This window comes from Mobula hypostoma, chromosome 4 (genome assembly GCF_963921235.1).
Source record: "Mobula hypostoma chromosome 4, sMobHyp1.1, whole genome shotgun sequence".
NCBI classification, from domain to species: domain Eukaryota; kingdom Metazoa; phylum Chordata; class Chondrichthyes; order Myliobatiformes; family Myliobatidae; genus Mobula; species Mobula hypostoma.
Genome location: NC_086100.1, coordinates 36,243,134 through 36,370,956, shown reverse-complemented (window position 1 = coordinate 36,370,956; position 127,823 = coordinate 36,243,134). Strand labels below are relative to the sequence as shown.

At 41.5% G+C, this 127,823-nt stretch overlaps 2 protein-coding genes across 7 annotated transcripts; both read right to left on the bottom strand.

Moving 5' to 3' along the window:
* Positions 1–22,227: 22,227 nt before the first annotated feature.
* LOC134345240 (S-phase kinase-associated protein 1-like) lies at positions 22,228–37,623 on the bottom strand. 6 transcript variants are annotated; one of them, XM_063045586.1, is made up of 6 exons: positions 37,504–37,623; positions 35,614–35,713; positions 34,443–34,516; positions 33,651–33,794; positions 26,067–26,207; positions 22,228–24,363 (listed from the first exon to the last, which is right to left on the bottom strand). In XM_063045586.1, the coding sequence occupies exons 2-6, from the start codon at positions 35,708–35,710 to the stop codon at positions 24,328–24,330; spliced, it is 492 nt and encodes a 163-aa protein (XP_062901656.1). In that variant the 5' UTR covers positions 35,711–35,713; positions 37,504–37,623; the 3' UTR covers positions 22,228–24,327. The 6 variants fall into 6 exon arrangements, with proteins under 6 accessions (XP_062901656.1, XP_062901658.1, XP_062901654.1 ...); XM_063045588.1 differs by having other exon boundaries at positions 37,450–37,567; XM_063045584.1 differs by lacking the exon at positions 37,504–37,623 and adding an exon at positions 37,126–37,219.
* Positions 37,624–58,881: 21,258 nt separating this feature from the next.
* Positions 58,882–125,094, bottom strand: LOC134345928 (NACHT, LRR and PYD domains-containing protein 3-like). Its single transcript, XM_063047280.1, has 10 exons — positions 124,842–125,094; positions 94,605–96,378; positions 92,772–92,858; positions 91,082–91,252; positions 89,153–89,323; positions 85,626–85,742; positions 85,094–85,264; positions 82,015–82,185; positions 71,525–71,692; positions 58,882–59,002 (listed from the first exon to the last, which is right to left on the bottom strand). The coding sequence occupies exons 1-10, from the start codon at positions 125,092–125,094 to the stop codon at positions 58,882–58,884; spliced, it is 3,204 nt and encodes a 1,067-aa protein (XP_062903350.1).
* Between the last annotated feature and the right edge of the window lie 2,729 nt (positions 125,095–127,823).

Here is a 127,823-nt window from a genome sequence, read left to right as displayed (position 1 = left end):
AAACCTTTCGAATGTTGAAAGGCCTAGACAGAGTAGATGTCGAAAGGATGTGTCCAATGGTGTCAGAGTCTAGGACAAGATGGCACAGCCTCAGGATATAGGGGCGTTCATTTAAGATAGAGATGCATTAAAATTTGTTCAGCCAGGGGGTGGTGAATTTGTGGAATTTGTTACCATAGGCAGCTGTGGAGGCCAAACCGTTGGGTGTATTTAAGACAGAGTTCCATAGGTTCTTGATTGGACATGGGATCAAAGGTAATGGGGAGAAGTCTGGGGAGTGGGACTGAGGAGGGGAACAAATGATCAGCCATGATTGAATGACGGAGCAGACTCGATGGGCCAGATGATCTATTTCTGCTCCTATGTCTTATGGTCAAATTCAAACTTTTCACTGAAATGTGAGATTGACTAACAGCAGCAGAGGTTTCCAAGGGCACTAAAGAGCAATCAGACAACAAGATCTGGAAGATAATAGAAAGTGATGCAATCAAATAATCTGCTGGAAGAACTTAGTGAGCTGAGCAGCATCTGTGGGAGGAAGTGAATCATCACCGTTTCAGAAAAGCTGCATCGGGACTGCATATCTGAAGCTACTTTAAGCAGCAATTGTGTGGGCAAGGCCTGCTCTGCTTGCTGTGATTGACAGGATTTGCAACCAGAGGAATCCTCTGCTCCAGTGCTGACCATGAAGTTGCGTGCAAGTATTCTGGATATTGTTAGACAGAAACAAATGTCTGAGGGAATTCACTATCCGGCCTTTCAATGGGAACAGCATATAGAAACATAGAAACATAGAAAATAAGTGCAGGAGTAGGCCATTCGGCCCTTCGAGCCTGCACCGCCATTTATTATGATCATGGCTGATCATCCAACTCAGAACCCCGCCCCAGCCTTCCCTCTATACCCCCTGATCCCCGTAGCCACAAGGGCCATATCTAATCCCTCTTAATTATAGCCAATGAACTGGCCTCAACTGTTTCCTGTGGCAGAGAATTCCACAGATTCACCACTCTCTGTGTGAAGAAGTTTTTCCTAATCTCGGTCCTAAAAGGCTTCCCCTTTATCCTCAAACTGTGACCCTTTGTTCTGGACTTCCCCAACATCGGGAACAATTGTCCTGCATCCAGCCTGTCCAATCCCTTTAGGATTTTATACGTTTCAATCAGATCCCCCCTCAATCTTCTAAATTCCAACGAGTACAAGCCCAGTTCATCCAGTCTTTCTTCATATGAAAGTCCTGCCATCCCAGGAATCAATCTGGTGAACCTTCTTTGTACTCCCTCTATGGCAGGGATGTCTTTCCTCAGATTAGGGGACCAAAACTGCACACAATACTCCAGGTGTGGTCTCACCAAGGCCTTGTACAACTGCAGTAGTACCTCCCTGCTCCTGTACTCAAATCCTCTCGCTATAAATGCCAGCATACCATTCGCCTTTTTCACTGCCTGCTGTACCTGCATGCCTACTTTCAATGACTGGTGTATAATGACACCCAGGTCTCGTTGCACCTCCCCTTTTCCTAATCGGCCACCATTCAGATAATAATCTGTTTTCCTATTTTTGCCACCAAAGTGGATAACTTCACATTTATCCACATTAAATTGCATCTGCCATGAATTTGCCCACTCACCCAACCTATCCAAGTCACTCTGCATCCTCTTAGCATCCTCCTCACTGCTAACACTGCCACCCAGCTTGGTGTCATCCGCAAACTTGGAGATGCTGCATTTAATTCCCTCATCCAAGTCATTAATATATATTGTAAACAACTGGGGTCCCAGCACTGAGCCTTGCGGTACCCCACTAGTCACTGCCTGCCATTCTGAAAAGGTCCCGTTTATTCCCACTCTTTGCTTCCTGTCTGCTAACCAATTCTCCATCCACATCAATACCGTGTGCTTTAAGTTTGCACACTAATCTCCTGTGTGGGACCCTGTCAAAAGCCTTTTGAAAATCCAAATATACCACATCCACTGGTTCTCCCCTATCCACTCTACTAGTTACATCCTCAAAAAATTCTATGAGATTCGTCAGACATGATTTTCCTTTCACAAATCCATGCTGACTTTGTCCGATGATTTCACCGCTTTCCAAATGTGCTGTTATCACATCTTTGATAACTGACTCCAGCAGTTTCCCCACCACTGACGTTAGGCTAACCGGTCTATAATTCCCTGGTTTCTCTCTCCCTCCTTTTTTAAAAAGTGGGGTTACATTAGCCACCCTCCAATCCTCAGGAACTAGTCCAGAATCTAACAAGTTTTGAAAAATTACCACTAATGTATCCACTATTTCTTGGGCTACTTCCTTAAGCACTCTAGGATGCAGACCATCTGGCCCTGGGGATTTATCTGCCTTCAATCCCTTCAATTTACCTAACACCACTTCCCTACTAACATGTATTTCGCTCAGTTCCTCCATCTCACTGGACCCTCTGTCCCCTACTATTTCTGGAAGATTATTTATGTCCTCCTTAGTGAAGACAGAACCAAAGTAATTATTCAATTGGTCTGCCATGTCCTTGCTCCCCATAATCAATTCACCTGTTTCTGTCTGTATGGGACCTACATTTGTCTTTACAGTCTTTTCCTTTCTACATATCTATAAAAGCTTTTACAGTTAGTTTTTATGTTCCCTGCCAGTTTTCTCTCATAATCTCTTTTCCCCTTCCTAATTAAGCCCTTTGTCCTCCTCTGCTGAACTCTGAATTTCTCCCAGTCCTCAGGTGAGCCACTTTCTCTGGCTAATTTGTATGCTTCTTCTTTGGAATTGATACTATCCCTAATTTCTCTTGTCAGCCACGGGTGCACTACCTTCCTTGATTTATTCTTTTGCCAAACTGGGATGAACAATTGTTGTAGTTCATCCATGCAACCTTTAAATGCTTGCCATTGCATATCCACCATCAATCCTTTAAGTGTCATTTGCCAGTCTATCTTAGCTAATTCACGTCTCATACCTCCAAAGTTACCCCTCTTTAAGTTCAGAACCTTTGTTTCTGAATTAACTATGTCACTCTCCATCTTAATGAAGAATTCCACCATATTATGGTCACTCTTACCCAAGGGGCCTCTCACGACAAGATTGCTAATTAACCCTTCCTCATTGCTCAAAGCCCAGTCCAGAATAGCAATATAGGCAAGGATAGTCAATTAATAGATTGTTTTTTATTAAACCCCAGGATTTAATCTAATCCAGTCACATGTGACAGAGCTGTCACTCACCTTTTGTTACTATTTCAAGATACAGCATGATAACAGGCTCATCTGGCCTATGGAGTCCGTACCTCCCAATTACACCCGATTAACCTCCTAAGCACATGTCTTTGGGATGTTGGAGGAAGTTGGAGGACATGGTCACGGGGAGAACAGTTAGGGGGTGGGGGATGGAACCAGGTCACTGGTGCAGTAATAGTGTTACAGTAAGGACTATTCTATCACACTGTGCTCTCTCTCCAGCAGTTGGAAGGAACTTCCATTGAATTTAAGCAATTCCAACCAAATTGCTACTGGGGTTTAGACGCATATCACAAACCAGTGGGATGTATAGGATGTCCGGGGAGGGGTAGCAGCTCTGGAGAAGGAGCTTGTTGTGTCCATTCTGGGGCTCATCAGCATCAGACACTCAGCTCTCGCCTGTGGCTCCAAGTAGCTATTTGCCTGCAAACCCCAGTATACCGCTTCAGATGGTGGGCTAAACGAGGTGAGAGTAGCCAGTGGGCCTGATACCCCTGGTGAGATAGGGACATGCCTGTCCTCGCAAGCAAGGTCAAATCCAGTGGACCGGGCAGACGAGATCAACATTGAGATCGAACGGCCACGAAAGTGAAGCAGCAACACTTTGTGGAGAGCGAAGGGTCCGACAAGGCACTGAAGAAGTCATGGTCATCCACTGCAACCAAGGAAGGCCTCAGTTTTGATGATTATTCATGTCTCTGGACCTGGACATCTGAGATCGAGAGAGTGGAAATGCCCCTGTGCAACAGCTTTTCCATTTTAAAAACTCTCCAACAGAAATTTCTGTCATCGTCGGACACGATGACAACCAACACAAACCAGAGTTTCAGTCTCAACCAGACAGACTACAGTTTGAAAGGGGCAAAGGACACAGTACTGAAACACACAAAACCCACATTTGGACAGTAAAGTTCTGGAGGTGAGTAACTAAAAAAAATTAAAAAAAAACCAAAATGCTGGAAATCTGAGAAAGAGTAAAAGAAATGTTGGACTCTGCAGCTTGGGCAAGGTACAAAAGACAAACAGAAATTCATTCAGAATGAGGACTAGAACCTTTACAAAGTTGACAGACATGGTAGGGAAGACATGGAAATTCATTGAAATTCAATAAAATTGGAAATGCTGGAATTCTGAAATAAAAGCAGACTTGCACTGTTGAATATTTGTAGCATTTTCTATTTTAATCCTGAACATTCACAGCTCAGATGTACTTCTTTACTCCATGAAGTTCTTCACTTGGAGAAAAGCCTTTTCATCTTAGGCTTGGTGTCACAACCAGGGGTAATTTTTTTCATTTAGTATGTGGACTGTATTTGCTCAGTGTCACCCTGTGGGCACGCAGTGTTCCTTGGATTGTTTTACCCTTTATGCCTAATTGTTTGTCTTTGGACTGGCTCTGGTTTTGAAGCTCTGCAGATGTCTCATTGCCTGTCAAGGGGATTGTTAACTCTTTCTATTTATCACTTTTATTCAGTTTGGGGTAATTTTAATTAGCACGATATTTCAATGTCTTTCAATGTTGCCTAGGGATCATTGCTTCATCTGGGCACGTATGATGTCTGATCGGTCCTGAATTTCTACGTGCTCCAGGGTGTATTTTGAGGGGGCGCGGCTCGGCACGCCAACTCCTCTTTGCTCAGTTGTTGTGGATACTCGTCTGCTGAAGCTCAGGCCGAGTTCTTCGGTGTAATGTGGGTGATTTCAGCTCTTCAAGATTCAGTATAGTTTGTCTGAGCTCTTGTCAGTTTGGCTGGTTAATTTCCGTATTAAATCTCTTATTTTGCTTGACTTGCCGACGTCTCTGCGATTCCTGCACTTGAGTTTGCTAGTGACCCTTCAGCTCGACCGGTTGAGAAAGCTGAACTCCGCAGGATTCGGTGTCCAACCGGATCTGGCAAAGCAGAGCGCCGCCATCAGCAGGCATGAGCAGCAGCTGCAGGAATTGACCGCGTCTCTCTCTGCCATCCAGGAAAATGTAAAAGCTCAGGAATTAGGAATGCCACGTACTCAGGGGAAAATGCCGATAGCTGCCTAAATCTGCCTACTCCGGGGCTCTTTAACAGGAGTCCTGAGCCATGCTGTGGGTTTATAACCCAATATTCTCTAGTGTTCAAACTGATGATGCACAGGTTTCCTACTGCATGAAGTAAAGTGGCTTGCATTATTACCTTCCTCTCTGGTAAAGCTCTGGAATGGGTAACACCTAAGTTGGAGAGAGATGATCCTGAATGCTCCATTATCAATTCATTTATCAGTGCCCTAGTGGGCAGCAGGCGGCTGCAAGACATGGTGGACTATCCAACTGAGCTCAGCGCTTTGGCGCTAGAGAGTGGAGAGAGGTAAAGCTCTGATGGCCATGTTCGAAAGAACAATCTTAAAGATGAACTGGCAGCTCGCGGTCCTGAACCAGACCTTAATCAATTTAACCACTTGTCTGGACATCCGTCTGTCAGAACGGCGGTGAGAGCAATGCCAGCAGCTCTCCAACTTCTATCCTACCGACATTCACCCACTCATTTTCTCCTATAGATCCTTCGCTGGATACCATGGAACCCAAGCATTTGGGCAGGGGACATCTTTTGGTTGCTGATTGAACACAACACAAAATTTACAGAGAGACGTTCTCTGTACTGAGGGGAACTGGGGCATTATCTGGCCACGTGCCCCTAGAGGTTGGGAAACTCCCAAGGGCTGCCCAGTGAGGGGAGATCTGTGATGGTCCCTTGGCCTCTCCCACAGGTACTCACACGCGGTTACACCTACCCTCTTGTTTGATATGCAATTGAAAGGAGTTTCCCATTCACGCATTTGTTGACTCTTGGTTCAGTGAGTAAATTCTTAGATTTAGGGGTGGCACAACAAATGGGGGTCCCTTTCTCCTTACTGCCATTGTACTGGGTGGTAGGCCTCTTGAATGGCAAAGGGTTGTTACATTCCAGACTATTAGGCTTTCAGTTTGGGAATCACTGCGAAACATTAAAGTTCCACTTGATTAATTTGACAGAGATCCCTTTTATTCTTGGATATCCATGGTTGTCTCGGCAAGTCGCTGTGATTAACTGGTGCTGAGGGGTATTACTGGTTGGTCCTCTAACTGCCAAAATATTTGCTTTTCATCGGTTTCCTAGAATCATGAGTATGTGTCCTAAGTGCCCGAGATCAAAACGAAAATCCCTGAACTTGTGTCCACACTTCCTGAGTTAGAAGTTATTAATGAGATTAAGAAAGTCCCTCCTGAATACTCAGACCTCCTAAACGTTTTTAGCAAGAAAAAAGCTACCTTGCTGCCACCCCATCGTTATTATGATTGCACTATTGAGTTATTGCCTGGTTCCTGCCCTTTCTGAGGGAGGCTGTTCTCCCTATCTGGTCCTGAGAGACAGACTGTAGACAGTTACCTTAAAGAGGCATCAATAGCTGGGTTCATCAGATCCTCAACTCCCACTGCAAAGGTGGAGTTTTCTTTGTCACAAAGAAGGATGGTAGCCTAAGACCCTGTATTGATTATCGGAATAGAATAGAACCATAGAACCATAGAAACTACAGCACAGAAACAGGCCATTTGGCCCTTCTTGGCTGTGCCGAACCATTTTCTGCCTAGTCCCACTGACCTGCGCACGGACCATATCCCTCCATACTCCTCCCATCCATGTATCTGTCCAATTTAGTCTTAAATGTTAAAAAAGAACCCGCATTTACCACCTCGTCTGGCAGCTCATTCCATACTCCCACCACTCTCTGTGTGAAGAAGCCCCCCCTAATGTTCCCTTTAAACTTTTCCCCCCTCACCCTTAACCCATGTCCTCTGGTTTTTTTCTCCCCTTGCCTCAGTGGAAAAAGCCTGCTTGCATTCACTCTATTTATACCCATCATAATTTTATATACCTCTATCAAATCTCCCCTCACTCTTCTACGCTCCAGGGAATAAAGTCCTAACCTATTCAACCTTTCTCTGTAACTGAGTTTCTCAAGTCCCGGCAACATCCTTGTAAACCTTCTCTGCACTCTTTCAACTTTATTTATATCCTTCCTGTAATTTGGTGACCAAAACTGAACACAATACTCCAGATTCGGCCTCACCAATGCCTTATACAACCTCATCATAACATTCCAGCTCTTATACTCAATACTTCGATTAATAAAGGCCAATGTACCAAAAGCTCTCTTTACGACCCTATCTACCTGTGATGACACTTTTAGGGAATTTTGTATCTGTATTCCCAGATCCCTCTGTTCCACTGCACTCCTCAGTGCCTTACCATTAACCCTGTATGTTCTACCTTGGTTTGTCCTTCCAACGTGCAATACCTCACACTTGTCAGTATTAAACTCCATCTGCCATTTTTCAGCCCATTTTTAACAGAATTAACAGGGATCTTAACAGAATTACCATTAAAACTAGTTACCCCTTACCATTAATGAACTCAGCCTTTGGTTTACCGCAAGGGGCCAAAATTTTCACTCCGTTGGATCTCAGGCATGCCTACAGTTGAATTTGGATTTGTCAGGGTGATGAATGGAAGATGCCATTCAGTATGCTTCCCAGGCATTATGAATACAGTACTTAGTTATGCCCTATGGGCTTGCTACTGCCCCAGCAATTTCACAGGGATTCATCAAAGATGTCTTGAGGGAGATATTAAACAGGTTTGTCTTGGTGTACCTAGGCAATATTTTGATTTTATCCAATTTCTTATGAGGCACGTATCTCCCATGTTCGTCAGGACCTTCAGTGTTTATTAGATAATAAATTATTTGTCAAGCTAGAGAAGTGTGAATTTCATGTTCCTGAAGTCTCCTTTTTTGAATTTATTTCCCAAGGGGACCTTTTAATGGACCCCATTCAGGACTGGCCCATTCCCACTTCTGTCAAGCAGATTCAGAGATTCTTGGGGTTTGCTAACTTTTACAGGAGATTTATTAAGCTCCATGGCTGCTCCTGCGATTAATCTTACCAAGAAAAAGTGGCATTGTTTCTGTGGACGGCAGTGGCGGAGTCAGCCTTTAATGACCTTGGGAATTGTTTTGTCACTGCACCCATATTGCAACCACCCAACCCTGATCTGCCCTACAGGGTTGGGTGGGTGCAATATAGGGGCAGTGGCAAAACAATTGATGCTTCCAACGTTGGTGTAGGGGTAGTCTTGTCTAAGCATTCCACCACCGATAAAAAAATTGGCATCTCTGTGCTTATTTTTTGAAACAGTTGTCACCAGCTGAATCCAATTATGATATTGGTAACCAGGAGTTGGCTGTTCAACTGGCCTTAGAAGAGTGACGGCACTGGTTGGAAGGGGTGGAGCATTTTTTTATAGTTTGGACGGATCATACAAATTTAGCTTATATCCAGAATGCCAGGGGACTTAACTCACAACAAGCCCATTGGGCATTATTCTTTAACTGTTTTAACTTTGTCATTACTTATTGAACAGGTTCCAAGCATCTAAAGCCTGATACCCTATCTAGGCAACTAGATGCCCCCCCTCCCCTGATTTGATAGATAGGCCTTAGTTGATATTGGTACTTTGGGAGAATAACCTTTTGGATCCTATCACTTGGGATATTAATTCCCAAGTCAGGCAAGGACTTGAGGGGAGTAATCTAGTTCCCAGTAATGTTCCCCTAAGTCGCCTTTTTGTGCCACCTGAACTTAGGTCGGAGGTCCTCTCAAATGGGGACACGTATCTAAGATAATAACCCACCCTGGAATTTCATGCACCTGAGAATTCATAAAAAGATGGCCTGGTATGAATAGGGATGTCAAGTCCTTTGTCCAAGCCTGTGATGCTTGTTCCCATTCCAAAGAATCCAATTCTCCTCCCCAGGGTCTTCTCCATCCCCTCCCTCTCCTGGTCACGTCTCTCACTGGCTTGATCCCTTTACGCCTCTTTACACCACTCACCCAATTTTTCAGTCTCCCTCCTATATGCCACCATCTTTGACTTGGCCCACAACAGTGGTGTCATCAATGAACTTCCATATGGTATTGGAGCTGTTTATTCTTTCTGTCTTGATTGTGTTACAGAAACTGCCGGAACCTGTGAAGTGCAGTTTGGAATTCAATCGAATGATGTAGTGCTCTGCAGTGTTGGAAGATGACTGAGAGCATGAGCTGCTTCAAGCACAAGACCAGAGACAGTGTGAGGGCTGAAGATCAACTCCAGACCGGCATGGCAGTCCTTTTTCACAGAAAGTCTGGGTTCATGTGACCGGTCTCCTTGAATGCTGATGGGAAGATGCTTTCAATATTTTGAGATTTATGTGATTATTGGACTGTACTTTATATTGGTCTTCTTCAGTTTTTGGTGTTTTGCAAGGGAGAGCGTTAGTGGTTTGGGGTTTTTGATGTTCTAGCTATCGTTTACCATGTGGGCAATCTGTTAATTTTTTTTGTGAGGAAGGGTGTGGGGGGTTTGTTTCCTTTCCTTTTTCATGCCGGGAGGGAGGGAATCTTTTATTTCAACAACTTCCATGGTTTTTCTGTATTTCATGGCTATCCGGAGAAGTCAAATATCAGAGTTTTATTGACAATAAAATGAACATTTGAACCTTTGAGATGGCTAACACAAAATAATCTGCAGATGCTGTTGTCAAAGGAACACTCACAATGCGCTGGAGGAACTCAACAGGTCAGTCAGCATCAGTTGAAAAGATTAGTCCATGTTTCGGGCCGAAACCCTTCGTCAGGACTGAAGGAAGAACTTTGGGGAGGGTTTGAAGAATGCTGGTAGTTGAAAAAAACAGTAATTTTAAAGACAAAGGGGTGGGGGAGGGGAAGCAGGGAGGTGATTGGCAGGAGAACAATGCGAAGTAGTAGGAGGAGGCAGAACTATGAGGGAGGTGATGGGAAATAGGGATAGAGGGAGGTGGGGGGGGGGGGAGGGAATTACCGGAAGTTGGAGAATTCTATGTTCATGCCAAGGGGCTGGAGACTACTTAGACAGTATAATGAGGTGTTGCTGCTCCAACCTGAGTTTAGCCTCATCATGGCAGCAGAGGAGGCCACGTATGGACATATCTGAATGGGAGTGGGAAGCAGAGTTGAAGTGGGTGGCTACCGGGAGATCCTGTCTGTTGTGGCGGACGGAGTGGAGGTGCTCGATGAAGCGGCCCCCCAATCTGCTTCGGGTTTCACCGATGTAGAGGAGGCCGCACCGGGAGCACCGGATGCAATAGATGACCCCAACAGATTCGCAAGTGAAGTGTTGCCTCACCTGGAAGGACTGTTTGGGGCCCTGAATGGTGGCAAGAGAGGAGGTGTAGGGACAGGTGTAGCACTTGCGCTTACAGGGATAAGTGCCGGGTGGGAAATCCATGGGGATGGACGTGCGGATAAGTGAGTCGTGGAGGAGTCGATCCCTGCGGAAAGCGGAGAGGGCTGGAGAGGGAAAGATGTGCTTAGTGGTGGGGTCCTGTTGAAGGTGGTGGAAGTTGCGGAGGATAATGTGCTGGATCCGGAGGCTGGTGGGGTGGTAGGTGAGGACAAGGGGAACTCTGTCCCTGTTGTGGTGGTGGGAAGATGGGGTGAGGGCCGAAGTGCGGGAAATGGAGGAGATGCGGGTGAGGGCATCATTGATCACCGTAGAAGGGAAACCACGATCCTTTAAGAAAGAGGACATTTGAGATGTCCTGGAACAGAAAGCCTCATCCTGGGAGCAGATGCAGCAGAGACGGAGGAACTTGGGAATAGGGAATGGCATTTTTGCATGTGGCGGGGTGGGAAGAGGTATAGTCGAGGTAGTTATGAGAGTCAGTGGGCTTGTAGAAGATGTCAGTGGACAGTCTGTCTCCAGAAATGGAGACCGAGACATCGAGAAAGGGGAGGGAAGTGTCCGAGATAGACCAAGTGAATTTGAGGGCTGGGTGGAAGTTTGAAGTGAAGTCGATGAAATTGATGAGCTCAGCATGGGTGCAGGAAGCAGCACCAATGTAGTCGTCAATGTATCGAAGGAAAAGTTGGGGAGCAGTACCAGAATAGGTTTGGAGCACAGACTGTTCCACATAACCATCGAAGAGGCAGGCGTAGCTGGGTCCCATGCGAGTTCCCATGGGTACACCCTTAGTCTGAAGAAAGTGGGAAGAGCCAAAAGAGAAGTTATTAAGTGTGAGAACCAGTTCCGCCAACCAGAGGAGGGTAGTGGTGGTGGGGAACTGGTGAGGTCTATTATCCAGGAAGTAGCGGAGGGCTTTGAGGCCTTCTTGATAGGGAATGGAGGTGTATAGGGATTGGACATCCATAGTGAAAATGAAGCGGTTGGGACCGGGGAACTGGAAGTTATTGAAGAGGTGGAGGGCATGGGATGTATCGCCTTTGAGATGGCTTTCTGGAGCAGTGGCATATCTAAGGTATGACAGGTATGGCAGGTATGGCAAGGGAGCACCACTGAGCAGTTTCTATTAAAGTCAGACAAACTATCCTTGGATAGTGAAAAAAGAATTTTCTTCAGATGTATGATCTGTCTTTGATTATCATGGGTGAGAAGCACGAGGATGGCCTTATTTCAGAACATTGTGTAAGAAGACCATGAAACCTTTCTTCACGAAGGAGGAGGAAAGTGGAGCTGAAGGACAGAAGAGACGAAAGTTGGAGGTGGAGGAAGCCAAGAAGTCGGACAAGTTCTTCATGCCCTTCTTTGAAAAGCCCGGAACAAGTAGTTCGACACGTTCCATGGAGTCGCCTTCACCTGCTACAAGTTTGTTAGAATCCGAAGGTGGATCAAGTACAAATGCGTCACAAGCCGAGGTGGAAGTCAAGTCAGATAAATCCGAGTATGACGAGATTAAGAGTGAGGCTGCCACAGAGAACGTGGACATGACAGGAAGGGAAGACGGTGGTGGTCCTGATGTTGAGTTTATTGACGAGATTTTACCTGATGAGATTGAACCTGACGACACTGAACCTAGTGAACTGGATGGTGTCAAAGAGCCTCGAACTGTCATACCAGAAGTGATTGAACAGCATGACATTGGACTTCTGAAGTCGACAAGGATACTGGAAAAGCAATTCTGCCTGAAGATTTGAGAACAGAAATAATAAAACTGGGTTCAAAGTATTTCCAGAACAGTGAGGGGCCTTTCCTACCAACAAATAACCACTCAGTGAACAAAACTTGGTTCAAGAGGAAAGTGGGAAATGGTCGCGATGAAAATGTGACTTGCTCGTGGCTGGTTTATTCCCCTTCTACAAAGTCTGCATTTTGTATCTGTTGTCTTCTCTATTCCTGGTCAGACCATCAATCCTTATTGGAGCAGGAAAGTGGATTCAACCAGTGGAAAGCACCTGAAAGGATTAGTGTTCATGAGAATGCCAAGAATCATCAGGAATGCTTCACACAGTGGAAAGAAATTTAGCTGGAAAGAGAGGAGTTATTGATGCAGTATTTCAGTCACAGATTAGAAAGGAAAAGTAGAGGTGGTGTGATATCTTGACGAGAATCCTTCACTGAATAAATTTCCTTGCAACTCAGAACCTGGCTTTGCAAGGACACAGGGAGTCACTTCAGCTAGACGATGATTCCAATGTGGGAAATTTCCTTGGCTTACTGAAACTACTGGCCACCTTTGACCCTGTCATAAAAGAACACCTCACTCATTTGGAAAGTCATCCTGGATCCACATCTTATCTTTCACCGGGTGTCCAGAACGAATTCATCCACATGATGGCATCCACTGTTCACCAGAGTTTACTGAGAAGCATTCATAAAGCCAAGTACTATGGTCTCATGTTCGACTCGACTTGACTCCTGATCGCAAACCGTGAGCAGATGGCAGGAGTAGTGAGGTACAGGTGTCCCCTGCTTTTTGAATGTTCGCTTTATGAAACCTCACTGTTACGAAAGACCTACATTAGTTCCCTGTTTTCACTAACAGAAAGTATTTTCACTGTTACGAAAAAAAGCAGCCCCAGCATTGCTTAAACACGTGCCTGTGAGCAGCCGTTTGCAAGATGAGTTCTAAGGTATTGGAAAAGCCTGAAAGAGCTTGTAAGGGTGTTACACTTAGCATAAAACTAGACATAATTAAGCATTTCGATCATGGTGAACGAAGTAAGGACAAAGTGAGTTTGGCTTGTGGAAGTTGACGAAGATGATGTTGAAGAGGTTTTGGCATCTCATGACCAAGAACTGATAGATGAAGAGCTGATGCAATTGCAAGAGGAAAGGATAACAATTAAAACCGAATGCAGTAGCGAACGGACCGAAAGTGAAGTCATCCAGGAACTGGACGTGAGGCAACTACGTGAGATTTTCGCTGCAATGATAAAGTATGACTTTAATTTTGAAAGGGTACCTCAGTTTAGGGCATATTTGAAGGACGGTTTGAGTGCTTACAAAGAACTGTATGATTTAAAAATGCGCGAGGCTAAGCAGTCAAGCATACTGTCGTTTTTCAAGCCTTCCACATCAGATGACGAACCTCGACCTTCGACATCGAGGCAGGCAGACATAGGAGAAGATGAGCTGCCTACCCTCATGGAAACAGATGACGAGATGACACCCCAGTGTCCCACCACCTCAAACCCCGGGCTGCAGACAGATACCGATCCACGAAGAATGCAGCGGTAGCCAGGAGGCACCCAGCACATCTTTAAGGAAAAAGCCGAAATAAACAAGCTAATTAATTAGGTGCCGCCCAGCACATAAATGTCGGCCCAAATCAGAGACAATTGCCGTCTGTACATACATTATTTCTACTTTATATCGGCTGTGTATTTTTACGTGTTATTTGGTATGATTTGGCAGCTTTATAGCTTAAAGGTTACTGGAGAGCGCTTTTGCTATGGAGAACAGTGCAGGCAATTATTGTGGAAAAGTATTTCTACTTTATATAGGCTGTGTATTCATCATATCATTCCTGCTTTTACTGTATGTTACTGTTATTTTAGGTTTTATGTGTTATTTGGCATGATTTGGTAGGTTATCTTTGGGTCTGTGAACGTTCACAAATTTTTCCTATATAAATAAATGGTAACTGCTTCTTCGCTTTACGACATTCCGGCTTACGAACCATTTCATAGGAATGCTGTACCTTTGGATGGCGGTGGAAACCTGTATGTGGAAGTTGATTTTGAGAGGAAAACAGTCTGTGTTAGAGAGTCCTTCCTTGGTTTTATCCAGATAAGCCAGAAGGATGCTGAGAGCTTGGTTGAAGACATCTTGAAACAGCTAGAGAAGGACGAAATGGAGCTACAGAATTGTCGGTCACAGTGCTATGACAACGCTGCTGTGATGGCTGGACACAGAAGTGGTGTTCATCAAAGAATAAGTGAGAAAAACAACCTGGCAGTGTTTGTGAATTGTGACAATCACTCAGTCATCTTGGTGGGTGTACATGTAGCCAAGTAGGATACAATGATGGTCACGTTTTTTGGAACCATCGAAGCTCTCTACGTGTTTTTCTCTCGTTCAACACAGCGCTGGGAAAAACTCAAAAACGTCGTGCCTGTGGTTGTTAAGTCGGAGTCCGAAACTATGTGCAGTGCAAGGACAGAAGCAGTGAAGCCCGTCAACAAGTACCTTGAGGAGATACTTCTCCAGGACATGATAGATAATGAAAACAAGACCAGTGAAACAAGAAGTGACGCAAGGCAGCTGTACAACCGCATGTTGTTTCGATTTTCTGATTTTGCTAGGATTTTGGAATGACGTACTCATTTGCATTGACCATATTCAAAAGAGGCTTCAGGATTCTAGCATGAACTTCCACGATGCTGCCCTGGATTCGAAAGCCCTCCGAGATCACTTTTATGATGAAAGAGAAGTGTTGGTCAGTGAGTCACTCAAAGAAGGAGTCGGTCTCTGTCAAAAATGGAATATTGAAGTTGAAAGACGTTAGAGACAAAAGAAATGAATGGCTGATGAGAACTCAAGAGACTCTGGGTTAACAGCTAAGGAGGAAATGGAGTCATTAAGGGAACACTCGACCATCTTCACAGAGAAATGGACAAAAGGCTTGCTAGTTTGCACAACACTGACGCCAAGTTTGGGTTCCTTCTCGATGTCAAGGGACTGTGTTACAGCGCCAACAGTAACGACCTAAAGAAGAAGTGCAAAAACTTGGGTGAATTGTAGAGCTCTGATGTTGATGAACAGCAGCTATATGAAGAAATTTTGGATTGCAGAATGTTGCTATCAAGGCGGGTCAACATGAAAATATCAAGACCTGAAGAGCTTCTTGAATTTATTGTTCAGTATGGAGATGAGAGTGTCTTCCCCAATCTTCGCATTGCTATTCAGATAATGCTAACCATCGCAGTTTCTATCGCCAGCTGTGAGAGATCATTCAGCAAGTTAAAACTAATACTTTCGTATTTGACAGCCTCCATGGGTCAAGGCAGACTCTGTGAGTGTAGAAAGAGAAGAAACAAAAAACTGACTTTGATGACATCATAGACCAATTTGCATCAGTGAAAGCAAGGAAGGTGCAGTTATAATTTTCATGTAGTGCCATAATTTGTTAATTAAAGGATTAACGAGCTTGACATAGTTTTGAGCTGATATTCTGGTAAGGTTATCTAAAAGATGGGTGTCAGATGTTTGTACAGGGATGCAATTTCAGTGCTTGCCATAGGCGCTATTTTCCGTAGATACGCCCCTGGCTGAGGCACTACAACATTGACATTGCTGCCCTGAGTGAGACCAGGCTCCTGGATGAAGGCTCTTTAACAGAGGAAGGGATGGGTTACACCTTCTTCTGGAAAGGTTTCCCCCCAGGTGGACAACATCTCCATGGAGTAGGATTGTCCATTAAGAACACCTTTCTACCAAGTCTCACAGGAACACCTGTTGGCATTAGTGAAAGACTAATGACCCTCCGTATCCCCCTGGCAAAGAAACGTTATGCCACGCTTCTCAGTGCCTATGCACCAACTTTGCCATCTGAGAATGAGGCCAAGGAATGCTTTTATCAGACATTGGATGAAGCTCTTTGCTGGATCCCTAAGAATGATAAGATCCTTTTGCTTGGAGACTTCAATGCTAGGGTGGGACAGAACAACAGGATATGGAGTGGAGTGCGAGGTAGGCATGGTATTGGCAAGGTGAATGCAAATGGCATGAGGCTACTTACTCTTTGACCTGAGCATAACCTTACCATAACCAACACCATCTTCCAGCAGAAGGCAAAATCTAAGACCTCATGGATGCACCCTCGCTCTAAACATTGGTAAAGATCGACATCATCATTGTGAGATGTAGTGACATCAAGGATGTTCTCATCACCCGTGCCATGAGAGGTGCAGAGTGCTGGACTGACCACCATATGATTGTGGCTAAGCTCCATATGAAAGTGCGTTCCCCCCTTGCGGCTGCAAAAACCCAATAAAAGGTGGCTAAATTGTAACCGCCTGAGAAACACAGAAACAAGAAGTGAGTTTCGACGCATCCTAGCTGAGAAACTAAGGGAGTTGGAATCTTGTCAGAGCTCAGAAAATACCATGGAACAGTGGACCTATATCAGCTCTGAGCTCTATGAGGCAGCAGCCCAATCCATCGGCCATAAGTGCGGGAACGACCAAGACTGGTTTGACAATAACTCAGACACCATCCACAACTTGCTTAAGGACATGCACAAAGCACAACGGGCAACTTTAGACAACCCTTCGTCCACCAGCATCAGGCAGCATTGGCAGGCAGCTCGGAGGAAAGTGCAAAAGGCAATACCTCTTCCTTCAGTTAGTCCTGATGAAGGGTCTTGGCCTGAAATGTCGACTGTACCTCTTCCTACAGATGCTGCCTGGCCTGCTGCGTTCACCAGCAACTTTGATGTGTGTTGCTTGAATTTCCAGCATCTGCAGAATTCCTGTTGTTTATGGGCCATACAAAATGATTGGTGGACTGAAAAGGCACATGAAATCCAGTCCTTTGCCGATAATAATGACATGCATAATTTTTACAATGCTGTCAAAACCATCTACGGCCCAATAAATCAATGCGTTGCTCCCCTGAAAACAGCAGATGGTTTAACACTTCTGAAGAATCAGAATACCATTCTTCTGAGGTGGGCTGAGCATTTTAACACCCTGCTTTATCAGGACTCTGACGCAGACCCCACCATCCTGGACGAACTGCCTGAAATTCCTCCTATCTACGACCTCAGTCTGCCACCAGCCTTCCAGGAGGTTCTATCAGCTGTCTATTCCCTTAAGAACAACAACTCCCCTGGCACTGATAATATTCCTGCTGAGTTACTGAAGAACGGAGGGTACATGTGTGTGCGTACCCTCTACCAGTACATCACGAAGGCCTAGACTGATGAGAACATCCCACAGCAATGGAGAAATGCAAACATCGTTGTCATTTATAAGAACAAGGGTGACAAGGCCATCTGTGGCAATAGTAGGGGCATATCACTCCTTTCTGTTGCTGGAAAGGTCCTGGCTAAGGTGATGCTTCAGAGACTCATCAGCAACATCACTGAGTCAATGCTGCCTGAATCGCAGTGTGGATTTAGGAAGAACAGAAGCACGATCGACATGATCTTCACAGCCTGGCAGCTTCAGGAAAAGTGCTGGGAGCAACATCAGGACCTGTTTACAGCCTTTGTCGACCTCTCCAAAGCATTCGACACTGTGCAAAGAGAGCTCTTATGGGATGTCCTCCTCAGGTTTGGTTGTCCCAATAAATTTGTTAACATCCTCTGCCAGTTCCATGATGGGATGATTGCTTGGGTGACCATAGGATGCCAAGAGCTTCAGCCCTTCCTTGTACGCACAGGAGTGTGTGCTAGCGCCAGTGCTCTTTAACATCTTCCTCTTGTGTTACCATGCTTCTCCACAACAAGTTTGAAGACAGCAGCAGTGTGGCAGTGGACATCAGATTAGATGGCAACCTCTTTGACATCAGGAGGCTCCATGCAACCACCAAACTCTGTAGAGTATGCAGACGACTGTGCTCTTGTGGCCCATACTCCGAAGGATCTTCAGACTGTCCTTGCTGTGGCAGTGAGAGTGTACAGTAGGATGGGGCTGACTGGCAATACCACCAGTACAGAAGTGGTTTGCCAGTGGAGTACCAGTGTCCCACCCACTCTACCTGCCTTCACTGTTGGTGATGAAAAGCTGACAGTAGTGCCATCTTTCAGTTATCTGGGGAGCATTCTCTCTGAGGATAGCGGCATTGACAACGACATCCAGAGTCGCATTAAACAGGCATCAGCTGCCTTTGGGAGACTTCAGCATAGAGTCTTTCAGAACAGGAGCCTTCGTCCCTCCACAAAGGTCGCCGTATACCAAGCGGTCTGTGTCACCACCCTCCTTTATAGCTGTGAAGCTTGGCTAACTTACAGCGGTCACATCAAGTCCTTGGAGTGCTTCCACATGCCTCCAGCGCATCCTGGGAATTACCTGGCATAGGCAGGTGCCTCATACTGAAATACTAGTAAAGACCAACTGCAGGAGTATTGAGGCCATGATCACCCAGCGTCAGCTGCAGTGGCTGGGGCACGTGACAAGGATGCCTCCATGTCAGGTACCTCGCAGAGTGTTATACGGCCAGCTACATCATGTTCTACGCTCAGCTGGAGGGCCGAAGAAGCGCTATAAGGATCAGATGAAGAATGCTTTAGGGAAGTACAAGATCAGACCGGAGGACCTGGAGGACGTTGCTGCTGACCGTGCCACTTGGCGACAGCTGTGTAGGGACGGAGTTCGTATTCTGGAGATGGAAGGAACAACCAGACGACGGCAGAAGAAAGCCAGGAAAAATGCAGCCATGGTTGCCACCATGACCACATATACATGTCCCATCTGCAACAGAGCTTGTGGGTCCAGGAAGGGACTGTATAGTCATCAAAGATCTCACCATTAAAGGAATGGATGTTGTTATCGGATTTTGATGGACAACTGAAAAGAGTGAGCTTGAGACTTCCTGTACCTTCTTGGTGATGGCAGAGAGCATGCTCTGGGTGGTGCCACACCCCACAATGATGGATCACATCAAAGTTGCTGGTGAACGCAGCAGGCCAGGCAGCATCTCTAGGCAGAGGTGCAGTCGACGTTTCAGGCCGAGACCCTTCGTCAGGACTAACTGAAGGAAGAGTGAGTCAGAGATTTGAAAGATGGTGGGGGAGGGGGAGATCCAAAATGATAGGAGAAGACAGGAGGGGGAGGGATGGAGCCAAGAGCTGGACAGGTGATTGGCAAAAGGGATACGAGAGGATCATGGGACAGGAGGTCCGGGAAGAAAGACAAGGAAAGGGGGGGGGGATTAAAGTCGGTGAGTCCTAACCTTATTATTAAACCCGCCGATAAAGCGGGTGCTGTTGTAGTCTGGCGTACTGACCTCTACCTTGCCGAGGCACAGCGACAACTCGCGGATACCTCCTCTTATTTACCCCTCGATCGTGACCCCACTAAGGAGCACCAGGCCATTGTCTCCCACACCATCACCGACTTTATCCGCTCAGGGGATCTCCCATCCACTGCTACCAACCTTATAGTTCCCACACCTCGCACTTCCCATTTCTACCTCCTACCCAAGATCCACAAACCTGCCTGTCCTGGTAGACCTATTGTCTCAGCTTGCTCCTGCCCCACCGAACTCGTTTCTGCATACCTCGACACGGTTTTATCCCCCCTCGTTCAATCCCTTCCTACCTATGTTCGTGACACTTCTCACGCTCTTAAACTTTTCGATGATTTTAAGTTCCCTGGCCCCCACCGCTTCATTTTCACCATGGATGTCCAGTCCCTATATACTTCCATCCCCCAGCCCGAAGGTCTCAAAGCTCTACGCTTCTTTTTGGATTCCAGACCTAATCAGTTCCCCTCTACCACCACTCTGCTCCGTCTAGCGGAATTAGTCCTTACTCTTAATAATTTCTCCTTTGGCTCCTCCCACTTCCTCCAAACTAAAGGTATAGCTATGGGCACCCATATGGGTCCTAGCTATACCTGGCTTTTTGTTGGCTTTGTGGAACAATCTATGTTCCGTGCTTATTCTGGTATCTGTCCCCCACTTTTCCTTCGCTACATCGACGACTGCATTGGCGCTGCTTCCTGCACGCATGCAGAGTTCGTTGACTTTATTAACTTTGCCTCCAACTTTCACCCTGCCCTCAAGTTTACCTGGTCCATTTCCGACACCTCCCTCCCCTTTCTAGATCTTTCTGTCTCTGTCTCTGGAGACAGCTTATCCACTGATGTCTACTATAAGCCTACTGACTCTCACAGCTATCTGGACTATTCCTCTTCTCACCCTGTCTCTTGCAAAAACGCCATCCTCTTCTCGCAATTCCTCCGTCTCCGCCGCATCTGCTCTCAGGATGAGGCTTTTCATTCTAGGACGAGGGAGATGTCTTCCTTTTTTAAAGAAAGGGGCTTCCCTTCCTCCACTATCAACTCTGCTCTTAAACGCATCTCCCCCATTTCACGTACATCTGCTCTCACTCCATCCTCCCACCACCCCACTAGGAATAGGGTTCCCCTGGTCCTCACCTACTACCCCACCAGCCTCCGGGTCCAACATATTATTCTCCGTAACTTCCGCCACCTCCAACGGGATCCCACCACAAAGCACATCTTTCCCTCCCCCCCCCCCGCTTTCCTCAGGGATCGCTCCCTACACAACTCCCTTGTCCATTCGCCCCCCCCATCCCTCCCCACTGAAATCCCTCCTGGCACTTATCCGTGTAAGCGGAACAAGTGCTACACATGCCCTTACACTTCCTTCCTTACCACCATTCAGGGCCCCAAACAGTCCTTCCAGGTGAGGCATCACTTCACCTGTGAGTCGGCTGGGGTGATATACTGCGTCCGATGCTCCCGATGTGGCCTTTTATATATTGGCGAGACCCGACGCAGACTGGGAGACCGCTTTGCTGAACACCTACGCTCTGTCCGCCAGAGAAAGCAGGATCTCCCAGTGGCCACGCATTTTAATTCCACATCCCATTCCCATTCTGACATGTCTATCCACGGCCTCCTCTACTGTAAAGATGAAGCCACACTCAGGTTGGAGGAACAACACCTTATATTCCGTCTGGGTAGCCCCCAACCTGATGGCATGAACATCGACTCCTCTAACTTCCGCTAATGCCCCACCTCCCCCTCGTACCCCATCTGTTACTTATTTTTATACACACATTCTTTCTCTCACTCTCCTTTTTCTCCCTCTGAATATACCTCTTGCCCATCCTCCGGGTTCCCCCCCACCCTTGTCTTTCTTCCCGGACCTCCTGTCCCATGATCCTCTCGTATCCCTTTTGCCAATCAACTGTCCAGCTCCTGGCTCCATCCCTCCCCCTCCAACTTTCAAATCTCTTACTCACTCTTCCTTCAGTTAGGCCTGACGAAGGGTCTCGGCCTGAAACATTGACTGTACCTCTTCCTAGAGATGCTGCCTGGCCTGCTGCGTTCACCAGCAACTTTGATGTGTGTTGCTTGAATTTCCAGCATCTGCAGAATTCCTGTTGTCTACAATGATGGATACTGCCTTCCTAAAACAGCACTCCAAATAGATGTACTCAATGGTGGGGAGGGCTTTCCCATTATGGACTGGGCTTTTTTGTACCACTATTTGTAAGATTGTCCATTCAAGGGCATTGATGTTTCCATACCAGGCTGCGATGCAGCCAGTCAGTATACTTTCCACCACCTATCTATTGAGGCTTGTCAGCTTTTAGATTCATGCTGAATCTTCATAAACTTCAAAGTAGAGGCACTGCCATACTTTCTTCATAATTGCATTTGCGTGTTGGGCCCAGGGCAGATCCTCTGAAGTGAGGACACTGAAGTTGCTGACCCTCTCCACCCCTGATCCCTGATGAGGACTCGCTCATGGACCTCCAAGTTCAAGTGCCTTTTGCACTACCTTAACCACAATAGTGTTTTCCGGCTTTTATAACATTGTACCATTACTCTGCATTAACTATTAGTAGTTAGTAGTGTATTCTTTAGCCCCAATTTCAGGGATTATTTCCATGGAAATAATGAGGTAATCAATGTATGCAAGGCATGTTACACAAAAATCTCAACCAGTCAATGCATCTAGTATTGTGGAATTAACTTTAATGAAAAGGTGCAAGAATCTTAAGCATTCATACGGTCAATATTTACACAATGGTGGCCACCAGCAATAGCATTGCTTCAACACAAGACAGCTAGAAAATTAGCCACTAATTTGTCAATTCAAGTTGATAACACAAACCAAACTCTGCTTCAAGCAAGAGATACTTAATAAAGACCCACATTGCATTTAGGCCTACAACTGCTAACAGTTAAAGATAAATTGATGATTATCAAATCTGAAAACTGAAAGAACACCCTTAAATAATGACCAAAAAAGTGATTGCATTTGAAGGAGTGTTCCAATCTAGCACTTCGATTATTTTAAGTTTGCAATGTAAAATCTGTATATCAGACACATCACCTCAAAGGGACCCCAACTCCACACCATTACCTTTTTAAAAATCTTACGTTTCTGAAGGCTTCAGGTTTAGTTGATATGATATTTATTCTTCATTGGTCACATACTGATTCTGAATTGCATTCAGAATTGTAATTCTTCCATTCTTTGCAATAAAAGAATTGAACAATGCTAGTTTGGCATTCTTTAGCTAGACAGAACTGTGCAAAATTTTAGGCATATATAGCTACGGTTCCCAAGATTTTTGCACAGTATTGCAGAATTTTATGAATTGCACTATACTGCTGCCGCAAAAATAAACAAATTTCATGACAAATGTGAGTGATAATAAACCCTATTCTGATATGGGTCTCTATTGTGGTCTGAGAGTGGAAAGAGGGCAGAGAGAGGAGAATCATGGCTGGGAAAAGGGGAAGGGGAAGGATGAGTGGAGGGAGCAGGAAGCAGCAGAGAGGCATTCTGCAATGATCAATAAACCAATTGTTTGGAATCAAATGACCTAGTCTGTATCTCAGGGCTGGGTAGGTCTGCATTCACACCACCCTTCACCCCTGGCACTCCTCTGCTACATCCCTCCTGTGGCACTCCACATTTGCTATTCCCAACATCCTTTGGTCCCATCAGATTTACAAATTTGATCTCTGCTCCATGTTGACAAATACAGTACTGTGCAAGTCTTAGGCACTCTATCTATATACATGTGCTCAATATTTATGTACAGCACGTGCAAAAGTAATGTGAACATTCCTCAAGATATTACTGTATCAACAGATGAACCTGGATTGATTACATCAATAAATCTAGTATGACCATTGTCTTTGTTTGCTGGGACACCTCCCCCTGAAAAAATATTCTGGAAATTCATAGCTGTTACTCCCATAATCACAAAAGCATTTTCCTGGGAGAAAAGAGCAATACCAGAGTCATTTGGGCAACAAGACATTTTAAGCACTCCTCTCCTTTTAAACATAAACTACATTACTTCATGAGGTTTCTTCTTGAAAACAAAAGAAACAAAGCAACTTTACTCCATAGCACAAGAAGAACAAGCCAGTTCAACACTAATATTCAGAAATTCAGAGAGTGAAGCAGTAAAATTTCCCTAATTTCTGGAGTTTTGTTGGCCAAAAATGCTCACAGATCACAGTAAGAACTTTACATTCCATTAATTCTTTCAACACTGATTTTTAAACCAGTTCTACCACACCTCTCCATTTCTCTGCCAACTGTGGGTTATGTATAAGTGTGGAAAAGAATGGAACCTAAATCATCTTTGATACAAATGGAATACATCAAGAGTTCACTGGTGTGACATGAATCCTGAGGATGCACTTCATGCGCTGTGATAAACATGGGCAAAAGTTCATAACCAGCAACCATAAATTGATTCAAAAATCATTTGGGTATTTTTTGTAAAAGGTAGCGTGAAAAAAGTCATTGAAAGAGTAAATTTTAAATACAAATTAACATAGTAATTGCTGTCATGCTGCCAGTTTTATACAACTTACATTCCACTGATCAATGAGGTCAGAGCGGAGTAATAAATAGTCACTGTGCTACTCGCTAATAGGTTTCATGGAGCACACTGCAAGCTCAAATTATCACTAGTTACAAATATTACGCAAGGTTATCTCATCACTATATTTAAAGGAATCACAGGCTGCTAATGATATAATACATGGTGCAAACAAAGCTTTTTCACTGAGTTGCACGATTCCTACTACGGGTCACTTCTCTTCACACCACTGGTTCTCCTTCCGTACCTGAAAAAGAGAAGTACAATTAGGACATCCTTCATCCTTCCATCACTTTTGAAGAACATGTACATAGAGAGAAATGTGTCATTTACATTACCACAGTCCAAGGATGAGCCGAGGGCAGCTAATGTCATCAGGCTTCTGGTACCAAAATAACATACCCACAACTTATTAATGTGGTCACACAGAGAACATACAAACTCCTTACAGACAGGAGCAGGAATTGAAACCCGGCCATTGGCGCTGTAAAATGTTATGCTAACCATGCCACCTTCCAAGGCCGTCTCCCATACTTTTCTCCATACCATGGTAGAGAAGCTCTAACACACAGGATCACAACAGGCTGCAGAGGCTTATAAGCTCAGTCAGTTCCTTCATAGGCACAACCCTCCCCACCATCAATGATAGCAAGAGGCAGGCTCTGATGAAACATTGACTTGTTTGTTGCTTTCTATGGGATGCTGACCTGCTGAGTTTCTCCAGCATTATGTGGGATACTCTGCATTTCCAGCACCTGCAGAATCTTGTGTTTACAAAAAGAGGCAGTGCCTCGAAAAGACAGCATCAAGGACTCTTATCACCCAGGACATTTGCTCTTGTTAGGGAGGAGCTAGAGTAGAACAAAGACTCATTCAATACTTTGGAAATAGCTTCTAACCCTTTACATTCAGATTTCTGAATGGTCCATGTCTGTTTTTTTATATTATTTTTGGAATTTATTAGTAATTATGTACAGCTGATATAAAAAATTCACATACTATTAAATGATAATCTGATTCTGATTTGCTTCATCTGTTTATTATAATTTTGGATGTTAGTGAGCATCTTTAAAGACAAGTGTACATACAGTAGTAACTTAGTAGAAACTCAAAGGTCTACAAAATGGCAAATATTAATTGCTAGTTAATTGAAATAAATGCAGTGCAGCCATAAGATGAACACCTCCCTCTACACAATGTCAAAAATACCTACAAATAAAAGTTGCCCCAGAATATCTAAATAAGTTGTAGGAGCTAGTTACACCAAGTCTCATATGCTTTCTAACACTCCAGCACAGAGAAAACCACCCCATCAGCGGCTTGAAATAAGTTATTTAATCAGCTTTGCTCCATGGACTCCACTCTACCAGTAGAACTGGGACACTTGAATTACAAGGAGATACAGGATAGGCTGGGGCCGTTGCCCCTGGATCACAAAGATGAGGGGCAACCTTGGAGGAATACAAAGTTATGAGGGGCATATGTAGCATGAATAATTATTCTTCCCCACACCACCACCCCAACAGATAGGGAAGTCTGTAACTGAAGGCACAGGTTTAAGGAAGTGAGGAGCCCAGAGGGTAGTAGGTAACAAGCTGCCAGAGAAAGTGGTAAAAGGAGTACAACTACAATATTTAAATAGTTACTTTGATATGAGCTAAACATGAGGAGATGGGACTAGCTCAGGGAGGCAACTTGGTAGTTAGGGAAGTATTGAGTCATCAGCATGTTTCTGTGCTGTCTAACTCACAACTTTATGTTGCTTTGGACTTGTCCAGCCTGGGTTCAAACCACAGCCAGGAGTTGCTCAGTATAGCCGCATAGCCCCTAGTATGCGTTTCAGACAATGCTTAGAGAGGAAGAGAAAGGGATACTTCCTTCAAGCCACCCTAAACCAGCCACGACAAAAAAATAATTCAAGAACAATCCTTCAAGCTGAGCTGACAATACCTGTGCTTCTTCTTCCTCGGTAAAATCATTCTTGATATTGAAAGTTTTGCGAATCTCTTCAGGTGTTTTTCCTTTTATCATGTTGGCCACAGTTTTGCAAGTTACATCTAGTAGTCCCTTGATATCAAGGTAGTTTGCTGCCTATTGAAACAAAAAATGTTGTTTAAAACAAGTTTTTCCACAGTGGAACAAAAAAAATTCTAGCCATGCACTTCATGAAGGGTCATTCCCCAGATTTGCAGGGCACAGCAGTGATTGTTTCACTGGACTAAATTCAGAAAAGATGACAAACTGTTGAATTCACATATTTAATTCCTAAAAAAAAATACCCAACTCCTAAAAAAGTGAAGCAGACTGCAGCTGCAAGCAAAATCCAGGCAGCATGCAGGTATAGACAAGAAGGTCTAACACCCAAATTTTGAGGTTTAATGTCATTAGCAAGGCCACGTCCCTGACCATTAACGTCTAGGTGGTCACGATTCATTAGAAACTCAATGGCACTTAAAGAAGAGCTGAGACAAATAGCATACAGTTGCAAGAAAAAGTTTGAGACCCTTTGCAATTAACTGGTTTTCTGCATTACTCATAAAACGTGGTCTGATCTTCATCTAAGATACAATAATAGACAAACACAACCTGCCTAAACCAATAACACACCAACAATTACACTTCTTGTCAATACTGAGTACACATTTAAACAGAGTCTAGGTTCAAAAAAGTACGTGAGCCTCTAGGGGAATGCCTTCTCAAAAGCTATTTGAAGTCAGTCCTCCAATCAGTGAGATAAGTGTGGAGGCGTGGGTTGTAGAGGTGTCCTGCCCTATATTAAAAAAAAAGACAGTCAGGTTACTGAGAGCCTGCTCTTCTCAAGAAAGATCTACTTGTGCCTCAATCAAAACAACTTTCAGAGGACCTTAGAAGAATTGTAGAGATGCATGAAGCTGGAAAGACTACAAAAGCATTTCTAAAACCCTAAAGTGTTCATCAATCCACAGTCCGAGAAATTATCTACAAATGGAGAAAACTCAGTACTGTTGCTACTCTCCCTAGGAGTGGGCATCCTGCAAAGATAATGCCAACATGCAATGCTGAAGGAGGTGAAAAAGAACCCAAGGATAACAGCAAAAGACCTGCAGAAATCTCTAGAACTTCAAGTCTCTTCATGTGTCCAATACAAGAAAAACACTGAACAAGAATGGTGTTCCTGGAAGGACACCAGAGAGGAAACCACTACTCTCCAAAAAAAAACCAAACAAACAACATTGCTGCGCATCTCAAGTTTGCAAAAGACCACCACACCTCCACAACACTTCTGGGATGATGTTCTGTGGATAAATGAGACAAAAGTCCAACTTTCTGGCAGAAATGCACACTGCTATGTTTGGAGATAAAAGGGCACTGCACACTAACACCAAAACTTCAACCCAACTGTGAAACATGGTGGAAGGAGCATCATGGTTTAGGCTGCTTTGTGCCTCAGGGCCTGGACAGCTAGCAATCGTTGAGGGAACAAATAATTCAAAATTGTATCAAGACATTTTACAGAAGAATGTCAGGGTAACGGTCCATCACCTAAAGCTTGTTAGAAGCTGGATGACACAACAAGACAATGATCTGAAAGACAAGAGTAAATCAACAAAAGAATCATTTAAAAAGAAAATTCATGTTTAGGAATGGCAAAGTCAATGTTCAGACCTTAACCCAATTGAGATGCGGTGGCATGACCTGATGAGGGCTATTCGTGCAAGGTATCCCAGAAATATTGATGAACTGAAACTGTTTTGTATGGAGGAATGGTCTAAAATTCCTCCTCACTACTGTGCAAGTCTGATCAGCAGCTACAGGAAATGTTTGGTGGAGGTTCTACCAGTTATTAAATACAAGGGTTAACACTCTTTCTCCAGCCTGGATTGTGAATGATTAAACAATATGTTCAACAGAGACATGAAAGTACAATTGTTTGTGTGTTATTAGTTTAGACAGAATAGTGTTTGTCTATTAATGTGACTGAGATGAAGATCAGACTACATTTTATGAGGGATTGTCTACTGAGTCTTTGTGGGTAGAAGTTAGAAACAGGAAGGGGTCAATAATTCTACCGGGTGTTTTTTTAAAAAAAAATAGATCACCCAATAGTACCAGGGACATCGAGGAGCAGATAGGGAGACAGATTCTGGAATGGTGCAGTAATAACAGGGTTGTCATGATGGGGGATTTTAATTTCCCCAATATTGTTTGGCATCTCCCAAGAGCAAGGGATTTAGATGGGGTGGAGGTTTCCTGACACAGTATGTAGATAAGCCTACAAAAGGAGAGGCTGTACTTGATATGGTATTGGGAAATGAACCTGGTCAGGTATCAGGTCTCTCAGTGGGAGAGCATTTTGGAGATAATGATCACAATTCCCTCTCCTTTACTACAGTGTTGGAGAGGGATAGGAGCAGACAAGTTAGGAAAGTATTTAATTGGAGTAAGAGGAAGTATGAAGCATCAGGTAGAAACTTGGAAGCACAAATTGGGAACAGATGTTCTCAGGGAAATGTACACCAGAAATGCAGCAAATGTTCAGGGGATATTTACGTGGCGTTCTGCACAGGTACGTTCCAATGAGGCAGGGAAAGGATGGTAGGGTACAGGGACTATGGCGTACAAAGGCTGTTGAAAATCTAGTCAAGAAACGCTTACGAAAAGTTCGAAAAAACTAGGTAATGATAGAGATCTAGAAAATTATAAGGCTAGCAGGAAGGAGCTTAAGAACGAAATTAGGAGAGCCAGAAGGGGCCATGAGAAGGCCTTGGTGAGCAGGAATAAGGAAAACCCCAAGGCATTCTACAAGTATGGGAAGAGCAAGAGGATAAGACGTGAGAGAATAGGATCAATCAAGTGTGACAGTGGAAAACCGTACGGAACGGGAGATGGTAGCGGAGGTACTTAATGAATACTTTGCTTCAGTATTCACTTCAGGAAAGGATCTTGGTGATTGTAGGGATGACCTACAGTGAACTGTAAAACTTGAGCATATAGACATCAAGAAAGAGAATGTCTGGAGCTTTTGTAAAGCATCAAGTTGGATAAGTCACCAGGATGGGATGAGATGTACCCCAGGCTACTGTGGGAAAAGAGGGAGGAGGTCGCTGAGCCTCTGGCAATGATCTTTGCATCATCAATGGGGACGGAGAGGTTCCGGAGGATTGGAGGGTTGCAGATGTTGTTCCCTTATTCAAGAAAGGGAGTAGAGATAGCCCAGGAAATTATAGACCAGTGAGTCTTACTTCAGTGGTTGGTAAGCTGATAGAGAAGATCCTGAGAGGCAGGATTTATGAACATTTGGAGAGGCATAATATGATTAGGAATAGTCAGAATGGCTTTGTCAAAGGCAGGTCGTGCCTTAAAAGGCTGATTTAAATTTTTGAGGATGTGACTAAACACATTGATGAAGGTAGAGCAGTAGATGTAGTGTATATGGATTTCAGCAAGGCATTTGATAAGGTACCCCATGCAAGGTTTATTGAGAAAGTAAGGCGGCATGGGATCCAAGGGGACCTTGCTTTGTGGATCCAGAACTGGCTTGCCCACAGAAGGCAAAGAGTGATTGTAGACTGGTCATATTCTACATGGAGGCCGGTGACCAGTGGTATGCCTCAGGGATCTGTTCTGGGATCCCTACTCTTTGTGATTTTTATAAATGACCTGGATGAAGAAGTGGAGGGATGGGTTAGTAAATTTGCTGATGACACAAAGGTTGGAGGTGTTATGGATAGTGTGGAGGGCTGTCAGAGGTTACAGCGGGACATCGATAGGGTGCAAAACTCGGCTAAGAAGTGGCAAATGGAGTTCCACCCAGATAAGTGTGAGGTGGTTCATTTTGGTAGGTCAAATATGATGGCAAAATATAGTATTAATGGTAAGACTCTTGGCAGTGTGGAGGATCAGAGGGATCTTGGGGTCCGAGTCCGAGGACACTCAGAGCTGCTGCGCAGGTTGACTGTGTGGTTAAGATGGCATACAGTGTATTGGCCTTCATCAACCATGGGATTGAGTTCAAGAGCCAAGAGGTAATGTTGCAACTATATAGGACCCTGGTCAGACCCCACTTGGAGCACTGTGCTCAGTTCTGGTCGCCTCACTACAGGAAGTATGTGGAAACTATAGAAAGGGTGCAGAGGAGATTTACAAGGATGTTGTCTGGATTGGCGAGCATGTCTCATGAGAATAGGTTGAATGAACTTGGCCTTTTCTCCTTGGTGCGACAGAGGATGAGAGGTGACCTGATAGAGGTGTATAAGATGATGAGAGGCACTGATCGTGTGGATAGTCAGAGGCTTTTTCCCAGGGCTGAAACGACTAACACGAGAGGACACAGTTTTAAGGTGCTTGGAAGTAGGTACAGAGAAGTCAGGGGTAAGTTTAAAAAAAAAACGCAGAGAGTGGTGAGTGCGTGGAATGGGCTGCCAGCGATGGTGGTGGAGGCTGATATAATAGGGTCTTTTAAGAGACTCCTGGATAGGTACGTGGAGCTTAGAAAAATAGAGGGCTATGTGTAACCCTAGGTAACTTCTAAAGCAAGTACATGTTTGGCACAGCTTTGTGGGCCGAAGGGCCTGTATTCTGCTGCAGGTTTTCTATGTTTCTAAAACTAGGTAATTGTAAAGGGTTCACAAACTCTTTCTTGCAACTGTACCTCCTGACACCAATGCCTTTCCATCACCTACAAGGAATAACTGACAGAATGGTCAATATTTGCGTGGATGAAGTGCAGCTCTAAAATACTCAAGTAGCACGAAAACAATGTCTGGTAGACTGATCCGACAACCACCACAAACATTTCAGGCACTGGTGCAAGGAATAGTGTCCCAAATCTACAACTTAGCAAGCTAGAACAAGGGTTTCAGGTATGACCACACCACATGCAAGTTGCCCAAGTCTCATCAAACCACTTTGGAAATTTCAATTCCTTCATCGGTGGACGAAAATCCTGCAACTCCCTCTTATACTGTGGGAGTACCCTCATCTGAAAGACTATGGGGTACAACATAGCAGTTCACTACTACCCTCTGAAGGAGAATAAGGACTAGAAATAATGCTGGCCAAGAATGGAAAATAAAACCGACAGATCTCTCCTTAAAATCTAATTAACGACCTTTGGAATCTGCCATTTTTATCTGGTTGGGTCCAGACGCAACTCTTAGCTGTCCTCCAAAATGGCACCAGGCAGGGGCAACCAAAGCAACTGTCACATCCTACAGAGGACTAATATACCAACTTAGATTAATAATAGGAGCAAGTGGCTGCTTTACAAATCTGGTGCACGTGATGTCTCCAACCAGTTATATAACAGTAGCCATTTATTCCACAAATAATATCCAACTTCCTATAAAATCTGGTCCAGCGCTCCTGCCCTGTTTGAGTGCATATTTGGCCTTCTTCAGTTCCTCAATGGCGAATGGGCCATCATTGATGTCGACCAGATGGGACACCACCAGATGTCCTGAAGAACTGTGACCTGGACGACATCTTACTGGACATATGCAATACGGCACTGATGAAAGGCGACAAACCAGAACAGTAGTCACTCTCAAACATTATCCCAGTCCCCAGGTCTGGATCCCTCACGAAGACAGGTAACTACCATGGTATCAGCTTGCCCTGCATCTCAGCAAAGTTATACAATCAGATGATCTTGAACAGGATTCGCACTGCCATTGACCCTAAGCTAAGATTCAATCAGAATGGTTTTCGGCAGAAGCGCATAACAGTAATGCAAATACTTGCTCTTCGTAGAATCATCAAGGAAGTCAAGAAGAACAACCTACCAGCCGTGCTTACTTACATCGATTTTCGCAAAGCTTTTGACTCCATTCACCGAGGTAAAATGCTGAAGATCCTGAAAGCTTACGGAGTGTCAGACCATCTACTGAGAGCAATAGAGTCCAGCTATAGCAAAACCATGGTGAAAGTTGTATCACCAGACAGAGAAACAGCAGTGTTCAAGCTCCTAGCTGGTGTGCTGCAAGGAGACACTCTGGCACCCTACACCTTTATAATCCTCGTTGATTACGCTCTATGTCAAGCTACCAAAGATCATGACAAGCTTAGTTTTACCATAAAACCAGAATGAACCAAAAGGGTCAGACCAGTTACACTCACAGATCTCGATTTTGCAGATGACATAGTCCTGCTCTCCGACCAGATGGAGGAAGCACAGCAGCTACTGACAAAAGTGGAAATTGAGTGCAATAAAGTTGGACTTCAGCTAAACACTAAAAAGACAGAGTCATGACGTTTAACTGCGACAAGGTACTCTCAAGACCATAAAGAATGATACCATTAAGAAAGTCTTTGACTTCAAGTACCTCGGATTAATAACGATTAGTTCAGAGAAGGACGTAAAGATATGGAAGGCGCTGGAGTGGAGGGCTATGAATGACATGAAGGAAATCTGAATGTCAAACTTGACCAGAAGGCTTAAAAAGAGGATCTTCATAGCAGTCATAGAGTCCATTCTCACGTACGGATGCGAGACGTGGACACTCACCAAGACTATGCGGAAGTCTCTAGATGGTTGCTGTACACGAATGCTCTGGATGGCTCTTGACGTGAATTGGCAACAGCACATGACCAACGTCGAGCTCTATGACGACCTACTGATGCTCACCACTAAAATCGAGGCGAGAAGACTGCAACTAGCAGGGCACTGTCTACGCCACCCCGAGCTACCTGCCAGCCTAGTCATATGGGAGCCCAAGCACGGGAGGATGAACCCTGGGCGCGCTCCCAAGACTATGGTCAACACACTCCTAGAAGACAGCGGCGCGGCTAATGTAGATGAACTGAATACACTGATGAGGGAGAGGGAGAAGTGGAGAGTCCAATCATCGTGCCCGATGCCGGCCCCCGTGCCTGAGTCGACATAGTAATAGTAGTAGTTCCTATAAAACAACACTTCTAAACATTGTTTCCAACCTACTCAGTATCTGATCACATTCAATGTGAAAAATCAAATTGCTCAAATACGCATCTAACAAAACTGTTCTATCAGCAGGCAACTGCAGAAAATACAAATCGCCACATTTACAAACGATCAGCTATGACGGGACAAGGAAAACTACCCCAGTTTTAAGAGCAATTTAAATAGAAAAGAGTTGATTACAACACTACTCAAAAGCCATTTGACCCATTTGGTTTGCGGTCAAAACTTCAGTGAACTAGCCACACATAGGCTGTGACCAAAAGAAATAGGACTGTGATGAAATAATGTTCAAGGGCAATTCTAGTGACTTGCAAACAATTTAATACCACCCAAAAACAAAGACTAGCACCACACCCACCATTCACTTCCTTTGGTGTGACTGCATGAAATGCAAGACGCTATGTACTATCTTGCCATTAACAACATCCTGCTGCAATGGTGGCCATAGGTGCATGGAAACAGCACCATGTCCAAATTACTGAGAGGCCTACATATAAAGCATCATATCAAACACCAAGAGCAAAACCATTGGACATTCAGTTATCACACATTACAGTCACACAGCAAAGTTTTCAGCAGTTGTTTAAAACCACAAAGATGTAATATATACTAACCAGAATTAATTCAAAGAGAGTACCCTGGTCAACTTTCAGAAACTCTTGATCCCACACAGGTATGTCATCAGTTCTCTTCTCTTTGTTTTCATCATCTTCTGGTGGTGGAGGATCATCCCGGTGATGTGTGCACCACTGGATCACCTGGGTGTATAAACAACTAGTCATTTGCATGTTTATCAGGGCACGTGCACCACAGGTCAACACTGCGGAACATAGCCCACAGAACAGAGTAGCCAACAAGATAACTGTTTATTCAAGAGCCCTAGAAAATAAGGACAATTTTTAAAACCTGTTTTAACCATTCAAAATTCACTACAAAAAAAAACCAAGATTTACAAAAGAATATTTTGCATTTTTTCAGTAATTTTCACCATCTTAGAAAGTCATTATAGTTAATTACTTTTTAAAATTTAGTCACTTTTCTAATGAAGGAAACCTATTGCACACAGCTAGGTACCGGATACACTGATATAATAGACATCACCGATGTAGGCGCCATTTAAAATAGGTAAAAGGAATAACAACTCCTTTGGGGGAGAAGAGTGCCCCGGGCTTTCTGTTTACCTGTCGCGCATTTCCAACAGTGCAGCAAGCTCACAAAATTACAGTCTGAAGAAACAGCCTAAATTGGGCAGTAAAATCTCTGGAGTGGGGTTTGAATGCACAATCGAGCTGAGACTGACACAAACCTATTTGATTTTGAGTGGTTTGATGAAGTAAAGCAGGAACTCTACAACAGAGTCATTGCCCCCATGACAGATAACCACTGAATATATTTTGGCATCTTACCTTTTTCAGAATTGCAGCATTCACATTTGGTAGAGGAACTGGATCATCATCACCTTCATCATCCATTCCCAGATCTGGGATTTGGAGTAAAGCAAACATTAAACTCACTACAGTAATGTAGTTCTAACCAGGCAGAATTTCATAATGAAAGAAAAAAATCATTACCACCAGAATGAGGAGATTTGTGATTCAGGCAACAGGTCTTTCACTAGAATGGCTCTGATGCTATTAGACCTACTGTCTAATATCAGCGTCCACTCTTATGCCTTTCCAGATTTTTACAACTTGTGAATTGTCCATATTAAAATAATCTTTCTTCAGGTTAGATTTTCTATCAATTCTCTCAAGAGTTCAAAAAAAGTTAGTTTTATGATAGTAACCACTCCCTACTATTTAAAAAAAACAAAGATGCCTATTACAGTCAAGTTGCTGCCAGCTGATTTACTGCAGAGTCACGTTAGCATCACTGGATCACTGCCACGTCTATCAATAGTATCCCGCATTGGCATTGCAGCCAGTTTATCCCCTGCTGCATTCACCATTGTTTCAGAGCAGCAGCAAGTACATTCTGTCAACTATGCAGAAAATTTAACATTGGGCAACACAAATAGTGCAAACAGAAATGAATTCAACCAGTGAAACCTGTGCTTTTAGGTATAAATGTTTAAAATCAGAATTATTATTAAAACACTGGTTGTTTGCAGATTAAACCAGAAAATAAACTAAATTAGGAAATAACACTTTCTGGTACTCTGTTTATGAACAAAGTCCAGGAAAACTAGTTACTATAGATCTGACGAGGGGGGCATGTGTGGGAAAAGCACCCAAAGAGGGAGAGTGGATTGACGTCAGACATAAAACTAGGCTGTGTGAGATTTGCTGACTCATATGCATCTTAAAGTCATTGGGAAGTTCTCTAGAAGAATCTGTTATTCCAAAGTTCAATCACAGCCCTGAATGTTTCCATTAATGAAAGGACAAACATTGATTCAAATCCCAGATTAAAATGAGAAAAAAGGTGAATTTTGCAATCACCTCTCAATATGTACTGCATGAAAGGAGCAATGTTTAAACAGCCAAGACTTCAACCAAATTTTGCCATGACAATACATTAACTGTCTGCAGAGGATTTTAAGATACCAGTTATCTCAGAGCTCTTGTTTAGACATACCTTCCAACATAGTCTTTATAGTGATGGATTGTTTTGCTATTTCTACATCAACCTCGAATATCTCTCCATCTGAACTCTGCAGCTTAATGGCTGGCATTCTCTAAAGGAAAGAGAAGGAAAGTAGTAACAACTGAAACTTTACATCATGATCTCAGATTGCCCACACAAAGTTCCAAGCACTATATTCTTATCACCCTGGCAGCAGACATATTATCCATTACCATTCAGCTTTCTATTCAGAGATTTGCTATCCCAAGCTTCAATTAGCATTTCACTTCAAACCCCTGATCAACCAAATGTCAAGACTTCAGATCATTAAGCCATAGCTTCAGGATCCAATCTCACTGGTTCTCAGGCACTTATTTTATCTCTACCCCACTCCCAGATGTAATCTTACATCTTCAAATGACCTGATAGGATTTACATGGATGTTTACAAAGGAGGCAAAGAGTAAATAAAAAGCATCCAGACAGAAATGAAGAAATGCACACCTTTACACCTGCAACAAATGGATCATCCATAACATCAGCTTCAAATTCCTGGGTGGCAACATTTATGAAGGGCTATCCTGGGCCCAATACTGTATACTGATGTAATTAGAAAAAAAGCACCTCAGCAGGTATAGTTCTTCCGAGTTAGGAGATTGGTATGTCACCAAGGACTCTAGCAAATTTCTACAGATGACAGGGAGAGCATTTTGACTGATTGCATCACCATCTAATATGGAGGGGCGACTGCACAGCATCAGAAAAGCTGAAAGGATTGTAAACTCAGTCAGCTCCCTTACAGGCACCAGCCTCCCCACTATGAAGGACATCTTCAATATTCACCATTCAGGACATGCCCTCTTCTCACTGCTACCATCAATACAAAGGTACTTGAGCCCGAAGAGACACACACTCGTTTTAGGAACAGCTTCTTCCCCTCCCCCTTCAGATTTTTGAACGGAACATGAACACTACCTCACTTTTTGCCCTATTTACGTTATATTTTTATTGTAGCTTAAAGTAATTTTCATGTACTGCCGCCACAAAGCAACAAATTTCATGACTAACGTTAGCGATGATAAACCTGATTCTGAACCTACACTACATTTTCAAATAAAATGCTTTCCCCCAATCCTCATCAGTTAAGCTCTCAATGAGCTACGCCTGGAGACAAAAAAACTACCCAGAGTAAACTACAGATCAAAAAGAATGTAGCTCCCATCCACCCCAACCACATAACGAAAACAAGTAAGTAGGTAAAGGGGGGTGGGCGTGCAGATGCCGTTAGGTGAATTTCGTATGCAGCTCCCAACCACTGACAGAGCCAGAAGCTACAACAACAGGCATCAGGGAGCGACAGCTTTAACGACTGGAAAGCAGCCCCCGCGGACGGATGAGGCAGAGAGTGCATGATGGCGGTCCGAGGGTAGGTAAACATCGCCAGCCCACTCGCTGCCGTGGCTACGGGGACGGTGGGGGAAGGAAACCCTTTCCTCCACGGACTGAGTAACAAGCGAGCATGCACCTGTCGCGGGAAGTTACCGGTATCCTCACCGTCCGGAGCCGCCACGCACAACCCCGCCACTAATCTATCCGACCCCCACACCGCGCCGCGCCGCGCCGCGCTATTTATAGACGCACCCGCCGCCGTGACGTCACAACCCTCGCTGCGCAACGCTCGGACCCCAGCTAGGCCTCCGCTACGATGCCTGTTTGTCAAAAAATGTTTGATTTAAAACCAGGCCGCGCGAATTCCTTATCTCAGGCTTTCCGATGCAACTATAACCGAACGTTTTCTGAGAACAGACCCAGGGTGGAGGGAATCGGGGGGGGGAAAATGTTTGCCTACCACACCGCAGGTGCGCACATCGATCCTATTTATAAATCGTCAGACAGTTGTTACCGATGGATGAAGGGCTGGTGTGAAGCTTTCCTCAGAAAAGGTTATAGCCGCGGGCAGATTTCCAGCACCTCCGTAGGCGGTACCGTTTTGCCGACAAGGGAGGAGGAAGATGCGACAATATCGCATCACGTGCCCGATCGCGTTGACTTTAGGGAATTGTAGTTTTATCTGAGCTGATGTACCTACAACACCCATGATTCATCTCACCCCCTCCCCCAGCCTCTGGTGAAGGGCTCAGTTACCTTGGTTTGGGGCTCTGCAGTCCTGGAAAGTAATCATCCAACTGGGTGTTACTCAGTGGTTAAACGCTGGGCTTCTCTGTAATCCATTCCATGCCCTCAAGTACACTACAACTTGTGGATGAGTCTGGAAAATAAGCCAGTATTAAGTAGGAACAACTGCAACACTAGGCTTGTGAAGATCTGACACGTAGCAACATGTTAACAGCTGGATAATGATTTTATTGATGAATTTGTACATAGGATTTTTTTATTCTCCCTTCTCCCATCAGGGAAAAATACAAAAACCTGAAAGCACATAACACAGCCTCAATGACAGCTTCTATCACAGTTACAAAACTACTGAATAGAGGTTTTGTACAATAAAATGGACTGTTGAGTTCACGATCTGCCATCTGGAGATCATACCTGCACCTCGTGTAGCATTCTTGGTCTCCGGACTGGAATGCCTCTGATCTAGCCCTCAGCTAATTTCAGATTTCATAGTTCATCCAGGGCTTCTGATTGGGGAAAACCCTGAAAAATCTTGTGGGGATACACTCAATTGTTTTAATATGGTCTGTTGCAACCTTGGCGTAGTCATTCAGATCCACAGATGAGTGCTTGAACACGGCCCAGTCCACTGACTCAAATTAGTTAGTATGTGGATTGTATTTGCTCAGTGTAACCTTGTGGGTGTACAGTGTTCCTTGGATTATTTACGTTTTATATCCAATTACTTGTCTTTGGACTCGCTCTGGTTTTTTACTTTGTTTTGCAGCTGTCTTATTTCGCTTCGGGGGATTGTTAAACTCTCTTAGTATTTATCACCGTGTGTAAGTCGGACCATGAGGCAGCGCAAGTATTTAAAAGAGAGCAGATTAACAGAGCGGGCGACGGAGTGGTGGGAGACAGAGTAGGAAGGCTTTGGCTCCTGAGGCTTCGGCGAGCAGAGGCTGAGGAAGAGCTTCACTTCAAGTGTGGTAAGGCCAGGTAAGTTCCTTTAATAAATCTAATTACCTTAGGAGTAGGTAATGGAGGCAGCAGTTAGGGCAGTTGAGTGCTCCGTTTGCAGTATGTGGGAAGTTAGGGCGAGCACAATTGTCCCTGATGACTACACCTGCGCAAGGTGCATCCAGCTGCAGCTCCTGACAAACCGAGTTAGGGAACTGGAGCTGGATGAACTTCGGATCATTCGGGAGGCAGAGGCAGAAATAGAGAGGAGTTACAGGGAGATAGTCACCCCTAAGAGTCAGGAGGCAGGTAGCTGGGTGACTGTCAGGAGAGGGAAGGGGAATAGACGGAATGAGCAGAGCACCCCTGTGGCTGTTCCCACCAATAATTAGTACATTGTTTTGGATACTGTTGATAGGGATGACCTACTAGGTACAAGTTGCAGTGGTTGTGTCTCTGGCACCAAGATGGGCCCCTCAGCTTAGAAGGGAAGGAGGGAAAAGAGGAGAGCAGTAGTGATAGGGGATTCGATAGTTAGGGGGACAGATAAGAGGTTCTGTGGAAGAGATCGAGAATCCCGAATGGTCTGTTGCTCCCTGGTGCCAAGGTCCGCGCTATCTCGGATCGAGTTCTCAGTATTCTCAAGAGGGAGGGTGAGCAGCCGGATGTCGTGGTCCATGTAGGGACCAATGACGTGGGTAGGAAGAGTGAGGAGGTCCTGAAAGGTGAGTTTAGGGAGTTGGGCGCCAAGTTAAAGGACAGGACCTCCAGGATAGCAATCTCAGGATTGCTACCAGTGCTTTGTGCAGGCGGGTTTAGAAATTGTAAGATAGTGCAGATCAACATGTGGCTGAAGACATGGTGCAAGAGGGAGGGTTTCAGATTTATAGATAATTGGGCAGTTTTCCAGGGAAGGTGGGACCTGTTCCGGTGGGACAGTCTACATCTGAACTGGAGGGGGACAAATATTCTTGCAGGTAAAAAGAATCTTAAGAAAGAAATTAGAAAAACTAAACGAAGATATGAGGTTGCTTTGGCAAGTAAGGTGAAAATAAATCCCAAGGGTTTCTACCATTATATTGATAGCAAAAAGATAGTGAGGGATAAAATTAGTCCCTTAGAGAACCAGAGTGGACAGCTATGTGTGGAGCCAAAAGAGATGGGAGAGATTCTGAACAATTTCTTTTCTTCGGTATTCACTATGGAGAAGGATATTGAATTGGATAAGATAAGGGAAACAGGTAGGGAAGTTATGGAAACTATGATGATTAAAGAAGAGGAAGTACTGGAGCTTTTAAGGAGTATAAAAGTGGATAAGTCTCCGGGTCCAGACAGGATATTCCCTAGGAACTTGAGGGATGTTAGTGTGGAAATAGCAGGGGCTCTGACAGAAATATTTCAAATGTCATTAGAAATGGGGATGGTGCCAGAGGATTGACATATTGCTCATGTTGTTCCATTGTTTAAAAAGGGTTCTAAGAGTAATCCTAGCAATTATCGGCCTGTGAGTTTGACGTCAGTGGTGGGTAAATTGATGGAAAGCATTTTTAGGGATGGTATATATACTTACCTGGATAGACAGGGTCTGATTAGGAACAGTCAACGTGGATTTGTGCGTGGAAGGTCATGTTTGACAAATCTTATTGAATTTTTTGAAGAGGTTACTAGGAAAGTTGACAAGGGTAAAGCGGTGGGTGTTGTCTACATGGACTTCAGTAAGGCCTTTGACAAGGTCCCACATGGAAGCTTGGTTAGGAAGGTTCAATCGTTAGGTATTAATATTGAAGTAGTAAAATGGATTCAGCAGTGGCTGGATGGGAGATGCCAGAGAGTGGTGGTGGATAACTGTTTGTCAGATTGGAGGCTGGTGACTAGTGGTGTGCCTCAGGGATCTGTACTGGGTTCAATGTTATTTGTCATATACATTAATGATCTGAATGATGGGGTGGTAAATTGGATTAGTAAGTATGCAGATGATACTGAGATAGGTGGAGTTGTGGATAATGAAGTAGGTTTTCAAAGCTTGCAGAGAGATTTAGGCTGGTTTGAAGAGTGGGCTAAAAGATGGCAGGTGGAGTTTAATGCTGATAAATGTGAGATGCTGCATTTTGGTAGGACTAATCAAAATAGGACATACATGGTAAATGGTAGGGCATTGAAGAATGCAGTAGAACAGAGGGATCTAGGAATAATGGTGCATAGTTCCCTGAAGGTGGAATCTCATGTGGATAGCGTGGTGAAGAAAGCTTTTGGTATGCTGGCCTTTATAAATCAGAGCATGGAGTATAGGAGTTGGGATGTAATGTTGAAATTGTACAAGGCATTGGTAAGGCCAAATATGGAGTATTGTGTCACCGAATTATAGGAAAGATATCAACAAAATAGAGAGAGTACATTTACTAGAATGTTACCTGGGTTTCATCACCTAAGTTACAGAGAAAGGTTGAACAGTTGGGTCTTTATTCTTTGGAATGTAGAAGGTTGAGGGGGGACTTGATAAAGGTTTTTAAAATTATGAAGGGGATAGATAGAGTTGACGTGGATAGGCTTTTTCCATTGAGAGTAGGGGAGATTCAAACGGGAGGACATGAGTTGAAAGTTAAAGGGCAAAAGTTTAGGGGTAACATGAGGGGGAACTTCTTTACTCAGAGAGTGGTGGCTGTGTGGAACGAGCTTCCAGCAGAAGTGGTTGAGGCAGGTTTGATGTTGTTGTTTAAAGTAAAATTGGATAGCTATATGGACAGGAAAGGAATGGAGTGTTATGGGCTGAGTGCAAGTCGGTGGGACTAGGTGAGGGTAAAAGTTCAGCACGGACTAGAAGGGCTGAGATGGCCTGTTTCCATGCTGTAATTGTTATATGGTTATTCAATTTGGGATAATTTAATTAGCACTGTCTTGCATTGTAGTTGTTGACTTTGGGGATTATTGCTTCATCCAGACACCTACGTTGCCTGATTGGTCCTGAATTCCTGTGTGCTGCAGGGCGGAGGCACTCCAGCTCCTCTTTGCTCGGTTGTTGTGGATCCTTGTCTGGTGAAACGCAGACCGAGTTCTTCTGAGTATCGTGAGTGATTTCAGTTCTTCACCATTCTGCAGAGTTTGCATGAGCTCTTGTTGGTTTTGCTGGTTAATTTCTGTAGTAAATCTTTGTTTTGTTTGACTTGCCGAAGTCTCTGTGATTCCAGCACTTGAGTTTGCTAGGGACCCTTATACTTAGAAATCACAAGGGTCATTTGTAGACATAGGAACATAGAGTACCTTTCTAAGAATGTGGAGTTAAGTAATATGTCAGAAAATGTAGGGGATCGTTCTTCGTCCTAAAATAGATCACCTATCTATTTACACTACCAGTTGGCAGTCATTACGAAGGATTGGCATTAGCAGCTTCACTTTAGGAGAGGGCAAGCAACCAACAGTTTAAAATAGTTAGGGCAGGGCAGGGGAAACAGCTGAGGTTGGGAGAGGGGAGAGAGCAGAATTGTGAGGAAACAGAAGAGAGAAGGAGGTGGGAGCGAAGGAGGTGAGTGAAAGAGAAGGGGAACTAAAGGTGAACTCGGGGAAAAGGTATTAGAGTTTTAACAAAAGAAAGGAAGGGAATGGGATTGGCTTAGTGGATAGGAAGGGAGCTAAGGAAGAGGGAGAGAAGTTGTATTACATGCAGCACAGTATTCTTCCAAATCAATTAACTGGGTTTGTGTGTGAAAGGCATTGTCCACACCCCAAAAGTGAACTGAAAACGAGTTTGTCTTGATCCTGATGGGCTATCGAGAAAGAAGAAGGCAATGCATATTGGGAAAGAAAAGGCAATTCATGACTTTTTTCTTGTCTATCCCTGCAACTAATTCATTTCCTTTTATATCTTCTCTTTTGTTTCCATGGATATAGATTATATTTCTGTAGATGGGTTCAGTCAAACATCCGAGTATGTGATTACTTTACTGGTCAGAAGCACACTGTAATTCCAAAATCTTCGACAATTGATTGTTAGTGTCATTTGTTTCTTGACTCTGAATTGAACTCCAAAATAAAGAAAACTCTTTCCACCAGGTTCGTAAATACAAATACTCTGCAGATGCTGGGGTCAAAGCAACACGCACAATGCTCTGAAGGTATTCAGCAGGTCGGGCAGCATCTGTGGAAACGAACAGTCAATGTTTCAGGCTAAGACCCTTCGTCAGGACTGTAGAGGGAAGGGGCAGGGGTCCTATAAAGAAGGTGGGGGAGGGTGGGAAGGAGAAGGCTGGTAGGTGCCAGGTGAAAAACCAGTAAGGGGAAAGATAAAGGGATGAGGGAGGGGAAGCAGGGAGGGGATAGGCAGGAAAGGTGAAGAAAGAATAGGGGAAAGCACAATGGGTAGTAGAAGGAGGTGGAACCATGAGGGAAGTGATAGGCAGCTGGAGGAGGGGGCAGAGTGAAACTGGGATGGGGGAAGGAAGGGAAGGGGAGGGAATTACTGGAAGTTGGAGAATTCAATGTTAGCAGCAATGTTTCCAGCCCCTTGGCATACACCTCATATACCCTCTGGGTAGTCTCCAGCCCCTTGGCATGACACCTCATATACCGTCTGGGTAGTCTCCTGCCCCTTGGCATGAACATTGAATTCTCCAACTTCTGGTAATTCCCACCCCCTCCCTTCCTTCCCCCATCCCAGTTACACTCTGCCCCCTCCTCCAGCTGCCTATCACCTCCCTTATGTTTCCGCCTCCTTCTACTACCCATTGTGTTTTCCCCTGTTCCTTCTTCACTTTTCCTGCCTATCCCCTCCCTGCTTCCCCTCCCCCACCCCTTTATCTTTCCCCTTATCGGTTTTGCACCTGGCACCTACCAGCCTTCTCCTTCCCACCCTCCCCCCACCTTCTTTATAGGGCCTCTGCCCCCTTCCTCTTCAGTCCTGACAAAGGGTCTCGGCCTGAAATGTCGACTGTTCGTTCCCACGGATGCTGCCCGACCTGCTGAATTCCTCCAGCGTGTTGTGTGTGTTGCTTTTCCACTAGGTCTACTTCAAGTATTTTCCTTGTGTTTACTTTTGTATTAAATATCCTCTTCTTGTTAGGGAGATTAAAATAGATTCAAGTGTTCTGCACGCAGGTTTTTGCATTGTGGAAGAATGGATGCCAAAAGTACATTATAATCAGAACAATAATCAAATGAAGAATGCATTAGGACAAATGCCAAACCCACTGAGGTATCTCCTGCATTGTAAATGTACTATAACTGTAAAGTAATCTTTGTGGGAACAGAGGTTGCAACTGGACTTTAATCATTTAATTCTTTAAAACAGCCTCTCTCTAAGTACTCTCTCAAATGTTGTCAGGTGACTGTACATGTCTGACACCAAGTCTTTATGTAAGTTGAATCCCACATACCTTTCACATTTAAAAAAAATTCACATTTACAGTTACTTATTAGTACCCCAATATCATGCCACATATAGAAGCTACTCTTGAGGTTTTATTTCATCTTATCATATGATCCGAGAGAGATTTGAATATCTTTGTATATCTCCCATACGTGATCTGGTTGATTTGCAGATGATCCGACATTTTTGTTGAAGAATTATTGGCATGGTTATAACACAGGAGAAGGTCACCAAATTTCAGAAACAAAGTAAAATGTACTGCCACTTCTATATACCATGGTTAGTGCTACAAACTGGGATGCTTTTCTAAGTGACTGGTGCAAACAATCAAAACCAATCAAATATCAAGGTACCCTATCTTTACCTACACCCTTACTCTGCAGTTAGAACACAATTATCTACTATACCAACAAGAAATCACTGATTCTTGAGACTTCGGCAAAAACATGTCCCACTAAGAGAAGTGCCAATTCCGTTGAAAATGAATAACATTTTCTTATTTAAAATAATCAAGGCTGATCATCTGAGGGTCTTTTGCACAAATGCAACATTTTTTCATATGTTTGTTTTTAATTTTGTAAATTATATGATTATATGATAGCCCAGTACCCACAAAATCAGTTGTCCTCAGACAAGAGATTATCATTTCAATTTGATAAAAAGTGTGAAAAAATCATTTAAAATGTATAATATATATGCCAGATGAAAGAGTAGAGTGAAAAACCTCTTTAAAACTAAAAGCAGTGAATTTTCAACAATATTTACTCTTATTTCGTGGTTGCTCAAAATGTGTCCCAAAGTTTTGTCAGCACCGTCAGATATTTATAAAAAAGCAATAAAATCAGGCAACTACATGTTCAACTATATTCCTGAGGACCCCCTTTCCACCCTCCACATCTGCTAAATGCAACAAGGTCAAACAAGCTCCTGTAAGTTTGATATTTTTTTCAATAATTTTTACATATTTGTTGATGTTGCTACTGTCACAGCCATGACGTGTCAACACTGTCTCTTTTGTGTAGAAAGAATTATTTTAAATTATGACATAAATTTATGCATTTTAAGTAGAGGCCAGAGGCAGCTAGCAACAGAGGGAAAGCAAGTTGGCTCCTGTTTACAACTCATGCATGTCATGTAAAAAAGTGTGTTTTCATCACCACCGTCAGACATCAATGCCGTCAGGTTTTTTGTCTGATGGTGGTGACACATAGTTTGACGGTGTTGACAAAACATCCAAATCATTCTCAATGGAGGCTTGAATATAATTTATGATCACAATAGATAGTAATATGGCTTGTAATGTTACATCAACCTCTTTATTTATAATATACAAATTTCCCCTTTATTGCTTCCACACACAGGCCTACAATATTTCCTTACTATATGTATCTGCAATGACTAAAACCATAAATGAATGTAGTTGCGTCATTTCATAATCATTTTTATAAAATTTCACCAAATTAAACATAATTAAATTCATAGTAATTTTGCACAATTTCATAGTAATTCCATTTAATTCTGACCTTCCTTTTATGTATTTTAGGAAGTTATGGCTAGGCAGCAGCTATCAGTGGAGGAGCGAAGGAGAAGAAACAGGGAATACCAAAAAAACTGAGAGAGAAAATATATAGTGAACCAGAGTAAAAGGAGGAATACCTGAGAAAGACAAAGCAAAGATGGAAGAGGAGAGTAGAGGATGGGAAGAAAAAAACTATCAGTGATTTGAATGAAAGGGAAAAGAGGAATAAGAGAAAGGCGTGGAAACGTAGACAGCAAGAGTCAAGAGAGCGTAAGAGAAAGGGCCCAGAACGCCCAGAAACTCCCCCGGATAGTCCATTGGATCAGACTATACAGGAACCAGCTCGCAGTAGGCAGTCTATAGCAGGGGGAAGGGAAAGAAAGAAAACAAGAGCAAGATACTTGACAGAGATGAAAGCTTTGAAAAATAAACTTCAAGAGATAATAAAAGATAGGAACAAACTGAAAAAGTGTTGGTGACGAGAGCAAACTAGAAATAAAAAAACACAAGAATCACCAAGAAAAAAAACAGAGTGGTTCCGGTGAAGTCATCGTCCAGAATAGCAGCTTAAATCAATAACTTCTCTGGAAAAATGCATATATTGCCCCTTTAATCCATCAAATATGAGATCTTTCGAAAATATCTGAATTGATAAGGTGGGCAAGAACGGGGAAAAAGAATGGAGATAAAAAAAGCACCACTGTGGAGCCTATGGACGAGAGAGGTGCAATGTGTGGTTATCCTACCTGAACGCGTGCTAGCGGGGCTGATGATGGGCCTCGTTCAGGCGAAGCGGCAAATATGATAAGAATTCTGGAAGGGATACTTCGATTCCAAAAGGATATAAAACAGCAACTCAATGATACCAAGTCAGAGCTCGCCAATGTCAGTCAAACAATAGCAGTGGCAGAGACTGGAATTGAGAAGGTGGAAGATAGCGTGCAAAACATGGAACGGATACTAAGTAAGACGATAATATTAAATCAACAGGAGAGTAAACTGCTTGACCAGGAGGGAAGATCACGACGGAAAAATATCAGGATATACAATGTTCCCGAAGGAGCGGAGAGTTTGTCTATGATGGAGTTTGTAGGAAAGTTGCTGTGGGACGCACGAGAGATTCCCTCCACTATGGAGCTTGAAATTGGGAGGGCGCATCCTGTACTCGTCCCGAGGCCTACTGGAGACAGAGGAGATAAGCCACGCTCAATAGTAATTAGATTTCTTCGATACAATACCAAGGCAGAGATTCTACGAAGGGCCTGGGGTAAGAAGAGGGTTTTTTTGAACGGGAGATTAATATACTTCAATCAAGATTACCCCCTGGCGGTCCTGCAGAAATGTAAGGAATACTCTGAAGTAAAGCGAATATTAAAGCAAGGAAAGATTAGATTCCAAACTCTGCACCCTGCCAAACTGTGAGTGTTTTATGAAGATGGGACGCAAATGTATCAGACAGTGGAAGAGGCGACTACAGACATGAAGAACAGAGGACTGCCCATTGGCGTGGTCAAACCAAAGGAAAGCCTGGCTGAGCAGTTATCCCGATCTGCTTGGGAAATAGTAAGAGAACCGAGAAAGGGGAATGGGAGGAGGGCAAGAGAAGAATATCAGGAAGAGACTGAGTTTTCTGAGGACAGTCCTCACCTCCTCCAGAAGGGCTATAAGGTTTGACTAACTTTAAAAGTGTTGATAAGCTAAATGGAAGCAAAAGTAGACGGTGCTATACCTATCTCAATAAATGCTTATTATAATGTGGATTTTATATTACTCAATTTTTAAAATTCATTCGTTCACTCCTTTTTCCCCACCTAAATAAGAATATATATACATGGGAGGAATACTTTTCTGTGTAATGGACATAGATTTGTTCACTTACTTTTATGGGTACTGCAATGGGGGCCCTCAACTCACAGGCAGGAGGGGCTGTCCCCCACGGCTAGACGTTTCCTCCAGCTCAACCCAGGGTCATCTACTAGAGACCTCAGCCTTGGAATCACACCTTCATTGCCTTTTTTTTTATTATTCGCGTTTCTTGGTTCTTATTTGTTCAGGGAGTAAATCGATTAAGTTTTATTCTGCTAATTTCAATGATATATTGACAGATAAATACACATGGCTAAGGACAAAGTAAAATTTGTTTCTTTTAATCAAATGCAGTAAAATTCTATCCAAAATGAAAAAAGAACAAGCCCATGTAGTATATTTACAGGAAACACACTTAAGTGATAATGAGCATGGAAAATTAAAGAGAATGGGCTTCACTAATTTGTTTTTCTCCTCATATAAATCAGGACATAGGAGGGGAGTTGCTATTCTCATCTCAAGCAAGCTAAATTTTGAAAAAGTATTCGAAATGGGAGATAAGGAGGGCAGATATATTCTGGTAGGGGAATATAGATGGAAATTCAGTTATTCTATTGAATATATACGCACCCAAGGAAGTGATATTAGTTTCTTTCAGAAAATTACTAATACTATGGTAATGGAAACAAAATGTCTCCTGATATGTGGAGGAGACTTAAATTTACGATTACACCCAAAGTTAGACTCTTCCAATAGAAAAACCCTTGAAACAAAATCCTTACATAAGAGAGTTAATACACTTTTTGAGGATGTTGGTTTAATTGATATATGGAGGGACCTTTTCCCCGACAGAAGGAATTACACTCATTATTCTGCCCTTCATTCTGTATATACAAGAATAGACTATTTCATAACATTTGGAAAAGACAAAGAAAAAATAAACACCTGTGGAATTGGGACAATAGATGTAAGTGACCATGAACCTATATATTTATCAGTTGATTTTGACCTACAACCGAAGAACACTATTTGGAAACTAAATTCAAGTCTACTCAATGATCCCTACTTTAAGGAACAAATTAAAAAAGAAATTGGTCTTTACTTAGAATTCAATGATAATGGAGAGGTTTCACCTCTCATTCTATGGGATACTCTGAAGGCTGATTTAAGAGGGAAAATTATAGCGATATCTTCATATAAGAAAAAAAAAGGAATAAAACATTAGAGGAATTACAAAATAGGCTGAAGGAACTAGAAAAAAAACAAATTGAATTTGGCACAGAATACATTAGAGGAAATTTTAAAAATTAGGAATGAAATTAATAGTTCAGCTACACAAGAAATCAGGAAAAATTTAATGTTTCTGAAACAGACATTATGAAAGTGGATCTACATCTATGAAAATACTGGTGTGGAAACTGAAGAAAAAGATAGCAAAAAATACAATTCATAGAATTAGGGATCCAAGAACAAAAATGATTAAAAAAATAAGCTAAATGAAATTCAAGAAGCTTTTGAAATGTTTTACAGAACTCTATATTCCAAAGTTCCAGGGGAAGCATAACCCAAATTGACACTTTCCTGAATTGTCTAGAGTTACCCTCTTTAAGCGAAGAACAAAATAGAACGATGACTGCTGACATAACTGAAGTTAAGCTAAAAGCTGCAATTTGTAGGCTTAAATTAAGCAAGTCACCAGGTTCAGATGGGTATACGGCAGAGTGGTACAAAGAATTTAAAAATGAGTTAATTCCTGTCTTACTCCCCACTCTGAACTGGGCTCTAAAAAAGGCACAAATGCCACCCAGCTGGAAGGAAGAGATGATCTCAGTTATACTGAAAGAAGGCAAGGATAAAATGGAATGTGGGTCATTTAGACCAATATCCGTTCCTAATGTAGATTATAGATTATTTACCTCCATTATGGCCAAATGATTAGAAACCATAGAAAAACTACAGCACAGAAACAGGCTATTTGGCCCTTCTTGGCTGTGCCGAACCATTTTCTGCCTAGTCCCACTGACCTGCACACGGACCATATCCCTCCATACACCTCCCATCCATGTATGTGTCCAATTTATTCTTAAATGTTAAAAAAGAACCCGCATTTACCACCTCGTCTGGCAGCTCATTCCATACTCCCACCACTCTCTGTGTGAAGAAGCCCCCCCTAATGTTCCCTTTAAACTTTTCCCCCCTCATCCTTAACCCATGTCCTCTGGTTTTTTTCTCCCCTTGCCTCAGTGGAAAAATCCTGCTTGCATTCACTCTATCTTTACCCATCATAATTTTATATACCTCTATCAAATCTCCCCTCATTCTTCTACGCTCCAGGGAATAAAGTCCTAACCTATTCAACCTTTCTCTGTAACTGAGTTTCTCAAGTCCCGGCAACATCCTTGTAAACCTTCTCTGCACTCTTTCAACCTTATTTATATCCTTCCTGTAATTTGATGACCAAAATTGAACACAATACTCCAGATTCGGCCTCACCAATGCCTTATACAAACTCATCATAACATTCCAGCTCTTATACTCAATACTTTGATTAATAAAGGCCAATGTACCAAAAGCTCTCTTTACGACCCTATCTACTTGTGACGCCACTTTTAGGGAATTTTGTATCTGTATTCCCAGATTCCTCTGTTCTACTGCACTCCTCAGTGCCTTACCATTAACCCTGTATGTTCTACCTTGGTTTGTCCTTCCAACGTGCAATACCTCACACTTGTCTGTATTAAACTCCATCTGCCATTTTTCAGCCCATTTTTCCAGCTGGTCCAAGTCCCTCTGCAGGCTCTGAAAATCTTCCTCACTGTCTACTACACCTCCAATCTTTGTATCATCAGCAAATTTGCTGATCCAATTTACCACATTATCATCCAGATCATTGATATAGATGACAAATAACAATGGACCCAGCACTGATCCCTGTTGCACACCACTAGTCACAGGCCTCCACTTGGAGAAGCAATTCTCTACTACCACTCTTTGGCTTCTTCCATTGAGCCAATGTCTAATCCAATTTACCACCTCTCCATGTATACCTAGTGACTGAATTTTCCTAACTAACCTCCCATGCGGGACCTTGTCAAAGGCCTTACTGAAGTCCATGTAGACAATATCCACTGCCTTCCCTTCATCCACTTTCCTGGTAACCTCCTCGAAAAACTCCAATAGATTGGTCAAATATGACCTACCACGCACAAGGCCATGTTGACTCTCCGTATAAGTCCCTGTCTATCCAAATGCTTGTAGATTCTGTCTCTTAGTACTCCCTCCAATAACTTACCTACTACCGATGTTAAACTTACTGGCCTATAATTTACCGGATTACTTTTCGATCCTTTTTTAAACAACGGAACAACATGAGCCACTCTCCAATCCTCCGGCACCTCACCTGTAGACAGCGACATTTTAAATATTTCTGCCAGGGCCCCTGTAATTTCAACACTAGTCTCCTTTTTAGAAGATTAGAAGAGTTTCTATCCATACTGATACATAAGGATCAAACAGGTTTTATACAACAATGCCATACGAAGGACACTTCAGAATATGCATCAGATACCAAAAAATAAAATCAATGCAATAGTGATAAGCATGAATGCTGAAAAGGCATTTGATTCGGTTAATTGGAATTTTCTTTACAGAGTTTTACATAGATTTGGTTTCCATGACACAATTATTAAAACTATACAGGCACTATGACAACCCTACTGCTAGGATTAAAATCAATGTATATTTATCAAATAGTTTTACCCTAGAAAGGGCCATGAGACAGGGTTGTGCATGGTCACCGCTACTCTTCACATTATATCTGGAACCATTAGCTCAATACATCAGACAAAATGAAGATATCAGGGGAATTATTATCAAAGGGACAGAGCATAAATTGGCCTGTTACGTGGATGACATTTTGATCTATCTAGAGCAACCAACATACTCTTTACCTAAATTGATGCAATCCTTTGAACAACATGGTCAATTATCAGGATACAAGATCAACATAGATAAAAAAACCCAATTACTTTCATATAACTATAGCCTACCAAGTGAAATTGAAAGTAGATATCCCTGGGCATGGCAAACAGAGTCTTTCAAATATTTGGTCATCATTATGCTAAAAGATTTGTCAAAATTATCAGAATGCAATTATCAGCCTATATATAAAAAATTAAGGAAGATATAACAAGATGGAACCAATTCCTTTTTTTAGTCTCAGTTCAAGGATTGAATCTATTAAAATGAATATATTGCCCAGACTACTATGTTGGTGCAACCCATCATATGACACTCAATGAAAAAACATTGAGGAGGGGATACTTCATATTCCCATACAGACAATTTTGGATGATAACAACCTACAAAGGTACATAAATACTATTGATAATCCATGGGTGAAATGGACTCTTAAAATATGGAAAACTATTACAGTATAAAAGAATATAAACTAGAGGGAGATATTGCAACTCTTAAATGGTGAGTTGGATTTTACGCTGAATAAACTGGATGCTCGATTTAAGGACTGGACAGCTAAAAGAATAACAGTTTTTTGCAATATAATGCAAGAAGGAACACTGTTCAATTTTGAAATGCTTAAAGAGAAACACTTACTAGAAAAACAAGACTTTTATTGGTATCTACAGATGCGACAGTATGATAGAGCTATTTAGAACAGCATTTAATTCAGATAACGGAAGTAGAATCATATCGAGCATGTATAAGGGTTTGTCAAATCTTAAAACACATTCGACGTCATACACTAAAACAAAATAGGAGAAGGAAGGAGGGATAATAATATCTGAGGAAGAGTGGACAATAATATGGAGGTATCAATGGAAGTGTACCAGTTCACAGAAATGGAGAGAGTTTGGATGGAAAAACTTGATAAGGTATTTTATTACACCCTCTCAGAAACCCCATTATGATAGTAACCTCCCTGTTTGCTGGAGAAATTGTAGAAATCAAAATGCAAACCATTATCATATTTTCTGGGATTGCCCCATTATCAAAGACAATTGGAGTGGGATACACAATGCCCTACAAGGCATTTTTAAATGTGAAATACCCTTAGAAAGTAAGACAATATATTTTGGGTATATACCTCAAGAATGGTTGAAAAGAGTATTGAATATACTGCTGATGGCTGGTAAAAAGACCCTTACCAGGAAATGGTTATCACAGGAGAGTCCAACTTTAAATGCATGGATGGAAATTACAATGGACATTTACAAAATGGAGAAGATAACAGCATCTGTTAATCATAAGCTGGAACAATTTTATTCATGCTGGGAAAAGTAGTTTAACTACATAACACCTCATAGGCCTGATTTTATTCTCACAAATCAATGAATATGTTGTAAAAAAAAGATCACTCCCTACTTGTACATAGTTTCCACCTTTTGCTTGTTCTTTCTTTCCCCTCTTTTGTAAACGTGTATACCTCAGATAAATATTATATGGAGATTCGTGGCAAATATGATTATATGATATATATGTACAATATCTGAAATACATCTTATGGAAATGTTTGTTTGATGATGAACTTCAATAAAAAATAAATTACAAAAAAAAGGGAAAAAACAGAGCAGATGCTACAGGGAAGCAAAATCTTCCATGAGATGGTTGGAAGAAGACTTTGCAGTACTCAGCTCTATCATATTGCTGAAGGTGACATGCAGGCACATGACGCACTCCTTTCTCAACCACTAAAACCTGTACCAGCAACGAGCAAAATCCATCAGGTCATACTTTACGGAAACAGCATCCATTGCAGATCATTGCCATATTTCTGCAGTGAGCCACAGATGTGCCAGTGTTTCAGCCCAACAACATTTCAGTTGACTGAAAATACACATGCCAGGGTACAGGTTGAGGAGAATGATGACCCTACCACAATAGAAAACAACAGAGAGCCTTTGGCAATGCTGATGGAGGAAATGGAGTAGGAACCCCAGAGTGGTCCTGACGGGACTATGACAGATATATCTGCTTGTGTCACTAATTGTGGAGATTAGCTTGCAGTCACTTATGACCAAAATTGGTGGTTAGCAAAGGCTGTCACTGTGGATGTTCATCATCAAGATGTTCAAGTGGAGTCTTTCCACCCTCATGGGGCTAACACGTGCTTTCATCCAAAACCAGGTGGAAAGGACATGTGCTTCACACCAGGTGAAGATATTCTGGCCACACTGATGTAGCCATCATCACCGGGTCGTGCATGCAGGACAAGGGAGATCCACCACCTGTCTGCTGAAGTCATGGACTTCACATTAATCGTCTACTTCCTGATAAAGCTGACTGAATGTTTTCGAAGATTTTCAAGCCCAGAAATGGATGGAGTTTTTTTTTTAGTTCCTGATGTGTTTTCTGATGTTTATGCTTAAACATTGCAGTTGTACTGTAGTTTTTATTTCGCTATTTACCGTCGTTGTTAATATTTACAGAGGATAAAATGTACATGACAAATTGTTATTTGTTGTACCAAATTGTTAAATAAAGTTGTTAAGCAAGGAAGAATTGACTTGAGTGGTGAAAAGGTTGGAATTGTTTGTTGTAATTAGGCCACTGCCACCACCATCAAATAGAACTTTCTTTGTTTTAAATTAATGTGCTTACAATCTGTTCCTCCAAAGCAGTTGATTTATTAAAGTAATAGTCTCTTTAAAATTAAAAATGTGTTTTTTATGTCCAAAATTGTTATTTTGTATATTTAATGCTAATGATAAAAGTTGCATAATGTAAAGGTTTTTAAAGGAGTACACATGAAATAGTATAAAAATGAACAAAAGTGAATATTCAACATTTAACAGCATATATGTGTACCTATGGTGTAGACACAATGATTTAAAAGCTCTATATATATATAAGACAAAATAAATTGGAATAATTAGCTTTTTATTGTGTCTGACTGCATTGACAAAAACTAAGCAATGACAGGAAAAACACATATTTTATGAAAAAATTACAAAATCAGGAGGTTGCACCAAAATATTGCTTGATTGCCGAGACCTTGTTCTATAAAAATATAAGTTTAGATTTCTTAACGTAAAAATTTTTCTTTTCAAAATTAAAACCTGTTTTATTCAAATTCTCATCAAGAATCAGTGAAATAACAACAGAGAATTCACAAATTTAATAAAGTTAATCTGAAATCAGATGATTGTCATTATTAGCTACATTATAATAAAAGTGAAATGTTGTTAACCAACAGAAACCTTGCATCTATGATAAGTTTCATGGTTATTATAACTGAAAATACAATGACTGGGTACAATGCTGTGACACTGGTCCACCTTAAAGAATCATTTACAAACTGAAGAATCTGCATCTACATTTTTAGAAATCAATAGATCAAAATCATCAGTTAAATCATTACCATGATTTTGGAAGTAGCAGAGGAGGGAGAGCCTTAAAGGAAATTAAAACAAGAAGGAGAAAGAAGTGGATATTATACCCACAGAGGGTCATCAACACCTTTTGTGCTTCCACTTGATTCCAAAGGAATACGTTTGACACCTATACTTACAAACAGAGGCTACGTTGCTTGGAAATCTCACTGGCCTTGTCTCTGTCATAGGATCTATACAGAAGGTGACAATAATGACACCTTGTGCTTCACTGGTGCATCAGAGTGATGACTGAACTTCTCCAGAGAAGATACCCATTGAATCAAATATAGCAGAACAAAAGATGACTGACAGCAGAAGGGCCTGAAGATACTAGAATCTGAATTAAAAAAAACACGATGGAGGAACTCAGTGGGCCTGGCAGCATCTATGGTGGGAAATGGGCAGCTGACCTTTCGAGACTGAAAGATTGAAAGGCAATAGTGGGTATAAAAAGGTAAAGAGAGGGGGTGGCGGAAGAGCTAGTGAGGAAGGGTGATAGGCAGATGGGTGAAAGGAAGGTGACAGGTAGAGATGACAAAAGTCTGCTGATGATAGAATCTGATAGGAGACAAAGATGGTGTGCAGAACATAGTGAGCAGGGTGGGGAGGAGATGGGTTTTCACCTACATAGGCTGGCCAATGTTATGAAGGATGGCAGGAAGCATTCACGACTCCTTGTGGTCCCCATCAGCAAGGTGATATCTTAATCAAATATAGAAAAAAGATTTCAAACCCATAAGTACTGCTCATTTGTGACCTCAGGCACAGTGAATGACATAGACCCGGTGCCTGATTTCAGCCAAGATGATCTTTTCTTCCGTGCCATTTCTACTCTTATTGAGCCATCGAGTTAAAAGCGATTGCTTATCAGAATAAGCCATTCTCCAACAACATTATGGACAGTAGTGGTTGCTTTCTTGTGTTATAAGACCTCTTAAGATTAAGAACAATGAGTCAACACCCAGGTGTGTTAAACAGGAGGGAAGAAATAGATGATATAATTGATGATCCATTTACGTTGGCAGAAATGGTGAGAGCAATAAAGAGATCGAGTCCAACCTCCCCAGGGAAAGATCTGATATGCTGTATTATGCTAAAAAATCTAGGAGAAGGAGCGCTCTTGAAGTTGCTGCATTTTTATAACTGAGTGTGGGAGGAGGGAAGATTACCAAGTGCATGGAAAGAAGCAGTAGTAATTTCAATAAGGAAACCTGGCAAGGATCCGTCAAAACCCACTAGCGACAGACCAATAGGATTAACATCAAATATATGTAAGATAGTAGAAAGGATGATAACAGAAAGGTTATCGTATGAGCTTGAGAAGGGGGGAATGCTGGCAAGTTATCAGAGTGGTTTTAGGAAGGGAAGGAATTCCATGTACTCAGTGATAAGTCGAGACTGAAATAAGAAAGGCCCAGGCAAATAAAGAATCAGTGGTTGCAGTGTTTTTTTGACATTGAAAAAGCCTATGATATGCTGTGGAAGGAAGGATTATTAATTAAACTGCACAAGGTGGGGGTTGTTGGGAGAGTTTTTAATTGAATTAAAGATTTTTTGTTTGGTAGAAAAATTCAAGTTCGGATTGGATCATAATTATCAAAACAGTACATAGTGGAAAATGGTACACCTCAAGGTAGTGTGATTAGCCGGTTACTTTTCATCATTATGATCAATGATGTCTTCACAAAGGTACCAGTGGATATAGGTAGATCACTGTTTGCAGATGATGGGGCCTTGTGGAAAAGAGGCAGGAACATGGAGCATATAGTCAGGAAACTACAAGGAGCAATTGATGAAGTAATGGAGTGGGGTTATGACTGGGGATGTAGATTTTCAGTAGAAAAAGCTCAAACTGTATTTTTCACCAGGAAAAGAATTGAGGTAGGGAAGAAGTTAAGGATGTATGGGATTGAATTAGAGAGGGTTGGATCATTTAAATTTCTGGGAGTTATATTTGATTCAAGATTAACATGGGCAGACCATATCAGGAAAGTTGAGGAGAAATGTAAAAAAGTAATAAATATGATGAGATGTTTGACTGGTAGGGAATGGGAAGCAAGTTGTTCAGCGTTGAAAAGAATGTATGTGGCTTTAGTAAGATCTGTATTGGATTATGGAAATATAGTATATGGATCCTCAGCTAGGTCTCTTACAAGGAAACTGGATGTGATTCAGGCTCAGGCTTTGAGAGTGTGCAGTGGGGCTTTTAAAATGTCTCCAGTGTCAGCCCTAGAGATAGAAATGGGAGTAATGCCTTTGGAACTAAGAAGGAAGGATGCAATTGATGGCAAACTACTGGGCTAATTTGCAGGGGCACAATGATTCTCACCCTACTAAAGGAGTGTTGCAGGAGTGCTGGGAAAATGGGAGGTTTCAGAGGGATAACTTTAGTCGGGTAGGGAATGATATTGCTAAAGAATGTGGAGTGTTTGATCTAAGGATAAGTTCTTCAGTAGTTTATCCGGTTGTAGCTCCATGGAAACTTGTATGGCCTGACATAGACTGGCATTTGTTAGAGGTAAAAAGGAAAGGAAAATATAAAACTGATTTGGTAAGTGCATTTAAGTGTCATGTGATGGAAAGGTATAGTGATTATACTCAGATTTATACGGATGGTGCTACAGAACCTGAAACAGGAGTGATAGGGTTTGGGGTGGCTATACCAGCAAAAGAAATTGGAACCAGCAGAAGAACATCTAATAAGTTAGGGGTGTATACAGTGGAGATGCTGGCAGTGTTGGTTGCGTTGCAATGGGAGGAGAAAGCTAGACAAGTCAAAGTGTTGATATGTTCAGATTCATCCTTAGTTCTAGCAAGTTTAAGGTCTTTTCACTCAAACAGTTGGGAAGATGTACTTTATGAAGTCTTTCAGTTAGTCACAAGAATTGCAAATCAGGGAGGTCAGGTGAAATTTCTACGGGTTCCAGCACATGTAGGGGTGAAAGGGAATGAGAGGGTGGATGAGTTGGCAAAGAGTGTGTTAAAGAAAGAAAATATAGAAATGCACATTAGTATCAGTAAAGTAGAGGTTAAGTGTGTAATCTGGGAAAAAAATCAACCAAATGTGGCAAGAAAGATGGGACAGGGAGGGGAAAGGGAGGCATTTACATCAAATACAAAAAAGTGTTGCAGGTACTAGGGTAGGTAGTGGAAACAGAAGAGAGGAGACTGTGTGGACTAGCTTAAGGCTGGGGCATTGTGCATTAAACAAAACATTGAAAATGATAGGGAAACACCAGACAGGATTGTGTGAAGAATGTCAGGAAGAGGAGTCAGTAGAACATGTAGTTCTGAGTTGCAGGAAGTATGGGATACAGAGAGAGATGATGAGAAATAAATTAAGGGAATTAGGGGTGCAGGAATTCACATTGAAAGGGTTGCTGGGCATGGGTGAGAGAGCACAGGTCAGGGTATTTTTAGCTTTCTTAAGGGGTACAGGGGCTTTTTATAGGATATGATGGATAAACAGGAATAGGGTACCAGGATGGCCAAAGATGGGAGGATAAAGTTAGGTTAGGGGATGTGTAGGTGTGTGATTGGGTGAAGGGATTTAGAATGTAAGTCTATTGCACACTCTGGAACAGAAGGTGGCAGTAATGCACCATTAAGCTGGGTGCCAACGCCGTAAAACAAGACGGAGAGAGAGCGATTAAACCTTTTCTATTTTCCACGTATTTTCCACGTGTGAATTAACAAATGCAATTCATGCTCTTTTACCTCTCCTGATTGCCAGTGTGAATGAATTTCTAAGTTCATTTTCTTTCATTAAAATCATGAGGTATTTATATGATAAATATACATATCCAGTATATAATCTGTTAATGATTTACATAAAATCTGGCAAACAGCAAATATCGTTAATCATAAAATGAGGTGGCACAAGTATGTAGCATAGCACAATGATGCTGAAATGTCAGCTCTGCTATTTCAGCTGATGATATACAAGGCATTCGAAAATCTGTTCTAAATCGATGAGATTGTTGGTATCAAATTTGTATAGACATGTTAGTCTGTGGAATCGGTCCCATTCAAATGTTTCAGCACTAGTCAGTAACATAAAATATATCTAAGATGTTTTCAGACGTAAAGGAATTATTGAAATAATTACTAAGGATACAAAAATATCATAACTTAAAGAAACGTTCCAAAATGTTTTACATTTCCGCCTACAACAATCTCAATATCTGGTTTCTTCAGATTCAGTTTCTTTATGGCCAGCTGTCCATTTGTAGTGAACTGGTTTTCCTCCAGCCTACACCAAAGAGAAATGTTGCAAGAAAACCGATGAGCCGTATATTTTGGAAGAAAATAGCACAATACTCTTTGTGACTACATTCTACACTCCATTCTAAATCTACAAACATTAAGTTGAATTCATTAGCTTTTAATGTTATTATGGATGACCTTAAAGCTGCTTGTGAAAGTTCAATAAAGATCATGGTCTTCAATGATAAAGTTACAGAGGAGCATTGCTGTGTTTCTCCACCAGGTCAATTTCTAAATGGCATAGTTTTCAAGTCTTCAGCTTCTTATCTCTTGAGTGACATTTGTAGCCAGCTCTTAAATGTCGTTCTAAAATACAAGTAGCACTCTTCCAGCTACAGTGGTGAGTTGCTACTTTACAAATAAGTGCTGCATGATAGGAGGTGGATAAGAGATTGTTCCCAGAGGTCAGGGAAACTGATGAAGAACAGTGCCTGCAGGAGAGACATGAAGATAATCTGGACATGATGCTAGTGAGGACTCTAAATGGATTAGTACTACAGGAGAGCAGACTTTCCATACCAGCAAGTTCGTGCACGTTGCAATGGGCACATATCCCCATGTCTTCTCTACTTGTTCTCACCACTGAAAGGTGGCTGTGTCATACTCTGTGTGAGTAACGAGTGGTTAACCTTGCAGTGCACCTGCATGAAGAAAACTGTGAGATGATGGAGAGATAACAGCTGCTGCCAGGAATACACTGATGCTGTAAGTTAAGTGTAAACAAGACTTTGACTTCCAGTTCATGCATATGTGTGAATCAATGTTTGATACACAGGAGGTCAAAGTTTGTGTTAGTCCTTTAAGTTTCACAGTTTCAGGAGAATCGAGCTGGAAGAACAAACAAGAGAAAATCTGCAGATGCCGAAATCAAAATAATACACACAAAGTGCGGAAGGAATTCAGCAGCCCAGGCAGGAACTATGGAAAACAGTAAACAGCAAACATTTTGGGCCAAGACCCTTCATCAGGACTCAAAAAAAAGAGATGAGAAGTCAGAGTAAGAAGGTGGGGGGAGGGGAGGAAGACGTGTAAGATAGTAGGTGATAGGTGAAGCCGGGAGAGGGGGAAGGATGAAGTAAAGAGCTGGGAAGGTGATTGGTGAAAGAGATAAAGGGCTGGAGAAGGGGAAATCTGATAGGAGAGGGTAGAAGGAAGGGGGAGGAGCACCAGAGGGGAGTGATGGACAGGTAAGGAGATAAGGTAAGAGAAGGAAATGGAAATGAGAAATGATAAATTGATGTTCATGCCATCAGGTTGGAGGCTACCCAGTCAGAATAGAAGGTGTTGCTCCTCCAGCCTGAGGGTGGCCTTATCACAGCAGTAGAGGAGGCCATGGACAGACATGTCGGAATGAATATGGGAATTTGAAAATAACTTAGAGTTCTGTGTAAAGAGGGATTACCAAATTTTGGTTCAATGTGACTGAAAACAAATGTTGCTTGTTGCACTATTGTCAAGATCATTGTCGTACTGTTATCAGTTGTCAATATCATGGTTGCAGTATTGTCAGTATCATTGTCACAGTATTGTCAATATCATTGTTACACTATTGTCAATATCATTGTTACAATATTGTCAACATAATTGTTGTACTAATGCCAATATAATTTTTGCCCTAATGTCGATATCATTGCTACACTATTTTAAAATCATTGTTACACTATTGTAAGTATCATTGTCGCATTACTATCAATATCATTGTTACACTATTTTTAATAATTGTTGCTACACTATTGTCAATATTATAAATGCCAATGGCAAAGGTAAGAAGGGTAAACAAAATTATCAACAAAAACTCGGCAACACACACAAAATGCTGGTGGAACTCAGCAGGCCAGGCAACATCTCTGAAAAAGAGTGAACAGTTGAAGTTTTGGGTGGAGACCCTTTATCTGACTTCTCATCTCTTTTTTTGAGCCCTGATGAGAGGTCTTGACCCAAAACTTCAACCGTTTACTCTTTTCCTTAAATGCTGCCTGGCCTTCTGAGTTCCTCCAGCATTTTGTGTGTGTTGCATTGATTTTGCACATCTGCAGATTCTCTCGTGCTTGATCAGAAACCCAGGTTAATTTTCTCCAAGGGTACTAAAACACCCAGAAATAGGACAACATTACGATTATGGTCACACAGATTTATAACTGTACCCCATTGTTCTCCTCAGGGTAGTAATCTCTGGGTTGCTACCTGTACCATGCGTCAGTGAGGGTAAGAATAAAATGATCTGACAAATGAATGCATGGCTGAGGATTTGGTACAGGGCTTCAGAATTCAGGGTCATTGGGATCTCCTATGGGGAAGGTATGACTTACTCAAAAAGGGCAAGTTACACTTGAAGATGAGAGGGGCTATGTTGGCAGATTTGCTGGAGCTGTTGGGGAGGGTTTAAACAAATTTGGCAGGGGTATGGGAAACAGTGTGATAGGGCTGAGGATGGGGCAGTGGGTATACAAGTAGATGCGGGGTGTAGTGAGATTGTGAGGAAGGACAGCCGGATGACAGGGCAAATGCAGTCAGTGGGATGAGATGAAGGGTATCATGGGGGCAAAATCGAAAATGGTGATGAAAGCAGGACTGAAAGTGTTATATTTGAATGCATGCAGTATACAGAATAAGGTAGATGATCGTGTGGCACAGTTAGAGATGGGATGGTACAACGTAGTGGGCATCACTGAGACGTGGCTGAAAGATGATCATAGTTGGGAACTTAACATCCAAGAATACTCCTTGTCACAAAAGGACAGGCAGGTAGGCAGAAGGGAGGAGGTGGCTCTGTTAGTAAAAAATGAAATCAAATCCTTAGAAAGGGGTGATATAGGATTGGGAGATATAGAATCCTTGTGGGTAGATTTAAGAAGCTGCAATGGTAAAAAAGACCCTGAATAGAATTACACACAGGCCCCTGAACAATAGCCTGGATGTGAGATACAAATTGCAACAGGACCTAGAAAAGGCATGTAAAAATGACAATATTACAATAGTCATCAGGGATTTCAATATGCAGGAAGCTTGGGAAAATCATATTGGTTCTGGATCCCAAGAGAGGGAATTTGTACTTGCCTACAAGATGGTTTGTGGTTGAGTCAACTAGGGGAAAGGAAATTCTGAATTGGGTGCTGTGTAACGAAACGGGTATGATTAGGGAGCTTAAGGTAAAAGAACTTAAGGAGGCAGTGATCATGATGTAGATCACCCTACAGTTTGGAGGAATGGGCAAAGAAATGGCATGTATAATATAGTGTAGGGAAATATATTGTCATGTACTTTGGTAGAAGGAGTAAACGTAGGCTAATTTCTAAATAGAGAGACAATTAAAAAAATCAGAGGTGCAAAGGGTCTTGGGAGTCCTTGTGCAGGATTCCCAAAAGGTTAACTTGTAGGTGGAGTCAGTGGTAAGGAAGAGAAATACAATGTTAGTATTCGTTTTGAATATTTGAGCAAGGATGTCGTGCTGAGGCTTTATAAGGCATTGGTATTGCTCATGTTGTTCCATTGTTTAAAAAGGGTTCTAAGAGTAAACCTAGCAATTATCGGCCTGTGAGTTTGAATGTCAGTGGAGGGTAAATTGATGGAAAGTATTCTTAGAGATGGTATATATAATTATCTGGATAGACAGGGTCTGATTAGAAACAGTCAACATAGATTTGTGTGTGGAAGGTCATGTTTGACAAATCTTATTGAATTTTTTGAAGAGGTTACTAGGAAAGTTGACGAGGGTAAGGCGGTGGATGTTGTCTATATGGACTTCAGTAAGGCCTTTGACAAGGTTCGATACGGAAGGTTAGTTAGGAAGGTTCAATCATTAGGTATTAATATTGAAGTAGTAAAATGGATTCAACAGTGGCTGGATGGGAGATGCCAGAGAGTAGTGGTGGATAACTGTGTATCAGATTGGAGGCCGGTGACTAGTGGTGTGCCTCAGGGATCTGTACTGGGACCAATGTTGTTTGTCATATATATTAATGATCTAGATGATGGGGTGGTAAATTGGATTTGTAAGTATGCAGATGATTCTAAGATAGGTGGAGTTGTGGATAATGAAGTAGGTTGTCAAAGCTTGCAGAGAGATTTAGGCCAGTTAGAAGGGTGGGCTGAAAGATGGCAGATGGAGTTTAATGCCGATAAACGTGAGGTGCTACATTTTGGTAGGACTAATCAAAATAGGACATACATGGTAAATGGTAGGGCATTGAAGAATGCAGTAGAACAGAGGGATCTAGGAATAATGGTGCATAGTTCCCTGAAGGTGGAATCTCATGTGGATAGGGTGGTGAAGAAAGCTTTTGGTATGCTAGCCTTTATAAATCAGAGCACTGAGTACAGGAGTTGGGATGTAATGTTGAAATTGCACAAGGCATTGGTAAGGCCAAATTTGGAGTATTGTGTACAGTTCTGGTCACCAAATTATAGGAAAGATGCCAACAAAATAGAGAGAGTACAGAGAAGATTTACTAGAATGTTACCTGGGTTTCATCACCTAAGTTACAGAGAAAGGTTGAACAAGTTGGGTCTTTATTCTTTGGAGCATAGAAAGTTGAGGGGGGACTTGATAGAGGTATTTAAAATTATGAGGGGGATAGATAGAGTTGACGTGGATAGGCTTTTTCCATTGAGAATGAGGGAGATTCAAACAAGAGGACATGAGTTGAGAGTTAAAGGGCAAAAGTTTAGGGGTAACATAAGGGGGAACATCTTTACTCAGAAAGTGGTAGCTGTGTGGAATGAGCTTCCAGCAGAAGTGGTTGAGGCAGGTTCGATGTTGTCATTTAAAGTTAAAATGGATAGCTATATGGACAGGAAAGGAATGGAGGGTTATGGGCTGATTGCAGGTTGGTGGGACTAGGTGAGAGTAAGAGTTCTGCACGGACTAGAAGGGTGGAAATAGCCTATTTCCGTGCTGTAATTGTTATATAGTTGTATGGTCAGACCACACATATATGGAGTATTGTGAGCAATTTTAAGCTCCTATCTAAGAAAAGATGTGCTGGAATTTGAGAGGGTCCAGAATAGGTTCACGAGAATTATTCTGGGAATGAAAGGGTTAACATACAGTGTGATGAGTGTTTGATAGTTCTGGGCTTGTACTCACTACAGTTTAGAAGATTGAGGGATGATCTCATTGAAATCTATCGAATATTGAAAGGCCTAGGAAGAGTGGATGTTTCCTATAGTAGGGGATTCTTGGACAAGAGGGCACAAACTCAGAAAAGAAGGATGTCTCTTTAGAACAGAGATGAGGGACTTCCGGTAGAGCTCATGGAGTGAAGTCGTGTTCTTGACTCGCTCCATTACCTCTGAGTTTTTCTTCTTATGATCAGCTATATTTTAACTAACCATTAAGGTATCGACTTTTACAATACTTTGAAACAAACTGGGCTCTTCAATAATCGGATGTTTTTAAGGTCTGCTATGTCTAAGAATGGAAAAAATGGGAAAGACGGCAAACCTCCGGTTAGACCGAAAGGTACCGATCTTCCTCCGACTGAACCACTGGTGACTTTGAAAGCTATATCGGATCTAATTCAAAGGGAAATTTCAACCTCTATTACGGAACTGATTCGTTCGGAAATTTCAACTAATTTCCAGAAAGTTGCCGATTCAATCGATAAAATACAATTATCTATTACGGAACATCAGTCGGCTATATGTAATCTTCAAAAATCCACGCAACAAAATGAACTCAAGATGGGGAAAGTTGAAGAAACAATTACTATAATGAAGAAAAAACTTGACTTTCCGACCTTTAAAAACTCTGACTTTGAATCCAGAATGCGACGACAGAATCTTCGAATGATTGGTGTGCGTGAAGCTTTGGAGTCTGACAACCCTATGAAGTTTTTTTCTCAACTTTTAAAAGATGCATTTCCTACTGTATTTCCTGATCAACCACCGTTATTGGATCGTATTCACAGAGTTCCATCATGCTCGTCTAAGTCAGATAAACCTCGACATGTCATCTTACGTTTTCATTACTTTCAAGACAAGGAGAAACTGTTTCGATTCGTTCGATCTAAAGGTTACATTGATTTTTCGGATCTTAGTTTCCGATTCGTGGAGGATTTCAGTAAACCAATTTGGGATCAACAGGTTCGTTACGGATCTGTGATGTCGGAACTCTATAAGATGGATTTAAAACCAGCGCTGCTTTACCCAGCACGTCTAAGGATTCGTACGTTGGATGGAGCCCTCCGTTTTTTTGAATCTCCATCGGATGCCCAGAGTTATCTGGATCAATTTTCACCTTCAACATCTTAATCGTAATTTTTAACTATCTCCGTTTGATTGGAGGTTGTGAATCTGTTGGCCTTAATTTTTTTTTGCCTTATATGGGCAGAAAAGTTTATTTTTGATTCATTAATATGGTTTCTAAACTTTCTTTCTATCTGCGTCATTCCTTTCTTTTTCCCAGGGGATTCTGGGTGGTTATGTCCTCAGCGTCATTCTACGTATTTCCTTTGAGGCCTTAAATTTTGTAGTTTTTAAATTTACTTTTTTTGTAGGTTGTTATAACTAGTTTATGTTAATAATTTCATTTCTTTTTTTTTGTTTATTCATAGGGTCTGGGGTTTGTTGCGGTTTTTTATATTTTCTGGCTTTTTCTCTGTTATATTAAGTGTTTGTTTTAATTGATTTACTTTTTTTAATTCTTTTACTGTTTTATAATTTGCTGATCTTTTTTACATTTACACTTTTTTTTAGTGAGCATCTATCGGAAATCATGGGGGTAGTTTTAGTGCTTGCTTCTTTCCGGCTGGTCTGTTTTAGATCTAGCCTTGGAGTCATGGGGTGGGGGTGGTGGGAGGGGCTTCACGTTTTAGTTTTTTTCTTCTTGGGCTATTTACACTATTGAAGTATTGGCTGCGTTCTCCTTCGCGGTATCTCTTGCTTGTTCTGTTCCCTTTCCGGGTTCGTGGGTCGAGCCTATCGTCAATCCTCCTTTTTGCGGGTTGACTTTAGGGTTTATGGAGTCTATTATTAATTTTGTCTCCTGGAATACTAATGGTCTGAATCATCCTATTAAAAGGAAAAAAGTTTTTAAAGTGTTCCGGAGACTTAAAGCACAAATTCTATTTTTACAAGAGACCCATGTGCGGAGGTGGGGCAGACTACGTTTTTTTGAATTCTGGAAGAGACAACAGTTTCATTCGAACTCTAACGCTAAGATTCGAGGCGTCTCTATTTTTATAGACTCCTCAGTTACTTTTATACAACATGATATTATCTCTGATCCAAATGGTAGATTTCTACTGGTTAGTGGTTTACTATTTAATAAAAAGGTAGTTTTGGTTAATGTTTATGCTCCCAATATGGATTGTCCGGAATTTTATAAATCATTATTCAATCAGTTCCCGAATTTGAATGAGCTTTCATTGATCTGGGGCGGAGATTTTAATACCTGTTTATCTCCAGCTTTGGACCGTTCGGCTCCTCTACGGACCTTACCTAATAAATCTGCAACTTTGATTAATTCATTCCTCTCTGATTCTGGGTCGATGGACATTTGACGTTTTTTGCATCCTCAGGAAAAAGATCTTTTTTTTTCACATGTTCACCATTCCTATTCAAGAATTGATTATTTCTTTATTGACTCTCGTCTTATTTCTTCAGTGATTAAATGTGATTATGACTCTATAACCATTTCGGATCATGCTCCTCTTAAGCTTTCTATTAAAATTCAGGCCAATACACAAAGTAATAGACAATGGCGTTTTAATTCGCTGTTACTTCAGGACTCGGATTTTGTTAACTTTATGAATGAACAAATTGATCTTTTTTTTACAATCAACTATACAGAGGATATTTCTGTGAACATTCTTTGGGATACTTTTAAAGCTTATATTGGTGGTCAGATTATCTCGTATTCTGCTGCTTTGAGGAAGAAGCTGAAGCAGGAGGAGTTGGTAATTGTGGACAAGATTAAGGAAGTTGATAAGAAATATGTTATAGCTCCCTCTGAGGAGTTATATAAACAAAGAACTGAACTTCAAATGGAACACAGTTTATTACTTCTGTCCAATTAAAGAAAACAAGAAGTGAATTTTATGTACACAGTGATAAAATTGGCAAACTTGGCTAACCAATTGAAATCTAATTATACTAAGTCTCAAATTAATCAGATTTATAATCAAAATGATCGACTGATACTTGATCATGCGGGGATTAATCAAACCTTTTTTGATTTTTATTCTTCCTTATATCAATCAGAGTCCTCTCGAGATTCTAAATATATGAATGATTTTTTAGATAACCTAGAACTCCCTGGGATTTCACAGGATATGTCTTCTATGCTAGATACTCCCATTACCACTGATGAGAATAAGAATGTTATTTCCTCTATGAACCTGGGGAAAGCTCCTGGCCCTGATGGGTTTACCGCAGAATTTTATAAATGTTTTGCATCTTCATTAATCCCGTGGTTCTGCAGGGTTTTCGAGGCTTCATTAAAACTGGGTAAACTTCCCGAATCTTTCAATAGAGCGTCAATCTCTCTAATATTAAAGAAGGATAAAGATCCTGCTCAATGTGCATCTTATAGACCAATATCTTTATTAAATGTTGATTCTAAAGTTTTTTCTAAATTATTAGCAAACAGATTAGAAAAAGTACTTCCTTTTATTATTTCGGAAGACCAAACGGGTTTTATTAAAGGTCGTTACTCTTTCTATAACATACGTACACTGTTAAATATTGTTTATACCCCCTCACAAAATGTTCCTGAGTGTGTTATCTCTTTAGATGCTGAGAAAGCTTTTGATAGAGTAGAATGGCCTTACTTATTTAAGGTGCTTGAAATGTTTAATTTTAGCTCGAAATTTATATCCTGGATCAAACTGTTATATCATTCTCCTGTAGCCTCGGTCCGTACTAATTCTTTAAGCTCACCTTTCTTCCCTCTTTTTCGAGGTACTCGACAAGGCTGTCCTCTTAGTCCTTTATTATTTGATATTGCATTAGAACCTCTTGCAATTGCCATTCGAGAATCTCCAAATATTACTGGGATAACTCGGGGCTTAAAGTCCCATAAAATATCACTCTATGCTGATGACTTACTTTTATATATTTCTAATCCTCAAAAATCCATCCCTGCTGTTTTAGATTTATTAGCACAATGTAGTCTTTTTTCAGGTTATAAATTAAATCTTAGTAAGAGTGAACTTTTCCCAATTAATAAACAACTTCCCTTATATCACAACTTTCCGTTTAAATTGATTAATAATTATTTTTCATATCTTGGGATTAAAGTTACTTGTAAACACAAAGATTTATTTAAGATTAATCTTTTACCCTTAATTGACCATATTACTCAACTTTCATCTAAATGGTTTCCATTATATTTAACTTTGATTGGTCGTATTAATGCAGTTAAGATGTTTTTTTGACAAAATTTTTATATATATTTCAGGCATTACCGATTTTTGTTCCAAAATCTTTTTTTGATAAAGTTGACTCAAAAATTTTTTCATTTATTTGGCAAAATAAAAACCCGAGATTGGGTAAAATACATTTACAGAAAGCTAAGAGAGATGGAGGTTTAGCATTACCTAACTTTAGATTCTATTATTGGGCAATTAATATTCGACATATGAAATTTTGGTTACTTGCCCAGGATATACTATCCATTCCTAAATGGGTAGTATTGGAATTACAATCTGCTCAGGGCTATACACTTAGCTCTATTTTAGGTTCCTCTCTTCCTTTTGATTTGAAACACCTTAAACAGGTCTCTAACCCGATAGTTAAATATACCTTACGTATTTAGTTTCAATTCAGAAAATTTTTTGATCTTAACCAATTTGGGCTAACGATTCCTCTTTTAGGTAACATATTTTTTCCTCCCCCTTTCACGAATCGTGCTTTTCAAATTTGGAAGACTAAGGGTATTTCACGGTTTTTGGATTTATTTTTAGATGGTTCCCTTATGTCTTTTGAACAATTATCTAATAAATATAATTTATCAAGAATACATTTTTTTAGATATTTACAAGTTAGAAATTTCCTAAGTACTGTACTTTCTTCCTTTCCAATGCTTCCTCCTACATATATTTGAGATACTATAATTAACCTTAATCCATGTCAGAAAGATGCATCGGCTATGATTTATAATATTATTATGAAACTTAGGAAAGCTCCATTTGATAAGATTAGGGTAGATTGGGAACAGGAATTGGGCTCTATCATTTCCGTGGATGACTGGGGGCAGATTTTACAATTAGTCAATACTTCCTCTATCTGTGCTAAACATTCCCTAATTCAATTTAAAGTTGTTTATAGAGCACATATGTCCAAAGATAAATTAGCTAGTTTTTGTCCTCATATTAATCCTTTTTGTGATAGATGTCTGGGGCAGATAGCCTCTCTAACTCATATGTTTTGGTCTTGTCCTGCTCTGGAAACTTTTTGGAGAGACATTTTTAATATTATCTCAAAGGTATTGAATATAGATATCTCTCCTCACCCTATTACTGCTATCTTTGGAATACCTAAAACTTCCAGTAATCTTTCTCCTTCAGCCCGTAGAATGATTGCATTTCTTACTTTAATGGCAAAAAGATGTATCTTACAACATTGGAAAGAGCTTAATGCTCCATCTACCTTTTTTTGGTTTTCTCAGACGATATTATGCTTGAATTTGGAGAAAATTAGAAGCAACCTTTATGATTCCTCACTTAAATTTGAACAGACCTGGAGATCTTTTATTCAATATTTTCATTTAATGTAATTTTTTTTCTTCCCCTTTTTGCTCCATATTTATATTCCCTTCTTGTTTTTTTCTACTGTTTTTAATGGAGTTCGAGTTTGAGGATGTGATTTTAAGTCTTTTAACTCTACTTGTTTCCAAGTTAGCCCATTGCTTTGCTTTGCTTTTAGTTTAGATGCACGGTGGTTTTTTTTTGGGGGGTTTTTGGGTTTTTTTTTTCCTTTTTCTATTGATATATATATATATATATATAAATTAGTATACCATTATGATACCTTATTATTTTATGTTTAAATTACATTGTTTGTATCATTTCTTTTCTGTTTTAATATCTCCTGTAATTTTATTATATTCTAACAATGTATTAGTGCCTATATGGCTTACCTTTTGTATACTTATTTAATAAAAAGATTTAAGAAGAAAGAGAACAGAGATGAGGAGGAAATTCTTTAGCCAGAGGGTGGGGAAATGATTGCCACAGCTGGCTATGGAAGCCAAGTCATTGAGTATAATAAAGTGGATATTGATAGGTTCTTGGTTAGTAAAGGTGTCAGAGGTTACGGGGAGAAGGCAGCAGACTGGGATTGAGAGGGTTAATAAGTCAGTCATGATGGAATGCTGGAGCAGACTCGATGGACCGAATGACATATTTCTGCTCCTATGTCTTATGGTTTTATGGTCTTCAGAGTTCTGTGAAGGAATTTCTGGATCTATGACTCTAAAATTTCCATATGGATATCTTTAATCAACATAAGCGTGTTTTATAATGGCACTATATATATATGGCAAGGCTTATACTTTACTTTTTATAGTTTTAAAATTCTCTGAAAGAATAAGGAAAACTCGGTGGCCACTTTATTAGGTACTTTCTGTAGCCACTGAGTGTATGTGTGTGGTCTTTTGCTGCTGTAGCTATTTCTTTCAAGGTTTGATGTGTTGTGCGTTCAAAGTTGCTCTTCTGCACACCACTGTTGTAACACTGGTTACTTGAGTTAAAGTCGCCTTCCTGTCTAGCTTGAACTAGTCTGGCCATTCTACCCTGACCTCTCTCATTAGACGAACATTTTTTTTTTGCCCACAGAAATGTTGCTCACTAGATTTTTTCTGGTTTTTTGCATCATTTTCTGCAAACTCTAGAGACAGTTGTATGTGAAAATCCCAGGAGATCAGCAGTTTCTGTGATACTGTACTCAAACCACCCCACCTGGCACCAAGTATCATTCCATGGTCAAAGTCACTTAGATCACATTTCTTTCCCATTCTGATGTTTGGTCTGAAGAAAAAATTAGTCTATTGACCCTGTCTGCATGCTTTTATGCGTTGAGTTGCTGCCGCATGATTGGCTGATTAGATATTTGCATTAAGGAACAGGTGTGCAGGAGTACTCTGAGAGGCCACTGAATGTATACAAAAACTGTCTGATTCAGTAATGGCAGACCTCGAGCCTAAACCCCTTGTTTCACCTTATTTCAAGGGAGATTTGGGACAGACTTCTTCTGTGATCAAGATGTCAACTGGGGATGAAGAAGTTGAGGAGTTTGAATACTAGGTTGTTCATATCCAAACCAAATAAATGCTGGTGCGTGTCCCTTACAGATGGTGGTCCCTGGTGATGAGAGTGTCCAACAAGATATGGCCTTTTGTGTTAGAAATTCTGGCCTTATATCAATTTACTTTCAGTTTTTAAAAGTAAAATTCCACTATGCAAAAATATAACTGAGTGCATTGGCATAAGTTCCTTTGTCTAGTATCTTAAAAATTTAAATTGATTTCAATTATTAAGTAGAAGTAGTAAATAGATTTCAAACTCACCTTATGACCATCAGGTTGCTACAAGTCAGAATCAAGCTGCTGATATTGCTTAGGGAACAATCAGTAAATGAGTTTTCACTTAAATCAAGATGAGTTATTTTTTGGGTTGTACTGAGTGCTGCCATTAGCCTGTAGCTGCATCCATCAGTGAGGAGTGTTCGCTTTAACCTAGAGATCAAAAACCAAAAGAAAACCGAATTGAAGCTTATGTTCGGATAAATGCCGAAGCACCAGGCTATTTTCCCGACTTAAGTTATTAAGGGTGACTATAATGGAGTTGGTGGTTTCTTTCTCTGGTTTACTTCACTTCTCAATTTCCTCACCCCATACAACTGTGCAAGTGAATCACACTCTGAGATTAGATCGGGATTCCTGTCAGATTCTGTTGCTGTACCAGTCATAGTTAATGCCCCTGTTCAGTACTGCAAAATAGTTCTCACATTTGCAGATTTACGAGCTCTGTAAACACCACTGCCATAAAAACCACGTGAACTAGAAATGACACACATAGAGTGCCCAGATCTATGGCTTGGAAAGATTCCATTTAGCTCACTATTGGCTCCTGAAAGAGCAGCTCCCCCGAGTCCAACACCACCCCCCCCAACTTATTTCCCTGCAACTCAATTTCCTTCACGTGCCCATTTGCTCCCCTTTGATTCTTCCGCCACACTCCTATACTAAGGGATAACTTACAGGAGCCATTTCAGCTTTGGAATTTGGGATAAAACTGGAGCACTCGGTAAAAGTCCACATGGTCGTGGGGAGAAGTTGCTGACTGTACCAAGGCAACACCTGAAGTCGGGATTGAACTTGGGTTAATACAGCTGTGAACTGTGTTCATAATAACTGCTGTTCCACCATGTCACCCACTGCTAGTGGAAGGGGAGAAAATTCCAATCAACCTAATGTTGACATGAAGGCTTCATAGAATCAAAAAAAAACTACAAAATTCCTTTGCAGACCTAAACTTGCTAAGTAGCAATAATAGGTTCAACTCTCCCTCAGAAATTAATTCTATCAAAATCACTAGTACTGAATTTCAGATACATAGAAACATAGAAAATAGGTGCAGGAGTAGGCCATTCAGCCCTTCGAGCCTGCACCACCATTCAGTACGATCATGGCTGATCATCCAACTCAGAAACCTGTACCTGCCTTCTCTCTATACCCCCTGATCCCTTTAGCCACAAGTGCCTGATCTAACTCCCTCTTAAATATAGCCAATGAACTGGCCTCAACTGTTTCCTGTGGCAAAGGATTCCACAGATTTACCACTCTCTGTGTGAAGTAGTTTTTCCTCATCTCGGTCCTAAAAGGCTTCCCCTTTATCCTCAAACTGTGACCCCTCGTTCTGGACTTTCCCAACATCGGGAACAATCTTCTTGCATCTAGCCTGTCCAATCCCTTTAGAATTTTATACATTTCAATCAGATCCCCCCTCAATCTTCTAAATTCCAGAGAGTATAATCCTAGTCGATCCAGTCTTTCATCATATGAAAGTCCTGCCATCCCAGGAATCAATCTGGTGAACCTTCTTTGTACTCCCTCTATGGTAAGACTGTCTTTCCTCAGATTAGGGGACCAAAACTGCACACAATACTCCAGGTGTGGTCTCACCAAAGCCTTGTACAACTGCAGTAGTACCTCCCTGCTCCTGCACTCGAATCCTCTCGCTATAAATGCCAGCATATCATTCGCCTTTTTCACCGCCTGCTGTACTTGCATGCCCACTTTCAATGACTGGTGTAGAATGACACCCAGGTCTCGTTGCACCTCCCCTTTTCCTAATCGGCCACCATTCAGATAATAATCTGTTTTCCTGTTGCTGTACAAGTGTACAACAGTCTCATGCCACTGTTTATTGGATCTAGTGCTGCTCATGGGGGCTGCAAGCTCATGACGCACCATGACCATGAAGCACCAAGTGAAGTTATTTAGTTTATTGTGGCCTGACATCTTTCTGAGAGTGTGATCCATTAAGTTCCATTCCTGCACTCCTTCACTTTGCCTTGTAAAAGCTTCCTCTTCGCTTGCACCCATTTTCCCTCTGAAACATCTTTTGAGGAGTGCTTGCCAAAAAAAAACAATTATTACATGGACTTCCTTTTACTTCTCTAGTTTATCTCCTAATTTTCTGCAATGCCTATACTTTTGTTGTTGATCCTCCTGTCGGTGGTAACAGTTTCTCCTGACATATTTCTGAACACCTTTATTAAACAACTGTCCAAACTACATTCCATTAAGAATAATCCCAGATAAGAACAGTCTCATCTTACATATTCTCACATTTTCAAGATGTTTTAATAAACTTTCCTTGCATCTTTCCGAGGGCCGTGATGCTTTGCAACTAAATACAATTGATTGTTTTGCAGAAAGGATAAATTTCTCACAAGCAGTCAGCTTCAGAATTGTTCAGCCAATTTCATGCACTTTGCTACATTATATAGCTGCTGCAACTGAGGTTCTATACATTGGGGTCCTCCCGTTTCTGCTGATGTTACCTCCCACCAGTGAAAGCTCTTTCTCTCACATGGATTGACAAGAACTGCCTAGCTTTTCCAGAATACAACAGTGCATCAAGACATGGCTACTAGAAGATTCTCCAACTAAGAAGAATGAAGTTTAGAAGAATGAGAGGGTGGGGAGGGATATCTCATTGAAACCTATTGAATATTGAAAGGCCTAGATAGAGTGGACGCGGAGAGGATTTTTCTATAGTAGGGGAGTCCAAGATCAGAGGGCACACCCTCAGAATAGAAGGATGTCCCTCTAGAACAGAGGACTTTCTTCAGCCAGAGGCTGGTGAATCTGTGGAATTTATTTCACACATGACTGTGGAGGCCAGGTCTTTGGGCATATTTAAAGCCGAGGTTGATAGGTTCTTGATTAGTCAGCAGTGTCAAAGGTTGGAGGAGAAGGCAGGAGAATGGAGTTCAGAGGGATAATGAATCAGCCATGATGGAATTGCAGAGCAGATTCGAAGGGCCGAATGGCCTCACTCTGCTCCTATGTGTTATGGTCTTGTCTTATGTTTATTACAGGAAAAATCACAGATTCTTTGTCAAAACATGACCGTGAAATATGAGCAAGTTGTCTTCTAAACTTTCTGGCAATTTGAAGTGAGCAGGTGAGTGTTTCTTTGAATATTGTTGTAAGTGATAAATTTCTGTAATGTTCCTGGTGTGATTTATAGGTGGATTTATAAAGTTAAGAAAGCAGTGCTCAATCTGACAAAAAATGTGCCAGGTTCTAATGTTTTTTAATTTGAATTCTGTGTGTCCACTTGGGCTGATACCTAAATTAGGGCTGACTGGAAAATTATGATCCTTGAGTACTCCTTTGATTCTACAACATTTCTATTCACACTGAGAAATAGGGCAGGGAGATCAGCATCTCACTATCTGGTTCATAAAGAGCTTTCAATTGTTACTGCCCTGGGTTACCCTACTATATAATTAGCAACTGAATACCTCTGCTCTTGAATATAAGCTATACAGCCTACAGGAACTAGAGACCAGTCATTATTCTGAAAGAATGTCTAGAGCATATTATAATTTTGACATTACTTTATCTACTATTTCATTAAAACATTAATTCATTTATTTTTAATTATTATAAGCTAAATAGCTCATTTACTTATTTAAAATTTAATAGCTTCTTTCATTTAAAGGTCATTTCACACTATTACATCATTTTGAAGTTCATCGAAGTTTAACTAAACTGTAAAACTTATTAGAACATGTCTAGCACTATCGTCTGATTTTCTTACAGGTTGCCAGTATAACGATAGATGTTTACTGCTTCATAAACTGTCAATAACTTGATTAAAATAACATAGAAACCATTCCTTTATTGCCCATGCCAAAGAATGTAACAGCAGTAGGTAATGTTGAAATGTTATAGGAGTTAGCTTTATTATAGTGTGCAGGGCCGGATTTAGTGGGGCCAGGGTCCCTGGGCTGGAGGCCCTGATGGGCCCCTGCCGACACTGTAAAAATGCTGCTGTACCAAGCAAAAAAAGGGCAAGAACAAGAGCAAAGGTCGTACTGGTCTAAATATCAAAGCTGTGGACCAAGACTTTGGTTTAGTACAACACGTAGGCTATAAACTTACAGGCTTTAAAAGGGAGGACAGAAAGTATTGCAGATTCTTAGTTTGAAGGACAGCATCTAAAGCACTCAAAAATTGACCTAGGCTTAGTTGGCTTAGTAAAGTTATGAGGGAGACGAAGTATGATGTACCCAGTCTTAAATCTTTATTTAGCTATTGCTGCACATAGCATAGGCCTTATTTCTCAAATGATGCCAAAGCATTTTTATCTAGGTATTTTTCTCAACCGTGTGTTCTGAGAAAGTAAAATGGAAACGAGAGACAAAAAGGCCAAGAGAGATGGCACGATGGCAAACTAGGAAACTTGACAATACTCCAACAATTTTTTTGAAAAATGAGATCTAGCACACACTAACCTATTGCTGTGCTGTGTGGCTTGCAGAGTAAAGACCACTTATTACTTACTAGGTTTGTAAACAGTCGACTATTAGCCTATTGCCACAAAAACAGGAACAGCAATGACACACAAGCCTAGATATTTACAAAGTCAGGTGCTTGTTTTTCAAAATTAAAGCCTAGTTCTTCTGGATTCCTTCGCAGCAAAGTCCTTGATCAGATCACTAAGATCCAGTTTCCGAACAAGATCACTTTCAAGTGACAGAGTAAGATGATTCAGCTTGTCCTGTCCCATTGTGGATCTGAGCCCATTCTTCACTAGCTTGAGCTTGGAGAAAGATTGCTCACCACTTGCACTTGTGACAGGGAGAGTCAGGTAAAGCCTCAAAGCAATTCTTACATTTGGGAAGATAACCTGCAAGTTTTTTTCTCTGAGGAAGCATAAAAGCTCTGTTGCGGATGAAATATCTTTGCCACTTAACAAATTCTCTGAAATAGACAATCTCCTCCACAAATTCTAACTCCAGGTCAGCTGAATATCTGCTTTGGAGATCAGATGCTCTCTTGTGCAGATCTTGTACAGAGAGAGAAGGGATATTGTTTAGGATGCCAAATGTGTTGTTAAGGTCATTGTATGATGCAAATCTGCAATCAATTTCTGCAAGTAATTGATCCATCATGACCAAAAAAACAGTAGCTGAGAATTTTTCTCTGGCTGACAAACCAACATCAGGTGTTGTGGATTCCCCCAGAAAGGCTTTACGTTTTCTTTGTCGTTGGGTGTTTTCTTTGTACACTTGTGAGACTGTTGGAGACATAGTTTAGCTTGGGTCTCAAAAGCCCCTTTCTTAAAAAAAAAGAAGACATCTTCTTTGTCCTGAAATGAAAAGCCTCATCCTGAGAGCAGATGCGGCGGAGACGGAGGAATTGCGAGAAGCGGATGGCATTTTTGCAAGAGACAGGGTGAGAAGAGGAATAGTCCAGATAGCTGTGAGAGTCCGTAGTCTTATAGTAGACATCAGTAGATAAGCTGTCTCCAGAGATAGAGACAGAAAGATCAAGAAAGGGGAGGGAGGTGTCAGAAATGGACCAGGTAAACTTGAGGGCAGGGTGAAAGTTGAAGGCAAAGTTAATGAAGTCAACGAGCTCAGCATGCATGCAGGAAGCAGCGCCAATGCAGTCACTGATGTAGTGAAGGAAAAGTGGGGGACAGATACCAGTATAGGCTTGGAATATGGATTGTTCCACAAAGCCAACAAAAAGGCAGGCATAGCTGGGACCCATACAGGTGCCCACAGCTACACCTTTAGTTTGGAGGAGCCAAAGGAGAAATTATTAAGAGTAAGAACTAATTCCGCTAGACGGAGGAGAGTGGTGGTAGAGGGAAACTGGTTTGGTCTGGAATCCAAAAAGAAGCGGAGAGCTTTGAGACCTACCTGATGGGGGATGGAGGTTTATAGGGACTGGACATCCATGGTGAAAATAAAGCGGTGGGGGCCAGGGAACTTAAAATCATTGAAAAATTTCAGAGCATGAGAAGTGTCACAAACATAGGTGGAAAGGGATTGAACAAGGGGGGATAAAACAGTGTCGAGGTATGCAGAAATGAGTTTGGTGGGGCAGGAGCAAACTGAGACAATGGGTCTACCTGGACAGGCAGGTTTGTGGATCCAACATATACTACCACCCCACCAGCCTCTGGGTCCAACATATAATTCTCCGTAACTTCTGCCACCTCTAACGGGATCCCACCACCAATCACATCTTTCCCTCCCCCCCCTTCTGCATTCTGCAGGGATCGCTCCCTACGCGACTCCCTTGTCCATTTGTTCCCCCCCATCCCTTCCCACTGATTTCCCTCCCGGCACTTATCCTTGTAAGCGGAACAAGTGCTACACATGCCCTTACACTTCCTCCCTCACCACCATTCAGGGCCCCAGACAGTCCTCCCAGGTGAGGCAACACTTCACCTGTGAGTCGGCTGGGGTGATATACTGCGTCCGGTGCTCCCAATGTGGCCTTCTATATATTGGCGAGACCCGACGCAGGCTGGGAGCACGTTTCATTGAACACCTACGCTCTGTCCGCCAGAGAAAGCAGGATCTCCCAGTGGCCACACATTTTAATTCCACATCCCATTCCCATTCTGATATGTCTGTGCACAGCCTCCTCTACTGTCAAGCTGAAGCCACACTCAGGTTGGAGGAACAGCACCTTATATTCCGTCTGGGTAGCCTCCAACCTGATGGCATGAACATTGACTTCTCAAACTTTTCCGCTAATGCCCCTCCTCCCCTTCGTACCTCATCCCTTATTTATTAATTTATTGTTTTTTAAATTTTTTTCCCTTTTTTCCTCTCTGTTTTTTCTCCCTCTGTCCCTCTCACTATAACTCCTTGCCTGCTCCATCTTCCTCTGCGTTCCCCTCCCCCTTTCTTTCTCCCTAGGCCTCCCGTCCCATGATCTTCTCCCTTCTCCAGCCTTGTAACCCTTTTGCCAATCAACTTCCCAGCTCTTAGCTCCATCCCTCCCCTCCTGTCTTCTCCTATCATTTCAGATCTCCCCCTCCCCCTCCCACTTTCAAATCTCTTACTATCTCTTCTTTCAGTTAGTCCTGACGAAAGGTCTCAGCCCAAAACGTCGACTGTACCTCTTCCTATAGGTGCTGCCTGGCCTGCTGCGTTCACCAGCATTTTGTGTATGTTGCTGTCAATTTCAATGTCTTTTTTAATGCTTCTTTCTCACGGTCCTCTTTGTCTTGTTTCTTTTTTCTTTTCTGTGCTCCACTCTCTTATTTTTTTTTGTCCGCCATGATGATAGCTACCTATTTTTGGGCCCCTCTGCAGCTCTGGCCCCTGGGCTGCAGCCCAGCCTAGCCCTGCCTAAAGTCTGGCCCTGATAGTGTAGTTCAATGCATTAAAGGAAGCAAGTCTTTGCACTGGTGAGAACACAGAAAAGATTCACAAGGATGTTGCCAGAATTGAAAGGTTGCATTTACGAGGATAAAACTAAATAAGCTAGGGCTGCTTTCTTTAAAACAGAGGAGGCTGAGAGGAATCTTAATTGAGGTGCATAATATTATGAAGGATAAATGGGGAATTTCCTTGGTGGGGAATGAAAAATCAGGAGGCAAAGCTCTGTACTAGAAGGTGCATGATGTGCAGGGATACATTGCTTGTGCTGGAGGTTGGGTAGCTTGTTCTTTGACTCAGCCTTCTCCTGTTTTATACACCTCCTTTGCCTCTATGTTTTCGTGAATCGTGGAACTGCACGCAAGTGTCATGACTTGACCAGGAAGTTGGGCAAATGACAGGAGACAGAGTAAGAACAATGGAGAAGAGTGGGTAAGATGTGGCCAGTTGTGTGGGGACTTATGCATTCACCACACTTATGAGTTGTTTGAAGAATAAGATAGAAAGCCATGTTCCTAAGTGTGACAGTAAAGAAAGATAAACATTATTATATGCAGTGAGTCCAAAAGCAGTTAATTATGGAGAAAATGAATAGATTAAACAAGTAGACAAAAATTTTCCAAACAGGTTTTAATGTAGGCAAATTTGAGTCATCCAACTAAAGAGGTGCTTTCTAAACAGGAAGCTAGAACTACTGGAGAATGCTTGACTATTAAAATGCAATTGTATGGTAGCCCTTGTTTTCTCTGAAACTGGTCGGAGCTGTGAACATATGTCAGTGCACATTCACCTCATGTTTAATTCCTTGCTAAAATTTGTGTGGGGAGAAATGCTCTTCAATAAACTTGGGTGGTATGGCCCTCTGTAGAGAGCTCTTCTCCTTTCCTTGTCCCATTTGCCCCCCTTTGGAGGCCCCCTTCTTATTCTCCCAGGAAGAACTGCAAAAGGAAACTGAAAAGGAGTGCCTTCTCATGCACCTGGGCCTGTGAACAACTGGTAAATGCAGAAACTTCAAAGCCAAAATCCTTCAGCCTCCTATATTTTTCAGCTAAACCAGGAGTGCAAGAGATATCAATCAGTAACAAGTTTATACCCTTCAATCACTGGTTAGGGCTGAAAGGGAGTTCAGCTTAGTTGACACACATCGACTGAGTTATACTTCGGCTCTGCTATTGTCAAATTCATTTTAAGAACTCTAAGCAGAAAATTTTATGAACAAGCTTTCTGATTGTGTGATTGTTTTGGATTTACAGTAGATTACGATCACAACCAACCATATCTTAATATTTATAAGAAAAAGTTATAATTTTTAATTACGTAAAATTGTATTGTGAACTAACTGATTCCAGCAATTCATTTGGTTTAAAATTTCAGAAGTATTTTCTAAACTGTGATGGAATAGTGGTGCAGACTCAGTTGGCCGAATGGCCTAATTCTGCTGTTATGTCTTATCGTCATATGGCCGTATGTTCTAAACTTTATAAAGTCGAGGTCATTTTCAATAGGGCAGATCGATAATATTTGAGGCAATAAGAATGAGGGAGGGGGGATCTAATGCGTAGATAGAGTCGATGTGGAGAGTATGTTTCCTATCGTGGGAGAGTCTAGGTCTAGAGGGCACATCCTCAGAATAGGAGGATGTCCCTTTAGACCAGGGACGAGGAGGAATTTCTTTATCCAGATGATGATGAATCTGTGGAATTCATTGCCACAGATGGCTGTGGAGGCCAGGTCTTTGGATATGTAAAGCCCAGGTTGATGGGTAAAGTCAAGAGAATGGCGTTGAGAGGGAAAATAAGTCAACCATGATTGAATGGCGGAGCAGATTTGATGGGCCAAATAGCTAAATTCTGCTTCTATGTTATGTGGTCTTAAAACCAAAGTTTCTAACAGTTATATTAAGTTCAGCTGCACCTGGCCTAGAAGAAGCAAGTTACTTTGAGGCTGTTAGGCTGAGTAGAAAGAAAAATATGTATCCCTCAATGAAATCCATCTTCGAGTCCTGGCCAACACTCATTTGAAAATACAAGTTATCTTTGAAAACTCTTTAACAAATGGATAACATGGGGCAAGATTTCACCCACTTTGATGGACTAAATATATGTTGTGTTTAGTCATAACACACGGCCTGGAAGCTCTATAAGAGCTCTATATTGCTTAAATTTATCTCTATAAAGTCGTTAGTATGGTTCCCCACAAAAGGGCAATATGCATCTTCACTTCTGGAGATCACGGGAAATGGGTTTTGGCTTTCAAGTCTCTCTCCATGGCAGACACTGTAGATATACAAAAGGCTACTGGAGAAAGAAGGGAGAATATGGTGGAGGAAGGGTTACATATCCTTCACTACCCACATTCTTCACTGGCCTCCCTTCCCATCTTTAAGCAGCTTTGAGTCACTGCGAGGCATACCCTCATAATACAAGCAAAGCTCAGAGGCGATCTCTGCTGCAAAAGCCTACTGCAGTAATTCAGCTTCCACAGCCAGTCTACTGATAGACAAAATGAGGGAACCAAACATCAAGCACACTTCCTGCTGATGATTTGGAGCAGCATTAGATCTGCGCTTTTCTGTGAATGAGAAATATGAAGAACCTCCACCAGACATGGTGTGTGCAAAGTAATTTTTATGTACCTTTTATGGGGTGCAGTTTTGAGGCAACTATTTCTAGATGACATCAACAATAATGGTCTGCGTGTGTCAATACTTGCTTCCTAAACCTCATGTATGCTGCCAAGTAACTTACCAACCATATCAGATAAGGTGGCATCCCAGTGATCCATGTACTATATTGGCTGCTTGGCAGATTTCAAAGCGATTAGCAGGCCAGTAGACAAAACAAGATGACATGATTAAATTTGCTTTTGCAAATAGGCTTAATTCTGATTTAAGGTCAATTATAGATGCGGAAGACGGCTTTAAGTTTATCTGCCCATCTGAACCATAACTGGGTAGAGTGGAGATAACTGAGATGTGCGAAGGATCAGTTAAAACCGACCTTGTTATTTCCTAACCTTGCAGTTGCCTGCTAAACCATCTCCAGGGCACTTGTACAAAATTATGCATTGGCTTCTAATGATGTTTTTATCCATAGAAATAAAAGTTGCTTGAAATGACAGAGAGGTACATACCCCAGATTTTCCAGTTTGCAGTGCGGGTTCTTCAGTGCAGCAGACAGTGCATGAGCACCTGAATCACCCAGTTTATTCATGCCTAGATCTAGTTCTTGGAGCGTCTGGTTTGTGACTAACACCGTGGCAAGTTTCTCACAACAAGTAGATGTCAGTTTTGTATTAGTAATCCTGCAAGAAAAAAATTTGCAGAAGTCTATATCAAATTCACACAAGCTTTATACATGTAGTATCAGCAATGGATAATTAACATTTATTTGATGAACAAAAGGCATCTCTGTTGACTGGTCTATTAATTCTACTCTCTTCTCTCTTCTTTTTTTTGGGATTCATTTATTCAGAACCTGACCATAGAGAATGGAGAAACAAATTTCAGAACAAGTATCAAACCCTGAGCCCATCACCAGACACTCGATGGTAATACCCTATCTAATGTCATACATGCTAATCTTATACCCCACCGCATCTTAATAGCCTACACATCTATTTCTGTACATCCAATCCTTATGTCTACCATCACATCTTATCTCTACTTCTTATATGTTCCTATTGACTTACAGTCTGCCCATATCCTATGAATAATAAACTCGCAGATGTGCACCTTAATCTGGTAACCATCACCATCCTAAATTATATCTTTCACCAGACAGCCTACCCCTACACTTAACCTACCAATTGTACACCGATCCCAATGCACTATGTATTGCACACCCTGTCCATTGCTACAGTAGGTACCTTACTCATGCAGCCTACACACAATTGCATGTCCAATTCAGTATTATCCATCTACTCCCATAAATCCAACACTGACCCATATGTTGATATGCATGCTGTCTTAACCCTCCATCCATCGATGCAGGTTTTTTTTCTTTGCTGTACATCCAATCCTCCATCATAACCATCATTGCATGAGTGTTACACTGCTCTATATCCTGCTTCTAAATCCTATCCATTATCTTACTATCGACTTCAGATCAGTACGCTGTCCATTGCCACACACCCTATCCATAATTGTATGCTCTATTGCTGCTGTTCACCTGTCATTACTCCCTATTCATTGCCATGAACTAGATGTGCAATGTTACTTACCCTTCACCCGAGTTTGCCACATCCACAATTTTATTGCCACTATACTCAATTATTCTCTATGTATTCATGCTTGCGTTTCTATGCATTAACTTCAAATTGTTCATAATACGCACACCCGTATACCAACGTACATCAACTATTGATCAGTCCCAACACCTACTTGTCCTACAGCTTAATAACTTACAACCCCTCTTTTCGAATTCCCATTAACTTCCACCACATTACATTTGAAAGTTTTTCCATCCTTAAATTAACAATTTGCCTGAGGGAGATACAACTTTCATCTTCTTTTGGGTGTGCTGGGTAGCACTAATTTCTCTTTGGCATTAATCAAGTAAGGAAGTACCCGATAAGAAATCATTTCTTTGAGAAGTTTCCCAATCCACTCAATGTGTGACACCATTTCCCAGTTGCAATGTTTGATCTGAGTTTTGATCTTTTGATTGTGATCTCATTATACAGGTGACAAGCAAGGCTGGTCTTTAATCGCTTTATCATAGCAGTGCTATATTCCTTACAGCTGCCTCATTGTCAAGCCTCTAAAAATTGATTTTCTTCTCAGGTCACTAGTATTTCTTATTCCTCTTTTAAAAAGCTTTTCACATTCCTTTAGAATTATGGGTGCTCAATCTCCCCAGCTATGGTACATCATTCACTCACCTCATATCTGAACTGGTTCCACAACCTACAATCTCACTTTCAAGGACTCTGCAACTCCTTCTCAGTATAATCTATCTATCACCCATCTACTTGCATCATTGTTCTCCTTTTACTCATTGGTTGTTGGTTTACATATAGTTATTCATTAATTCCATTGTATTTTGTTATTCTCCTGTAAATGCCAACAAAAAATGGATCTCAAAGTAGTGTTTTGTGATATATACTTTGATAATAAATTTTACTTTGACATTAACCCCTATTGTGAGACATATTAGAACCATTAAAAATGGAAAATTGCTGTTTCTGTTTTTCTTGTATGCTCTTTATCACGTAACCATCCCTCACTGGGTCCATTATCAACAAAATGCCATGCTAATGCATCAAAATACTGTTTAGGACTCTGCTGCTGCACACACTGCATCGATGTCACTGCAATCCCTGTGAAGTGCAACTCCTACCTCTGTTACGCAGGGCTGAATTGCATACGGCCTGCACGTACAAATGAGTGTTCAGGCAGCAGGAGGATGGATTTTTCCACTTGTTGTTGGGCTGCGGGATTTATCTGCCACCAGGGAGCTTGGGTCACTGCTGCATTTCCGACTTGTGAACTGTCCAGTTATGAACAGTTCACAGCAACAGAGCCCTGCCATAGCCTGGGGAGGATTTGTGATAAAAAACCACAAGACCATAAGACAAAAGGGGAGAATTAGGCCATTCAGCCCATTGAGTCTGCTCTGCCATTCCATCATGGCTGATCCTCATACACTCAACCCCATATGCCTGCTTTCTCGCCATATCCTTCAATGCCCTGGCCGATCAGGAAACGATCAATTTCCGCCTTAAATATACACACAGACTTGGCCTCCACCGCAGTCTGTGGCAGAGCATTCCACAGATTTACTACTCTCTGGCTAAAAAAAGTTCCTCCTTACCTCTGTTCTCAAAGGTCGCCCCTCTATTTTGAGGCTGTGCCCTTTAGTTCTGGATACCCCCACCATAGGAAACATTCTCTCCACATCCACCCTATTTCGTACTTTCAACATTCAGTAGGTTTCAATGAGATGCCCCGACGTTCTTCTAAATTCCAGTGAGTACAGGCCCAAAGCTGCCAAACACTCCTTATATGTTAACCCCTTCATTCCTGGAATCGTCCTCGTGAACCTTCTCTGGACTCTCTCTAATGATAACACATCCTTTCTGAAATAGGGGGCCCAAAACTGTTGACAATATTCTAAGTGCGGCCTGACTAGTGTCTTAACTATAGCATTGGTAATTAATGCTTGTAATGATTATAACAATGGAAATTAATGCCTTCTGTATTGTTACTTACCGCAATGATTGTATTGAGCAGCTTGGGTCCATCAGTGCCACAGATAATACATTTATGCCTGCATCTTGAATAACGTTGGAACTGAGATCCAGATGGGTCAGTGTGTGATTCATTCTGATGGCAGAAGCAAGTTCTTTATAGTTTTTCTGTGACAAAGAATTGCTGGCCAACCTGTAAATCAGAAAAGGAAATCGTGTTATAAATCGGCAAACAACATTAAAGTGCAGACTTTAAATTGACAATGATTGAAATATTCCTGGTAATTGAATTCCAGAAAATTATTTTAATTCACAATATTTTCTAGTGCATGTGCATCTGATCAAGTGTTATTGATTGAAAATGCTATTCAACTCTTTCTAATGTGTTGATATCCCCATCATGGATATGATGTCAATGGATAGAAGTTATAAATATGTGCAGAATAATATTAATGGGTTACAATGATAGCTAAGCCACAAGTCTCCTTTTGAAACTACTTGGTGGGAATAAATAAGATTAAATTGTCAACAAATGATGAATATTTGCAACTTACTCCAAACTTTTCAAAGTGCATCTGGGATCTCTTAGCACATTGCAGAGTACTTCCACTCCAGTTTCCTCTTGATAAGAGCCCATCATTCCAAAATCAAATGTAGAAGTATTATTCAGCCTGAGTACAGTAAGTTAATATGGAGCAGATATTAATTACTGTTTTTTGTATTATTTCACTTAATTAATGTTTTCTGTGAATACAAAGCAGAGAATTACAATTATGCCAAGCAAACAATAGCTTGAAATTCAAATCAGCCCAATTTTTTGGAGTGTGAAATATGGGAACATCACTTGGCTGATGAATTCCAGGGATACCTGCTACTGGTTCAGGCCTGATCACCATCCTGCTAATGACCAGAGGTATGAGCTAGGCAGCTCGCAGACAAATATGATTGCACTTTTAACAAGTGCGATGTTTCAGATGGTTATGAAGGTACACATAGTATTGTCAACAGCTGTATTGGCAACTAAGATACTTCCACAGCACAGACTTATTTCAGATGACAAATGTATCATCTTTCATCTGGGCCAACTGAAATATGGCTAGGATATGAACTGTATCTCTACCAAGCTGGCTAATATTCCCTTGAAATTCAACTATTCCTACACTTCAGTGCCACGTCACCCGGGTTGATCTGCACAGAATGTGTGGTACACTAAGATTGTATTTTTGGTGCAAGATCATATGATAATACTTGTGCTTTCAAGATTTACCTACCCTCAGCTCCTTGTTCTCTGGATGGTTACATTTACTTGACTCAGAAAGGAAAGAGAAAGACAGGCTAGGCAGGGATGGGTTAAAATTCCAGGTTGAAGATCCTCTCGGGAGGGGGGAGAAGATGGCGGTGCAACGACAACACGCGTGGCCACTTCGGTGATGAATATCTGTTACTTGTCAAGTAGGGGACCGTGCACAATCCTGATTTGATGGAGACAGACGTGAGAGCACAGCGGAACATCTGGAAAACTTCTGAAATGTCTGCTTTGCTACCACTGCTACTGTGTGGTAACCGGAATCTCTGGAGCTGAAGGCCCTGAAATCCTCGGCTTTGCGTGTTTCAGCGGCTGGGCAGAGGTCGAAGGCGCTCGGGAGGCTGTATCAGAGAGGCTGCTCGGAAGCTCAGAGTTTTCGGACGGATGGACTCAGGGTCGGCTATGGTCGGCTGTTTCCAAGGTGCAGGTTTCCCCCGCCATCCGAAGGTAGAGCGTTCCTATGAAACGGTTCGTAAGCCGGAATGTCGTAAAGCGAAGAAGCTATTACCATTTATTTATATGGGAAAATTTTGTGAGCGTTCACAGACCCAAAAATAACCTACCAAATCATACCAAATAACACATAAAACCTAAAATAACAGTAACATATAGTAAAAGCAGGAATGATATGATAAATACACGGCCTATATAAAGTAGAAATACTTTTCCACAATCATTGCCTGAACTGTTCTCCGTAGCGAAAATCTCACGCAAGCGCTTTTGGCAAAAACACGGTGCAAGCGCTCTCCAGTAACCTTTAATCTATGAAGCTGCCAAATCATACCAAATAACACGTAAAGATACACAGCCGATATAAAGTAGAAATAATGTATGTACAGTGTAGTATCACTTACAGAATTGGGAAGACAACTCAGAGCACATTGATGATGGTGTGTTAGGCTGAGTCGTCGGAGTTTGGGGTGGTGCAGTGGCCCCCACCCTCCGGGCCGCGAACCAATACCAATCCACCAAGAATGCAGGGTACAGCGGAAGCCGGGACGCACACAGCACATCTTTAAGAAAAAAGCCAAAATAAACAAGCTAATTAATTAGGTGCCGCCCGGCACGTAAATGTTGGCTCAGATCAGAGGCGATTGCTGATTGCATCACCTCTGATCTGGGCAGACAATTACGTGCTGGGCGGCACCTAATTAATTAACATGTTTATTTTGGCTTTTTTCTTAAAGATGTGCTGTGTGCCTCCCGGCTACCGTTGCATTTTCCGCGAATCGGTATCTGTCCGCGGCCTGGGGGTTGGGGTGGTGGGACATGGGGGGTCATCTATGACTGCCCGCCTCGAAGTCGAAGGTCGAGGTTCATCATCTGATGTGGAAGGCTTGAAAAACGACAGTAGAGTATGCTTGACTGCTGAGCCTCGTGCATTTTTCTATCATACAGTTCTTTGTAAGGGCTCAAACCATCTTGCAAATAAGTCCTAAACTGACGTACCCTTTCAAAATTAAAGTCATACTTTATCATTATCATTCGGTTTCGATTGTTATCCTTTTCTCTTTCAATTGCATCAGCTCTTCATCTATGAGTTCTTGGTCATGGGATGCCAAAACCTCTTCAACATCATCTTCGTCAACTTCCACAAGCCAAACTCACTTTGTCCTTACTTCGTTCACCATGATCGAAATGCTTAATTATGTCTAGTTTTACTCTAAGTGTAACACCCTTATGAGCTCTTTCAGGCTTTTCCGATACCTTAGAACTCGTCTTGCAAACGGCTGCTCACAGGTACGTGTTTAAGCAATGCCGGCGAGAATGCCGTTCCGAATCCGGGGGAGAGCAGCTATTCGGGGTGCGCGCTGCCTTTTATCGTTGCTGCTTTTCCCCGCGCGCTGCCTTTTTTTGTAACAGTGAAAATACCTTCTGTTAGCGAAAACAGGTAACTAATGTAGGTCTTTCGTAACAGTGAGGTTTCGTAAAGCGAACGTTCGAAAAGCAGGGGACACCTGTATCGGCAAGTTGACAGTGCCTGGAGGTTTATGGCAGGGAGTTTCTCCCTTTTGCTGCCTGCTATTGGGGACTCAGGAGTTGATTGACTCGGGACTTTGAGACTATTTTTTTTTACTATGCCTATGGACTGTTCTTCATCAAATTATGGTATTGCTTTGCACTGCTGTAACTATATGTTACAATGATGTGGTTTTGCCAGTGTTAGTCTTTGGTCTGTCTTGTTTTCTGTGATATTACTCCTGAGAAACATTGTATCATTTCTTAATGTATGTATGCATTTCTAAATGACAATAAAAGAGGACTGAGTGTTCTCATAATCTAAAGTTCGTCCTTCAAAATGTTTTAACCAATTGTCTTTGACTTAAAATATCAACTCTGTTCCTCTTTTCTCAGATGCTGCCTGACCAGCTGCGTGCTTCTTTTAAAAAAGATTTCCAGTGTTTGGAATTTTATTTTTTCCCAAACAACCACAGACAATTAACAGTGAGCATCAGCTACGTATGGCACAGAGTTTGAAGCTGAGGTTTCAGAGTAAAGGGAATGAGTGTAGAGTAGCCAAGTCACTGAGGTAAGTCCCTTCAAGAGTGGTGATTAAAGTACGTAATATCAAGAATCCCTGATATTCATGCACTTGTCAGGTCAGCCATCAACTAACTGAATTACGACCAACGAATTTTCTATGTGTTGCAATGGATTTTGCTGTTAGGTTGTCTTGCCCATTTTTTCTCTCCCATGCATAATTAATTCATAAATTAATGTTGCCAGAGAGTAATATTTGAATGTTTGTGATGATCATGCACAATAAGGACATACCCCAACTTTTGTAACTTGCAGCGTGAATCCTTCAATGCAGCAGACAATATCTTCAGTCCTGCTTCACCCACTCTATTGTTGCTCACATTCAGTTCCTGCACTGTTTGCTTTATCAGGAGTACAGAGACCAATGCCTCCCAGCTTCCAGTTGAGAGATTATTATTGCTCAGACTGAAGAGATTAATAACAGTTAGCATGTTTGAAGCTGAAATTAAACTATTTATCCAGTATTTGGCAAATCAAATCATGTTTAAAACATTTTAAATATTAAACATGGCTTTTAAATTGAATAAATATCAGATTCTCCTTTGGATTTTGTAGTCAATGGTAAATAGTATTCGACATTGACTCTGGGATTATTAGACATAGAAGTGGCACAAAGTAAGCGTCTACATACCTATACGTTTTGTAAAATCACTACCCATGATTAAAATTTTAAAGGAATGAGATTCCCATAAAAATTAATTTTTAGAGCTAATTAAGTAAGTATTGTAATGAATAAACTCTTCTCAGGCTTTCAGCTGGGTACAGGTATCGATTGTAACCGATGTTTCGTTGACAAACTCTGCCATCTTCAGGGATGATCATTCCTGATGAAGGTCACAGAGTTTGTCTTCAAAATGTCGGTTATAATCAATACCTGTATCTGGCTGGAAGCCTGAGAAGAGTTTATTCGTCGTATACACCAGGAAAGCACGAGATCTGAAGGGTTGTAATGCTTGAATGTGATTAACAGTACTCTTAAAGAGACATGTAAATTTGAATGGATAAGAACTATTTTTATCTGGTGTGTGTATGGGTGCATGCTAAGCCTCTACCCCACTGTGTGTGCTTCATTGTCTCTCAGAAAAATAATGAGATAGCAAGGCTTTTAAAAGTGTAAATGCCTTTGTGGCAACACTACAGTCTGCTATCTGATTTTTTTTCTATTCATAGGCAGTGCCAAGTTTTACTTTTGTTCTTAACTACATAATTGTAGCCATTTGTTTTCCCAGACAATAAACATACGTATATAACCATTTTCTGGACATCCGTTAGACTGGAATCATTACTTTATTATTTGAAATTGTTATTACTAGAACAAGCCATATAAAGATAGGAGTATAGATCAGAGTCCGTTTGTGGGAAGGTTCTGCCTTCTGCATTAAACCGTTGGCAAATAATTGCCACAAGCCATGTTGGGGAGCAGGTGAATGGTGACGTTACAGTGCACAAATTTAAAGTGGGGCTAGGTAGAACTGTAGATGGAGATGGGGAATGGAGGAGAGTGGAGTGACCAGTGAAGTAATCACTGTTACAATCAAAGGAAAACCACTGGTTATTTTGACTAATACCAACAATGTTCTGGGACTCAGGAGGCCTAATTGGAGAGCTTAAAAGAAAGAAGGGAAATTTTCCCTTCGATGCGAGTTCAGTGAAACCCTCTCTCGCTGCTCCCCTCTGTAATCTATTCTATTCCAAGGATGCTGCCTGGCCTGCCGAATTCCTCCAGCCTTTTGTGTATGTTGCTTGCATTTCCAGCACCTTCAGATTTTCTCTTGTTTGTGATTGGACTACTACACTGTGAAGTCTCTTCCAGGGATGCCTATGCTGAAGAAGTTTAAATCTTCCCTTCGATGGGAGCTCAGTGAAACCCTCTCTCACTGCTCCCCCTCGGTGATCTATGCTTTTCTCTGAATGCTCCCTGGCCTGCTGAGCTCTCCCAGCATTTTGTGTGTGTAGGCCAGAAAGGTGGTCTAGCGGTTGCCAGATGCTGGCTGGGCTTTAAATGGATTTAATTAAGTTGTAAATGGTCACCCAAAGCAGAATGTCCAAGCAAAATATAAGGAAGAACTGCTAGAGGTTTGAACAGAAGGTTAGTTATATCCAAAACTGAATACTAATTGAACATTTGAGTTTGAAATGATACATGCAAAGTATTTCACATACTTTAGTTTCTGTATTCTGCACTGAGGCTGCTTCAGAACCGTAGACAGTAAACATATTCCTTTATCTCCAAGATGGTTCTCACACAGGTTCACGTTCCTCAGCATGCTGTTATTGCTTAGAATGAAGGCTAAGGCTTCACAACATTTATGTGTGAGATCATTTCTTTCCAACCTGTGCAAAAGAGAAAAAAAAAGATAAATATGCATTAAATTGAGCATATTGACATTCATTCCAAATTCTATGACATTTGATGCAATATTGAGAAGTTTAGGCTATTGAAACATGGGGGTGGGCGGGGGCATGGTAGCACAGTGGTTAGTGCAATTGCTTTACAATGCCAGTGATCACTGACTGGGGTTTGATTCATGCCATTCCCTCTAAGGAGTTTTTAAGGAGTCTGTCTCTGAGGGTTCTCCCCATGACCCTGTGGGTTTCCTCTCACACTTTGAAGACATATGGTTAGGGTTACTGAATCGTGGGCATCTCATGTTGGTGATGGAAGCATGGCAACACTTGCGGGCTGCCCCCAGAGCAATACTTGGACTGTGTTTGTCGTGGATGCAAAAATGGTGCATTTCACTCTATGTTTCGATGTTTGGATGTACATGTGACAAATAAGGCTAAACTTTAAACACCTTTACATCTTTAAATCTTCTTTTGTTTGCAATTTCCAATGTACTTGTTTTTTGCCACCACTATAAATAGCCATAGAAAATATTGGTGAAGTCGCATTTGGAGTACCGTGCACAGTTCTGCTTACCTTGTCATAGAAAGGTTATCAATAAGTGGGAAAGTATGCAAAAATATTCCCAAGACCAGACAGACCGAGTTGTAAGGAGAAGCTGTTTTGTCTGGGACTTTTTCCTTGAAGCATAGGAGGCTGAGGTTTATAATATCATGAGAGGCATAGATAAGGATTCTCCATTGTCTTCTCTCCCGAGTAGGGGAGTCCAAAACTGGAGAGCGGCCCAAGAGGTGGTACAGATGCCGGAAATCTTGAGCAACACACACACCAAATGCTGGAGGAACTCAGAAAGTCAGGCACCATCAATGGAGGCAAATGAACAGTTGACATTTTGAGTTGACTGAAAGGGTCCTGGCATGAAAGTTCACCTGCTCATTTCCTTCCCATTGATTCTGCCTGCTCTGCTAAGTTCATCCAGTATTTTGTGTGTATTGCCCAAAACTAGACAGCATAGATTTAAAGTGAACAGGGACAGTTTTAAAAGGGTACTAAGCAGCAACATTTCACAATGAGAGCGGTATATATATGGAATGAGCTGCTAGGGGACGAGGTGTAGTCACAACATTTAAAACATTTGGACAGATACGTCGATAGGATATTGATATGTAAGTAATATTGATTAGGCTTTAATTACTTGATGAATGAACATAAGAAAACAATTTATTGATATTTCCCTTTGTTAGAGATTCCAGAAAGTTCAAAAACAGTTTGGACATTAAAAAAATTTCAACATTATACAGGATCTGATCATCTAATATCTTTAATCTACCGACCTGAAAATATAAATATTTTCAAATAATTTGTACTTTTTATTTCATAACTCAAATACTTTGAGTCAATGCCCAGAAAGTAACTTCAACTCAGAGTACGAGACTGATTCGATGTACCACTACAAGTTCTATAAGGAACAAATTGGATGAAGCATTAAGGTTTTTCACAACTTACTCTAAATTTTGCAAGTTTCCTTCTTGACTTTTGATTACTTGAGCTAATATTTTGACTCCAGAATCTCCTAAATTTGATCCGTTCATCCTAAGTGGAAACAATTTACAAATAAATTTACCATCAAACTGCAACATTCATTTGAGAAGGAAGTCCCAGGTACTGTTAGTTCCTCAATTAAAATAAAGCAAATATTACTTTTTATATACTCATTGTAAATTTATTATTTTCTCATAGAATCAAGAATTTAAATTTGATTTTTCCTTAAAAAGATGTGTTGGGGATCTACAGGGTATAGAATTCACAGCTAATTATTCGGTAATATAAAATTAAGAATTGAATAGTTGAACCCTGGAGAACATCCCCAGCAGCTGTGCAAGGGCACTTGGTGAGGGATGGTACAGGTGGAGGCATGATCAGGTCCTGAAGACCATCGCTGAAGGTGTCAGTGCAGGAGTTGAGTGGGCGAGGCGGTCCCGACCCTCCAAGCAGACCATTGCTTTTGTCAGAGCTGGGGAGCAGCCAATACCTGCCAAAGGAACATCTGCAGGCATTCTGACCTCTGCAAGGGACTGGCAGCTGTTGGTGGACCTCGAAGGGCAGCTGAAGTTCCCCAACCATATCGCAGCCACCACCCTGCAACCAGACATTGTCCTAGTGTCTGAGTCGACTAAGCAAGTGGTGCTGCTGGAGCTGACAGTCCCATGGGAAGATAGCTTGGAAGAGGCCTTTGAAAGGAAGCTCTCCAAGTACGCAGGACTGGCCAGCAACTGTCAGCAGGCTGGACGGAGAGCGAGGTGTCTCCCAGTGGAGGTTGGTTGTAGGGGATTCGTAGCCCGTTCTTTAGTTAGAGCCTTCAGCATTTTGGGCATCGAGGGAGAGAGGAAGAGGAGAGCCATCCGCAGTACCACCGATGTGGCAGAGAGGGCCTCAAGATGGCTGTGGCTCAAAAGAGGGGAGCCATGGAGTCATAAGTAGCTAGCTATCTGGACACAAGCTGGGGGCTGATCAGCCCCGTCTGGGTCACCTGGAGGAGGTTGTATGATGTTGAAAGACCCGAAACACCCAATGATTCCAGGAACATCACTGAAGATGTGTCCAGAAGCATCAATAGATGTATGTACACAGCATCAATTCCGGTAAACATCACAAGTATGGTATAATTTTGATGTAATTTTCCTTACTATGCACTCTAATCATATTTTACAACTACATGGAACTTGAAGTAACACATACTAATTTCGAATGTTGATCTTAGGTATCACCACACAAAAAAAAACATGATTGTATGTGTTCAGTAAAAACAGGAAGTGCTGAAAATACAATCTGACTGGGCAGTATCTATAGTGAGAGAAACAGAGTTAATGTATCAAGTGTCTGATATTTTATTAGAACTCTGTATATATGTTTATCTTTGTATAAAGTACATCAAGTAAGAATATAAGTAGCCACCAAACTATTGGTAGAAAAGTTAAAATGAGAGCAGGAATAATGAGTGAATGGTTGGCTTTTGATGGCAGCATGGAAGTAAAAATAATGTACATAAAGTTCTCAGATGTCTTATTGTGGATTGCATAATTTTACCTAGATCAAAATATCATATTCTCAGTAGAGAGAAAATGAAAGTTAGTTCATTGTATGTGGCAGAAAGATAAATTCTAATTGAGTTCTCTGCTGTTTATTTTCTAATTTTTGCTCTTGTGATCATTAAGTGGGGAACATCACCCACTGATCACAGAATGGTGGAAAATGTTTCTATTGTCAGCTTCACATAATCTGCAATGACTTATTGAATGTTATTGATAAAATATTTTTGATGGGAAGCAGCATCCTTACTTTAAACTTGTAAAAGTGAACAGAACTGGAGCCAATCTCCGAAGACCGATGGAAGATATTTTGTGTTCCGATAGACTGAATATCTCACAGTTTTCCTCTGACATTTTCGAAACCAGGGCCATTGCAGAGTAATCCATAGGTGACAGAGTCCGATATGTGGCAGCCTCAGTAGGCAGGTTATTGTTAAGCTGCACCACAAATGAATTATCACCTAATTCAATTAAACATTGTATTAGAGTGAGGCATTTTTCTGGAGGAATATCTTCCTGTAATTTTTGCTTCAAAAACTGAGTGATCTTTTTTATATCATCATGATCAATTTCACAACTTGCCATCAGCCCTTTCAAACTTTGGTGACTTGTTGTCCCTAGTCCACAAAGGAATCTGAGAAATAAATCTGAGTGACCACTGGGACTTTTGATGGTTTCTTTGCAGGCCTGTTTAAGGATGTGGAAATAGCTGAGTTTTTCATGTTGCTGTTGCATCTTTGGTTTGGTCGATGTCATTAAAGGATTTGATTTGGTGCAGTGAAATGAAAGAAAAACATACAAAGCAGCCATGTATTCTTGCAGTGCTCCATGAACAAAGGAGATGTTCTTTAAGTTGTTGGGATTTCCCTTTGTAAGTTCCTTGCATATTCCACTCTCCATCAGGGAGACGTCAGCATTGTACATTCTTAAATGATTCTTGTTGAATATAAATGTTTGACTTCTCAGCAAATCAAAAGCCAAGTTTGCCAAATTAATGATGTCTCTTTGCTTTGACTTCATGAATTCAACAATAGTTTCCCCTGCGCTTCCTAAATCTGCCTGTCGTTGCTGTTGATTAGAAAGGATTTGAACTAAAAAATTGTTGAAGACAGGTGTGATTGCAATGGGCACGTAATCACCGAGCCCTTGGCATTGAAATGATTTTAATGCATCTTCCAAAAAGGTTGACAAAACAGAACAAAAAGTGGGCAGGTAACATAGAAAGGATAGGCTCTTTTCTTTCTTCATAATTGAAATCATTTTCTCTGCCAGGTGCCTATTTTCATACTTCTTGAGAAAGTACTCCCTCTTCTGATGTTCACTGAAACCTCGTATTGCAGTCAGCCTGTCAATATAACTTAGAGGTATCTGTCCCATAGCTGCTGGCCGGGTGGTGATCCAAACTGAAGAGGAAGGATGAATGTTACCTCTGATAAGGTTTGAGAGCAAGGATTCAAGTGGCCTTGATTCACATTCATCATAGCAAGCTAACTGGTTTTCAAAATTTAGAGTTTGCCTACTTTCATCTAGTCCATCAAATATATACAAGCACTTGATTGATGTGTTTGAAAAAATCTCTTTGCAATCCTGCATATGCGGGTAGCAAAACTCTATAAGTTGCATCAGGCTTAGTGTCATTTGTGGCAGCATATTGAGTGTACGGAATGGGAACATGAATATGAAATCAAATTCTGGGAGTATAGATCCGGCAGCCCAGTCATGAATTAACTTTTCTACACATGCGGTTTTGCCAATTCCAGCTATTCCTTTTGTAAGGGTGGTTCTGTGAGGCTTATGCCCTTCAGGTTCTGGTTTTAAAATCTCTGCATATCTAAGGAAGCGGTCGGGTCTGATCTTCTGATCCATACACTGGTGCTCTGGGCCTTCGTGCTGCCGAGACTGTGCACTGCTTTCAGTGACCCATAGATCTGTAAACTTGTTGCAGGCAGACACTCCTCTTATGCACACACACATTTCCTTCAAAACCTTGATGTGAGTTGTTTTGAGATGCAGAAGAACATCTTCTAAAATGAAAAGAAGGAGCAGAAGAAAATAATTCCAGGTGAATATTCACTGTGATATACGCATCCCTAAGTGATTGAAGTTTGAAATTTTAGTATCCATTTATCTTAAACAAAATTTTAAAAAGTACTACAATAATCAGCCAGATGAAATTGATCTTAAGACCATAAAACGTAGGAGCAGAATTATACAATTCAGCCCAAAGAGTCTGCTCTACCATTCCATCATGACTAATGTGTTAACCCCCCCCAACCCATTCTCCTGCCTTCTTCCCATAACCTTTGACACCATTACTAATCAAAAACCTATCAATCTCTACCTTGACTACACCCAATGACTTTCCTCTGTTGTGGTAGCTAATTGTGTTATTCCGACATCACTCACTAAGCCAATCCCACTTGGGCGGAGTTCACATATTGTACAAGCAGTGTTGTCAATAAAGTTCAGTTGAACATCCTGCATGCTGGCATCTTGGTGCGTTCTGCACTATCCCTCAATATCAAACATAACTGATGAAGAACTGCCTGGCCTGCTGAGATCCTCCAGCATTTTTATGGTGTCTACAGTGGTTGATTGTTAATGAATTGATGCTACAAACCAACCGATCTCCCCAACAAGAAAGAATTTACAGTAAGACTGTTTTGTTTATGTATAGCTATGAAAAATATTCCAAAGACTTATCAACCTTATCTGCCTATGCCAGTTTGATAATTGTATACACTGCATGAGCTGAGAACTGGCCGGGGTTGCTAGGCAACACCTTCAAGCTACACCCAAAAGTGGATTCATTGTAATAATCTGTGGGCAACTAGCCTGTGAAAGTGTACAGAGACACAGACACAGCAGAAAAGTCAGTCAAACTCTCAGGGAGAGAAAAGGAGCCTTTTGTAGTCCAAATAAATAAAATAATAAATAAACAAACAAACAGGAAAATGACACAGATACCTTCAGTACCTATATCTACTTGCCTTGAAAAACCTCTCAAGACATTTGATTTCTCTAAATCAGGGCATTCAGGCTTCAGAAGAGCATCAAGTAAGCACACTGGTATACTGCATGGGTGACAAAGCAGACGACATCACAGGTGGACTAGAATTGACAGGTGGTCAGAAAAGGGAGCATAAAACAGCGCAGGACAAATTCAAAGAATATTTCATAGGAAAGTGAAATGTGATATATGAAATGGTAACATTCAAATCCAGAAAACAGGAGCCAGAGGAAATTGTAAATGACTTCATCTCAGCATTGTACGCCCAGTCAGACAACTGTGCATATGGAAATCTGAGAGCTGAGCTCTTTAGAGACAGGATTGTTGCTGGGCTACTGGACACCAAATGGTTGCAGGCAAATCTCACATCAGAGAAAGCTATTACTATGGTCAGGCAGAGTGAGAATTTTCATCAGCAACAGGCAGAACTCAGGTACAATACCAAGGATAAGCTAGAAGCTGTGTAAAACAAGGGTACAAACAAGGTGTAGTTAGAAAGACTACAGAAAGAGGTGTCAGTAGAGCTCAGCTCAAACAAGACAGACAAGCAAAACAAAGAGCTGGTAAAGTGTCTAACTGCAGGAGATGTGACAAGTCTCCAGTCCACATCAAAGAGCTCTGTCTGGCAAAAGCAGTGAAATGCCATCAATGCAGTGGAATTGGCCATTATAAAAGCCAGTGTCATCAAAAACAGTTCTTCAGGAGTTCAAAGAAGACCATGATTCAGATGAAGAGAGAGGTTTCCTTAGGGCTCTAGATTCAAATAGACAAGGCTGGTGTACTACGGTTCAGTTGCAAAATGAGGCAGTGACGTTCAAAATGGACACTGGGGCAGATGTCACAGCCACCTCCGAAAGTCTGTTCACAAAACTGACAAAGAAAACAGGTAAACCCAACAACGGAAGTGCTCGTGGGGCCAGGGAAACACAAGCTCAGTGTGAAAGGAATGTTTACTACTTCCATCTGTAAAAAAGAGAAACAATTAAAAGAGGATGTTGCTGTTGTTTGGAATCTCTTCTCACCACTACTGGGACGACATGCCATCAAGAAGCTGAACCTCATTGCAAGATTGGATTCACTAAACAATGTTCAGTGGCAGGAGTTGTTCACAGGCCTGAGGGTACTGAAAGAAGAGTACCCTATCCAACTGAGGCCAGGAGTGACACCCTACTCTCTGACCACAGACAGGCACATACCAGTCCCATTGATGAACAAAGTCAAAGCTGAACTTGAGAGAATGGAGCTGCTTGACACCAAAACTAGAGTGAATGGACCTACTGACTGGTGTGTTGGCTTCGTTCCTGTTCCCAAGCCAGATGACACAGTGAGGATCTGTATTGATTTAACAAAATTGAAGAATGCAGTGAGGCGGCAGAAGTTTAGTCTGCCCTCTGTTGAACATACATTGGGTATGCTGGGTGGAGCAAGGTTCTTCACCAAACTAGATGCAAACTCAGGGCTCTGGCAGATCTGGTTAGCTCCTGAATCACAGATGTTCACAACCCTTATCACATCCTATTGATGCTATACCTTCAAGAGACTCCCTGTTGGCATCTCATCAGCCCCTGAATTCTTTCAAGATGAGGATAGACTAAATTTTGGAGGGACATGAAGGAATAGTCTCCTACGTGAATGATAAACTCATCTTCGGCGGCTCAAGTGAGGAACACGACAAAAGAATTGAAGAAACTGAAACAGGCCAGAATCACTCTGAACAAAAAGAAATGCAAATGTGCAAAGTTGGTGGTTGAATATAGTAGCGTCCACCATCATCCATGGCAAGGAATTCCACACATTCACCACCTTCTGGCTGAAGAAATTCCTCCTCATCTGTGTTCTAAAGAGACTACTGTGTATCCTGAGGCTGTGCCCTCTGGTCCTAGACTCTTCTACAATAAGAAACATCCTCTCCACATCCACTCCATCCACGCTAGTTAGGCCTTTCAATAATTGATAGGTTTAAATGAGATCTCCCCCTCCCCCATTCTTCTAAACTCCAGCGAAAACAGGACCAGAGCTATCAAACACTCTTCATAGATACAAAGGATTATTCTTGTGAACCTCCTCAGGATACCCTTTTATAGATAAAGGACTCAAAACTGCTCACCATATTTCTAGAGACAAAAAAATCTGCAGATGCTGGAAATCCAAGCAACACACACAAAATGCCGGAGGAACTCATCAGGCCAGACAGCATCTATGGAAAAGAGTAAACAGTCGATGTTTTGGGTCGATGGAGGGTCATGTCCTGATCAACCCTAATGAAAAGCCTCACGGCGAAAATTCAACCGCTTACTCTTTTCCATAGATGCTGCCTGGCTGGCTGAGTTCCTTTAGCCTTTTGTGTGCTTTGCACCAGTGCAGTCTGGCCAATGCCTTATAATGCCTTTATATTATACTATAGAGAGGGTGCAGAGGAGATTTACAAGGATATTGACTGGATTGAAGAACATGCCTTATGAGAATAGGTTGAGTTAACTTGGACTTTCCATAAGACCATAAGACAAAGGAGCAGAAGTCGGCCATTCGGCCCATTGAGTCTGCTCCGCCATTTTATCTTGAGCTGATCCATTCTCCTATTTAGTCAAACTCCCCCGCCTTCTCACCATAACCTTTGATGCCCTGGTTACTCAGATACCTATCAATCTCTGCCTTAAATACACCCAATGACTTGGCCTCCTCTGCTGCCCATGGCAACAAATTCCATAGATTCACCACCCTCTGGCTAAAAAAAATTCTTTGCATCTCTGTTCTGAATGGGCGCCTTTCAATCCTTAAGTCATGCCTGTTCATGCTAGATTCCCCCACCATGGGAAACAATTTTGCCACATCCACTCTGTCCATGCCTTTCAACATTCGAAATGTTTCTATAAGGTCTCCCCTCATTCTTCTAAACTCCAAGGAATACAGTCCAAGAGTGGACAAATGTTCCTCATATGTTAACCCTCTCATTCCTGGAATCATTCCAGTGAATCTTCTCTGAACCCTCTCCAATGTCAGCACATCCTTTCTTAAATAAGGAGACCAAAACTGCCCACAGTACTCCAAGGGAGGTCTTACCAGTGCCTTATAGAGCCTCAACATCACATCCCTGCTCCTATACTCTATTCCTCTAGAAATGAATGCCAACATTGCATTCGCCTTCTTCACCATCGACTCAGCCTGGAGGTTAACCTTAAGGGTATTCTGCACGAGGACTCCCAAGTTCCGTTGCATCTCAGAACTTTGAATTCTCTCCATTTAAATAATAGTCTGCCTGTTTATTTCTTCTGCCAAAGTGCATAACCATACACTTTCCAACGTTGTATTTCATTTGCCACTTCTTTGCCCATTCTCCCAATCTATCCAAGTCTCTCTGCAGACTCTCTGTTTCCTCAGCACTACTGGCCCCTCCACCTATCTTTGTATCATCAGCAAACTTAGCCACAAAGCCATCTATTCCATAATCCAAATCGTTGATGTACAACGTAAAAAGAAGCAGCCTCAACACGGACCCCTGTGGAACACCACTGGCAACTGGCAGCCAACCAGAATAGGATCCCTTTATTCCCACCCTGTGTTTCCTGCCAATCAGCCAATGCTCTATGCATGTATGTAACTTTCCCGTAATTCCATGGGCTCTTATCTCGCTAAGCAGCCTCATGTGTGGCACCTTGTCAAAGGCCTTTTGAAAATCCAAATATACAACATCCACTGCATCTCCCTTGTCTAGCCTACTTGTAATTTCCTCAAAAAATTCCAATAGGTTTGTTAGGCAGGATTTTCCTTTAAGGAATCCATGCTGATTTCTGCCTATCTTGTCATATGCCTCCAGGTACTCCGTAACCTCATCCTTGACAATTGACTCCAACAACTTCCCAACCATTGATGTCAAGCTAACAGGTCTATAATTTCCTTTTTGCTTCCTTGCCCCCTTCTTAAATAGCAGAGTGACATTTGCAATCTTCCAGTCCTCCGGAACCATGCCAGAATCTATTGACTTTTGAAAGATCATTGCTAATGCCTCTGCAATCTCCAGAGCTACTTCCTTCAGAACATGAGGGTGCATTCCATCCGGTCCGAGAGATTTATCTACCTTTAGACTATTCAGCTTCCTGAGTACTTTCTCTGTCATAATTGTGACTGCGCTCACTTCTCTTCCCTGACACCCTTGAGTGTCCAGTATACTGCTGATGTCTTCCTCAGTGAAGACTGAAGCAAAATATTCATACAGTTCCTCTGCCATCTCCTTATCTCCCATTACAATTTCTCCAGCATCATTTTCTATCGGTCGTATATCTACTCTCATCTGTCTTTTACTCTTTATATACTTGAAAAAGCTTTTAGTATCCTCTTTGATATTATTTGCTAGCTTCCTTTCATAGTTCATCTTTTCCCTCTTAATGACCTTCTGAGTTTCCTTTTGTAAGCTTTTAAAATCTTCCCAGTCCTCTGTCTTCCCACTAATTTTTGCTTCCTTGTATGCCCTCTCCTTTGCTTTAAATTTGGCTTTGACTTCTCTTGTCAGTCACGGTTGCATCCTTTTTCTATTCGAAAATTTCTTCTTTTTTGGAATATATCTATCTTGCACCTTCCTCACTTCTCGCATAAACGCCAGCCACTGCTGCTCTGCTGTCCTTCCCACAAGTGTCCCTTTCCAGTCAACTTTGGCCAGTTCCTCTCTCACGCCACTGTAATTTCCTTTACTCCACTGAAATATTGACACATCAGATTTTGGCTTCTCTTTCTCAAATGTCACAGTGAACTCAAGCATGTTATGATCACTGCCTCCTAAGGGTTCCTTCACCTCAATCTCTCTAATCATCTCCGGTTCATTACACAATACCCAATCCAGTACAGCCGATCCCCTGGTGGGCTCAACAACAAGCTGTTCTAAAAAGCCATCTCGCAGACATTCTACAAATTCTCTCTCTTGAGATCCAGAGCCGACCTGATTTTCCCAATCCACTCGCATGTTAAAATCCCCCACAATTATCATAACACTGCCCTTCTGACAAGCCTTTTCTATTTCCTGTTGTAATTTGTAGTCTACATCACTGCAGCTGTTAAGAGGCCTGTATATAACTGCAATCAGGGTCCTTTTACCCCTGCGATTTCTTAGCTCAACCCATAAAGATTCTGCACCTTTCCTCCTTGGAGCAATGGAGGGCGAGAGGTGACTTGACAGAGGAGTATAAAAGGATGAGGGGCATTGATTGCGTGGAGAGCCAGAGGCTTTTTCCCAGGGCTGAAATGGCTAGCACGAAGGGGCATAGTTTTAAGGTGCTTGGAAATAGGTACAAGGGGGATGTCAGAGGTAAGTTTTTCTACACAGAGTGGTGGGTGAGTGGAATGCACTGCCAGCGATGGTGGTAGAGGCAGATATAATAGAGTCTTTCAAGGGACTCTTAGAGCTTAGAGCAATAGAGGGTTATGTGGTAGGGAAATTCTTGGCAATTTCCAGAGTAGGTTACATGGTCAGCACAACATTTTGGGGAGAAGAGCCTGTAATGTGCTGAAGATTTTTATGTTCAATTACAGCCTTGCCTTTATATTCCAGTCCCCTCAAAGTGAATGCTAACTATACAACTTTAAACCTATTTCCAGTGATTCATCCAAGCTATACTTCACAGCAGAGGAAATTCTATTTTGGAAGAAGCATAAATATAACTTAGCCCTGTAAAAATGTTTTGAAATACAGCTGATCAATTGAGGAAGTGAGGAAGGGTTAATTAGCAATCTTGTCGTGAGAGGCCCCTTGGGTAAGAGTGACCATAGTATGGTGGAATTCTTCATTAAGATGGAGAGTGACATAGTTAATTCAGAAACAAAGGTTCTGAACTTAAAGAGTGGTAACTTTGAAGGTATGAGACGTGAATTAGCTAAGATAGACTGGCAAATGACACTTAAAGGATTGACGGTGGATATGCAATGGCAAGCATTTAAAGATTGCATGGATGAACTACAACAATTGCTCATCCCAGTTTGGCAAAAGAATAAATCAAGGAAGGTAGTGCACCCGTGGCTGACAAGAGAAATTAGGGATAGTATCAATTCTAAAGAAGAAGCATACAAATTAGCCAGAAAAAGTGGCTCACCTGAGGACTGGGAGAAATTCAGAGTTCAGTAGAGGAGGACAAAGGGCTTAATTAGGAAGGGGAAAAAAGATTATGAGAGAAAACTGGCAGGGAACATAAAAACTGACTGTAAAAGCTTTTATAGATATGTAAAAAGGAAAAGACTGGTAAAGACAAATGTAGGTCCTCTACAGACAGAAACAGGTGAATTGATTATGGGGAGCAAGGACATGGCAGACCAATTGAATAATTACTTTGGTTCTGTCTTCACTAAGGAGGACATAAATAATCCTCCGGAAATAGTAGGGGACAGAGGGTCCAGTGAGATGGAGGAACTGAGGGAAATACATGTTAGTGGAGAAGTGGCGTTAGGTAAATTGAAGGGATTAAAGGCAGATTAATCCCCAGGACCAGATGGTCTGCATCCTAGAGTGTTTAAGGAAGTAGCCCAAGAAATAGTGGATGCATTAGTGATAATTTTTCAAAACTCGTTAGATTCTGGACTAGTTCCTGAGGATTGGAAGGTGGCTAATGTAACCCCACTTTTTAAAAAAGGAGGGAGAGAGAAACCGGGGAATTATAGACTGGTTAGCCTAACGTCGGTGGTGGGGAAACTGCTGGAGTCAGTTATCAAAGATGTGATAACAGCACATTTGGAAAGCGGTGAAATCATCGGACAAAGTCAGCATGGATTTGTGAAAGGAAAATCATGTCTGACGAATCTCATAGAATTTTTTGAGGATGTAACTAGTAGAGTGGATAGGGGAGAACCAGTGGATGTGGTATATTTGGATTTTCAAAAGGCTTTTGACAGGGTCCCACACAGGAGATTAGTGTGCAAACTTAAAGCACACGGTATTGGGGGTAAGGTATTGATGTGGATAGAGAATTGGTTGGCAGACAGGAAGCAAAGAGTGGGAATAAACGGGACCTTTTCAGAATGGCAGGCAGTGACTAGTGGGGTACCGCAAGGCTCAGTGCTGGGACCCCAGTTGTTTACAATATATATTAATGACTTGGATGAGGGAATTAAATACAGCATCTCCAAGTTTGCGGATGACACGAAGCTGGGCGGCAGTGTTAGCTCTGAAGAGGATGCTAAGAGGATGCAGGGTAACTTGGATAGGTTGGGTGAGTGGGCAAATTCATGGCAATTGCAATTTAATGTGGATAAATGTGAAGTTATCCACTTTGGTGGCAAAAATAGGAAAACAGATTATTATCTGAATGGTGGCCGATTAGGAAAAGGGGAGGTGCAACGAGACCTGGGTGTCATTATATCCTCAAACTGTGGGCATGCAGGTACAGCAGGTGGTGAAAAAGGCGAATGGTATGCTGGCATTTATAGCGAGAGGATTCGAGTACAGGAGCAGGGAGGTACTACTGCAGTTGTACAAGGCCTTGGTGAGACCACACCTGGAGTATTGTGTGCAGTTTTGGTCCCCTAATCTGAGGAAAGACATCCTTGCCATAGAGGGAGTACAAAGAAGGTTCACCAGATTGATTCCTGGGATGGCAGGACTTTCATATGAAGAAAGACTGGATGAACTAGGCTTGTACTCGTTGGAATTTAGAAGATTGAGGGGGGATCTGATTGAAACGAATAAAATCCTAAAGGAATTAGACAGGCTAGATGCAGGAAGATTGTTCCCGATGTTGGGGAAGTCCAGAACGAGGGGTCACAGTTTGAGGATAAGGGGGAAGCCTTTTAGGACTGAGATTAGGAAAAACTTCTTCACACAGAGAGTGGTGAATCTGTGGAATTCTCTGCCACAGGAAACAGTTGAGGCCAGTTCATTGCTATATTTAAGAGGGAGTTAGATATGGTCCTTGTGGCTACGGGGATCAGGGGGTATGGAGGGAAGGCTGGTGCAGGGTTCTGAGTTGGATGATCAGCCATGATCATAATAAATAGCGGTGCAGGCTCAAAGGGCCGAATGGCCTACTCCTGCACCTATTTTCTATGTTTTCTATGTTAAAAGAAAAATCAGCTACAATGGCTGGTGGTTCCTGAAGTGAGACTTCATTTGCATTTTTAAAGCAGCTGAAAATAAACACACCAAGTTGCACCATAAAGAGAACAGGAAATTTAATGAAGGTCATGGTTATTAGCTATGATTTGTTATAGGTTCTTTGACTGAGATAGGCAACTTCAGATGTGGTATCTTTTAGCTTTCTGTACTTGAGAATTCAAGTACTGATCAATGGCATTGTCATCATTATAATTTCCTCTCTCCCTTAAGAACAATTGTCAGGAATATGATATCCATTCATGACATGCTATTCTTACCCCTAGATGTCACATTGTCATTCAAATCCAAGTGACTACCTGGAAAGTCATTCACTGAATCTTCAGAAGAAATTGCTAAAGCACATTGATCTTCTTTAATAAATACCATGAAACACTGAACTTCATAGCCTAACGATTAAACTAAACATCGTGTGTTTAAAGAAACTGTCCAAGTAATCATAGCAATCAATTAAAGCCAAAGTAGAATATTGCAGATGAAAATAGCTGAAATGAAAACAGAATTTGCTAGAAGCACTCAGCAGGCAGATGACATTGGGAGAGAGAGAGAGAAGCTGGGATGTCAGAATAAGAATGAGGTTTATTGGCACTGTCTTATATGAAGTTGGATTTGCAGCTAAATTTGATGGTTGAAGGGAAGAAGCTGCTCCTGGATCATTGAGTGTAGATCTGCAGGCTCCTGTCCCTCACTCCCAATGGTGGTAATGATTAGAGGGCATGACCCCCAAGGTGAGGGTCCTTAGTGATGAATACTGCTTCTTGAGACACTGAGATGTCCTTGATATTGGGGAGGGTTGAAGATTTCAAACACTCTTCATCTCATTTTCTCAATATTTATTTATTTATTTATTATATATTTTTTCTCTTTCTTTTTGTATTTGCACAGTTTTTTTTTTGCCCATTGGTTGTTGTCTGTTTCTGTTGGATGCAGTCTTTCATCGATTCTATTGTGTTTCTTGTATTTACCGTGATTGCCCACAGGAAAATGAATCTCAGGGTTTTATATGGTGACATATATGTACTTTGCTAATGAATTTATTTTGAACTTTGGAGGTACCTAATAGAGTAGTCATTGAGTGAATGTTCAGGGTCTTCTGCTGCTACTGTAATATTCATTTCAAGATTTGACATGTTCTGTATTCAGAATTGCTCTTCTGCACACCACTGGTTATTTCAATTACTGCCGCCTTCCTGTCAGCTTAAACCAGTCTGGCCATTCTTCTCTAACCTCTCTTACTAACAAAGCTTTATCACCCACAGAACTGTCACTCGCTGGATATTCTTCTGTTTTTTTGGATCGTTCTCTGTAAACTGTAGAGACTGTTATGCATGAAAATCTCAGGAGATCAGCCGTTTCAGAGGTAGGAAACTGTCTGGCACCAACAATCATTTCACGGTCAAAGTCACTTAGATCACATTTCTTCCCTGTTCTGATGTTTGGTCTGAACAACAACTGTACATCTTGATCATGCCTGCATGCTTTTAAACATTGAGTTGCTGCCACACTATTGGCTGATTAGATAATTGCATTAATGGCTAGGTGTACAGGTGAACTTGATAAAGTAGCCATTGAGAGTATGAGCAGCATTCACAACATAAACATAAGTTATACACAATATTTAAAAGAAAGAAAACCATTAGAACAAAAAAGTCTGTTTTCATACAAATTGTTGCAAGGACTACATCTCATAGATGTAGGTTGTTGCAAACTCTTGCTTCTCTGCTTTAACTTAAGTTTTTAACTTAGGTTAACCAATTTCCCCCGGGATCAATAAAGTATGACTATGACTATTTTTGTTTAATGCGAAAAACTTTTTATACTTACCTTCCTCCATAATGTTGGGGAATCAGTTCTCACCAATTATCCACTTTTAAAAAATATTTACACTGTGAGTATCCTTGTAATTTAGAAGATAGAAATGCATGGGCTCATTGTCTGAATATCTTCCTCTGGTGGAGAAGTTGTGCCAGCACTTTTTAAATGCATCTGTAACATTCAAATCCATAATATAAACTGACGATATTCCCTTACAAAGAACGTTTAGCTTTTTTTGTCACATGTACATTGAAGCATCAAAGCATACAATGAAATGTGTCATTTTTGTGTCAACAACCAATAAAGTCCAAAGATGTACTGAGATTAGCCTGCAAGTATCAATATGTTTCCAGTGCCAAAACAGTATGCCCACAACTCACTAATCCTAACTGTATGTCTTTGTAATGTAGGAGGGAACTAGAGCACCCAGAGGAAATCGACATTGTCACTGGGAGAACGTACAAACTCTTTACCGACAGCCATGGGAATTGAAACTGGATTGCTAGCACAGTCAACAATGTATACCCAAAATGATAGCACAGGTTTAAAGGGAACAGAAACATAAAGCTGGAAGGATTAGGTTAGCCATCAAAATGTCTGATTTTCCCACCTGATGGCTTGAACATCAAATTCTTGAATTCCTGACAACTGCTACCCTTCATTCTTTGTTTTGGTATTTTCCTTTTCTCTTTCCTCCTGGTCCAATTGCCCTGGTCACCCTATCTCTTTCCTCTCCTCCACCCTTTCCAACCGCCATTACCCATACACACTGGTTCCCTCCCCATCTCCTTCCCTTTATTCCATGCTCCACTGTCCTCTTCTATCAGATTCCATCTTCTTCAGCCCTTTGTCACATTCACCTGTCACCTTCCAGCTCTCTCCCTATCTCATCGACCTATCACCCTCCTCAGCTGAAACTACTTCTTACCTACCTACATACTGCCCCACCCTCCTTGCTTCACTTTCCCGCATGGGATGTCTCCTTACTTCCTTACAGTCCAGATAATGGTCTCAACTTGAAACGTCGACTGTCCATTTCCCTCCATAGATGCTCCCTAAACATCTAGCACTTTCTTCTGGTGCATTTGTATGTTACTCCAAATATCCAGCATCTGCATTTTCCCTTGTGTTCAATTTTCTTTTTTCTTTGTTGAAGCCAGAATATTCTACCTTAAAACCATTTTAATTGATCCATCCAGGAAGACCCTAAAGTTCCTGTTGTTGTCCATCCATTTTGATTATTTTTAACTGCTCTAGTGAAGCTCCCACTAATTGATTATTCTCAATGTCAAGCTCTTTGGGAAACATGGAGGTAAGATAATTGACTTGTTCCTTAACTTGTTATCTCTGGGAAATGAATCAGGACCTGGACAGACAATCATATATGAAAGATTGTATTCAGTAACTTGACTGACATGTTGGAAGTTTGTCTCCCATGTACCAAATGATAACGTGTTTCATCTGTGGTTCATTGACATGGAGATATTTTATCGCAAAAACTTGAGATAGTGTGTAAAAGAAAAAGATTAGAGTAAAAGGTGAGTATGAAATGGACACATAAAAGAATAATTTGGAATTGAAATGACACATTTGCAGAAATTGTTTTACTTTGGGACTTGTTGGAATTCCATTTACTGTGTTCATGTGGTGACTGAGCAGATACGTGCATTTCTACTAGATAAGTGGATGAACGTTTGAAGCAGAGAAACTGCATGCATGAATCCCACAGCTTCCTAAGCAGCCACAGAATTTTGGTTAACCCTCTCTCAGGCAGTACTGTGAAGAAGCCTCTTTCATGCAATCGATACCCAGCTCTGGGCCTCTGCCACAACCCTTGTTAATCTTGAAGTCTCAAGTAATCAGACTGAAACACAACTTCTGCCACTCCTAGTCCTGGGGGGATATCAGGTATTAGAGTGCCTCACCATTTGGGACATGAACTCTCCTCACTACTACCATCAGGGCGAAGGTAAAGGAGCTTGAAGCCCCAGAGTGAATAATTCAAGAACATTTTCTTCCCCTCCATCATTGGATTTCTGAATGATCCATGAACCCATGAACACTATCTCATTATTCCTTGGGAACACACACAAAAAAAGAATGAACAGTCGACCTTTTGGGCCAAGACCCTTCTTCGGACTGAGAAGGAAGGGGGAAGATGCCAGAATAAAAAGGCATGGGAGGGGAAAGAGGCCAGAAATAATTTGATAGGAGAGGAGGGTGGACCATAAGAAAAAGGGAAGGAGGAGGGGACCCAGGGGGAAGTAGGTGCAAAGGTCAGAGTGGGGAATAGAGGAAGGGGTGGAGTGTGGTGGAATTTGTTTATTGGAAGGAGAAATCAATATTCATGCCATCAGGTTGGAGGATACCCAGCGGAAAGTGTTACTCCCCTTCCCTGAGGCCTCGTCTTAGCACAAGAGGAGGCCACAGGTTGACACGGCGGAATGGGAATGGGAAAAGGAATGAAAATGTTTGGCCATCAGGAAGTCCCAGTTGTGGTGGATGATGTGGAGGAGTTTGATGAAGTGGTCCATGAACTTATGACGGTGTCACTAATGTAGAGGAGGCTGCATCAGGAGTACCAGTCACAATAGATGACTCCAGCATATTTGCAGTGTTGCCTCACCTGGAAGGACTGTTTGAGGCCTCGAATGGAGGTGAGGGAGGAGATGTATGGGCAGGTATAGTACTTGGGCCGTTTGCAGGGATACGTACCTGGTGTGAGATTAGTGGGGAGGGATGAAGGGATAAGGGGATCGCAGAAGGAGTAATTCCTGCAGTAAGCTGGGGGGGGCGCAAGAGGTAAAGATATATTTCGTGGTAGGATCCCTTTGGAGATGGCAGTAGTTGCGGAGGATAATGTGATGTAGAGGCTGATGGGATGGTAAGTGAGGACAAGAGGGACTGTATCACTATTAAGGTGGCAGGAAGGTGGGCTGAGTGCAGTTATCTGGGAAATGGAACAGATGAAGGTGAGGGCAGCATCAATAGTAGAGGGAGGGATACCCTGTCCTTTAAAGAAAGAGGACATCTCTTATGTCCTGGAACAGAAAGCCATGTTCTGGAAACAGATGTGATGGAGGCAAAGAAACTGAGAAAAGGGAATAGCATTTTTACAAGTGGGAAGGGCATAGTCAAGATAACCATGGAAATTCTTCTTCTTCTTCTGCCTTTCAACTCACTAGTGAGCATAGGCCACCAACAACCTCTTTCCAGATCAACCTGTCTTGTGTATATCTCTCCAGCTGTGACCATGTCATTCCCACTCTCCGCGTCGGTTAGCACTTCCCTCCTCCATGTGGACTTGGGCCTACCTCAATTTCGCTTGCCCTGAGGATTCCATGTGAGAGCTTGTCTGGTGATACTATTCGGGGGCTTCCTCAACGTGTGTCCTACCCAGCACCACCCCCTTCTCTTGATCTCTGCCTCAGTTGGTGTCTGGTTGGCCCTTTGCCATAATTCTGTATTGTTCACATGTAAGGGGGTTTCGACTTTTATGTTACTGCGGAGGCTAATTAAAATGTCGTCTTTGTTATGTTAATCTGGGGAATGCGGCTTTGTTGTGTTAAACGCTGAGAAAGTTTGTGCTAACAGTTTGTTTTTGCTTTAGTGTGTGATAACAGAGTGCTATTAACCAATTGGTATAGTTGTTATGGTTTTGGTGTATTTGAAGATACTGTATGCGCGGGGTTTTGGGGGAGAAGGCGGGAGAGCGAGACAGAGGATGGACGAGGTGCTGTGAGTCCGCTAACGGGGTCGGACCCTGAGCGGGACATTCGGCGAGGAAACAGAGACGGACTTGTGTGGAGCGTCTGGTCGACCACCGTTGTTGGTCCCAGTTGGCTGGTCGAGGTGGTCCAAGGGGGTCGCAGGGTGAAGAAGAAGGTCCTTGAGCTCCAACGGTTTTTGTGCACGAAGAGATTGAACTTTGTTAAGTGTGGCGCCTTTTATTTTCCTTTTATATTTTATTCTCTTTTAATTATATAGTTCCAGTAATATCTATAAACTGTAAATCATTTAATTGCATCTGGTGTATTTTCTGTCATTTGGGCGGGGTGGGGTACCTCACACAGCATCCACACAAACGAATTATCCAGTTTGGCGGGGCCGAGGCTGTTTCCCTAGACGACAGCGAGCCGAGCGACCCTGAGGGTGGCCAGGGGGGGCTACACACATAATCTGTCCATGTTAGCCCCAAAATCTGACGCAAGCATTTGTTGATGAAGGTTTATAAAAGATGTCGGTTGACAATTTGTCTCCAGAGATGGAGAAAGAGTGATTGAGAAAGGGCAAGGAGGTGACAGAGATAGACTAAGTGAATTGAAGGGTGGGGTGGAAATTGATAAAATTGACAACCTTAGAGAGGGTGCATGAAGCAGCGCTAAAGCAGTTGGTAACATAGCAGAGGAAGAGTTAGGGAGTATAAACGGGGAAGGCTTCGGACATAGACTGTTCTACAAATGACATAGCTGGGGGCCAAGTGAATGCCCATGGCTACCCCTTGGGTTTGGAGAGATTGGAAGGAGCTGAAGGAAAAATTGTTCAGGGTGAGGACCAATTCTGCCAGATGGAGGAGTTGGTTATGGAGGGGGATTGGTTGGATCTTTGTCAAGAAAGAATCGGAGAGCTTTGAGGCCCTCTTGGTAGGAGATAGAAGTGTATAGGGACTGAACATTTGTGGTGAAGATGAGGCAGTCAGGGCTGGGGAATTGAAAGTCACTGAGGAGATCAAGGGCATGAGAAGTGAGATGTAGTTGGGAAGGGTCTGAACCAAGGGGGATAGAGTGGAATTGAGATATGAAGACACGAGTTCAGTAGGACAGGAGCAGGCAGAGACAATTGGCCGTGTATTAATGGTAAAACTCTTGGCAGAGTGGAGGATCAGAGGGATCTTGGGGTCTGAGTCCATAGGACGCTCAAAGTAGCTGCGCAGGTTGACTCTGTGGTTAAGATGGCAGACGGTGTATTGGTCTTCATCAATTGTGGGATTGAGTTCAAGAGCCGAGAGGTAATGTTGCAGCTATATAGGACCCTGGTCAGACCCTACTTGGAGTACTGTGCTCAGTTCTGCTTGCCTCACTACAGGAAGGATGTGAAAACTATAGAGAGGTGCAGAGGAAATGTTACCTGGATTGGGGAGCATGCCTTATGAGAATAGGTTGAGTGAACTCAGCCTTTTCTCCTTGGAGCGACGGAGGATGAGAGGTGTCCTGATAGAGGTGTATAAGATGATGAGAGGCAAATTGCTTGTGTGGATACTCAGAGTCTTTTTCCCAGGGCTGAAATGGCTAACACGAGAGGGCATAGTTTTAAGGTGCTTGGAAGCACATACAGAGGAGATGTCAGGGGTAAGTTTTTTACGCAGAGAGTGGTGAGTGTGTGGAATGGGCTGCCAGTGACGGTGGTGGAGGCAGATACGAAAGGGTCTTTTAAGAGATCCCTGGATAGGTACATGGAGCTTAGAAAAATAGAGGGCTATGGATAACCCTAGGTAATTTCTGAAGTAAGTACATGTTCGGCACAGCATCGTGGGCTGAAGGGCCTGTATTGTGCTGTAGGTTTTCTATGTTTCTACCTAGACAGTGCAGTTTGTGGATCTTGGGCAGGAGGTAGAAGCGAGCAGTGCTGGGTAAGGGAACTGGATATGGGATAAGGTCAGTGATGGTGTTCACCACAGTTTTCTGATATTGTGGAGTGGAGTTCTCCTAGAGGGATAGGTATGAGGAGATGTTTGAGAGTTGCCACCAAGGTAGATGTCAGTGTTAGAACCATAAAATCATAGAACACTACAGCACAGAAAACAGGCCATTTGGCCCTTCCAGTCTGTGCCAAAACAGTATTCCACTAGTCCCATTGACCATCATCCAGTCCATAACCCTCCAGACCTCTCCCATCCATGTACCTATCCAATTTGTTCTTAAAACGTAAGAGTGAGCCTGCATTTACCACGTCAGATGGCAGTTCGTTCCGCACTCCCACAACTCTCTGAGTAAAGAAGTTCCCCCTAAACCTTTCCCCTTTCACCCTAAAGCCATGTCCTCTCGTATTTATCTCCCTTAATCTAAGTGGAAAGAGCCTATTCACATTTATTCTGTCTATACCCCTTATAATTTTGTAAACCTCTATCAAATCTCCCCTCATTCTTCTATGCTCCAAGGAATAAAGTCCTAACCTGTTCAATTTTTCCCTGTAACTCAGCTCCTGAAGACCCGGCAACATCCTAGTAAATCTTCTCTGCATTCTTTCAATCTTACTGATATCCTTCCTATAGTTAGGTGACCAGAACTGTACACAATACTCTAAATTTGGCCTCACCAATGTCTAAAACAACCTCCCCATAACATCCCAACTCCTATACTCAATACTTTGATTTATGAATGCCAGGATGCCAACAGCCTTCTTTACAACCCTGTCTACCTGTGACGCTACTTTCAGGGAATTTTGTATCTGAACTCCCAGATCTCTTTGTTCCTCCGCACTCCTCAGTGCCCTCCCATTTACTGTGTATGTCCTACCTTGATTTGTCCTTCCAAAATGCAGCACCTCATACTTGTCTGCTTTAAATTCCATCTGCCATTTTCTGGCCCATTTTTCCAGTTGGTCCAGATCCCTCTGCAAGCTTTGAAAGCCTTCCTCGCTGTCCACAACGCCTCCAATCTTAGTGTCATCAGCAAACTTGCTGATCCAATTTACCACATTATCATCTAGATCATTGATATAGACAACAAACGACAATGGTCCCAGCACAGATCCCTGAGGCACACCACTAGTCACAGGCCTGCAGTCTGATAAGCAATCATCCACTACCACTCTGTCTTCTCCCACACAGCCAATTTCAAATCCAGTTTACAACCTCTCCTAGTGTCTGAACCTTCTGAACTAACCTCCCATGTGGGACCTTGTCAAAGGCCTTACTGAAGTCCATGTAGACAACATCCACAGCCTTTCCTTTGTCTGCTTTCTTGGTAACCTCCTCAAAAAACTCTACAAGATTCGTTAAGCACAAAGCTATGCTTAATCAGCCCTTGGCTGTGCAAATACTTGTATATCCGATCTCTCAGAACACCTTCCAATAATTTACCTACTACTGATGTCAGGCTCACCGGCCTGTATTTACTTGGTTTACTTTTGGAGCCTTTCTTAAACTACGGAACAACATGAGGTACCCTCCAATCCTCCGGCACCATACCCATGGCTAAGGACATTTTAAGTATTTCTGCCAGGGCCCCTGCAATTTCTACACTAGTCTCTCTCAAGGTCCAAGGAAATGTCATGTCAGGACCAGGGGATTTATCTACCTTTATTCGCTGTAAGGCAGCAAGCACCTCCCCTTCTTTATATGTTCCATGACATTGCTGCTTGTTTCCCTTCCTTCCATATATGCTATGCTAGTTTTCTGAGTAAATACTGATGCAAGAAAATTGTTTAAGATCTCCCCCATCTTGTGAGGCTCCACACATAGACGACCACTTTGATCTTCTAGGGGACCAACTTTCTCCCTTACTATCCTTTTACTCTTAATATACTTGCAGAAACCCTTCGGGTTTACCTTCACATTATCTGCCAAAGCAACCTCATGTTGTCTTTTTGCCTTCCTGATTTCTTTCTTTAGTATTTTCTTACATTTCCTATACTCTTCAAGTACCTCATTTTTTTCCTTGTTGCTATACACCTCTCTCTTTTTCTTAACCAGATCGCCAATATCCCTTGAAAGCCAAGGTTCTCTATGCCTGTTAACTTTGCCTTTAATCCTGGCAAGAACATGCAAACTCTGCACTCTCAAAATTTCACCTTTGAATGCCTTCCACATACTGAGCACATCTTTGCCAGAAAACAACTTATCCCAATACACCCCTCCTAGATCCTTTCTCATTTCCTTAACTTTGGCCTTTCTCCAATTTAGAACCTTAACTCGAGGACCAGACCTATCCTTATCCATAATTAACTTGAAACTAATGACATTATTGTCACTGGACCCAAAATGTTCGCCTATACATACTTTCGTCACCTGACCTGTCTGGTTCCCTAATAGGAGATCAAGTATTGCATCCTCTCTCATTGGTCTCTCTATATATTGATTTAGAAAACTTTCTTGAACACATTTGACAAACTCCATGCCACCTGACCCTTTCACAGTGTGGGAGAACCAGTCAATATGTGGACTGGGACTTCCACATTTTCCTCCCAGTATTCCTTTATCTTTCAGTATTCCTCATTATTCCTTCTTTGTATTATTCATTTACTTTTATAATTTATAGATTTTTGTGTCTCTGCATTGTACTGCTGCTGCAAAACAACAAATGCTATGTCATGTTTTAGATAATAAATCCCATTCTGATTCTCTCAGAACCAGGAAGGAATTAGGGAGAGAGATTAGATATGAAAACCAGAATTGATGGGAGCTTGGACATTTTGATAGGGTAGAAGAGGGGTCTGAGGAAGAGAGATTGGTTAGAAGGAGAGGTCTTGCAGAAGCAATGGAGTCATATCCAGGGGAGAGGTCAGAGTTTTCAGGATGGAGGAAGGGAGAAGATTAAACAATTAGGCAAGCTGGAAATATATCCTACCAGGAGATGGATGAACAGTTAACAGGGATCAGGGAATTTGGGGAGAGCTGGATGATGGAGTTCCCAGGATTAGCATTGAAATGCAAATTCAGAGCAAACAGAACTCCCAGCACTACATTTGGTCAAATTATTCGTCATCTGTGTTGAAGGGGTTCATTGGGGTTGAGTCCAGGCTGCTGGCCTGTAATAACAAAGACAGCTCAGGACAGACCACTGAGGCTGCAGGAGACTTAAAACAGAAGGCTGGAAACTTCCTTGCAAAAGGCAAAATAGGCAACGTATCAGGTGTCAGACTTTCAGCCTTCATTGTCCCAGACTTACTGCCCTCCATTAATGGGACTTCATAGGTTGTTGGAAAGTTCTGCAGTCAATTTTGTGGAATGTCTAGTATAAGTGTTTGAGGTCAATCATTACACAATTTTAATGCTGCATTTGAAATTCAATTAAGACAGCATCTTTCGGATCCTTCTGTGGAATAAGCCACCCTTACCAGAAGAAAAACAGCTCAATTATTCTGCCTTCACAATGTAAATTTTATGCACTATGATACATCTCACTCCAAACAGTGGGATGTGTCTATCCCAGATGTAGCAACCTATGAACAGACATGAACTCCCAAGAAATTTTTGAAGCCGGTAATTTGTGAAATTGCTCTCCGCATGTTAACATTTCTATTGTTTTCCTTGCGTTTGTCAGTTTATTAGCTAACCTAACCATTGTTCCGCAATGTACACAACGCCAGCATAATTATTTACTTCTATGCTCATAACACAGTGTTAGAATTGGGACAACTTTCCAAATTTGTAGAGGTGCTTCAAATGATTTAAACACCAAGTAAAGCTGCAATTGCTTCCTGACATGAAGTGCATTTTTGATTGAATCCTGCCTGGTGGTTTTGCCCATTACTTACCTGGAATGACCGAGGACCAACAGAAACCCATTGAAATTCTACAACTTTGTAGATCAGTAAACAAGCATCCCCTAATGTACTCATCATTTCATTTCCAATTCAATAGATTTTGTCTGGCCACCAAATACTAATTCCATTTGCTTTAATAAGCATGCAGCTTAATTTCCCCTTTGAAATTTGAAGCAATTTCAGTATACATCACAACAAACTGAAAATATTACCTTGATCAATGAAGCAGGACAAGTACCTCAAGGAAAAACCAACGAAGAAGCAAGGCTGGCTACGCTTAAGTGCAAGTCTCTATGCTTTTAACACTTTTGAAATATGTTGGGTTCAACTCTATTTCAATGCACAATGTTCTTTATGGTTGTTCATGTTGTAAAGATTATTTATTAACATGTGTGGGCACAGTGTCATTACAAGAGGCATTTCCAGTTGAATAATAAAACTTTATAAGCTCCTGTATGAAGGGTGTTTTCCACATATTTCATTATTTTAGAAATAAATTTAGTTGCTCAAGTTTGTGAGTTTAAATCAGTGACACAGAAGGGCAGGGGGAGATGAGGAGAGCAGTGGTGACAGGGGATTCAATAATTAGAGGAGCAAGCAGGAGATTCTGTGGACATAACAGAGACTGTCAGGTGGTATGTTGTCTCCCTGGTGTCAGGGTCAGGGACATCTCAGATCAGGTCTGTAGCATTCTTAAGGGGAGGGTGAGCAGTCAGAAGTCACAAATGACATAGAAAGATTGAGGAGAAAGTATAGAGAACTAGGTAGGAAGCTGAAATGCAGCATATCAAGGGTAGTAATCTCTTGACTTCTGCCTGTGCCACCATCTGGGAAGGGTAAGAATAGGATGATATGGTAGTTGGATGCATGGCTGAAGAAATGGTGCAGGAGGCACTCTTGCAGATTTGTGGGTCATTGGGATCTCTTCTGGGGAAAGTATGACCCGTATAAAAAAGGATGGGGTGCTCCAGAACTTGAAAGGGACCAATATCCTTGCAGGTAGATTTGCTAGAGCTGTTGGGGAGGCCTTAAACTCATTTAGCAGTGGGATGGAACTGGAGTCAGAGGATCATAGGTCAGAGGATAGGCAATTGGTGTACAGGTAGCTGTGATGTGTAGAGTGACAGTGAGGAAGGACAGGTACTTGACAGGGCATAAATGCAGTCTGTTGAATAGGTTAAAGTGTCTCTATTTTAATGCAAGGAGTATTCAGGAACAAAGCTGTGAACTTAAAGCATGAGTCAGTACATGGAACTATGACGTTGTGACCATTACAGAGATTTGGCTATAGCAGTGGCAGGAGTGGCTGCTGGATATTCTGAGATTTGTTTGTTTCAAAAGGGACAGGAAAAAAGGTAAAGATGTGAGGGAGTGGGATTTCTAACTGGGATAGAATCACAGCTGCAGAAAGGGAGGATATCCTGGAGGGATTGACCATCGAGTCAGTACGGGTAGATGTCAAAAACAGGAAGGGAAGACTTTGGAAAGGTGCAAAATTCACAGAATTGTTATCATAGATGACTTTAACCACAATATTGATTGGCACCTCCTTAGGGTAAAAGGCTTAGGTGGGGCAGAATTTGTTAGGTATGTCCTAACACAATAGGATTCCTGACATAATATGTAGACAGACCGACTAGAGGAGAGGTCATACTGGATCTGGTGTTAGGTAACGAACCTGGTTCAGTGGCAGGTCTCTCAGTAAGTGAACGTTTTGGAGACAGTGACCACAACTCTGACCTTTACCATAGCCTTGGAGAGGGATAGGAGCAGACTGTATGGGAAAGTATTTAATTGGGCGAGGGTGAATTATGATGCTATTAGACAGGAACTTGGGAGTATAAATTGGGAATGGATGTTCTCGGGGGGGGGGAGGGGAAGCACAACAGAAGTGTAGAAGCTGTTTAGGAAGCACTTATATGGAGCTCTGGATAGGTTTGTCCCGTTGAGGCAGGAATAGGGTGGAGGAACCATGGCTTGCAAGAAATGTGGATCATCTAGTCAAAAAGAAGAGAGAAGCAAGGAGTTTAGGGAGCAAGGATAGGGCTCTAAAGAAATTTGAGATAGTCAGAAAGGAGATTAAGAATGACTTACAAGAGCTAGAAGAGGAAATAAGAAGGCCATGGAGAGCAGGATTAAGGAAGGCTATAAGAAGTTCCACACATACGTGAAGAACAGGAAGATGACGACAGTGAGTCTAGGATGCATTAGGGATAAAAGAGAAAACACGTGCCTGGAGTCAGAAGAGGTAAGGGAGGTTCTGAATGAATACTTTGCTTCAGTATTCGCCAGTGAGAAGGACCTTGATGTTTGTGAGGACAGCATAAAATAGACTGATATGCTAGAATATGTCAAACTTAAGAAAGTGGGTGTGCTGGAAATGTAAAGACATTAGGATAGAAAAGTCCCTGGAGCTGAATGAAGTATAATCCAAGTTACCATGGGAAGTGAGGAAAAAGATTGCTGCACCTTTTGAAATGATTTTGGCATCCTCACTGGCCACATGAAGAGTACCAGAAGACTAGAGGGCGTCAGATGTCATCCCTTTGTTCAAGTAATATAAAAGGGGCAATGCTGGGAATTAATGACCAATGAGTCTTATGTCAGTGGTGGGTAACTATTGGAGAGAATTCCTAGAGACAGGATTTATGAGCATTTGGAGAAGCATTGTGTGATTAAGGAATAGTCAGAATGGCTTTGTTAGGGGCAGGTCATGTCTCGTGAGACTGATTGAATTCCTTGAGGAAGTGACAAAACAAATTGATGTAGGTAGAGCAATGGATGTGGTGAATATGGATTTTAGTAAGGCATTTGGCTATGGTCTTATGGTTCCCCATGGTGGCTCATTCAGAAAGTCAAGAGAGATAGGATCCAGAGAAACTTGGCTACATGGACTGAGAACTGGCTTGCCCACAGAAGGCAGAGGGTGAAGGTAGATGGAATGTATCCTGCCTGGCAGTTGGTGACCAGCGGTGTTCTGCAGAGATCTGCTCTGGGATTCCTAATCTTTGTGATTTTTATAAATGACTTGGATGAGAAAGTAGAAGGGTGGGTTAGTAAGTTTGCATGTCACATCAAAGTTGTTGCGTTGTGGATAGTTTAGAACTTTGACCAGCGCCCAATCATTGGAAACTTGGAGAGGAGGGAATTTCAATCAGGTCCACTGCTAGAGGATAAAAGGCAGCAGTGGATTGTGGCAATGAAAACAAGCTTTGACCAGCAACCAACCAGTGTTCGGGAATTGATTAGCAAGAGCCAATTATATGCTTCTCATCTAAAAATCTCCATTTAAATGTGCAATGCGCAAATTATAGTAATGTGAAATAAATAGTGTACAGTAAAATATACAAGAGAACAGACAATATAGCTTAGAAATACAATTGTATCAACGTGAGTTAATCAGTCTGATGGCTTGGTGGAAGAAGTTGTCCTGGAGTCTGTTGGTACTGGCTTTAATGCTATGGTACTGTTTCCTGGCTGGTAGCAGCCAGAACAGTTTGCTGTTGGGGTGACTTGGGTCCCCAATGATCCTTTGGGCCTCTTTTACGCACTTGTCACTGTAAATGTCCTGAATAGTGGGAAGTTCACATCTACAGATGTGCTGGGCTGTCCACACCACTCTCTGTAGTGTCCTGCGATTGAGGGAAGTACAGTTCCCATACTAGGCAGTGATGCAGCCAATCAGGATGCTCTCAATTGTGCCCCTGTAGAAAGTCCTTAAGATTTGAGGACCCACACCAAACTTCTTCAACTGTCTGAGGTGAAAGAGGCGCTGTTGTGCTTTTTTCACCACACAGCGAGTACGTACAGATCATGTGAAACCCTCAGTGATGTGTAGGCTGAGGAACTTAAAGCTGTTTACCCTCTCAACCCCAGATCCATTGATGTGAATAGGGGTTAATCTGTTTCTATTCCTCCCGTCATCCATAACCAGCTCCTGTGTTGAGGGTCAGAGGCGTAGAGGTGAGGGAGCCCACTCTTACCACCTGCCAGTGATCTGACAGGAAGTCCAGGGTCCAGCTGCACGAGACAGGGTGAAGGTCGAGGTCTCTGAGTTTCTTGTCAATCCTTGAGGGAATTATGGTGTTGAATGCTGATCTGTCGTCCAAGAACAGCATTCTCACATAAGCATCTTCTTCTCCAGATGTGTAAGGACGGTGTGTAGAGCAGTGACTATTGCGTCGTGGGTTGATCAGTTGTGTCGGTCAGTGAACTGCAGGGGGTCCAGTTTGGCTGGTAGCAAGCTGCAGATGTAATCCTTGATCACCCTTTCAAAGCATTTACTCATTATTGAGGTGACTGTGACAGGATGCCAGTCTTTTTAGCTACAGGGACAATGGTGGATGTTTTTAAAAAAATGTTTTAATTAATTTTTTTTAATGAGTTTCTACAATACAGCAGAGAAAAAAACCCACTAGCAAAAAAGAAATCTATACAGTGCAAAACAAACATGTCTAATATACAATTCATAACAGGAAAGATAAAGCACCCAAAATAAAATCATATAAAGTTAGTATCCTCCCCACCCTCCCACTATGCAACTCCAAGCCAACCATTTTGATGTAAAATCAAATAAAGCTTTTGTCCCCAGAGCTGTAAATATAAAAAAAAGTATATTAGATTAGATTATGAGGACACGCAGTCCTCTTTTATTGTCATTTAGTAATGCATGCATTAAGAAATGATACAATGTTCCTCCAGGATGAACACAAGACAAACCAAGACTAAAAAAACTGACAAAAACCACATAACTATAACATATAGTTACAACAATGCAAAGCAATACAGTAATTTGATAAAGAACAGACCATGGGCACAGTAAAAAAAGTCTCAAAGTCTCTCGAAAGTTCCATCATCTTATGCAGACGGTAGAAAGGAGAAACTCTCCCTGCCATGAGCTTCCAGCACCACAAACTTGCTGATGCAGCACACTGGAAGCACCTGACCACAGCCGACTCTTGAGTACACCTGAAAACTTCGAGCCTCCGACCACTCCTTCGACACCGAGCACCAAGCACCATCCCTGCCGAGCACTTCGACCCTGGCCCCGGCAATAGGCAATAGGCAAAGCCGAGGATTTGGGGCCTTCTCCTCCAGAGATTCTCGATCGCACAGTAGCAGCAGCAGTGACGCAGGCATTTCAGCAGTTTCTCCAGATGTTCCTCCGGGCTTCTCACGTCTGTCTCCATCAAATCAGGATTGTGCACGGTACCTACTTACAAATACGATATCATTTCGGTGTGGCCGCGTGCGCTGCATCACGCTGCCATCTTCTCCTCCCCTCCACTTAATATTGCCTACTACCTAAACTGTAATATATTTCCACATGAAAAAACCGTAAAACTTAACCAGACAAAAAAGCTGAAAGTAAGGGAATAAAATACAAAAAAAAAGATAAACCTTGAATCTAAAGAGGAATTATGAAAATACTCAAGAAAAGGTCCCCAGACCTTATGGAACTTTATGTCCGAATTAAGAAGTGAATAATGAATCTTTTCATGGTTTAAGCAAGACATAATGTCTCTAAGCCATTGAGCTTGAGTGGGTGGGGCAACACCTCTCCACCTAAGAACTAAACGTCTAGCCAAAAGAGAGGCAAAAGATAATGTTTGACATTTAGTCGGACTCAAATGCATGTCAGCTTCACCTGAGGTGCCAAAAAGAGCAATCAAAAGGTTAGGTTCTACATGGCAATTAATAATATGGGATAAAGTTAAAAAGACTTCTCTCCAAAATTTCTCCAAACTAGGACAAGCCCAATACATATGGATAAGAGAAGCCTTGCCCACTATACACTTGTCACAACAGGGACTAATATCAGGATAGAACTGCGATAATTTAGTTTTAGATATATGAGCCCTATGTACAACCTTGAACTGCAAAAGACAACGGTGAGCACATAGAGAGGTTGAGTTAACTGACTTAAGAATTGAATCCCAAACCTCATTGGACAGAAATATTTAAATCATATTCCCAGGCAGTTCTAATTTTATCAAAGGGGGCATAACTCAAGGTTGCTAACTTATCGCGAATAGTAGATGTTAAAGCTTTACCCATAGGATTTATACAAAGAAACAAGTCCACAACATTTTCTTTTGGCATCTCAGGAAAGTTTGGTATTAAAGGGTTAATAAAATGTCTAATTTGAAGATATCTAAAAAATGAGTATTAGGTAGGTTAAACTTTGCAGACAGTTGTTCAAAAGTTGCAAAACGATTATCTATGAAAAGATCTTCAAAGTGCCTAATGCCCTTTCTGTACCAGACATGAAATGTTAAGTCTTGCATAGAAGGTCAGAAAAGATGGTTATGTAAAATAGGACTAGAGAGAGAGAAACCGTGAAGACCAATATATTTTCTGAACGGAGCCCATATTCTCAGATTATCTAATGAGAGGATTAACAATTAGTTTAGGCAAATGACAAGGAAATGCAGATCCAAGAAATGCAGATATGGAGAAATCCTTATTAAAATTCAACTCCATTGCCACACATTTTGGGCAGTCAGACTGATTATAAAAGGAAGACCAAAAAGTGAGACAGCGTATATTGGCTGCCCAGTAATATAAACGAAAATTAGGCAAGGCCATGCCACCTTCCCTTTTAGGTTTTTGAAGGTGAACTTCATTAAGTCTAGAACGTTTGCCCTTCTATACATAGGACGAAATAATAGAATCTAACGAATCAAAAAATGCTTTAGAAATAGAAATTGGTAGATTGAATTAAGTATAAAAATTTAGGAAGGATATACATTTTAACAACATTAAATCGACCTACCAGAGACATGGATGGGGTGACCACTGTGTCAAACTCTGTTTTGTATGATTTAAAAGATTAGTAAAATTTTCTCGAAAAAGACGCTTAAAGTTCCTTGTTACTGTAATACCGAGGTAAGTGGACTGATTATTTACTACTTTAAAAGGGAGGTTATGAAATTATAATATTTGTGCTTCTGTTAATTGGGAGAAGTTTGCTCTTATGTAATTTAAGTTTGTATCCGGAAAGCTGGTTAAATTTATTAAGAAGTGAAAATATTGGGGGTAAGAAGGTAGTCTGATTTGATATAAGAAGTAAAAGATCATCAGCATAAAGAGAAACTCTATGCTCAACACCCCCCCAATCCCTGTCAATTCAGCACAGCTACAAAACACAATCGCCAATGGCTCTATGGCCAGATCAGAAAGTAAGGGACATAAAGGGCACCCTTGTCGGGTGCCACATTTAAGGTTAAAGGGTTGGGATTGCTGAGAGTTGGTCAAAACAGAAGCAGTGTGGCATGAATATAACAATTTAATCCATGTAATAAAATTTTGTCCAAAATCAAATTTTTCTAAAACCGCAAACAGATAGGTCCACTCCACATGATCAAACGCTTTCTCCACGTCAAGAGAGATGACACATTCAGGAGTCCCAGATGAAGGTGAATATAAGATATTAAATAGATTCAGTATATTAAAAAAAGGGAGGCGATTTTTAATAAAACCAGTTTGATCTTCAGAGATAATTGAGGGTACAATGTTCTCCAATCGACGAGCCAAAACTTTAGCCAAAATTTTGACATCAACATTTAACAAAGAAATCGGCCTATACGAAGAACACTCTGTTGGGTCTTTACCTTTTTTTGCTAAAAGAATAATACTTGCCTCATTAAATGATGCTGGTAATTTACCATGTTTAAATAAATCGGATAAAACTAAGATTAACTGAGGCAAGAGCAGTGAGGAATATGATTTATAAAATTCCGCAGAGAACCCATCAGGTCCAGATTTACCAGACTGCAGTGCAGAAATGGCTAAGGATATTTCCTCTAGTGATAGTGGCTCATTAAGTTTTACTTTGAGACCAGGAGAAAGCGAAGGAATATTTAAACTATTTAAGAAATGCTCGACAGAAATGCTATCATTTAAAGATTCAGAGGTGTGGAGTTGAGAATAATAATTCTTAAATGTATCATTAATACCAGAATGATTCAAGGATATGTTTCCATTTCCCATTTGAATTTTTGGAATTTGTTGTTTAGCTTTAGAGCATCTTAGTTGGTTGACTAAAAGTTTACCGGATTTATCACCATGAGTATAAAACCAGCTCTTACTTTCGAGAAGTTGGCGTTCAATTGGGTGAGTGGAAATAAGGTCAAACTTAGTTTGAAGTTCCACTGGCTTCTTGTACAGTTCCGGATTTTTGGTCTGGGCATATAATTGGTCTGTTGCTTTAATTTGACTAACCAAATCTAATCGCTCTGTATAGGTCTTTCTTTTCAAATTTGCAGTATGTGAAATTATTTGACCCCTCAGATATGCTTTCATGGCATCCCAGATAACCTGAGTTGAGATTTCAGATGACATGTTAGTATTTAAAAAAGTTATCTGGTCCTTCATAAATTTTACAAAATCATTATCTGACAACAGGGTCGGATTAAAACACCAATATTTATTCATATGGGGGAAACCAGGAAGAATTATAGACAGGGTAACTGGGGCATGATCTGAAATCAATATACTCTGATAATAACAAGAATGAACAGATGGAATCAGCAGGTTATCGATTTAAAAAATAATCAATTCTAGTAAAAGTATGATGGACATGTGGAAAAAAAGAATAATCTCTCTCACTTGGATGGAAAAAACACCATACATCAGAGATACCATAATTAGAAAGGAAGGACTGAATTGATAAAGCAGATTTACTTGCTAGTCTAGGAACAGAAGACAATCGATCCAAAACTGGATCTAACAGTTAAAATCACTGCTCATCAATGGAAAAACATTGAGGAGAGGATACTCAAACATGAGGAAATCTGCAGATGCTGGAGTTTCAAGCAACACACAAAAGTTGCTGGTGAACGCAGCAGGACAAAGGGTCTCGGCCCGAAATGTCAACTGTACCTCTTCCTAGAGATGCTGCCTGGCCTGCTGCATTCACCAGCAACTTTTATGTGAGGAGAGGATCCTTTCCATCCCCATACAGGTAATTTTGGCTGATAACAACTTACAAAGTTACATAAATAATATTGACAACCTGTGGGTGAAATGGACTCTTAAGATATGGAAAACTATTATAAAAGAATATAAACTGGAGAGAGACATTGCAATTCCTAAATAGTGTGCACATGACTCGGATTTTACGCCGAATAAACTGGATGCTAGACTTAAGGACTGGACAGCTAAAGGAATAACAGCTATTTGCAATATAATGAAAGAAGGAACACTGTTCAGTTTTGAAATGCTCAAAGAGAAACACTTGTTAGAAAAACAAGACTTTTATCGGTATTTACAGATGCGACAGTATGTTAATAGGACGGTTAAAAATGTAACCAAAGCTAGTGCATGTCTGATAGAGCTGTTTAGAAAAGCATATAATACAGACAACGATAGTAAGATTATTTCAAGTGTGTATAAGGGTTTGTCAAATCTTAAAACACATTTAACTTCATACATTAAAACAAAATAGAAGGAAAGAGGGATAATAATATGAGGAAGACTGGACAATAATATGGAGGTATCAATGGAAGTGTACCGGTTCACAAAAATGGAGGGAGTTCAGGTGGAAAAACTTGATAAGTTATTTTATTACACCCGCTCAGAAATCCCATTAGGATAACAACCCCCGTTTGCTGGAGAAATTGTGGAAATCAAAATGCAAACCATTATCATATTTTCTGGGAATGCCTCGTTATCAAAGACTATTGGAGTGGGATACGTAATGCCCTACAAGACATCTTTAAATGTGAAATACCCTTAGAGAATAAGACCATATACTTTGGGTATATACCTCAAGAATGGTTGAAGAGAGATAAATATTTAATGAATGTACTGCTGGTGGCTGGTAAAAAGACCCTTACCAGGAAATGATTATCACAGGAGAGCCCAACTTTAAATGTATGGATGGAAATTACAATGGACATTTACAAAATGGAGAAGATAACAGCATCTGTTGATCATAAGTTGGAACAATTTTATTCATGCTGGGAAAAATGGTTTAACTAAACACCTCATAGGCCTGATTTTATTCTTACAAGTCAATGAATATGTTGTTAAAAAAAAAATCACTCCCTACTTTGTACATAGTTTTCTTCTTTCAGTTGTTCTTTCTTTCCTCTCCTTTCTATAAGTATATACCTCAAATATTATGTGGATATTTGTGACAAATATGATATATATGTACAGTATCTGAAATACATCTTATGGAAATGCTTGTTTGATGATGAAATTCAATAAAAATTAAATTACAAAAAAATCACCCAATGTAAGAGAATATAAACTCAAGTCAGGCAATAAAGAGAAAAAATGATCAAAAAACTCCACATCATCCGAATTGGGAGTGTACAGGTTAGCCAAGACTAGCATAGTATTATACAATTTCCGAGAGACAATAATAAAACGACCATTTGTATCAGATACTTTGTTATGAAGCTCACAGGGAACATTTTGATTTATAAGAATTAAGCCCCCTTGACTTTAGCTGGAAAAATAGAATGGATGTGCTGCCCCACGCACATTGACATGAGACGAGAATTATCAGAACTATGAACGTGTGTTTCTTGCAAAAAAGCAATTGCAACTTTAAGCTGCTTAAGATGTGAAAACAACTTCCTTCTTTTAACAGGATGGTTCAATCCCTTAACATTCCAGCTTATAAAATTCAACGGACTAACCATTGTCATTTAAAAAAAAGAGGGTAGTAGGCATGAGCAAAATCAAACATTCAGATAACAGTTCTGGGGCAAAAGTATGAAGCAAGAGAACCAGGACAAAGATATGTTCTGAATAACAAAGAATAACTAAAGGTTCTATACCCACCCCCCAAAATCCCACAAGAAAGCTACCAAAAATCAGCAGCAAGCTCTTCAGAAAAAAAAACACCCCAAAAACCAACTTCCAATTTCTTATCATCATAAGCTACATTTTGTTAACAATTCAAAAACCGGAAAACTTACGCAATATGAATTACGATTATACATAAAGGAAAAAAAAACAAAATGCATTAAGCTTAACTCTAAATAATAATCCAAAAGAAAAGATATGAACTAAAGAATGCGTAAACAAACTTTAACCAGTAACCTACTTGTGAGAAA

Excerpts from the sequence above, each read along its gene's own strand:
- LOC134345240 (XM_063045583.1), bottom strand. The coding sequence starts at position 36,134 with ATGGATGATCCATTTGTTGCAGGTGTAAAG. Across the intron at positions 35,714-36,104 it reads CATTTGTTGCAGGTGTAAAG|AGAATGCCAGCCATTAAGCT; the intron begins GTGTGCATTTCT and ends TCTTTCCTTTAG. Across the intron at positions 34,517-35,613 it reads TATAAAGACTATGTTGGAAG|ATCTGGGAATGGATGATGAA; the intron begins GTATGTCTAAAC and ends TCCAAATCCCAG.
- LOC134345928 (XM_063047280.1), bottom strand. The coding sequence starts at position 125,094 with ATGTCATCTGAAATCTCAACTCAGGTTATCTGGGATGCCATGAAAGCA. Across the intron at positions 89,324-91,081 it reads TGCAGAATACAGAAACTAAA|TCTGAGCAATAATAATCTCT; the intron begins GTATGTGAAATA and ends TAATCTCTTCAG. Across the intron at positions 82,186-85,093 it reads TGCTCAATACAATCATTGCG|GATTACTAATACAAAACTGA; the intron begins GTAAGTAACAAT and ends TTTTTCTTGCAG.